We start from the raw sequence: 144,179 nt of genomic DNA on the forward strand, positions 1-144,179 counted from the left end.
TTCAGCTGCCAGTGTTGATGTGTGAGGAGAGAGAGGCTACAGTGATGGCTCCACCCCCCCATGCATGACTCAGCAGTATCGCCTTGCCTCCATGGCTGCCTGGTTTTCCTCCACAGTCATTTCCCACTGAAGTCTCCTCCTTCATGTCCCCTCAGGTTGTCTCCCTGCAGTCAACAGCAGACATCCCCCTGGTATTGCTCTCCAATCCCTATGCTCCAGCTCCCAGCTGCTGCACTTTCTAGGGGACTTGCATCCCTGTGTGGGGTATGTATGGCTGTGGCAAGGACTGTTTGTGTGATTCTCACTCCATTTAGACTGTCATGGATCTGCTGCTTCACTCTCCAACAGCCTCAAATGCTTCACCTCTGTCCCAAACAATTGCCGCGAGTGGGGATCTAACCCCTGCTTCAGTTCTCCCACCCGCCAGGCGGAGGTCCAGTCGTGCTCACTCTTATTTTTTTCCCTTCCTTGCTTTGTCCTACTGAGTTCTGTGTGGTTCTATATTCTTTTCCATTGGTCAGGTACTCTTGCCCACTCTCAGCTGGTGTTCCACAGGATATTCTGTGTCTTAAGGTGTGCTCCTGATGTATCCATAGAGAGAGATGTACTCCACATCCACCTACTCCTCTGCCATCTTGTTCTCTCATTTGTAGATTTTTTGATGATCATCATTCTGGCTGGTGTGAAGTGATGCTTCATTGTAGTCTTGATTTGCATTTCTCTAATCCAGTGGTCATGTACGGATGTGAAAGTTGCACTGTGAAGAAAGCTGAGTGCCGAAGAATAGATGCTTTTGAACTGTGGTGTTGGAGAAGACTCTTGAGAGTCCCTTGGACTGCAAGGAGATCCAACCAGTCTATTCTAAAGGAGATCAGCCCTGGGTGTTCTTTGGAAGGAATGATGCTAAAGCTGAAACTCCAATACTTTGACCACCTGATGCAAAGAGCTGACTCATTTGAGAAGACCCTGATGCTGGGAAAGATTGAAGGCAGGAGGAGAAGGGAATGGCAGAGGATGAGATGGTTGGATGGCACCACCGACTCAACGGACATGGGTTTGGGTGGACTCTGGGAGTTGGTGATGGACAGGGAAGCCTGGTATGCTGTGGTTCATGGGGTCACAAAGAGTCAGACACGATTGAGCGACTGAACTGAACTAAACTGAACTATTTATTTTTGTTTTTATTTCCATTACTTTGAGAGGTGGGTCATAGAGGATCTTGATCTGTGGTTTATGTCTATGTTTTCCTCCAAGAGTTCTATAGTTTCTGGTCTTACATTTAGGTCTTTAATCTATCTTGAGTTTATTTTTGTATAACACTTAGGAAGTGTTCTGATTTCATTCTTTTACATGTAGTTGACCAGTTTTCCCAGCACCACTTATTGAAGAAATGGTCTCTTCTCCATTGTATATTTTTGCCTTCTTTGCCAAAGACAAGGTGCCCATGCTGCTGCTGCTACTGCTAAGTCGCTTCAGTTGTGTCCAACTCTGTGTGACCCCATAGACGGCAGCCCACCAGGCTCCCCCGTCCCTGGGATTCCGCAGGCAAGAACACTGGAGTGGGTTGCCATTTCCTTCTCTGATGCATGAAAGTGAAAAGTGAAAGTGAAGTCGCTTAGTCGTGTCCGACTCTTAGCGACCCCATGGACTGCAGCCTACCAGGCTTTTCCATCCATTGGATTTTCCAGGCAAGAGTACTGGAGTGGGTTGCCATTGCCTTCTCCAAAGGTGCCCATAAGGTGCATGGATTTGTCCTGGGTTTTGTTCATTGTTCCACTGGTCTATATTTCTATTTTGTTCCAGTACTGAACTATTTTGGTGCCTAACTTTTTGATAAAGTCTGAAATCTGGAAGATTGATTGATCCAGCTCCATTCTTCTTTCTCAAAATTGCTTTGGCTATTCAGGATCTTTTGTGTTTTCTACAAATTGTGAAATTATTTGTTGTAGTTTTGTGAAAAATGCCATTGATAGCTTGATAGTAATTGCATTGAAAAATAGAGGAAATGTTTTCAATTTTTCACCATTGAGAATATGTTTGCTGTGAGTTTGTCATATACGACATTTTTATGTTGAAGTATATTCCTTCTATGGGCTTCCCTGATGGCTCGGTGGTAAAGAATCTGCCTGCAGTGCAGGAGTCCCAGGTTCAATCCCTGGGTTGGGAAGACCCCCTAGAGGAGGGCATGACAATCCAGCCCAGTATCCTTGCCTGGAGAATCCCATGGACAGAGAAGCCTGACAGGCTATAGTTCATAGTGTTGCACAGAGTCGGACATGACTAAAGTGACTCAGCACACCACATCATCTTGCTTCTATGCCTACTCTTTGGAGAGTTTTCTTCTTTATCATAAATGGTGTTGAATTTTGTAAAAATCTTTATCTGCATCTATTCAGATGATTATATGATTTTTATCTTTCAATTTGGTAATATGATGTGTCACATTGATTGATTTGCATATTATGAAGGATCCATGTATCTCTGGGATAAAGCTCACTTGATCATAGTGTCTGATCTCTTTAATGTGTTCTTGGATTCTGTTTGCTAGAGTTGTGTTGATGATTTTTGCATCTATGTTCATCTGTGATATTTTCCTTTAATTTTCTTTGTTGGTGGTATTTTTGTCTGGTTTCGGTATCAGGATAATGGTGGCCTCTTAGAGTAAGTTTGGGAGTTTTCCTTCCCCTACAATTATCTAGAAGAATTTTGAGCAGGATAGGTGTTTGCTCTTCTCTAACCTTTTGGTAGAATTCACCTGTGAAGCCATCTGGCCCTGGGTTTTTTGGGTAGGGTGGGGGGAGATTTTTTTTTATCAAAGTTTCAATTTCTGTGTATGTGATTGGTCTGTCCATATTTTCTGTTTCTTCCTGGTTCAGTTTTGAATGTTATACTTTTCAAAAAATATGTGTATTTTTTCCAGGTCCATTTTATTGGCATATGAGACTACTCATAGTAGTCTCTTATGAACCTTTGTTTCTGCATTGTCTGTTGTAACTTCTCCTTTTTCATTTCTAATTTTATTGATTTGAGTCTTCTTCCTTTTTTCTTGATGAGTCTGGCTAATGGTTTGTCAATTTTATCTTCTCAAAGAAGCAGATTTTAGTTTTATTGATCTTTGCTATTGTCTCCTTCATATCTTTTTCATTTATTTCTGCTCAAATATTTATGATTTCTTTCCTTCTACTAACTTTGGAGGTTTTTTGTTCTTCTTTTTCTGATTCCTTTATGTGTAAAGTTAGATTGTTTATTTAATGTCTCTCTGGTTCTTGAGGTAGGATTGATTGCCATAAACTTCCCTCTTAACATTGCTTTTACTGCCTCCCATAGAGTTTGAGCTTTCTTGTTTTCATTGTCATTTGTTTCTAGGTACTTTTGATTTCCTTTTTGATTTCTTCAGTGATCTGATGATTATTCAATAGTATGTTGTTTAGCCTCCATGTGTTTGAGTTTTTGATAGTTTTTTTTTTTTCTTTCTTTCTGAAGTTGATGTCTAATCTTACAGTGTTGTGGTCAGAGAAGATGCTAGAAATGATTTCATTTTTTTTTTTTTTTAAGTTTACCAAGGCTTGATTTGTGGCCCAAGATATGATCTATCCTGGAGAATGTTCCAAGTGCAATTAAGAAAAAAATGGTCTTTTGTTTTTAGATGAAATGCCCTGTAGCTATAGTACATATCAATCAGGTACAAATGGTCCAATGTATCATTTGGTCTGGATGATCTGTTCATTGGTGTGAGTGGGTTATTAAATTCCCCCACTATTATTGTGTTACAGTCAACTTCCCCTTTAATTGATGTTAGCATTGGCCTTATGCATTGAGTTGTGCCTATGTTGAGTGCATATATATTAATAATTTTTATATCTTCTTCTTGGATTGATATCTTGGTCATTGTATACTGTCTTTCCTTGTCTCTTATAACAGTCTTTAATTTAAAGTCTATTGTATCTGATATATGTATTGCTTCTCCTGCTTTCTTTTGATTTCCAGTGCATGGGATATCTTTTTCCAGCCCCTCACTTGCAATATGTGCATACCTAGGCCTGGAGTTCATCTCATATAGATAGTATATATAGGTGTCTCATTTTTGTATCCATTCCGCCAACCTTTGACTTTGGTTGGAGCATTTAGCCCATATACATTTAAGGTAATTATTGGTACGTATGACACTGCTACCATTTAATTTATTGTTTTGGGTTTGTTTTTATAGGCCTCTTCTTTTTGTGTTTCCTGTCTAGAAAAGTTCCTTTAGCATTTGTTGAAGAACTGACTTGGTGGTGCTGAATTCTCTTAGCTTTTGCTCATCTGTAAAGCTTTTGATTTCTCCTTTGAATCTGAATGATATTCTTGCTAGAATAATAATCTTCATTGTCGTTTTTTTCCCTTTCATCACTTAAATATGTCATGCTAGTCCCTTCTGGCTTGTAGAGTTTCTGTTGAAAGATCAGTTGTTAGCCTTATGGAGATCCCCTTGAATCTTATTTGTTGCTTTTCCCTTGCAGCTTTTAATGTTTGTTCTTTGTGTTTAATTTTTGTTAGTTTGATTAATATGTGTCTTGATGTGTTTCTCCTTGAGTTTATCCTATATGGGACTCTCTGGGCTTCTTGGACTTAGGTGGCTATTTTCTTTCCCATTTTAGGGAAATTTTCTATTATAATCTCCTCAAATATTTCCTCATGCTCTTTCCTTTCATCTTCTTCTTCTGGGACTCCTATGGTTTAAATGTTGTTACATTTAAAGCCATTTCATTGGTCTCTGAGACTGTCCTTATACTTTTTATTCTATTTTTTCATGGTGTTCTGTTTCAGCTATTTCCTCCATTCTAATTTCTAGCTCACTTATCCATTCTTTTGTTTCAGTTTCTCTGCTGTTGGTTCCCTCCAGTGTATTTTTTAATCTCAGTTATTTTGTTGTTCATTGTTGATTGTTTATTCTTTAATTCTTCAAGAGCCTTATAAATATTTCTTGTGTCTTCTCAATCTGTGCCTCCAGTCTGTTTATTCTTGCCTCCATTTTATTTTAAAGATTTTGGATCATCTTTACTATCATTATGCTGAATTCTTTTCAAATAGATTGCCTATTTCCTCTTCATTTGTTTAATCTTGTGGGTTTTTATTATGTTCCTTCATTTGTTGGATGTTTCTCTGTCTTTACATTTTGTTTTAAATTACTGTGTTTGGGTATCCTTTCTGCATGCTGGATGGTCATAGTTCCTCTGAACTGTGGAGTCTGCCTCCCCTTGGTGGTATTGGACCAATGTCTTATGAAATTTTCCTGGTTGGATTGATTTTTGATTGTGTTCTTTTTGATTTAGCTAGATTGTATCTCTCTGAAGGGCAATGTCATGTCTGGTGGTGTGTTTTGGGTTGTCTGTGGCTTCAATATGGCTTTGAGTAGCCTGTCTGCTAATGTGCAGGGTTGCACTCCTGTTTTGTTGAAGGATTGTCATGGGACATCCTGCACTGAAGCTTGCTGGCTTAAGTGGGGCTTGGTCTTAGTGTTGAGTTGGAGGCCTTTGGGAGGGCTCTTGTCTATTTGTGATCTATGGGATGAGGAGTTCTGTAGTGGTCCAAAGTCCTGGAGTGCAGTCTCTCACATCTGGAGTTCAGGCTCAACCCCTTACTACAGCAGGAAGATTTCACAGGCCACATAGTACAGAAGATGAAACCAATTGACTAATGGTGAAATAATTTTCAATAATCAAGATCATTAAGGGAGTGTGAAAAAAATATAAAATAGAACTAGAGTTTTGAAAAATGCCACAAAATGTGAATAGGGGTAAGCAATGTGAATTTCACTGGAAAGGACTTGAAAAAACACTCAGTAAGAGAGAGTATAGTGGGGTGGCCCTAAAATGGTGGAGGAATAGGACAGGGATACCACTTTCTCTCCCACAAATTCATCAAAAGATCATTTGAACGCTAAGCAAATCCCACAAAACAACTTCTGAACGCTGGTGGAGGACACCAGGCACCGAGAAAGGCAGCCCATTCTCTTTGAAAGGAGGTAGGGCAGAATATAAAAGATAAAAAGAGAGACAAAAGAGTTAGGGATGGAGACCCGTCCCTAAAGGAGTTGTAAAGAAGGAGAAGTTTCCAAACACCAGGAAACCCTCTCACCAGTGGGTCTGTGGGGAGTTTCAGAATCTCAGAGGGCAACATAAACAAGAGTTAAAGAAAAAAAAAAAAAAAAGAACCCACAGATTATGTGCCTAGCCACGACTCCCAGTGGAGAGGTAGCCCAGATGCTCATATCCACCAGCAGCGAATAGGGGCTGAATAAGGAGGCATGGGCTGTATGCATAGGGTGGAGACCAGGCCTGAATGCCCTGAGGACAATCTGAGAGTGCTAACGTGAGATAGCAACCCAAACTGTGGGATAGCCAGAGAGAAAAAAAGAGAGAGAGAGAACTTTCCCACAAAAAACTCTGAGGCACAGCCTGGCCCGCTCACAGAACAAAGGATTGAGCAAATACCAGAGGAGAGCTAGCTGGCTGTGGACCAGCCCCTTCCCCTGCCGGAGGCAGAGAGGCAGATGGGTGACAGCCAGAGCCGAAAGACAAGGGGCAATCTCGGCCCCAGAAACAGCATCCTCTACCAAACTGTGAGCAGGCTTCCAGTTACTAACGAAGTCTTCCTGGGATCCTGGATGGTTGACAACTGCCAGGAGGGTCACAGTCAGAGATCAGTTCTCCAGAGGAGATACATGGCACACCTGAGATGGCACTCTTGTGGTGCACCCAGGAAACCAAAGGGCTGGGACTGAGGAGGTGATAAGACTCACCACCCAACTGGGAGAGTGCACTTGCTAAGCACCTGGTCACCTGAGCTGCTCAGATCTGGGAAGGGCACAAAACGCAGGCCCAACCGAGTCTGTGCCTTTGTGGAGTACCCGAGAACCTGAACCTGAGCAGCTTAGACCTGGGAAGTGCATGCAACCCAGGGCCTACATTAGACAGTTCCCCTGCAGAGCAACCTGGAGCCTGAGCAGTGTAGACCAGGAAAGCACACACACCATGAGCAGGGGCAAACCCAGTGTGGCCCAGACACTATGAGCACTCCCCCCACACACCAGTGATATTTGTTTGCAGTGTTCCTCCCTCCCCACAGCACAACTGAACAAGTCAGCCTAAATAAATGACTACCTTTGCCCCCTTGGAGATTACACACTGAAGAGACTTGCAAACAGGGGATGCCAAAATAAACAAAGAAGAGGGAATAGCTCTGGAAGTGACAGGTGCAACAGATTAAAACCCAGTAGTTAGCACTGACTACATTGGAAGGGGCCTATAGACCTTGAGAAGAAGTATAAGCTGGAACAAGGAACTATCTGAAATTGAACTGACCCCACACTGACCTCAACAGTTCCAGAAAAATTCCTAGATATATTTTACTATTATCATTTTGTAATGAAAAAATTTTAAGTTCTTTATTACTCCTTTAATTTTCATTTTTATAACCTACTATTGCCTTGAAAAAAGACCATATTTTTAAAGCAAATTTCATATATATATTTTTTTATAATTTTTGTGATTTTTTTTTAATATTGTATTTTTGAGAGTCTAACCTCTACTCTAGATTTTTAATGTTTGCTTTTTTTTTTAAATCAATTTTGTACCTTTAAGAATCCAATCTTCAGTACCCATTTTTACTTAGGAGTGTGATTACTGGCTTGATTGCTCTCTCCCACTTTTGACTCTCCTTTTTCTCCCCCAGGTCACCTCTATCTCCTCCCTTCCCCTTCTCTTCTCTACCAAACTCTGTGAATCTTTTTGGGTGTTCTGGGCTGTGGAGAACACTTAGGGAACTAATTACTGGCTAGATCTGTCTCTCTGCTTTTGACTTCCCCTCTTCTCCCCCAGGTCACCTCTATCTCCTCCCTTCCCTTTCTCTTCTCTACCAAACTCTGTGAATCTTTTTGGGTGTTCTGGGCTGTGGAGAACACTTAGGGAACTAATTACTGGCTAGATCTGTCTCTCTGCTTTTGACTTCCCCTCTTCTCCTCCTGGTCACCTCTATCTCCTTCCTCCCTCCTCTAGATCCTCTGTGTAACTCCGTGAATCTCTCTGAGCTTTCCAGACTGTGGAGAGCACATAGGGAATTGATTACTGGCTAGATTCCTCTCTCCCCTTTTGATTCCCCCTATTCTCCTCCTGGTCACCTCTATCTCCCTCCTCCCTCTTCTCTTCTCCATGTAACTCTGTGAACCTCTCTGGGTATCCCTCACTGTGGAGAATCTTTTCACCATTAACCTAGATGTTTTATCATTGGTGCTGTATGGATGGAGAAGTCTTGAGACCACTGTAAGAATAAGACTGAAAGCCAGAGTCAGGAGGCTTAAATCCAAAACCTGAGAATTCCAGAAAACTCCTGACTCCAGGGAACATTAATCAACAAGAGCTCATCCAAAAGTCTCCATACCTACACTGAAACGAAGCTCCACCCAAGAGCCAACAAGTTTCACAGCAAGACATACCAAGCTAATTCTCCAACAACGAGGAACATAACCCTGAGCAGTAAAATACAGGTGGACAAAACTCACACCAAACCCATAGACACCTCAAAACTCACTACTGGACACTTCATTGCACTCCAGAGAGAGGAGATCCAGCTCCACCCACCAGAACACTGATGCAAGCTTCCCTAACAAGGAAACCTTGATAAGCCACTTGTCCAACCCCACCCACAGTGAGGAACCTCCACAATAAAGAGGAACCACAAACTACCAGCATACAGAAAGGCCACCCCAAACACAGCAATCTAAACAAGGTGGAAAGGCAGAGAAATATTTAGCAGGTAAAGGAACATGATAAATGCCCACCAAACCAAACAAAGAGGAGGAGATAGGGAGTCTACCTGATAAAGAATTCAGAATAATGATAGTAAAAATGATCCAAAATCTTGAAAACAAAATGGAGTTACAGACAAATAGTCTGGAGACAAGGATTGAGAAGATGCAAGAAATGTTTAACAAGGACCTAGAAAAATAAAAAAGAGTCAATCAATAATGAATAATGTAATAACTGAAATCAAAAGCACTCTGGAGGGTACCAACAGCAGAATAGCTGAGGCAGAAAATAGGATAAGTGAGGTGGAAGATAGAATGGTGGAAATAAATGAAGTAGAGAGGGAAAAATAAAAAAAAAAAAATTAAAAGAAATGAGGACAGCCTCAGAGACCTCTGGGACAATGTCAAATGCCCCAACATTCAAATCGTAGGAGTCTCAGAAAAAGAAGACAAAAAGAAAGGCCATGAGAAAATACTTGAGGAGATAATAGTTGAAAACTTCCCTAAAATGGGGAAGGAAATAGCCACCCAAGTCCAAGAAACCCAGAGAGTCCCAAACAGGATAAACCCAAGGCAAAACCCCCCAAGACACATATTAATCAAATTAATTAAGATCAAACACAAAGAACAAATAATAAATGCAGTAAGGGAAAAACAACAAATAACACACAAGAGGATTCCCATAAGGATAACAGCTGACCTTTCCATAGAAACTCTTCAGGCCAGAAGGGAATGGAAGGACATACTTGAAGTGATGAAAGAGGAAAAACCTACAACCCAGATTACTATAGCCAGAAAGGATCTCATTCAAATATGAAGGAGAAATCAAAAGCTTTACAGACAAGGAAAAGCTGAGAGAATTCAGCACCACCAAACCAGCTCTCCAACAAATGCTAAAGGATCTTCTCTAGACAAGAAATACAGAAAAGGTTTATAAACTCAAACTCAAAACAACAAAGTAAATGCAACAGGATCATACTTATCAATAATTACCTTAAATGTAAATGGGTTGAATGCCCCAACCAAAAGACAAAGACTGGCTGAATGGATACAAAAACAAGATCCCTATATATGCCGTCAACAAGAGACCCACCTCAAAACAAGGGACACATACAGACTGAAAGTGAAGGGCTGGAAAAAGATATTTCACGCAAATGGAGACCGAAAGAAAGCAGGAGTAGCAATACTCATATCAGATAAAATAGACTTTGAAATAAAGGCCGTGAAAAGAGACAAAAAAGGACACTACATAATAATCAAAGGATCAATCCAAGAAGAAGATGTAACAATTATAAATATATATGCACCCAACATAGGAGCACCACAATATGTAAGGCAAACGCTAACAAGTATGAAAGGGGAAATTAACAGTAACACAATAATAGTGGGAGACTTTAACACCCCACTGACACCTAGATCAACTAAACAGAAAATTAGCAAGGAAACACAAACTTTAAATGATACACTTGACCAGTTAGACCTAATTGATATCTATAGGACATTTCACCCCAAAACAATGAATCTCACCTTTTTCTCAAGTGCACATGGAACCTTCTCCAGGATAGATTGCATCCTGGGCCATAAATCTAGCCTTGGTAAATTCAAAAAAAAAAAAATGAAATAATTCCAAGCATCTTTTCTGATCACAATGCAGTAAGATTAGATGTCAACTACAGGGAAAAAAAAAAAACTATTAAAAAATACAAACATATGGAGGCTAAACAACATGCTTCTAAATAACCAACAAATCACAGAAGAAATCAAAAGAGAAATCAAAATATGCACAGACATGAATGAAAATGAAAATACAACAACCCAAAACCTATGGTATTCAGTAAAAGCAGCACTAAGGATCATAGCAATACAAGCTTACCTCAAGAAACAAGAGGAAAAACAAATAAATAATCTAACTCTACACCTAAAGCAACTAGAAAAAAAAGAACCTCAGGGTAAGTAGAAGGAAAAAAAAAAAAACATAAAAATTAACACAGAGATAAATGAAAAAGAAACAAAGGAGACCATAGCAAAACTCAACAAAGCTAAAAGCTGGTTTTTTGAGAAGTAGACAAACCATTAGCCTGACTCATCAGGAAAAAAAGAGAGAAGAATCAAATCAACAAAATTAGAAATGAAAATGGAGAAATCACAACAGACAACACAGAAATAAAAAGGATCATAAGAGACTACTATCAGCAACTATATGCCAATAAAATGGACATCTTGGAAGAAATGGGCAAATTCTTAGAAAAGTTTAACTTTCCAAAACTGAACCAGGAAGAAATAGAAAATCTTAACAGACCCATCACAAGCACAGAAATCGAAACTGTAATCAGAAGTCTTCCAACAAACAAAAGCCCAGGACCAGACAGCTTCACAGCTGAATTCTACCAAAAATTTAGAGAAGAGCACCTATCCTACTCAAACTCTTCCAGAAAATTGCAGAGGAAGGTAAACTTACAAACTCATTCTATGAGGCCACCATCACCCTAATACCAAAACCAGAAAAAGATGCCACAACAAAAGAAAACTATACACCAATATCACTGGTGAACACAGATGCAAAAATCCTTAACAAAATTCTAGCAATCAGAATCCAACAACATATTAAAAAGATCATACGTCATGACCAAGTGGGCTTTATCCCAGGAATGCAAGGATTCTTCAACATTCACAAATCAATCAATGTAATACACCACATTAACAAATTGAAAGATAAAAACCATATGATTATCTCAATAGATGCAGAGGAAGCCTTTGACAAAATTCAACATCCATTTATGATTAACAAAAAAAAAAAAAAAAAAAAGAACTCTTCAGAAAGCAGGCATAGAAGAAACATACCTCAACATAATAAAAGCTATATATGATAAACCCACAGCAAATACTATCCTCAATGGTGAAAAATTGAAAGCATTCCCCCTAAAGTCAGGAACAAGACAAGGATGCCCACTCTCACCACTACTGTTCATCATAGTTTTGGAAGTTTCAGTAGCAGCAATCAGAGAAGAAAAAGAAATAAAAGAAATCCAGATTGGCAAAGAAGAAGTAAAACTCTCACTGTTTGCAGATAACATGATCCTCTACATACTGCTACTGCTACTGCTAAGTTGCTTCAGTCGTGTCCAACTCTGTGTGACCCCATAAACGGCAGCCCACTAGGCTCCTCTGTCCCTGGGATTCTCCAGGCAAGAATACTAGAGTGGGTTGCCATTTCCTTCTCCAATGCATGAAAATGAAAAGTGAAAATGAAGTCACTCAGTCGTGCCCGACTCTTAGCGACCCCATGGACTAGAGCCTACCAGGCTCCTCCATCCATGGGATTTTCCAGGCAAGAGTACTGGAGTGGGGTGCCATTGCCTTCTCCAGTCCTCTACATAGAAAACCCTAAAGGCTCCACCAGAAAATTACTAGAGCTAATGAATGAATATAATAAAGTTGAAGGATATAAAATTAACACCCAGAAATCCCTTGCATTCCTGTACACTAACAATGAGAGAACAAAAAGAGAAATTAAGGAAACAATTCCATTCACCATTGCAATGAAAAGAATAAAATATTTAGGAATAAATCTACCTAAAGAAACAAAAGACCTATATATAGAAAACTATAAAACACTGATGAAAGAAATCAAAGATGACACAAATAGATGGAGAAATATACCACGTTTATGGATTGGAAGAATCAATATAGTGAAAATGAGTATATACCCAAAGCAATCTATAGATTCAATGCAATCCCTATCAAGCTACCAATGGTATTTTTCAGAGAACTAGAGCAAATAATTTCACAATTCATATGGAAATACAAAAAACTTTGAGTAGCCAAAGCAATTTTGAGAAAGAAGAATGGAATCAACCTGCCTGACTTCAGACTATACTACAAAGCTACAGTCATCAAGAAAGTATGGTAATGGCACAAAGACAGAAGAATAGATCAATGGAACAAAATAGAAAGCCCAGAGATAAAGCCACGCACCTATGGACACCTTATCTTTGACAAAGGAGGCAAGAATATACAATGGAGAAAAGACAATCTCTTTAATAAGTGGTGCTGGGAAAACTGGTTAACCACTTGTAAAAGAATGAAACTAGAACACTTTCTAACACAATACACAAAAATAAACTCAAAATGGATTAAAGATCTAAATGTAAGACCAGAAACTATAAAACTCCTAGAAGAAAACATAGGCAAAACACTCTCCAACATAAATCACAGCAGGATCCTCTATGACCCACCTCCCAGAGTAATGGAAATAAAAGCAAAAATAATCAAATGATACCTAATTAAACTTAAAAGCTTTTGAATAACTAATGAAACTATAAGCAAGGTGAAAAGACAGCCTTCAGAATGGGAGAAAATAATAGCAAATGAAGCAACTGACAAAGAATTAATCTCCAAAATACACAAGCAGCTCCTGCAGCTCAATTCCAGAAAAATAAATGACCCAATCAAAAAGTGGGTCAAAGAACTAAACAGACATTTCTCCAAAGAAGACATACAGATGGCTAACAAACACATGAAAAGATGCTCAACGTCACTCATTATCAGAGAAATGCAAATCAAAACCACAATGAGCTATCTTCTCATGCCAGTCAGAACGGCTGTTATCAAAAAGTCTACAAGCAATAAATGCTGGAGAGAGTATAGAGAAAAGGGAACCCTCTTACACTGTTGGTAGGAATGCAAACTAGTGCAGCCACTATAGAGAACAGTATGGATTTTCCTTAAAATACTGGAAATAGAACTGCCATATGACCCAGCAATCCCACTGCTGAGCATACACACCAAGGAAATCAGAATTGAAAGAGACATGTGTACCTCAATGTTCATCGCAGCACTGTTTACAATAGCTAGGACATGGAACAACCTAAATGTCCATCAGCAGATGAATGGATAAGAAAGCTGTGGTACATATACAATGGAATATTACTCAACTATTAAAAAGAATGTATTTGAATCAGTTCTAATGAGGTGGATGAAACCGGAGTCTAATATACAGAGTGAAGTAAGTCAGAAAGAAAAACACCAATATGGTATATTAATGCATATATATATGGAATTTAGATGGAGAAGGCAATGGCACCCCACTCCAGTACTTGTGCCTGGAAAATCCCATGGACGGAAGAGCCTGGTAGGCTGCAGTCCATGGGGTCACTAAGAGTCGGACACGACTGAACAACTTCACTTTCACTATTCACTTTCATGCATTGGAGAAGGAAATGGCAACCCACTCCAGTGTTCTTGCCTGGAGAATCCCAGGGACGGGGGAGCCTGGTGGGCTGCCGTCTATGGGGTCGCACAGAGTCGAACACGACTGAAGCGACTTAGCAGCAGCAGCATGGAATTTAGAAAGATGGGTACGATGACCCTATATGTGAGATAGCAAAAGAGACACAGATATAAAGAACAGACTTTTGGACTCTGTGGGAGAAGGCAAAGGTGGGATGATTTGAAAGCATAGCATTGAAACATGTATATTACCATATGTGAAATAGATCACCAGTCCAGGTTCAATGCATGAGACAGGGTGCTCAGGGCTGGTGCGCTGGGATGACCCTGAGGGATGGGATGGGGAGGGAGGTGGGAGGGGTGTTCAGGATGGCGAACACATGTACACCCATGGCTGATTCATGTCAATGTATGGCAAAAACCATTGCAATATTGTAAAGTAATTAGACTCCAATTAAAATAAATAAATAAACAAAAATAAATGTTAAGAAAAGAGAGAGTATAAAACTAATTTCCTGTGATATTTTGTAGAGACTATGTTTAAAGGAAATAATAATTAGCTTAAGAAATCACCTATTAGGGAAGGATGACAGAACACCTTACTTTTCTCTGGTGACCTCCAGAAAAGACAGAGTTCTTGCCAGTGTCTATTCTCTGATTTTCCCAGTGAGGCTAGGGGTTCTTGCCATCCTTTTATCTGTGGGAAGTGATGTACTAATCTCATGGCAGCTGAGGAGAGGTCTGAAACCTAGATTGGCAGTCATCAAAGCCATGATAGACACTTTAAAATAAATGTCTAGAGGGGTGGTAATTTTAAAAAAATATTTCATGCAACCAGAGCCCTCAAAAAGCCTTTGAAATCCTGCCTACCAACTGTTAATATCACTGGCTTTCTCCCTTAAGAGAACTTCAGAAAATTAAGGAGGTATAAGCCACACTAAAGTACTTTTGCAGCTTTACTTTCGGAAAAATCAATCTTGCTATAAACTTTCATGTTCCATGGGATGATCCAATCAATGATTTAATAACAACAGTAATAAAAACAGAGCAATAATCTCTTCTAGAATGTTCAGAATCCAAGGAGTAATGACATTCTGGCTTTGATGACTTCTCTTCTTGTTTACACAGCAAATGAGACTAGTATTAACAGCCTTTGGAAATATGCCCTTTCATATTTGACACTGATGTCATCTGGCTCAAATATTAAAAATAAAAAACTTTAAGAAAAGTGAGTCTGTCTTCCCTAGAGGCTGTCATTTATTCTTTAAACATTGAGATTCCCTTCATTGTCCTGCTGGATCTTTATGTCATAGTTACCCTGGCATATATCCAACCCAACTAGCTGCCCTTTTATCAGCCCTTTGGATGGATCCACATTTGCCTCACTTAGAAATGGGATCACCAGGCCTCTCTGTGCCCTGATGTCATTCCCCTCTGGTGCATTTGAATGTCCTTTGCTAAATGGGACTTTGGTAAATGGAGACCAGAGACATGCTTCACCTGCTCACCACTGCCTGTGTATCTGGTCTCAAAAGCATCCTTGCAGAACACCATATACTGTAAAAATCAACCTAACATCTAAAATGTGTACATTCTTCAGTGCCTTATATATGCTTTTTGTTTTTCCATCTGAAAAACAAATATGTTCTCAATATCTATTACATAAGGAGGTATTAGTAAATTGAGATTTGTTTGCTAATGACTTGAATGTCCAAGGCAGGGCCTTGCATATGGCAGTGGGAAACAGATGTGCTGATATGAATGAAATGATGATGCTGATCGATTTTCATCATTATTATTAGTCTTATGGTGGGTAAAGTTTAGGATACTTGCCAAATTATAGAACTGTTTCCTTATCAGCTTTGTCCCAGTTTTATACCTTGTCACCTGAAACAGAATTCCTTTTTTTTAAAGACATGTCAAAATTTATTTGACAAGTGTTATATCAATAGATGTTTTGGAGCAGAATTTCTAAAATGTGAAAAAGGTACATACATGAAGGTGGATGAAGAAACAATTTGTTCAACCAAATGGCTAAACGCACTGTGATCAAGGCTCGGGATCTAAAAATAGTCATTTTTAGAACAGTCGCTTCAATTTACATCAAAGTAACATCTAAAGTTACATTAAGCCCTTGGCAGCATTGCCATCTCTTTTGAGGGCCTGCACTACAACCCTCACCCTTCCCCACCCCCAAGCTATTAGATGCCAATATCTGACCGTGGACTGGCAAGAAGTTTGGTGGCTGTGGGGCTGGGTATTGCAGCTCTTGGATTTGCAAGTTGTTATGTATTTCAGATCTGGAAACCTCTAGGACAAGTAATCACAGAAACTGCAAAGAAGATATCAACTCCTAGCTTTTCATCCTACTATAAAGGAGGATTTGAACAGAAAATGAGTAGGTGAGAAGTAAGTCTTATTTTGGGTTGCAAGCCTATCTGCCAGCAAGGCCAAGATTAGAGCAGTTCACAGGAGAAGCATGATTTTGAATCACCCAGATAAAGGTGGATCTCCTTACTTAGCAACCAAAATTAATGAAGCAAAGACTTACTAGAAGCAACCACCAAACACTGATTGATGCTCAAGGACCACTCTGAAGGTGAAAAAGGGGGACTTCATAAAAAATGTATTTTAAGTTAATCTAAACCATGGCCTTCATAATTTTCATATATATATATATATCTGACCACAATCATTTCTTCTACTACTAAAATATATAATAATAAAAGATGAACAATCTTTCTTTGATGAACAATCAAAAAAATTACATTAAGCATGACACACCTGTTGCAGGAATTAAGAGAACATACAAAAAATGGCAATCAATTGTCAACATGATGTAATGAAGTTTGCATGCCCTAAGTCTTGGATCAGGTCTTGGGTGCAAATGTTCTAGCCTGGGAGATCTTTGGCAAGTCACTAAATCTCAGTGCCCTCATCTGCTAACCTCGTAGGGCTGCTATGAAGAATAAATGTGACAATGAATTTGGAGACCCTTTGAGTCTGAGTGAACTCTGGGAGTTGGTGATGGACAGGGAGGCCTGGCGTGCTGCGATTATGGGGTCGCAGAGTCAGACACGACTGAGCGACTGATCTGATCTGATCTGTCAGTGCTATTCCAATGTTCTTATTTTAAACTTTATTGCTTTTAGAGCTATATGTGCTGGGTGCTGAGACATTTAAAAATTCTTCACCACATATGGTGGGCTTCAGAGAGCCCTGATTCATGTGATGCTAGTTTGTAAATGGCAGCCACACCCAGCTTTGGGGTTGTGTGGTAGTCTGTGACAAGAACTGTCTTCCCCATGAGCTGTAGCTGCTGCTGCTGCTTTTCCTCTTCTTCCTTCCATTTCTCCCCAGAATTCCACCACCATCCCCCACCAGTAGCTGTGACAGTAACTTTGAGCACAAGGTAGATTAAATACACTTTTCTAGTTGGCTTATATAGTTAAGCGCCAAACATAATTAAGCTTCCATGTCAGAAAATCTTGCAATTTACAAAGGACTGACAAATACATTTTTGAAGACTGGTATATTTGGAAATTGAGGACTGCTCTGGCAATTTTTTTTTTTTTTATGTGTAGACCTGGCATTATTTTTCTCTAAATTAGATAAGGGACATTTGCAGGTAAAGGCAATACTCTAGCTAATGTTTTACTTTTAGGAGCAAGTAGTAAAGTCATGAGCTCTGATTTTTCTTTAAATGTCTATAGCCAAAACTTAACCAAATTAGGAATGGAGCTTCCTTAATCTGATCAAAATTATCTATAAACCACTTACAGGTAAATATGGTGAAATATTGGGCTTTCCAGGTGGCTCAGATGGTAAAGTATCTACCTGCAATGCAAGAGACCTGGGTTTGATCCCTGGAGAAGGGAATAGCTACCCATTCCAGTATTCTTGCCTGGAGAATCCCAGGGACAGAAGAGCCTGGTGGGCTACAGCCCATGGGATCACAGAGTCAGACATGACTGAGTGACTAACACTTTACTTTACCTATGGTGATATACTGAACATATTCTCCTAAGTTGAGAACAAGACAAGGATGTCCACCCACATCACATCTATTCAACTGGAGGTCCCAAATAGTAGGGAAAATCAAAAGTAAAGGCAAGCTACAAAGATGAGACATAAAGAGCTAGAGATGTCTTTGTTTGTACATGGTGATTGTGCACATAGAAAATTCAGTGTAATTCACATAATGAAACTTTCTAAGATGATGAAAATATTATATGTTATACACAACAAAAATCTATATTTTGATCTAGGTGGTGATTATCTAGGTATATACTCATGTAAAACTACTCAGCTGTACACTTAAGATTTATGAATTTTACTTTACATAAATTGTACCTCAAAATAAACTATAAAGCTTTAAAATAATTTGCATCTCTATATAACCATTGATGATTTTAAAACATGCCTGCAAATTATAACATCTATCCCTTCAAAATGTACAGCTTGATTCCCATCCCCTTGAATGCTGGCTGGACATAGTGACTTATTTCTAATGAATAGAAGTGATGTTATGTGACTGTTGAGACTGGGCCATAAATAGGATATAACCTCCACCTCTCTCATCACATTTGCTCTGTGGGAAGCCAGCCATCAATCATGTCATGGAGATATTCAATCAGCTTTGTGGAGAAGCCCATATGGTAGAGAACTAGGTACCAACTAGGTAGAGGCTAGGTACCAACAACCAGTACCTACTGCCAGCCACATGAATTGGCCAATATGCATGTTGGTTTTCCAGCTCATCAAGCTTATCAGATCCTGACAGCCCTCGCCTACTACAACCTTGTGAGAGACGGAGTGCCAAAACCACCCTAAGTTCTTTTACCTCAAATAAACTGTAAGAGATAATAGATATTTATTACCTAGTCAGTAAGTTTTGGAGTAATTACACAGCAATAGATAATATATGTGTTCAGGGCCAGTGATTATGTTTCAGTAGGATACTTCATGATTGTAAATGATTGAAATCTTTGAGATTCTTTATATCTTATATTCTAATATCTTATATTCTCTATATCTTATATTCTAAACCGTAAAACCAGTTTTAAGTGCTATATATAAGGTATTACTTAACATAAATATGACTTTTCATACTGTTGATGGGGTTCTTGAGGCAAGGATACTGGAGTGGTTTGCCATTCCATTCTCCAGCAGATCACATTTTGTCTTTTAGTAGAAAGTTGAGACCACTGAAGTAAGAGATGAAGGAACCCTGGAAATATTTCTTTTTTAAACAAAGGAGCTTTGGAATACCTAAGATGGAGATAGATAATAAAAGTTTGTGGAATGTGTGCATACATTGCTGAGTGAGTAAAGCTGAATTATTTACATTCTGCTCCAGTTAGACTTCATTTATTTATTTTTGGCTGTGCTGGCTCTTCATTGCTGTGTGTGGGCTTCCTGTAGTTGCAGCAAGCAGGGTCTACACTTAGCTTTCTCCCGTTGTGGAACACGGACTCTAGGGTGTGGGGCTACAGTAGTTGTAGCACATGTGTTCCGTAGTTGTGGCTCCTGGGCTCGAGAGCACAGGCTCGGTAGTTGTGGCACACAGGCTTGGTTGCCATAAGGCATGTGAGATCTTCCTCAATCAGGGATTGAACCTGCGTCTCCTGCATTGGCAGGTGGATTCTTTATACCACTAAGCACCAGAGAAGACCTCCAGTTAGATTTTTGACAGTTGATACTAAAAAAATGAGCTGTGGCCAAGGGGAGAGGAGGTAAGGGCCATAGGGAGCTGTGGGGAACATGTGGCAGAGGTGACAAAAGGCAGATTTATAGATATGAAAAAAGGAAAACCTAACTGGGAGATGGGAAATGCCAGACTGAGGGACATTTTTGGTCACTGGAAACTTTGGCTCAGTGGGGCCAAGTATGAACATGAGTGGTGGTGGCGAGGGGACAAGTGTCCGAAGGTTTTGGTCCATGACCTCATGACAGGCGCCTCTCTCCCTTTCAACACCTCCTCAGCCAAAAGCCAACAGGGTTATCTAAGCACCTGATCCTGCAGTGGGAGAATTATGCGTTTTGTTCTCACTTTGATCCAAGAGATTAGTGTGTTTTTCACCATGTTCTCTATGAAGAGGGTGGGAACAGGCAAGATTTAGAGGAAAACCAACGGACCCAGCCTATCCGAGGCTGTGCTTGGAGGCAGATGGCATTAAGTGAAACTTTGCCGAATGCCAGGACAGGAAACAGCTTCAAGCCTGTACACAGTGGAACCAGAGCCTGGGGATAACTCATGGACCCAGAATTTTTAGGGTTTTGTGTGTTAACAAGCAGTCTTGATCATCATGTGATACCTCTAAACTTTTGATCAGCCAGTGAATCAAACACACTTATTGAATAACCACAAAATGTGCAATTACAGTGGTAAGTTAAGTGTTTGAGCACATTGTTGTTCAGTCACTAAGTCATTACTGACTCTTTGCGACCCCATGGACTGTAGCATGTCAGGCTTCTCTGTCCGTCACTATCTCTCAGAGTTTGCCCAAACTCATGTCCACTGAGTCAGTGATGCCATCCAATCATCCCATCCTCTGTCACTCCTTTCTCCTCTTGCCCTCAATCTTTCTGAGCATCACGGTCTTTTCCAATGAACTGGCTTCTCATTAAAGGGCCTTATAAGTACAGGCTGCATTTGTTTCTACTTTCTATGAATTCACCTATGGTGCAAAGTGGCCAGAGGAATTTATTTATACCATTTCTAGGATGCTGTTGGCATTGACCTTGCCTTTGAAAAAATGTGGTAGTTATTGACATATTGAGCAAAGTAGAGTTAATAAAGCAAGGGTTTAGGCATCAAAACTACACGCTAAATCTGACGTGGATACTGGCTGAGGGATGTTGGACTAGTTGCTTGACCTCTGAATGTTTTCCCCTCATCTTTAAACTGAGGATGCTGTTGTTGATGTTGCTCCCTAAGAGCTCCTGATGTTATGAACAACCCATAAAGTATGAAAGGTCATGTGCATGTCAGCTGTTCTTTCTATAATTCAGGGCTGTCATCCTTGGTCTCATGAAATCTCAAATCTATCCCAGTCTGGCCCATTGCAGGGCTTCTTGAAGTCAGGAATGACAAGTTCTCCATGAACTTGATGGGTGCAGACGTACCTCAGGTTCTAGGGAGAGCCATCTCCAGACCCCACTATGAGCCCCACTGAGTGGTGGGGACTTCTCTGCAGATGTGGTGGGGCAGCATCATGATGGGTATCTTTCAAGCTTTGGCAAAAAAAGCTATAGTTTACATTAGTTTTTGTAAATTACAAACTCCTTCAGAAGTCTGAGTGTAGATTCAATAAGTGTGAAACCTTGATGAATAGAATCAAAGGAAAACCTACTGTTAAAAGAATATCATATAATATTGCTTATATGTGGACTCTTAAAAGAAATAGTGTAAATGAACTTATTTACAATATACACACTATTATATATAAAATAGATAACTAATAAGCACCTTTAATATAGCACAGGGAACTCTACTCAATACTCTATAATGACTTATATGGGAAAAAAATCTAAAAGAGTGGATATATGTATATGTATAACTGATTCACTGTGCTGTACAACAGAAATGAACACAGCATTGTAAGCCAACTCTACTCCAATAAAAATTTAAAAAAATAAAGATCTCATAGAAAAATGGATACAATTATAAATATTCAATTAAATACAAATATTCAATTAATATAAAAAATAAAAACTATCAGGTATTTTCCTCTTTTATGAGAGATAAAGTCTGAATTAATAAGTCTTCTCTTTGAGAAAAGGGGAAAAAACACCCTTTATCAATGATTTTAGTTTTTCAAAAGTCAAGTTCTTTCTCTGGAATGGAGTTCAAGGCAGTGTTTTCTATAATGTCAAAGATGGTCTTCACTGAAGGTAGAATTGCATTTCTTTGTTTATTCATTTAACTAGGATACACTGAGCTTCCACTGTGTACCTAGCATTCGTTTAGACAATGAGAACTGCCTTCAAGGAGTTCATAGTTTAGTGAGAGAGAGCAGATGTCAATGGAACAAGCATAAAACTCACACTGGGTGTTGGGCAGTCAAGGGGATGTATGACTTGTGATGGCCTTGGTCTTGGAATGCTTCCCTGAATAAACGCAGGATGAATCAAACTTTACAGTCAAAAGGGAGAAAGTGCTCACTTCGGAAGCACAGAGACTAAAATTGGAACAATACAATTAGCATGGCCTCTGTTCAAGGATGATATACAAATTTGTGAAGTGTTCTATATGTTTGCATAACAATGTGAAACTGTTTAATGCTAATAAAGTATATACTTAAATTGGTTAAAATGGTAAATTTTGTGTTAGGTATATTTTGCCACAGTATAAAAAGGGGTATGGTGTTGGGATGGTTCCATTGCAGACAGAGAGAACAGCAGGTACCAATGTCTTGTGGGAAGAGAGAGCATGGATGAGAGGAAAGCCAGCAGGGCTGATATTGTAGGCAGACGCTTTACCGTCTGAGCCACAAGATTCCCCTTTCCATCCTAGTCCATGGCAACTTTTTAAAACATATTTCTGTTGCTGTCCTGTTGAAGGCTCAACAACAATCTCCCACTGATCTCAGGACAAATATCAATATCCAGATTTTCTATGGCCTTTTCTCTGCCTGTGACCTCAGCCTCATCTCAGGCCATAAAATATCCTCCAAATCTTGACAAACTAGCCCTGCTGGCTTTCCTCTCATCCATGCTCTGTCTTCCCACAGACATTGGTACCTGCTGTTCTCTCTGTCTGCAATGGAACCATCCCAACACCATACTCACTTTTTATACTGTGGCAAAATATACCTAACACAAAATTTACCATTTTAACCAATTTAAGTATGTACTTTATTAGCATTAAACACTTTCACATTGTTATGCAAACATAGAGGATGGAAAGTGGGCAGAGTGGCAGTGGATGTGGTTGGTCAGCTGGGAAGTGTCCGGGTTCTTCAGAAGAGAGATGGAAGTCGCTTGAACTAGGGTGTTGAGGCTGAGGTGGAGAGAAGTGGATATTAATAAATCTGAGAAAAGTCAGAGGGCCAATGACTGAACTTGTTGAAAGGTTGCTATGTGGGATGAGGGGAGAAACCAATCAAGAAAGATCTCCATGCTTCTGGATGGATGGTGGTGCCAGTGCTTAAGTCAGGAACCTCAGATAGAAGGAGTTTGGAGGGGTGATCATACTTCTTGTTTTGGACTTGTTGAGTTTCTGAGTCTCAGGAAGTTTGCAGCCACCAGTGCAGGGGATTCTACACGTGGGGCATTGGTGCAGGGTCAGCCTAGGCTCACACTGATTTCTCGGAGGGTTTCTAGTGATACGATCTGGTTCACAGCATGACTTGTTCTCTGAGGCACATTTGTCATGGGACATGTGAGAACCCATGACCACTCCCAAGACAGAAAACAGGTATAACATCCAGTCCGCTCCACTTGGCAGCTGACAAAAATAACTTTTTCTTCTTCTGAAAGGCTGCTCTGTGAGAGAATCTTGACTAAACCATACATGGTATGGGTGGTAGATAAAATAGGATTAGGTGAATATAACTAGGAAAGCATTCATGTCTTCAACTCTAGTCTTTTAGACCCATGGATTACCAGTCTTTAGAGTGCTTCTGAAGCATCAAGCATAAAAGGCAGATGCTATGTGCTAATTCACTGAAGCTAAATGCCATGTTCAGTCACAGTCCTTGAGTCTCTGAACAGCTGCCTTTTCATTTACTGATTTTGGAAAATCAAAAACATACACATTTGAGATCCACCCAAGGCAGAAGTAGCATCATATTTTTGAGCTTCTCTCCTCACTGCTTTAAACTTCTCTGTAATGCCTGCCACCATCCCAGTCCCATCTGAGGTAACACCATTCTTTATTCATGCCCCACCAGTGAAAGACATGTAAAGGCTTCAAGTGAACAATAAAATGTCAAGAAAACATCATTTTAAAAGGTTCTGGCTTGTATAGCAGGTGATGGAATTCCAGTTGAGCTATTTCAAATCCTGAAAGATGATGCTGTGAAAGTGCTGCACTCAATATGCCAGCAAATTTGGAAAACTTAGCAGTGGCCACAGGACTGGAAAAGGTCAGTTTTCATTCCAATCCCAAAGACAGGCAATGCCAAACAATGCTCAAACTACTGCACAATTGCACTTATCTCACACGCTAGTAAAGTAATGCTCAAAATTCTCCAAGCCAGGCTTCAGCAATCCATGAACCGTGAACTTCCAGATGTTCAAGCTGGTTTTAGAAAAGGCAGAGGAACCAGAGATCAAATTGCCAACATCTGCTGGATCATCGAAAAAGCAAGAGAGTTCCAGAAAAACATCTATTTCTGCTTTATTGACTATGCCAAAGCCTTTGACTGTGTGGATCACAATAAACTGTGGGAAATTCTGAAAGAGATGGGAATATCAGACCACCTGACCTGCCTCTTGAGAAACCTATATGCAGGACAGGAAGCAACAGTTAGAACTGGACATGGAACAACAGACTGGTTCCAAATAGGAAAAGGAGTACGTCAAGGCTGTATATTGTCACCCTGTTTATTTAACTTATATGCAGAGTACATCATGAAAAATGCTGGGCTGGAAGAAGCACAAGCTGGAATCAAGATGGCTGGGAGAAATATCAATAACCTCAGATATGCAGATAACACCACCTTTATGGCAAAAGTGAAGAGGAACTCAAAAGCCTCTTGATGAAAGTGAAAGAGGAGAGTGAAAAAGTTGGCTTAAAGCTCAACATTCAGAAAACGAAGATCATGGCATCCGGTCCCATCACTTCATGGGAAATAGATGGGGAAACAGTGGAAACAGTGTCAGACTTTATTTTTTTGTGCTCCAAAATCACTGCAGGTGGTGATTGCAGCCATGAAATTAAAAGACGCTTACTCATTGGAGGGAAAGTTATGACCAACCTAGATAGCGTATTCAAAAGCAGAGACATTACTTTGCCAACAAAGGTCCATCTAGTCAAGGCTATGGTTTTTCCAGTAGTCATATATGGATGTGGGAGTTGGACAGTGAAGAAAGCTGAGCGCTAAAGAATTGATGCTTTTGAACTGTGGCGTTGGAGAAGACTCTTGAGAGTCCCTTGGACTGCAAGGTGATCCAACCACCCCATTCTAAAGGAGATCAGTCCTGGATGTTCTTTGGAAGGAATGATGCTAAAGCTGAAACTCCAATACTTTGGCCACCTCATGCGAAGAGTTGACTCATTGGAAAAGACTCTGATGCTGGGAGGGATTGGGGGCAGGAGGAGAAGGGGACGACAGAGGATGAGATGGCTGGATGGCATCACTGACTCAATGGACGTGAATTTGAGTGAACTCTGGGAGTTGGTAATGGACAGGGAGGCCTGGCATGCTACAATTCATGGGGTCGCAAAGAGTTGGACACAACTGAGTGATGAATTGAACTGAACTTAGCTTGTATAAAGGCCAAATTCTAGGGTAAGTTCAAAAATTTATGGCCCTGGAATTGGCTAGTCATAGTCAACTTAAAAGTGGTTACAAGCATGAGGTAAACCTGTAGGTTTGATGGTAAATATATATTGAGGGAAACCTGTTAATCTTCAAAGGTCAACCTAGATGACCTTTGAAGTATCCTCAAGAAAATACAGTACAAATGTGAATGAGGCTACATGTAAACAAATATTACAAGTATATCTAAGGAAAGCATTCCATCATGAAAATAGAAGGGTAATAGTATACCTTGAGTGAAAGAAAAAGAGTCAAAAAATGAGAATGTAGGGCAGTTTGTCACTGTTCTGATTCCTTAGTCACCAAGCACCATTCTCTTGTTAATTTAGCCCTGAATGTTAGCTTTGGTCTGCAAGTGGAAGAAGGCACCAAAAAGTTGGTACAATGATTCGAATCACTTAATAAAAACATTCAAATTGCATATTTAAAATATTCTAGTTGCAAAATACTGTATTGTTATTCAAATTCATATCACTTATTTGATAACTTAGGTTGGTGCTACTCTGTTTCATAGCCTCCAAACTGCTTTGGTCCCCCTCAGGAACACACAATCTGTGGGGTAGTCGGATGCTTTCGACTTGCCAGTAAACAGTGTGTGTGTGGTGGGGGGTGGGAGGGGCGGGAGTATGCACAGTCACGTTGGACTCTTTGTGACCCCATGGACTGTAACCCACCAGGCCCATCGGTCTGTGGGATTTCCCACACAATACTTGAGTGGGTTGCCATTCCCTGCTCAAAAGGACCAGGGATCAAACCCATGTCTCCTGTATCTCCTGTACTGGTGGGTGGATTCTTTACCACTGAGCCATATGGAAAGCCCCTGCCAGTAAACAGTATTTTGGTTTAAACAGAACATTTTGGATTTGATCATATGGTCTATTTAAAGTTCCATTGCATATCAGGACTGGTTTAAATAGTCTCTTATCTATGGCTTTTAAACAAAAGCTCAGTCTTTGGGATGTCACCATCCTGTTTTTCCCCTTGTTGTCCCAGAGTACGAAGCTCGTTCCTTATAATAAAGAGTTTGCCTGATCTTTGTCCCTGGGAAGGAGACTAAATCCTAGGAATTTCCTGAGTAATAAGAATATCTTTGTTATTCATGAGCCTCTGGGATCATACCAGAGTTTCTTCTAACAAGATAACTCAGAATAGATATTGGTCACCAGAAAGATGAACCATGTAATTAGAGGACTGAGGTTTTGAGCCAGTATGATCTCCTGGGAGGAGAGAGAAGCTGGAGATTAGGTTCAGTCACATGGCCAGTGACTCCACCAATCATGGCTACACAATAAAATCCCAATAAAATCTCTGGACATTGAAGCTTGGTTAAGCTTCCTGGCTGGGGAACAACACAGTAAAGTCTGAGGAAGGTGATGCACCCTGATTCCATGGGGAAGGACATGGAAACTTTGTGTTCATAACCATTTCAGATGTCACCCTACGTATCTTTTCTTTTGTTTCATCTGATTTGAATTCTTTTTAATAAGATTGTATTTATAAGGATAGTGCTTTCTTAAGTTCTGTGAGTCATTCAAGTGAATAGTTGAAACTAAGAGGAGTTATGGGGGCCTCCTGGAGTTGTAACCATTTGGTCAAAAGAATAAGTGGCCTGGGAATCCCTGAACTTGCGACTGGCATCTCAAAGGGGGATGGTCTTGTTGGGTACCTGTGAAGTCTGATGCTAACTCTAGGAGTTTGCATCAGAACTGAAGTGCATTGCCAAGCACAAAGGTTGTACTCATGGCAGCAGAAGAGATATATCTGCTCTGTCCTGGTGTCCTTGGGATTCCTGCTGGGGCACATCCCCCAGGTAACTTTGCAGACCTGTGATTAGCTTCCATATCTGCCAACACCAAAATCTATACACTTAACCTCTTGAATCTACTAACAACTTTGTATTTGAGTCTTGGTCACAGTCTTAGCAAGCAACACTTGAAAGCTAGACTTGTAGATTTCTGTTCCCTCTGTTATTCACTCTCCCAACCACTATTCCATCCAAGAGAGTTGCCCATTAATAGTTGACTGCTAATTATTAAATATTTATTTTAAAATACTGTGAATTTAATAACAGGAAGAATCTTGGAAGAAAAGTATCATCAGGTCACACTTGGTAAAAAGTTCAGTTCAGTTCAGTTGCTCAGTCATGTCCAACTCCGCGACCCCATGAACTGCAGCAACCAGGCCTCCCTGTCCATCACCAACTCCCAGAGTTTACCCAAACTCATGTCCATTGAGTCAGTGATACCATCCTACCATCTCATCGTCTGTCGTCCCCTTCTCCTCCTGCCTTCAATCTTTCCCAGCATCAGGGTCTTTTCCAGTGAGTCAGCTCTTCGCATCAGGTGGCCAAAGTATTGGAGTTTCAGCTTCAACAGCAGTCCTTCCAATGAACACCCAGGACTGACCTCCTTTAGGATGGACTAGTTGGATCTCCTTGCAGTCCAAGGGACTCTCAAGAGTCTTCTCCAACACCACAGTTCAAAAGCATCAATTCTGTGCTCAGCTTTCTTTAAAAAGTTAGCCCCAGTTAAACACTCTTATTTTTTTAACCAAGTTTTAACACCCAAATTTTATTATTTGGCGTTGTCCTCCCACTCATAAGACCTGACAGGGAAAAGATAAAACATGATAATTCAAGTGGTGTCTTCTGGGACTCCTTCATGTCCACTTATCATCACAGGGTCCCCGCCCTGTGCCGTATTTGGGGGCACTTGGTTTACTGCGTGTGCTTTAGTTGGCAGGTAGGCAAAACAAGAATGATGCCAGATTTGTGTTGTTTCACCCTATGTTCAATATGTGTCAGACTAGGACAGCAGAAAATAGAGAACTAGAAAAAGAATACCTAGTAAATACCAACCAAGGAAAACTGGGGTAGCAATATTAATATTAGAATAAGCCTAAAGTCTGTGATTTCTTTGTTGCACATTTCCAACCCACTGAGCAGCCACATTATTCTATCTTCTGTACTCATCTGGAGGATGAATTCTTGCATTCTATTTTTCGACTAGTCTTATAAGAAAGCTTAAAGTTCTTCTTGGTTGTGATCTGGACATGCTCTTAGTGCAAGGTCGACAAGAAAAGTTCAACTTTGACCTGACCTCGAGGCATCATCATTGATTCTGAGGTCTTACACCAAGACTAATTCCTCTGAGACCTGGCTCTGTTTTCAGTTATGTTTATGACCAAATCTTCAGAGTCAGACTTGTGTTTTAAACTAACTTCTGGAAGGAGGAGGGGCACTTGTTGGTTGACCAGGAAACAGAGATAGATCAACATGAAGTTTCATCCACTGATAGTGCAGGGATCCAGGCAGTGCTGTGGGGCTTCACTCAGCTGGACCCTCCTGGAGACACCAGGTGCTGGTAAGGAAATGGATACTGCAGAAAAGTGCTAAGTATTTGGTCTTAAAAAGTTCAGCCTACTCTGCCTCCCTCTCTTATTTAAGCTAAAGAAAGAGGTGAAAAAGAGTAATTACAGAGGGACAAATAGTCAAGGGAACAAGGAAGGAAGGGAAAAAATCAGTGTTTAAAATGCTGATCTTTGGAGGACTTTTGATCAGTATCCAGGATTGGGCTTTCCCTGCTCTCACAGCTCACTCACCTTCCTGTGCTGTGGGAGCTTCTGAGGAAAAGCTCTGTGAGGGAACATTCCTCAGTATACTGTGAACTTTTATCTTAACCATGGGTATAAGCTACTATTTTAATTTTTAATACAGTTGACATTTGAATAATGTTGGGGATATGGTCCAGACTCCCTGCGGTTGAAAGTCCACATATAACTTTACAGTTGGCCCTCTGTGGTTATGTGGTTATGCACGTAGGGATTCAACCAACTGCAGGTCATGTAGTGCTACAATACACATTTATTGAAAAAAATCTGAGTATAAGTGGGTCTGTACAGTTCAAACCTGTGTTGTTCAAGAATCAGCTGTACACTGAAATAAATGTACCCCTGCCAACACCTATTTAGAGCTCTGTAGTGACCGGGACTTTTCACAGACACGGATCAGATCAGAACAATAGAGATCTCCTGTCCTGGTTTTAAACTGGGGAAGGGTCCCAAACCTCCACTGTCCCAACATCATAGACACTGTTCTAACATATCTGTGTACCATCTGTCTTGTTATTTGTTTAATATTAAAAAAAAATGTGTTCACTTTCTTTTACTTAAATAAATATATATAAACGTTTATAAATCTCACCCAGTTTTTTTTTTTTTTTTTACCAATATATACAAATACTTATGGGCTTCCCATGTGGCTCAGTGGTTAAAAAAAAAATCTAAAGATGCAGGAGATGTACCAGCACCATTTATTTTTTAAAAAAGAAAAAAACTATCCTTCCTCTCAGGTGGCTCAGTGGTAAAGAACCCTCCTGCCAATGCAGGAAGTGTGGGTTCGAACCCTGGGTTGGGAAGATCTCCTTGAGTAGGAAATGACAACTGACTTCAGCATTCTTGACTAGAAAATTCCATGGACAGAGGAACCTGGCAGGTTACAGTCCATGGGATCACAAAGAGCCAGACGTGACTGAATGACTGAACTAAGTGACTGAGCAGGTACACATGCACATAAATACTTATACACACCTATTAAGCATTTTTAAAAGCCTTTTACCATCATTTGTCTATCACATAGCGGGAGATACTGGTTGTGAGAAAAGACTCATTACCAGTTGAGTGGTACCACCTCCCTGAGGACGGATGGACTTTTAAGGAGCCAGCCTGTATTTATTGCACTGGAGTGACACCCTGGGCATCGAGGAAGTATCTGAAGACAAGAGAATGTTCCATGTGGGAGGAACTATAACATATTTTAGTATCAATCCCAAATAAACAATGTTTAAAATATTGGCCTCATTCGTAATGTACCCTCTCCTGTCACGCCAATGTACCCTGTTCTGTCATGGTCTTCCTTTGGGGAAGGCTTTGCTTCTCACCTGCACTTCAACTGTGCCTCAGTGCTCATGGTGTTTTGTGGGGAGGTGGCCCAGTGTTACAAACAATCCTTTGATTTATCCAAAGGTCACTGGGCTCATCTTATCTGAATGTGTAGGACAGTAAATCTTTTTAAGCAGTGTCCACTCCCCACTCCATTCCCATCCACCGTGTCTCCAGTAGCAAAGCCTATAAGTTCCATGTTGTCTACTGGCTGGACATGTATTTCAGCTAGTCTGCCCCAAAAAAGTCAGTCTGAGGGCTTCAGCACTGATCTGGATGTTGACAGCTCTTCACAATTTTACCACTTAATTGCTTTGTGAAAAGAGAGAACTTCTGCTTTCATTTCTTCTGTCACTGATACTGGATTGTTTGTCCAAAGACAAAAAGACATTTTATAGCTACTTATCAATCATAAATTGAGCTGTGGTTTAAATTCAGTAAAGCCTTTTTGAGTGGTGTTCATCTCTAATCTGGTGCAATTCAAGATTTTACCATTTTCAGTTTATGTTTCCACATAACACATCACATGACACAGGGTAATAAAAGGAAATGTGCTAATTAATTTTGAAATAAAAAGCTGTATGTTTAAAGGTGTTTAAGTCAAAGCCTAAGGGAAATTAGTCATGTTTTGGTCTCTATAGTTCATCACTTAAGACCACATTCTTATTTGTACTTTCACTCACCTTGAATGAAATGAAGATCTCATAAAGGGTACATTTTCCAAATTAAATTATTTGGATAAACATAGTTTTAATAAAGACAATCCCTAGCATCTGTAGAGTGCATTTTCCACACCATTGCCAGGATTGTTTTATCAGTCACTAAGACAAGTTCTTAGCAAGTTACTGCCCTGCTCAAAAACCTTTGATGAGTCTCCATTGCCATTGGAGACTCATCAACTTTGGAGACTCATCAGCTCCTTAGCCAGCGTTTTAAGGGCCTCCTCATTTAACCCCAATGCATCTCTCCAGCTAAAATATCAGCTCATTCCTCAGGAATGCTGTTCCCCATCCTTGAAGGCCTGATCTTGACCTCTCTATGAGACCTCCATGCCTCTTTCAAGCTGGATCCTTATGCCTTTCCTATGGCCTTACCATGCTGACTCAGTTTCCATCCCTCTTTCCTGAAATAAAATTGACAAATTATATATATTTAAGATATACAACATAATGATTTGATACATATATATTTTGTGAAATGATTACCACAGCCAAGCTAATTAACATTTCCATCATCTCACTTAGTTACCTTATTTTGTATGTGTATGTATGCTGCTAACACTTAAAATCTACTCTTTTAGCAAATTTCAGATACACAATACACTGTTATTAACCACAGTGGTTGCCAGGGGCTGGAGCCTGGAGGAAATGGAAAGATGGTACAACGTTTCAGTTGTTCAGGATGTCTAAGTTTTAGAGTGTACACCTTGGTGACTGATTCAGTTTTGTTTGTCTTTCTCCATTCAATCCTGTCCCCTCAGGAGAAGCCATTCCCAAGTCTGGCTAAGCATCAGAATCTCCTGGGTAGCTCAAATGAAAATGCAATAATTCCTGAGCGCCATACTAGACCAACAGAATTAGAATCTCTGGGGTGGAGTCCAGGGATCCATAAACTTTAATAAAAGTTTTCTAGATGATTCTGACTGAGGCAGAAGGTAGATGCATCCCCCAGTGTGAGCAATTGGAGTTCATTCCCTGTGGACAGGAACTCCAAAATATCAGTAGCAGGACAAATCTAGAGAGGAGGCTGGGCCTGCCAAGATAAGAGATAAGAGTCCACATATTTCTCATTCTCAAAGTCAGGGAGATCTTCTGACTAGAAAACTCCTTGGAAGTAAAAAGGGGAGTGATGCCAAGCTACCCATAGTCCTCTTCCTTGGAATCCATCCTGGCTGAGGATGTGAGTGCACACATAGGAGGATCCTGAGATATATCAAATGCAGACTCAGAACCAATCTGCAGAATGACTAGCCAAAGGAAACCTGGAAGAAATGACTCATATAAATGATAGACTATCACAACGGCATGACTCTCTCTTTGAGTTTACCTATGTGCCTATCTACATGTACTGAACTCTTCTTTTCTCTTCCTGATGAGGAACAGAGTACATCATGAGAAATGCTGGGCTGGAAGAAGCACAAGCTGGAATCAAGATTGCTGGGAGAAATATTAATAATCTCAGATATGCAGATGACACCACCCTTATGGCAGAAAGTGAAGAAGAACTAAAGAGCCTCTTGATGAAAGTGAAAGAAGAGAGTGAAAAGTTGGCTTAAAGCTCAACATTCAGAAAACGAAGATCATGGCATCTGGTCCCATCACTTCATGGCAAATAGATGGGGGAAACAGTGTCAGACTTTATTTTTGGGGGCTCCAAAATCACTGCAGATGGTGATTGCAGCCATGAAATTAAAAGGTGCTTACTCCTTGGAAGCAAAGTTATGACCAACCTAGATAGCATATTCAAAAGCAGAGACATTACTTTGCCAACAAAGGTCCGTCTAGTCAAGGCTATGGTTTTCCAGTGGTCATGTATAGATGTGAGAGTTGGACTGTGAAGAAAGCTGAGCACCAAAGAATTGATGCTTTTGAACTGTGGTGTTGGAGAAGACTCTTGAGAGTCCCTTGGACTGCAAGGAGATCCAACCAGTCCATCCTAAAGGAGATCAGTCCTGGGTGTTCATTGGTAGGACTGATGTTGAAGCTGAAACTGATGTTGAAGCTGAAACTTTGGCCACCTGATGTGAAGAACTGACTCGTTTGAAAAGACCCTGATACTGGGAAAGATTAAGGGCAGAAGGAGAAAGGGATGAGAGAAGGATGAGATGCTTGGATGGCATCATGGACTCAGTGGACATGGGTTTGGGTGAACTCTGGGAGTTGGTGATGGACAGGGAGGCCTGGCGTGCTGCAGTTCATAGGGTCGCAAAGAGTCAGACACGACTGAGCGACTGAACTGAACTGAACTGATGAGGAAATTAAACCAATAAACAAATGGAAAGAAATCCTCAACCACTAATGGTCAAAGAAGCAACATGATGTCACTCAACACTTCTCAGATTAGAAAAAAATTAAAAACAGCTATGATACATATTACTGGCAGCAATTTAGAAGGAGGGTACTCTTATAGACTGCTGGTTCACAGGGGAGTTTCACCAGCCTTTTTGGGATGTGTTCTAGTAACATTTTTAAAGTAGAAACTGCAATAATGTTTGCTTTAATTTCCTATTCCTCAAAATCAACTTACTTTCCAGTTCAAAACCACTAGAATAAAGGAACTGTATTTACTGCTGCATTGTTCAAATGGCGAAAACCTGGATGTAGCATGACTGTTCCATCTCTAAAGCAACTGTTGACTTTGTTATGGTGCATCTGCACCATAATATGATCCCATTAAAAAATGTATTTAATATTAAATATGTATTAAAATATACTTTGATATATCAGGAACAGTTGAGTAAGGAAATCAAGATGCAGAAAAATCTGATATCATCTTATTTTGTACATTGTTACCACACAAATATATTCACACAAAGTCCTGTAGATGTAGAGTGTGTGTGAGTGTGTGTTTGTTGTGTATGTGAGTGTGTGTGTTTGTACATGGCTATGTGAATACAGGAAAAACTACAGGAAGCCTCATATTGGGTAATTAATATGGGTAAAACAGTACAAGTGTTGCTGATGGTAGAGAGTGCAGAAAAAAGGGAGGGAGCAAGCCAAGACAGTAAAAACAAGATTAATAAAAATTAATAAAAACAGTAATAAAATCATATCAGCATGTATATTTATGCACTTCTATAAAATTATATACACATATATATGTATACACAAAATTTGAAAAAATTAAAAATACAAATCTAATCTGTTCATTTCACTACCTGTCAAGGGCTTCCTAATTCCCTGTGGATCAATACGGAATCTTTAGCTTGGGCTCCAGGGATCCCTGCTCACATCTCCACCCTCCTGTGAAATAGTTGCCCTCTTCATTCTGTGTCACAGACACTTATTTCCGGGTCCATCACTTCCCAGGACCCTCTCCTCTACCCTGCAGTCCTGCTGCTCCTCTTTAGTTCTTCTTTCATGCTGTTTCTTTTCTTCTGCATGACTCTTACTCATTTTTATAGGCCTCAGCTTAAACATCAGTGTCTCAAGGGGCTTTCTCTGACCCTCCGATGTGGTTAGGTATTCTGATGTTTATTCCCATGGTTCTCTGTCCTTACTAAATTTCCATTTTATTATTAGCCTCTTTCCCCAAACTTTGCTCAGTTTTTCCCAGCTATAATTTACTACTTATTAGTTGTATCTGGGCTTCCCTGATAGCTCGGTTGGTAAAGAATCTGCCTGCAATGTGGGAGATTCTGGGTTGGGAAGATCCACTGGAGAAGGGATAGGCTACCCATTCCAGTATTCTTGGGCTTCCCTTGTGGCTCAGCTGGTAAAGAATCCGCCTGCAATGCGGGAGACCTGGGTTTGATCCCTGGGTTGGAAAGATCCCCTTGAGAAGAAAAAGGCAACCCACTCTAGTATTCTGGCCTAGAGAATTCCATGGACTGTATAGTCCATGGGGCTGCAAAGAGTCAGACACAACTGAGCAACTTTCACTTCACTTAGTTGTATCTGAATTGGATAAGAGCCTATAGCAAAGATTTGAGCATTGTACTCTGTATCTCATAACTGAGGGATTGTGGAGTCACCTCTCTAGCCGTCTTGCCACCCCGTGACCCCCTCAGCCATAAGGATCTCTTTTAGTTTTACAGTGGAAGAAGTTTATGCCACCACATAGCATCTATGAGCATCTATGAGTGCTGTGATACTCTCCCCAATACTGTGTGTGTCATTTTCTGGGTCCCTCTGGCCATTTGGGCTCTTTGGCTGGCTGGGGCTTCTCACTCTGCTCTTGTCCACAGTGAGGCATCCCTGGGTAGAGGAGTGGAGGAGCCCTAGTTCCTGTGACTGACAGAATCCCTCCTGATCTGTGACCATGATCATGTCTGGGCCCAAGAGGAGGCTTCAGTGAAAGTGACTTTAAATTCCAAAGTGTGTCTAAAGGCAGCTGGAGCTGACACTTGCTAGAGCGTCAGAGAACTAACCATGACAGGCATGAGGGAGTTAACACACGGCACACACCATTAGGACACAACAACCAAGTTTATTAACATTCTCTTGCTTTCACTGCATGCTTCTAATTAAAAGTTTATAAAAATTTGTATGAGGAGAAAATAATTTAGTTCAGTTCATTTTCAAACCATAATGTTAAAAATTATTCTTTTTATAAGAATGATTTCTTTCTTTCTTTAGCTTTCTTTCTGTTAGCAGTAGCATTTCTGTCTTCATTTTAAAAAAGGCGATGGGGACAGGAAATAAGATCGAATGACTCTATTTTTCCAGAATACTTAGGGAAGCCAGGTTTCCAAACAGTAATTGCCCCTGGTAAGCCTGAATAAAATATTCAGATTTCAAAATGAGAAGAAAATGTGGAAATAAATTACATTACGTGGATCTTTGAAACTTGGAAGTGCTAATTCCAAGAGATTTTTATATTAGATACCCCAAGCTTCGTATCCCATTGGCGGTCATCCTGTCCTCTGTGACAGGGAGGATTGAGATGGATAAAGAGTCCCATTAGCACTAGGGGAGGTTTCACATGTAAATCCCTTCACAAATGGGAGAGCAAATAAAGAGCGTCCTGCTTAGTAGTCAACATAACTTGGGTGTTAGTTTTTTCTCCTAGAAAAGTGCCCTTGGTGGTTTGTCATCTTTGAAGGGGATGAGGCAGGAAGCACTCAGCCCACAGTGCTTGTCTGCTTCTCCTTCCCATCAGGATTGTCCAACATCCTCAGCCTTTTCTCCAGTCTCTGCTTCCATTCTTCTCTGAGCCTGAGGAGAAGAAACAATATTCGTGGTCATTGCATTTGTTTCCGCATCTGCTGGTCCGGTGAAGTTTATTTTCTTCTGAAGAATATTCTTAAGAGAAACAAATGGCTTTTACAAATTAATGAAGAAAATAATTAAAAGAGTAATGAACAGTCTATGAATGTGTAATTTTCTCCAAAATTCACTCCTTCTGAAATCCATATGCGGATTCAGTGTAATATCAATCAAAATCCCAGCAGGACTTTTCTGTAGCTATCAACAAGCTGATTCTAAATTTTATATGGAAAGGCAAAAGAAGTTGATTAGCAAAACAATTTTAAAGTAGAAGAAAGTTGGAGGATATAGACTATGTGACTTTGGGACTTAATATAAAGCTACCATCATCAAGACAGTGTAGCATCGGTGAAGGAACAAACAGATCACAGAACAGAATAGAGTATAGATATAAATATACACAAACACAGACAACTGATTTTTGATCAGGGACAAAGACAACTCAATGGAGGAAGGATGTGTGAGTGCTCAGTCGCTCAGTCGTGTCCACCTCTTTGTGACTCCATGGACTGTGGCCCACCAGGCTCCTCTGTCCCTGGGATTTTCCCAGCAAGAATACTGGAGTGGGTTGTCATTTCCTCCTCCAAGGGATCTTCCCAACCCAGGGATCCAACTCACACCTCCTGCATTGGCAGGCAAGTTCTTTACCACTGAGCCACCTGGCACGAAGGATAGCTTTAAAAAAAATGGCACTGGAACATTATACATCCATATTAAAAAAAAAAAAAACATGGCCCTTGACCCACACTCCACATCTTATGCAAAATTAACTAAAAATGGATCATAGACTTGAAGGTAAGTAAGACTAAGGCTTCAACAAAAAAGCCAAAAAATAATATCTTCATGATCTTGGGATCAGGAAAAAATTCTTATATACAACACAAAAAAGCATAATTCATAAAAGAAGAGAAAATTTGGGACTTTATCAAAATTAAAACATTTACTCTGTGAAAGATACTGTGAAGAGAATAAAAGACAAGCCATTAACAATATTTGCATGTAACATGTCTGATAAGAGACTTGTTTCTAGAAAGTATAATATTTCAAACTCAATAATAAGAAAATAATATAATGGATAAAATATTTGAACAGCCATTTTTCTAAAGAAGTTTTATGAGTGGCAAATAAACTCACAAGACATGCTCAACATAATTAGGATGAGTGGCAAATAAACAGATAGAAGATGCTCAATTAAATTCAGTTTGAAACAGTGAGATGCCATTTTCACCTGTTAGATTAAAAGTGATTAAGAGTTTGACAACACACAGTATGAGTAACAGTAAAATTTGGCATTCCCACACTTGAGTGGAAGTTTAAACTAAAACAACCTCTTTGCAAGACAAGAGGGCGATAGTTATCAATATTTTAAACATTCATCCTTGACATAACATCTTCATTTCTATGAACTTATCCCATAATATTATCCGTGTATGAAAAATGTATGTATAAGTATTCTTATTGCAACACTGATTGCAAAGTCCCCATATGAAAAACAACCTAAACGTCCTTCAAGGTGATTGGTTAAATTGTCACATCATTACAGTAGAAAACATTAAAGAACTGAAAATGTTAATATAGAAAAACTTCCAAGAGTAAGTTAAAAAAGGAAGTTGCAGAAGAGTGAAGATTGTATAGGTCCCATTTTGTATAGAAATATAGCACACATATTTATTTGCTTATTAAAACTAAAGTTTTGGGGAGACATATATAAGAAATTGTTGATGGCTATTTTCTCTGGAGAGCATGTCAAGGAGCCTAACTGAGGACACTGGTTTTCCAAGGTATATACTTGGTTAGTTTCTTAAGTTGGATAAATGCTTTTATTCATTTATGAGGGCAGCCATAAAAAAAATAACACAGACTGGTTGGCTTAAACAACAGACGTTTATTGTCTCATAGTTTTAGAGGATGGGAGCTTGAGATGGAGGTGCCAGCAGGTTTGATTTCTCCCAAGGCCTCTTTCCTTTGCGTGCAGGTGGCCTCCTTAATCCATCCTTTTCTCTGTGTTTGTACCTTCTTGGTGTCCCTTTGTGTATCAAACCTCCTCTTCTTATCAGGACAACAGTTAGATTGGACTGAGACCTATCATAAAAGGTCTCATTTTAACTCTCATCTTTTCTAAAGGCACTATCTCCAAATACAGTCATGTTCTGAGGTAGGACTGGGGGTTAGGACTTCCACATACAAATTTTCAGGGTGGGAGGCACAACTCATAACAATGCTAAAGCAGTGCATGATTATTATGGATAAATTAGAATATATAATAAAGAATACAGAAAACTTGGATTCAGCTTTACTTTTCAGTCTTATAAGTAACCCTAAAATGAATACGATAATATGTAATACTCTTTCTATATACTAGTCTACTTTCATTGAAGAGATTCCCAGCGGTGAATAACGAGAGGGTGTAATTTTTTTTAATTTATTTTTATTTTTGACTGCACTGGGTCTTCATTGCTGCGCTCAGGCTTTCTCTAGCTGTGTCTAGGAGGGGCTACTCTCTAGTCCCAGTGCATGGGCTTCTCACTGCAGTGGTCTCTCTTGTTGCAGAGCATGGACTTTAAGGTGTGCAGGCTTCCATAGTTGTAGGCTGTGGGCTCAGTAGTTGTGGCATATGGGCTTTAGTTGCCCTTAGGCATGTGAAATCTTCCCAGGCCAGGGATCGAACCCATGGTCCCCTGCATCGGCAGGGAGATTCTTAACCATTGGACCACCAGGGAAGTCTGAGGGTATAAATATTGTGAAAGCTCTAGGCATCTATTACCAAACTGTCTCCAGGAAACTTCTTACTTAAAAGTCTGCTCAATTATGGGCTCAAGAGAGAATGCAAAGAATTTGAAATGTTGGCCTGTTGTTTGGTGGTAGTTGTTGCTTAAGCACATTAGCAACCAAGGATGGAAAGTTGAAATATTGAGAGAATTGAATACTGTAAAGACATTGGTTATCATTCTCATTCTGCTTCAGCTTTAAATAGAATGAATGACACAAAGATATAATTTTCCAGTTTGAAAGGGGAGATAAAACTTGTAACTGATGCTTTTCCATTAGTGGGCTCGTACTTTACACATGGACTTCCTTGGTAACTCAGTTGGTAAAGAATCCACCTGCAATGCAGGAGACCCCAGTTCGATTTCTGGATCAGGAAGATCCCCTGGAGAGGGTTTCCATTTGCTTATCAAAGGGATCTCCCCAACCCAGGGATTGAAACTGTGTCTCCGGCATCTTCTGCATTGGCAAGCAGATTCTTTACCACTGTGCCACCTGCGAAGCCCCAGTATCATGCAGGTTCATCATTAATTAAAGGGGCTTTAACTTTTCCTTTGTGTGACGAGCGTGAAAATGTGTTGCTCAGAGATCCAGCTGGCCTACTGCCTGTTTTTGGCAAACTTTTATCAGAATATAGCCCTGCCCATTTGTTGACATACTGTCTGTGACTACTTTCACACAGTGGTAGAATAGGATAGTTGCAACACAAGAGCATATGACCCACAAAGCTGAAAATATTAAGCATTTATTGTTTGTCTGATTTCATCAAATCATAGCTGAATTGAAATCACAGGTGGACTATCGACACAAAGGTTAGCAAAAGCCAATAGAAAGATGCTATGAGAATCCATTGGCTATATGAAATGTATAATAAAAAGCATTGTACATTTTCTTATGATTTGTAAAGATTTGTGTTACACATCTTTATATCAGTAAAATTTATAATAAACTTATGTACATATATGTGTATATATATCAGTTCAGTTCAGTTCAGTTCATTTCAGTCGCTCAGTCATGTCCAACTCTTTGTGACCCCATAACTGCAGCACGCCAGGCTTCCCTGTCCATCACCAACTCCTGAAGCTTACTCAAACTCATGTCCATTGAGTCAGTGATGCCATCGAACCATGTCATCCTCTGTTGTCCCCTTCTCCTCCTGCCTTCAATCATTCCCAGCATCAGGGTCTTTTCAAATGAGTCAGTTCTTCCCATCGGGTGGCCAAAGTATTGGAGTTTCAGCTTCAGCATCAGTTCTTCCAATGAATATTCAGGACTGATTTCCTTTAGGATGGACTGATTGGATCTCCTTGTTGTCCAAGGGACTCTCAAGAATCTTCTCCAACACCACGATTCAAAAGCATCAATTCTTCAGTGCTCACCTTTCTTCATAGTCTAACTCTCATATCCATACATGACTACTGGAAAAACCAAAGCTTTGACTAGATGGACCTTTGTTGGCAAAGTGATGTCTCTGCTTTTTAATATGCTGTCTAGGTTGGTCATAACTTTTCTTCCAAGGAGCAAGTATCTTTTAATTTCATGTCTGCAGTCACCATCTGCAGTGATTTTGGAGCCCCAAAAAATAAAGTCTGTCACTGTTTCCATTGTTTCCCCATCTATTTGCCATGAAGTGATGGGACCAGATGCCATGATCTTCGTTTTCTGAATGTTGAGTGTATATATATATATATATATATATATATACACTCCACAGAGAAGTAGTTGTTAAATATTTACCAGCACACCATAACTTGCTTCCCATTTTTCTTTCACAGGAGCTTCCCCCAATAAATCTCATACTCATCTAACTTCATCTTGCCCTCTGCTTCTTGGAGGACCCAAATGAACACATTTGGAATGATTAATTTATTATAGGAACAGAATTTAGGAATCTGGGGTTTATGACACATTTATTCACTTTTTTATAATAGCTATATCACTGTATATTACCAGATGGATGATAGATGCCACTATCCACCTAAATCCCCATTAAATCCTGTTTTATGAGTATTTGTACTGTTAACTGCCCCTTTCTGGTCACTATCTTTCATTACTGTGCTGCTTCTCTATCTTTGTGCTCTCAGTAATTTGGTGAATGGAAGTGTGTATATGGACCTTTTAGTCTGTAGTAAGAAAGGTCAATATGAAAAAGATAATACTTAAAAATTGGTATACAGAGTCAGATACAGTAAAACAGACATTAAAGCTTGAAGAGAACTTTTTTTCCCTTAAGCCTAGAAATAGTGACCTCCCTTTTCAAATGGAGACCAAATAATACTTACTATTTATTGTTCTAGATTCATCTGATTTGTGGAGGAGTTGTAATTAATATCTGGGAATACAAATTCTGCTTGATTAGTATGGGTTTTGACTAGAAAGCAGGATTTGGTGAGGGGGGTGGTGAATCTTAAACCAGAATCCTAAGAATCAGAGATCAGTTGGGCACATAATTAGTGTTTTTCTATCACGTGCTTGCTAGGCCCAAATAAATGTGTCAGTTTGGGTCCTCCAAGAAGCATAATTGAAGGAATTACCTATGGAAAATAAAGCAGGGGCTGGGGGGTGGGGTGGGGAAGGAAGAAATGATTAGATAGGAAGAACCCCAAATCACAGCAGAGTTGACATAACTGATAAGCAGGAATCAAAACAGAGGAAGGTGAATGCTCTTGGGGTGAGGACTAATAAACCCCTCTTGTCACACAAGTCAACCAGATTCAATGTATATTGACATTGTGAGTTCAGCTAAATTCTGAAGAAGAATTTTGAAGGTCATACTTATTGCATTAAAACCATTATTTTTTTCATATAAGTATTATACAGTTACTCAAATATAGTTTCAGCCTGGTTATTTAGACTTAGATGTTCATGTAAGTTATCATCTAAATTGAGATTCTTTGGAAAATAAAAGGGAACATAATACATGATGCTAACAAAATGATATACATACACCTGGACTGTCCCAGCACACTAGATTTGTTCATTATTCCCACAGTACGCTTGACTTCTCTCAGATTGTTCTCTCAACAGTTATTTCAAACCCGTTTTCTACTTCTCCAGGGGACTGACACCCGCTGTGTTGCTTCTTTCTAGCCAGACTCAGAGAGAGTAAGAGAATTTCTAGTTCTGAGACCACCCACTTTTTGCCTTGTGATCTCATCGCCAGGACCTCTTCAACTCACATGTGTTGCCAGGGTAATTGGATTTCTGCAGCTCTGGCTGCATTCCTCCCCATCAGTGAACCATAGGCGTGTGCTAATAAGCATGTCCATGGTAAAATGCCTGTTTCCACTCTACCCAGATTTGGTACAAGGTCTTGCTGGTTAGCTCAGCTGGGGAACAGAAGGCATTATTGGCTCTAGCATGGGTGAAAATTTGTGAGATTTTTTTTTTTTTTAGATGTTTGTCTTCTACCGTTCATTTAGAACATTTCTTGATTGCACAGTGGCTTGAATTTGCCACTTTTTTAAATGGAGGGTAAAAATTTTTTTATAGTGTTAGTGTTATATGTTTGTTTGTCACCTACATATGTGCATTTTGGAAAGTCATAACCCAGGGGGCTGAAATAGGAACCCAAGTGTTTATGCTATTCATTGGTCTGGTCAAGTGTACGCTGGAAAATAATTATACTAGGACAAAGTTTCAAAATGTATGGTTACATTAGCAATATATAAACAAATATTCTGACATTTTGTTTTGATTTCTCTGGGTACTGGGAGCTGAAGAAGGGTTTTAAGAAGTTAATGTTGGTACAACACAATACATGTGAATTATATGTGTTTTTAGTTCAGTATACTCAGAAACATGGAGGCACATGCCTCGTTCTCCCTCAGAACACAGATGCCATCACACTTGTGAATAAGCATCTTAGCAAACAGACAGCTTAGCTGGGCTATTCCCATTTCAGTAATGGAGAACCCAGACAGTCCCTGAAAAGTTGAGCCGATTCGTCTGCTCCAAGGTACTACACACATGAGGGCAAGTGCTGGCCATTTTAGTCAGAGCAATGTTGACACATGTGACACGTCTTCTCACATAAATAAATGTTCCCCTCTCAGCAGACTCTTTTAGCTAGAACAAGTTCAACTGCCAGTGAAGGGAAGATCACATTATCCTCCCCATCCTTAATATGTAGATCTTAATACGTAGGATCTCAGAGGTGGGATCTTTCATACTTTTACACATCTGTTGATCTAACTCTGAAATTCAGTGTAACCTTGTGTCCTGGGGATTGCAACAGAGGCAGGGTGAGGAACAGATTTTTTTCAGTTCATTAAGATATAAATAACAGAAACTCAATTTTGTTTATACCAAAAAAAGCTTGTTCATATCTATATCATTTATTCTCAATCAGGGGCAGCTCTGTCCTCCAGGGGACATTTGGCAGTGTTGGGAGATAATTTTGGTTGTCACATGGGGGACGGGAATCCTACCAGCATCTAATGTTTTGAGGGATACTGCTACACTTCTTACAAAGCACAGGACAGCCACTCCACTAACAAAGAATTATAAGGCCCTAAATGTCAGTAGTGCTAAAAAGTTGAGAAATCCTGATATAGATGGTGGCATGAGTAGAAGAATAAATCATGTCTGTAATTTTTTATATTTTATGATATTTTGACATCTTAGAAAGCTTAATGGCCACAGAAAGGCTGCCTTTCCCAAGGCTAGCCCTTTCTTTTGCATGCCAACCAATCCTGAGTCTGTGGCCCCTACCACCTCCTTATCTCTCTATCATACATAAAGTCATATTTCTTCTGCCCTATACCATCCCAGGGCCAGGACAAGCTCCAGACAACTAGAGACCACCCATAAATCCCAAAACCCCTGGGCATTATTCAAACTAGCCAATCCTAAGCTGTTTACTCTGCCTTGACTTGTCTTTTCCTTGGAAATGCCAATAAACACTCTGGCTTAGACTTTCCCCTTGCTTTCATCTTCTGTCTCCTGGCCAAAACCTGGTGCTTCCCCTGTGGCACTGCATGGCATGCAGCGATACTCTCACTGAAAGCTGTGAATATAATAAAAACCTTCCTTCTAAGCCTTGTTCTCCTTTTGATTTCTGGCTGCACTGACCTAACAATATCGCTTCCAACATTTGCATAATTAGCACAGTGGGTAATGAAAATAATTCAGCTTCTCCATCTTCACATCTGGTATATTTCTGGGGAAATCTCCCTTGAAAAACAGTGAAGAAACAATTCACATACTTTCTCAGGGCACTCCTTCCCTGACGATCTTCCTCCAGTTCCCGGTAACAGGTCTGTTTGCTAATTTCCTTCTCCCAGAAGCTTTTGAGCTCATGACAGGTTTCACAGCAGAAGACTTCTCGACGAATGTATTGATTGTTCATCCTCTAAAAATAAAAAGAAAAACAAATCCAAGTACTTCAAATAAAGCCACTCTAATTTTGGAATGATGAAAGATGTTTGAATCCATACACTGCTATTTACAGATTTTGTGACCCCATGGACTATAGCCCTCCAGTCTCCTCTGCCCATGGAATTATCCAGGCAAGAATACTGGACTGGGTAGCCATTCCCTTCTCCAGGGGATCTTCCCAATCCAGGGATAGAACTCAGGTCTCCTGCACGGCAGGCAGATTCTTTACCATCTGGTCCACCAGCAAAGCCCTGGTTGCCTAAATATGTGGGGTTTTTTTAATTCCCCTTAAATCAGTTTTAGTATCTTACTAATTTTGTCATTAAATAAAGTAAAAAATTTGATACTAGTTCATCTTATATTTGTGAGAGTCATGATTTTAACTTAAAAAATTATCCTTTAACAGTTATTTCCCAACTCTGTGTGTGTGTGTATGTGTGTGTAGATTGAGATGGTATGTGCAAAGCTCTAGATGCAATGCATGGCAAATAGCAGGCACCCAACAAATGTTATGCTCTTTCCATCCTTCCTCACAGAAGAAAAATAACATCTACCATTTACGGATATCAAAGGAACACTTCATGCAAAGATGGTCACAATAAAGCACAGAATGGTAAGGACCTAACAGAAGCAGGAGAGATTAAGAAGAGTTGGCACGAAAACACAGAACTATACCAAAAAGGTTCTTAATGACCCAGATAATCACCATAGTGTAATCACTCACCTAGAGCCAGACATTGTGGGATGTGAAATCAAGTGGGCTTTAGGAAGCATTACCATGAACAAAGCTAGTAAAAGTGATGGAATTCCAGCTGAGCTATTTCAAATCCTAAAAGATGATGCTGTTAAAGTGCTGCACTCAACATGCCACAAATTTGGAAAACTCAGCAGTGGCCACCAGACTGGAAAAAGTCAGTTTTCATTCCAATCCCAAAGAAGGACAATACTAAATAATGTTCAAATTACCACAAAATTGTACTCATTTCACATACAATAGCAAGGTAGTGTTCAAAATTCTCCAAGCTAGATTTCAATAGTATGCAAACTGAGAACTTTCAGTTCAAGCTGTATTTAGAAAAGACAAGGGAACCCAGAGATCAAATTGCCAACATCTGTTGGATCATAGAAAAAGCAAGAGAATTTCAGGAAAACACCTACTTCCGCTTCATTAACTATGCTAAAGCCTTTGACTGTGTGGATCACAACAAACTGTGAAAAATTCTTAAAGAGATCAGAATACCAGACCACCTTATCTGCCTCCTGTGAAACCTGTATGCAAGTCAAGAAGCAAAAGTTAGAATCAGACATGGAACAACAGATTGGTTCAAAATTGGGAAAGGAGTACGTCAAGGCATATATTGTCACCCTGCGTATTTAACATATATGCAGAGCACATCATGTGAAATGCTGGGCTGGATGAAGCACAAGCTGAAATCAAGATTGCTGGGAGAAATATTAATAACCACAGATATGCAGATGATACCACCCTTATGGCAGAAATTGAAGAGGAACTAAAGAGCCTCTTGATGAAGGTGAAAGAGGAGAGTGAAAAAGCTGGTTTAAAGCTCAACATTAAAAAAACTAAGATCATGGCATCCGGTCCCATCACTTCACGGCAAAGAGATGGGAAAACAATGGAAACAGTGACCGACTTTATTTTCCTGGGTTCTAAAATCACTGCTCATGGTGACTGCAACCATGAAATTAAAAGACGTATGCTCCTTGGAAGAAAACCTATGACCAACCTAAACAGCACAGACATTAATTAAAAATATTAAAAAGCAGATATTAAAGATATTAAAAAGCAGAGACATTACTTTGCCAACAAAGGTCCGTATAGTCAAAGCTATGGGTTTTTCAGTAATCATGTATGAGAATAGAACCATGAAGAAGGCTGAGTGCCAAAGAATTGATGCTTTTGAACTGTGGTGTTGGAGAAGACTCTTGAGAGCCCCTTGGACTGCAAGATCAAACCAGTCAGTCCTAAAGGAAATCAACCCTGAATATTCATTGGAAGGACTAATGCTGAAGCTGAAGCTTCAATACTTTGGCCAACTGATGCGAAGAGCCAACTCATTTAGAAAAGACCCTGATACTGGGAAAGATTGAAGGTGGGAGGAGAAGGGGACAACAGAGGATGAGATGGTGGATGGCATCACTGACTCAATGGACATGAGTTTGAGCAAGATCTGGGAGATGGTGAAAGACAGGGAATCCTGGCATGCTGCAGTCCATGGGGTCGCAAAAAGTTGGACAGGACTGAGCGACTGAACAACTACCATTTATTGAGCATATCGTATATAATAGGCATTTCTTACACATTGTCTTATTTGATCCTCACAACAGTTCAGACAGAGGGATGTATAAATGTCTTAAACTCTCTAAGTTTTTCCATCTGAACCATGAGTTCAGAATCAATTCTGAACTCATGGTTCAGATGGAGAAGCTGAGAGACAGAATTTGCCTATAGCCTCATAACTGAACATAACTGAAAGAGCAGAAATTTAGATCTTGGTCTTTCCATCTTAAAAGTGTATACCCTCTATTTCTATTAATCCTCATCACAAGAAATGTTGACTATTTTGGATCTGAGCATATCCAGAGCAAGTTCATGTAGCATATGTGTGTATGTCCCATGAAAGTATACATGTTTAATACTAAAAAACATTTACTTTTTACCTAAACATTGCTCATTTTTCATCTTAGTGGGTTTTGGGGGCAAGTAGATGCAAAGACTGTAAAACAAATCCTTTTCTACTTACTGGTGAGTGCCTACTCAGAAAAGCTGTGTCTCCAGCTGGAGATTAGAAAGGACCTTGACCTTCACTCCCTCACTACAGAGTGCCAGTGATCCCATGCAAGCTGAATTGCCTAGGTGGGCAGCCCAGAGGATTGAGAGTGAGAGAGAAGTTTAGAAAAAGTTTCAGGGAATAAGTAATCCATTTATTATATAGCATTTATCAGTTCAGTTCCGTTCAGTTGAGTTCAGTTGCTCAGTCGTGTCCGATTGTTTGCGACCCCATGAATCGCAGCACACCAGGCTCCCTGTCCATCACCAACTCCTGGGGTTCACTCAGACTCATGTCCATCGAGTCAGTGATGCCATCCAGCCATCTCATCCTGTCGTCCCCTTCTCCTCCTGCCCCCAAATCCTCCCAGCATCAGAGTATTTTCCAATGAGTCAACTCTTCGCGTGAGGTGGCCAAAGTACTGGAGTTTCAGCCTTAGCATCATTCCTTCCAAAGAAATCCCAGGGCTGATCTCCTTCAGAATGGACTGGTTGGATCTCCTTGCAGTCCAAGGGACTCTCAAGAGTCTTCTCCAACACCACAGTTCAAAAGCATCAATTCTTCGGCGCTCAGCCTTCTTCACAGTCCAACTCTCACATCCGTACATGACCACAGGAAAAACCATAGCCTTGACTAGATGGACCTTTGTTGACAAAGTAATGTCTCTGCTTTTGAATATGCTATCTAGGTTGGACATAACTTTCCTTCCAAGGAGTAAGTGTCTTTTAATTTCATGGCTGCAGTCACCATCTGCCGTGATTTTGGAGCCCCCAGAAAAATAAAGTCTGACACTGTTTCCAACTGTTTCCCCATCTATTTTCCATGAAGTGATGGGACTGGATGCCATGATCTTCGTTTTCTGAATGTTGAGCTTTAAGCCAACTTTTTCACTCTCCACTTTCACTTTCATCAAGAGGCTTTTTAGTTCCTCTTCACTTTCTGCCATAAGGGTGGTGTCAACAGCATATCTGAGGTTATTGATATTTCTCCCGGCAATCTTGATTCCAGCTTGTGCTTCTTCCAGTCCAGCATTTCTCATGATGTACTCTGCATAGAAGTTAAATAAGCAGGGTGACAATATACAGCCTTGACGTACTCCTTTTCCTATTTGGAACCAGTCTGTTGTTCCATGTCCAGTTCTAACTGTTGCTTCCTGACCTGCATACAGATTTCTCAAGAGGCAGGTCAGGTGGTCTTGTATTCCCATCTCTTTCAGAATTTCCCACAGTTTATTGTGATCCACACAGTCCAAGGCTTTGGCATAGTAAATAAAGCAGAAATAGATGTTTTCCTGGAACTCTCTTGCTTTTTCCATGATCCAGTGGATGTTGACAATTTGATCTCTGGTTCTTCTGCCTTTTCTAAAACCAGCTTGAACATCAGGAAGTTCATGGTTCACATATTGCTGAAGCCTGGCTTGGAGAATTTTGAGCATTACTTTACTAGCATGTCAGATGAGTGCAATAATATAGAATAATTATAATTTTATAATATAGACTTATATAATTATAATATTTAATATTATAGAATATGCAATTTATTAATAAAACATAATATTTAAATACAGAATAATTAAGAATATTTTATTTATATTTATAATAATAGACTGACACCTGTCCCAGTCAGAGGCTCCCCTGGTGACTCAGAGGGTAAAGAATCTGCCTGCAATGCAGCAGACCTGGGTTTGATCCCTGGGTCAGGAAGATCCCCTGGAGAAGAGAATGGCAACCCACTCCAGTATTCTTGCCTGGAGAATCCCATGGACAGAAGAGCCTGGCAGGCTTCAGTCCATGGGGTCACACAGAGTCAGACACGACTGAGTGACTAACACTCTCACTGTACCAGAGAGGTGGCAAGACCTTCCCACTTAGAGGGATGTATAAATGTCTTAAAGTAGAAAGAAGCTTGATTTTCCTGGAACTGAAGGCAGCTTTAAGTATTCCATAAAGTTTTTTTCCAAATCCACTCCTATTTTTTCTCCTAGACCCATCTTCTAGTCATCTGGTCATGTCTGTAGTCACAAATGACTCAGACAAAACTGTGCCAGGAGCATGAGGGAAGGTACTATACCCTAGAGTCTCTCCAGATTCTCTCTGACCCTGAGTCTTAAGAGTAGAGCAAGGCCCATCCTGCAGCCTGATGGGAGCATGTTCTGTTTTATAAGGGTATATTTCCCATTTGTTTTCTGTCCTTGGCTATAGGATTTAATGCACATATTTCTGATAAATTCCTGGTCATTTGACATTAAAAGAGTTGTTAATAAAAGTATATATCAGATTTTAACAAGTATATATCATATCAAATTTTCATTCATAGAATTAGAGTATAGAATGTGTGCAATTAGGTTTCCTATGAATTTAGTTCATACTATCTAAGGCCTCTCACTTTCTTGATGTGATTTCTGCCTCTATAAACACAGATAAAAAAATACCACTTGCTTTTACCTGGGAGGAAAGTGTTAATGCAGACTTGCAACTAAAGTAGACAAAAAGTAATGCAAGATTTATTCACACATTCTTTTATTACAAAATGTCCCCCCAAATTTCAAGTTTATATTAGGTATCTGGTATTCACAAAAAGGATAGTTTGTTCACTAACTTCTTTTCTTGATATTTAGAATATTTTTTCCTAAAGAGATTTTTATTTTTTAAAAAGAGGCCTATGCAGGAACATAGACTGCTCACATCATCATGTCATTTCACATTCATTCCATTCAGAAAAAAAGGTGCAGTTTGGTGCAAAAAAGGTGCAATTTGAAGATTTATTTCAAAAAACATTTCAGTTGTGTAATTAAGAGTTAGGTTAAGAAAAACAGCTGAAAGCAGGGTGATAGCTACACATCCAAGGAATAAATTAAGTCAGGGTGAGCCTTTGGGAATTCAAGCAGCAGGCTCTGAAGAATCTGATGCATGCTAGCACTGCTTCCTGTTCCCTTTGTTTCAGAAAGCACTTCTGAGGCTGTGACATTTGGGAGGACTTGAAAAAGGGTCAAACTCAGATATTCTCAGGGGTCAAGCCAGGCTCCCTTTACTCCTAGGGGAGTGAAGCCACTAGACTTGAGCAACAGGAAGCAGGGAAGACACGGCCATTTGCAGAGCACATGCTCTGCTTCAAGACATCACATTCAAGATGGAGGTGAACACTGTGCTTGCTGAAGAAATGAGGGTTTTCAACTGCGTGCTGTCTGACGGCTCCCTAGTTGTTTCTCTTAAGGGATGTATTCTCTATCTAAGACTTTAGCTTTACATCTCCCTTCCTTTTCTCAAAACCCCCTCCACAGCCTCTCTCTGCAGGGCATCCTGTACTATTTCACTTTGTCTCCCTTCTTCCTGCCAGTCTCTCTGAGCAGCCACTTTCCTGCCTCCAAATCTGAATGTGCAAACACCATCCTCATTGGCCAGAGTGGCTCTTGCTGTCATCCCAGCAGCAACGGGGTTGAAACTTCCCACCAACCCTCACCTCACTTACTAGATAACATACAGGTACAGTGGCCTACCAAACACAAATTTGGTTCTGGCCCCATTCACCACACCTAGAGGATGGCCAAGGAGCTAAGAAGGAGGACAGAGAGCTGTTGTTACTGCTGTAGCTTTGGGCAATAACTCCTTCGGCTGCTCTGAGCCAGTTTCATTATCCATAAACTAGAGATTAGTTGTGGTAATGTAGAGGAAATCACCTAATACACTGCCATTCATTCCCCAAACGTTCATCTACCAACACAACACATGCCTGCCCTCAGGGAGCTCACAGTCTATTGTCTTATCCCTGGTAAAAGATCAAAAAATGTTAATGAATTTGAACCATCACCTAAATAAGCTCTTATCATCTTCACTTTAGGGATTCCCAGGCGGCTCTGTGGTAAAGAATCCTCCTGCCAATGCAGGAGACACAAGTTCAATCCCTGGGTCAGGAAGAACCCCTGGAGTCGGAAATGGCAACCCACTCCAGTATTCTTGCCTGGGGGAAACGCCATGGACAGAGGAGTTCTGGCAGCCTCAGTCCATGGGGTTGCAAAGAGTTGTACACGGCTGAGTGACTGAGCACCTTTTACTTTATAAATGGTATTAAATGTTTTACTCTTTCTTGACTCGGATTATTTAAGGTTTATTTATCTCTGTTGATGAGCTGTCAGAACTGGAAAGCCTTATACTTAAGGGATAAGATGCTTCCGTGTTTGTTCAAGGCCCAGAGCTGGACAATGTACAGAGAACACTTTAGCAAAAGTTCTTGGTTATGTTTCACCTTCACATCATGTAGGATACTATATTTGGGGATCCCTGTGGTCAGATTTTCTAATCCCATTCACTAAATAATGTCCAATATGTTTAAGAAGTGATTGTCTTACTAAAGCTGACAGTTGCTACGCTGCCAAAGTTTGGACTCAATCCTCCCGTATTACTTCATAATCTGTTTTGCTAGAAACTGCTGGAAAATGTGAACTTCAGCATTTAGGATCATGATAGCATGTAAGAATATACATTCAAGGAAATATATTTTATTTTAGATGAACTATGCCACCTGTACTCCTTTATTTTTACTTGTTATACATCTATTGCATCATATACTGTGCTATAAGCAGCATGGTAGTAGCTCTTTTCATTTTTAGCCTCAAGAAACAGAATTAACGGTAACTCTAGGAAAACATTTTTTAGGAAAATATCAAAATGAGTCAGGGGACATAAAATTAAAGGTGTCCAGCTTTCCCTAGGAGTGCTAATGGGAAACCTAAGCACTGATAGTTACTTTCTCTACATCCTCACATGTCTCATCAACTACATCTGTAGTGCTGCCCCTGTAGGGGCTCCAATGAGACTGAAAAAGCATTACTTTCCTAAGTTGTTCTTTGAGTGGAGTCAGGAAGAAGGGAAAACCACTGTAGTCTACTATGGGACAGATCAGTGTTGCTTATATAGTTACAGGGATAAAAAATGCTAAGGAATGTCCAGACACATAAACTCATCAGGTAGCTGAAAACTCCTGAGTCATTTTGAAAGATCTTTGAGATTAAGATCTTATCTTTTACTGAGAAAATTTTCAAACTCAGTTGTTTCCATTATGTTCTTGTGAAATTGATTTTTTTCAATAAACCCAAGTTTAGGTCTTTACCCTCATCCCTTTTATATTTCAACTTGCTACTTTCATCCTGTGGTGTATGCAGATTAGAGAGGAATAGACCCTTTAGATGAATCTATGTGTGTGCTCTTAAAGTCTTTTAAAATTCCCAGTATTAGGGTTTCCCTGGTGGCTCAGTGGTAAAGAATCTGCCTGCTAATGCAGGAGACGTGGGTTTGATCCCTGGGTTGGGAAGACTCACCGGATAAGAAAATGGCAACTCATTTCAATATTCTTGCCTGGGAAATTCCAAGGACAGAGCCTGGCAGGGTACAGTTTATGGAGTCACAAAACACTCAGATAGAACCTAGTAATAAAACAACAACAATCCTGAGATTCTCTAAGGATATAAGACAATTACTTTTTCTTGACACCTAGAGGACTTCCCTGGTGGCTCAGATGGTTAAGCGTCTGTCTACAATGTGGGAGACCTGGGTTTGATCCCTGGGTCGGAAAGATCCCCTGGAGAAGGAAATGGCAATCCACTCCAGTACTATTGCCTGGAAAATCCCATGGACAGAGGAGAATATAAGACAATTACTTTTTCTTGACACCTAGATAGCTATGTTTCCCCCCACCCCCAATGGCTCGAAAATCAGGAGCAGCAAATATAAATAGCTATCATGGCCATGTTGTGCTGTGCTCAGCCATATCTGACGCTGTGACCCCATGGACTGCAGCCCCCCTGGGCTCCTCTGTCTATAAGAGGGGTTGCTATTTCCTCCTCCAGGGAATCTTCCTGATCCAGGGATTGAACTCTCATCTCCTGTATTGCAGGCAGATTCTTTACCCACTGAGCTAACTGGAAATGTTCACGTAAGAGTTATTTTTTTAATAAGAAACTCTTAGGAATAAGTGATTCCCAACCTTTAAAAATATATATCAGGTTTACTGTATTGATCTTTTCATTTTCCAAGTGTTGATAAAAACATGGATAAAGAGAAATAATTCTCCTCTTTAACATAAACAATAGAATAAAATGCATTGGTATTGGAAATTAAAAAGCAAGAGAGTTCCAGAAAAACATCTACTTTTGTTTTATTGACTATGCCAAAGCCTCTGACTGTGTGAATCATAATAAACTGTGGAAAATTCTGAAAGAGATGGGAATACCAGACCACCTGACCTGCCTCTTGAGAAATCTGTGTGCAGGTAAGGAAGCAACAGTTGGAACTGGACGTGGAACAACAGACTGGTTCCAAATAGAGAAAGGAGTACACCAAGGCTTTATATTGTCACCCTGCTCATTTGACTTATATGCAGAGTACATCATGGGTGAAGCACAAGCTGGAATCAAGATTGCCAGGAGAAATATAAATAACCTCAGATATGCAGATGATACCACCCTTATGGTAGAAAGTGAAGAAGAACTAAAGAGCCTCTTGAAAGTGAAAGAAGAGAGTGAAAAAGTTGGCTTAAAACTCAACATTCCGAAAGCTAAGATCATGGCATCTGGTCCCATCACTTCATGGCAAATAGATGGGGAAACAGTGTAAACAGTGGCTGACTTTATTTTTCTGGGCTCCAAAATCACTGCAGGTGGTGACTTCAGCCATGAAATTAAAAGACACTTGCTCCTTGGGAAAAAAGTTATGACCAACCTAGATAGCGTATTAAAAAGTAGAGACATTACTTTGCCAACAAAGGTCCGTCTAGTCAAGGCTATGGTTTTTCCAGTAGTCATGTATGGATGTGAGAGTTGGACTACAAAGAAAGCTGAGCACTGAAGAATTGATGCTTTTGAACTGTGGTGTTGGAGAAGACCCTTGAGAGTCCCTTGGACTGCAAGGAGATCCAACCAGTCCATCCTAAAGGAGATCAGTCCTGAATATTCATTGAAAGGACTGATGCTGAAACTGAATTCCAATACTTTGGCCACCTGATGCAAAGAGCTGACTCATTTGAAAAGACCCTGATGTTGGGAAAGATTGAAGGTGGGAGGAGAAGGGGACGACAGAGGATGAGATGGTTGGATGGCATCACTGACTCGATGGAGTTGGTGATGGACAGAGAGGCCTAGTGTGCTGCAGTCCATGGGGTCGCAAAGAGTCAAACACAACTGAGCAGCTGAGCTGAACTGATGATATTTGGGTCTTAAGAATAGGCATAGGTGAAATAAAAGGCTGCCTGGGACGGTACAAGTGAATTCTGAGATAGCTAACGATTTTAAGTAAGAGAAGACTGATAAGAAAATAACACTTGTATTGAATGTGCTCATAAAAAGTCGGTCCTCTTGTTTCCTCCTGGACTTATCTGAATTAATTGGAATGACAGTAAGTCATGCAGGAGGAATACCAATAATTATTAGGCAAGTAGTTAATTAAATACAGAAGTGGCCTTGAGTCCATATAACCCTGGGAAATTTCTACAACCGTTCTAAAACTTAAAGTTCTCATACCAAAAAAGATTGTTCTGAGAATTAAATGAGATTAGATCTAAAATACTTAACATAATAACTGGCTCATGGGAAAACATCCTCATCATTTTCACCTATATTCAGATTATCCATCTGCATCAAGTACAGTACCAAATGTTGTCTCATTTAACCCCCAAAATATTGTGGTAGGTTTTATTATTTCTGTATTTGTGGATAAGAAAGTAAGTCTAAGAAGTTTAGTGACTTACCCCCAGCCACAGAGTTAACAGTGGGGAAAGTCATGAATCTACCCCTGACCTGTGGATTTCATGGTCCCTGGTCTGTTCATTCATCAGATTTTGACATCACACAGAAGTAGCAGCAGGTGATGAATCATGCGTTGCAGTTGCTAATGAGATCTGGAAAATTATCTCATTTAATTATATAAATAGCCCTAGGAAGTAGATCTTATTTCCTGTTATCAGGCAAAAAAACAGGTTCAGAAGGTTTAAGTTTTTGTTCAAATCACAGAACCAGTAAACACTGGTGCTGAGCATTGAACCTATGCTGTCTGATCCAAAAGTCCTCTCATCACCTCCCACAATTTGAACCACTTTCCTCACTCATTTAGGGAAAAGTTCACCTACCATAGAAAAAATAAAGACTACTTAGTTTCTGTCATCAGAGAATATAATTATTCTCTGCAAGGGCATTGGTTGGACTCACCTAGGTCCAACCTATGCTCTCAATCCTGAGAATCCCTGTGTCTCTGTGGGCTTAGACTGGGAGGCTTGGTAACTAGATCAAAACTATTCTTGTAACATTTCACAATCTTGACTTTTTTTTTTCCAAATAAGATGTTAAAAAACTAAAAATTACTGTTCTCTTTCTTTCAAGAGAAAAATTGCCACTGGAGTCTCAAAGAGTTGGACACGACTGAGCGACTTTCACTTACTCACCTTGCTTCTCTCACATTTACCACACTGCCTTGCCAACTTCGTATGCAGAGCACTGACCTCTGGCAAATAAACCTTGGACACATGTTACCTATTAAAATCCCTGCTATTGAGCATTTTGTAATGCCAAAAAGTAAGAAAAGTCTTTTAAAAAGTGAAGGGAATTGCAGAAAGATGGGAGACCAACTTGAAAGAGCTCCCAATATCCAAAACTGGGAACAATTTGAGCAACAAAATAAATAACATGATATTAGTTATAACCCAAAGGATGAACCTCATATAAATTAGTGAAATAAACAAATGGGATATAAGGGAAAATCATCCCTTTTAGAAGAATTCCAATGAATAAATGTAGAAGGAATGAGGGGAATTGAAATATTACCGTAAGAATACCACATAGCTGCCTCAGGTGGAATCCTTTGATGAATGATAAAATTAGTGGAGGAAACTCTAAGAAGAAACAGGGTATTTGTATAGCCTCAAAAAACCTCTCCAAAAATTTAGTAATTATTGTGGTAATTTTAACTTATGACCATAAATTGTTGATTACTCACCCCCAACCCGAGATTGAAGCTGAATTCCACTACCCTTGAGTTTCGGATGACTTGGTGACTGAGGAGAAAATAGTAAATTTACAGTAGAGAAATAAATAGCACCCTTAACCATATGAACAAGGTTCACATCCCTAGTAATAAGCAGTGTTGATATCACAGGTCCTCTTATATAAGACAGAGGGGCACATCACCTCTGTGGTATACTTTCCTTAACTCCAGAAAGTTCTGCCTGTCTAGTTACAAGAAAACTGCAGACAAATCAAATTCAGGAACACTCTACGAAATACCTGACCACTTCCCATTAAAAATGTTAAGGTCACAAAAGACAAGGAAAGACTGAAAAACTGTCACAGACTGGAGGAAACTAAGGATATGTATTTACACACACACACATATATACATATATCTCATCTAAATTACATGAATACAATGTAGTGTTTTGGATTGGATCCTGAAACAGGAAAAAAAACATTAGTGGAAAAATTGGAGGAATCAAAACAAAATCTGCAGTTAATTTTATTGTACCAATTTTTATTATATAGTTTTGGTAACTGTACCTGATTATGTAAGATGTTAATATTAGAGAAAACTGGGTGACAGATTCACAACTTTGTCTAAATCTAAAATGGTTTCAAAATAAAAATCTAAAAAGGGCTTTATATTAAGCAGATGAACTTTCCTGACACTATTGACAGTTGTGAATTATGGGTCATTCTCTCTCAGAGGAGCATTTTCAATGAGTTTAGAATTAACCCCTTCAAGAGCACAGCCTAACCTGAGTCATGGAAAGAACGCTGAACTACGAATTAGGACATCTCTACATTCCACTTGGGCAAGTTACTTGAACCAAGTCTGTTTTTTCATCTGTAAAATGGAACAATATATACTTTTGCAAGATTAGTAAGTTTACCATTGAAAAAACTGCTGTGATAAGCATTCAGCACCCGAATACAGAGGTGCTTAATAAAATCCTGGGTTGTCTATTTATATTTGTAATACTGATTGTGAATGAGGGAAAAGACCCTGATGCTGGGGAAACTGAAGGCAAAAGGAGAAGAGGGCAGCAGAGGAAGATATGGTTAGATAGCATCACTGACTCAACAGACATGAATTTGAGCAAATTCTGGGAGATAGTGGAGGACAGAGGAGCCTGGCGTGCTGCAGTCCATGGGGGCTGCAAAGAGTTGGATGTAACTTAGTGACTAAACAACAACAACAGCAAATGCTGATTGCCTACAAATCAAGGGCTACAGACTCAGAAGCCTGCAGGTCCAGGTTTGTTTAGACAGCTCTGTAACAAATTCTAGAATACATGGCCCATTTAAAGGAGATACTGTCACTTAGCTCTAACTGACTTTTGCCAGCAGTGCCTGGTCCCAGTGCTGCCAAAAGTTTTTCAAGTGAAGCTGAAAACTCTAAGTTTTAAAAATATGTAATCTCCTTATTTTAAAATGTTGATAGTCAATTTAAGACATTTTAAGCATTGTGTAAATATCTGAACATGTCTGTTGGCCAGATTTGGCTCTTCAGTCACCAGTTTTTGAGTCCTACATGGTCTAATGGGAAAAACCATGGAGTTCTCCATGGGCTATGTAGCTATGCCTTAGTGTTTGAGTCACTTAGCTGTATCTGACTCTTTGCAACCCCATGGACTGTAGACCCCAGGCATCTCTGTCCACAGAATTCTCAAGGCAAGAATACTAGAGTGGGTTGCCGTTCCCTTCTCTAGGGAGAAATGTACACTCAGCACATGTAGAGTTAAAATTAAAAACTGCAAAGCAAAAGCAAACAATTTGGCCTCCTGCACCTTTGTGATCATTGCTAACCACAGTAGGTTTACATTGGCCACATCTAGACTGCTGTTCCATCGATGTCTAGTCATCTAATTGGGGTTGAAAGGGAACTGGGGAGCTATAAAGCCCATCGTGCCCATCACAGAGAAACCCTGGGTCTGCATTTGCCCAATTCCACTGAAGCACAGAGAACCTCTTATGCCTGGCTGAGTTGGGACCAAGAGCCAGGTCCCACCTCCATTCCCTTGTCCCATTAACTGTACTCTAAACGCTGTAGGCCAAGTACCTTGCTTAATACAGCACGCTTCACTCAGTGCATCATAAACTTACCTGTCCAATGGGCAGAATGCCTGTGATTTCCTCATGATGATATCACTCATCTGGTAAGCCAAAATTCTCCAATGAATTTTGAGTTAAAAGTGATAGCTCCTCTAGCAAATTTTATATTCTTTGAAAAAGCTTTAAAGGTAAGTTGTAAGATAGCTAAAATATAAAATCTGACTAAAATATTGTTCTCCCCCATCGTCGCCAACCCCACCCCAGCAAATTCTAGCCCATTGGCTATTTGACTGTCAGTAATCAATGTTACTTTGTTCTGAACAGAATATGAACTGTGCATCTTCTTTAAAAGAGTGGGCATTAGAGTCTGATCTCAACCAGAGTCTGATTTCTCAATGTAGTTGTGTCCAGAAACATTTTTTTCCTTTTAGAAAATGGAATATCTGGAACAAACCTCCTTAATCATCTTTATGGCTCTGTTGAGGGAGAATAAAAATCATGATGGTTGTTAACTCACATTTTTGCACCATAGATGATGGTTTCTAAATAAACTGGATCATTGTGATTAATAAAACATAATTCATTCGAAAATCAAGAGATGTAAGAGAGGCAGCTGTGTCTAAACAGAAAAAGTCAGGAAGATTGGAGTGTGAGGAGAAAACAATGAGCAGGGATGACGAGGAGAATAAACACATTTGGCACACTTAGTGGTGATATTGATGGAGATAACACACTTGAAACCAAAATATGGAGACTTAAGGAAACATTTGCTCTCCTTTTTCTCTCTGAGTATTGTAGGTCCGTTTAAATTTTTTTCCCTTTCTTGTGACCATCCATATATTTGGGGATACATATGAAAAGTATGGCAGGCCATAATTTATTCAGTATTTCTTGTCAGAAAATCCCCCAAATAATTAGATCAACAAGTTTCAAAATTCTACACTATTAGCAAAGATGCTCCTTGAAGAATATGAAAATATGGTAGTACACAGCAAACCATTTCAAAAAGCACTAAAAGGATATAATACTGAAAGTCTTCTCTTTCCTTGCTGCTGCCAGATATACTTTTCAAAGATATCCACTGTGAATGATGTCTAATGTATATTTCCATTTTTATGAAACCACATGTGTGCATGTTTTTTCACAGGTAGAACTATACTAAATACACTGTCCTCCATTTTTCATTTTTCACTCTAAAAATTATTTCCTTTCCAGCCTGTACTGTTTTTATAGTCAGCATTTTTAATGGATTTGCTATAATTTATTTAAGCATGCTTATATGGATGGACTGGAGAAGGCAATGGCAACCCACTCCAGTACTCTTAGTGACTTAGCAGCAGCAGCAGCAGCAGCATATGGATGGACATTAAGTTAATTCCTATTTGGATCTATTACAAAAAAATTGTAGAATGAATTATTCATTTTGTTCACAAGTTTACATATGGAGCATAAACTCCTAGAAGTATAACTACAGGTCAAAGGCTATGAATTATTAAATGCAGAAAGTATAATTCCATATTGTTCTGCAGTTATGTGAGTGTTGGAATGTTTATATACTTAGAAAAAGCCAGTATGTATTTCAAATCAATTGTGTTCAAACATAAAAAGAGCTCATCATTTAAACAAACATAAATTTCAACAAGTTTAATTGCATTCTTGTGCTAATCAGAAAGATACATATTTTGAGATAATTTTAAAAAATGTTCAGAGTTCTCACAGTAGGTAGATAATCTAAATGGCCAATTATTGCTTTCTATTTTTCCTATTTTCTTTTGATGATATGTGGTCTCTAGTTATCCCAACTGTATTACGATTAACATATTCATTTCTTAAATACATATTTAAATGCTTTTTATTTGTGAGTTTCATTCACTTTGCTTACAGAATCTCCTTTTAGATTTTGGCAAGGACATTTTACTTCAGTCACCTCATCTGTGAATTGAGCTATTTGGTTTAGACATTCACCAAGCTTCCCCTCTAGCTCTAATAGTCAGGGAAATCCATTAGTATTAAGTTCAAGGGAATAATCTGTACTTTCAGCATCATAGGAGCTTTGTATTTCAGTTTATATCTTCCAAATGAGGATATCTGTTTGCTTTGCACATATGTGAAGGGAAAATATCAATGATTAGACAAAAAGGCACTATAGCAAAAGGGGACTATTCTTTGCCAAATGAGCAGTTCTGTTCCTCTTCCTCTCCACAGCAAAGTACTTTTTACTAAAGTTTATATCTATTAAAATAATTAGTTTTATTTGCAGCAACTCAATACCAATTTGGGAAAGTCACAGTTCCTTTGGAAACTGGTAAATTTGCTAAATAACTTATACTGAAAGAGTACTAGAACTTCCTTTAAATAAACATCAGTTTAATAAAATAACATTTATTGAACTTTGATTTTGTTTGAGGCTCAAGCACTTATGTCATCTAATGAGAGGCAAGGCAGTGGTGAATTATATAAACTAAAACAAAAAAACTTCTACAGTTTAATTACCCAAGTTCCAGGTAATTTAGTCAAGTGAAAAACCCAACTAAAGATTAATTCTCCTGACCTTCAGCTTTCTGAGAAGCCTCTGTGCTTCTGGCACTCACAATCAATGTTTCATTGGGACTAAGTTATCCATTAATCAACATGAGATGTATTCTGTATTTTATTTAATCTTAAGAAAGCCTTGCTCAGTCAGATAAAAAGCTAATTTTTGCTTTCTCACACTCTTTAACTTGAAATTCATGCATAACTGACACGTAGAAATCAGAGACAGAAAAACTCTGTTGGCCTAATTCTATTTCCAAACTGGTACAGAAGAGGGTGAAAAAAATGAGTCCAAGAGGCCAAAAAAGAACACATGTATAAGAATTGGGACTCAACTCCCAGCTCCAGAGGGAAGCTGTTCCCACACCTGACAACACAGAGCTGAACACACTGTACCTTAAAGATGAATTTGCAGGTGAACTGATATCCTGCTGAGTTACAACAGAGGGCAAGTCTCCCAGTCCCACTCCTGGATCCTTAGCTCTGATTTGTGAAGGCCTCAGGTGCTGCCCTGAAATCTCATTGTTACAGCCCTTTATATATGAGGAGTTATACAGAAATCCCTCAGTTTTTCAAGGTCATCAGAACCAAATTAGTAGCAGAATCAGACAGTATCTTTCCAGGGACATTGTAGCCTTCCCTAGTGGTGAGAGATGGCTCTAAACAAATTCCATCTCTTGCTACCCCACCCACCCCAGGGCAGGGGAGCTTCTGTTTTGGCAGATCCCACAAGTGCCATGACTTGGCCTGAACCAAACGAGATGATTTAGAACATGAACCGGATTATTCATGTGCCCTGTTTCTCTGAGACTTGTAAAAAGCCATCCTCTGCCACTCAACGTGCAAAGGGGACTGGAATGGTGGGACAAGTCACTACTGGGTGTAACATTACAGGAAGACTTAGAGAGGCATCTTGCTCTTTGGAGCCATTAATCCTTGAATGGAATCTGGTGATGACATATCACGGTCTGCTCAGTTCTCTACCAGTTGAAACAGGAACTGACCCTTGCTGAGTGTCTTCCAAAAAAACGCATCCAAGTGAGATGACTTCTCATTTTAGAGTGGCTCTTATCCCATTTTGGAAGCGCACACTTTGTCCTTAGGGAAAAACATTCAGAATACTCACTCATCTGATAACAAAAATAGCTCTGGTTTTCAGCAAATCCTTCTACTATGCTATTAATTGCATGCCCATTCATTCAGTGGGTTATAATTGTTCAAACTTACATTACACGTGACAACCTTATCTAACATTGATGTTAAAATTTTATCTTATTAAAGTGTAATATTTAATATTGAGTCTATGAAAGTACTTTCAGTTCAGATGCTTATTCGTGTCTGACTCTTTCGGACCCCGTGAACTGCAGCACGCCAGGCTTCCCTGTCCATCACCAACTTCCAGAGCTTGTTCAAACTCATATCCATCAAGTCAGTAATGCCCTCCAATGGTCTCATCCTCTGTCGTTCCCTTCTCCTCCTGCCTTCAATCTTTCCCAGCATCAGGATCTTTTCCAGTGAGTCAGTTCTTCACATTAGGTGGCCAAAGTACTGGAGCTTCAGCTTCAGCATCAGTTCTCCCAATGAATATTCAGAACTGATTTCCAGGATTGACTGGCTTGATCTCCTTGCTGTCCAAGGACTCTCAAGAGTCTTCTCTAACACCACAGTTCAAAAATATCAATGAAAATACTTTAATAAGTCCATTTACTTTCAACTAAATGCCTACTTTAATAGTGGAACCAAATTTTACAGGAGAAAAATTTTTTCATAGGGAAAGAGAGGAATTAATTCTGAAACCATATTGTAGGTTACCACCGATACAAAAACAACAATTTAAAGTAAGAAAAACTCAGCAAAAATGTTTCCAATGAGCACATTGAAACCTCAGGAAAAAATACAGTGAAGCTGAATAACTAGCAGATGACAGATTACTTGATGACAGTTTCTTTCTCTCCCTCTTGATGAAATAAAATTCATATTTTATGGCAAGATATGAAAGTTTTATACATAAGATTTTTCTTTGACCGTTTGGGCTTCCTCCCTCCCCTTTAGTGCCTGTTGTGCATTTGTATTAACCAGACCTCCTTAGGAGATAACGTTCCTTCTTAAGCTCATCCAGGGTCACAACTACTTAGGAGGTAATCTTTTGTCTTCATCTTGTAAGGGGCTATGATGACTCATGACCTACCACTTGCTTTTTACATGTAGATCTGGAACAGTTTACATGTGTAAACTGTTAACAGTGCATCATTTGACATATAAGTCTTTATCTCAAACTTATTTAACTGTGCTTTGACCTCTAATGGGTAGGATCAGTCCTCAGAGCTTTCTGAAAGATTGTCCCCTGGGTTGTAATCTTCAGGGCGGTTTGAATAAAATTTTCCTCTTTTTTCTTAGGCCTTTTGATTTTTTTTTCCCCAAAATTCATAATGTAGCCAGTAGGATATCAGAGATACCCACCAGAGGGCACCTAGGGTTTCCCCAAACTAGTGCTTAGAGCAAAGCAGGGGCCCATTGAGCCCCACTGACTTCTCAGTACTCCTCAGGAGTTCTTGTGAGTTATCCTGGTATCCAACTTTCATTGTTTCAGCAGTGATCCTGAAAGTTTTATTCAAGCTGTTTTTACTTAAGAAAGACTTGGAATCTTTTTTTTTTTTTTTTAAACTTTACAATATTGTATTGATTTTGCCAAATATCGAAATGAATCCACCACAAGTATACATGTGTTCCCCATCCTGAACCCTCCTCCCTCCCCATACCATCCCCCTGGGTCGTCCCAGTGCACCAGCCCCCAGCATTCAGCACCGTGCATGGAACCTGGACTGGTGACTCATTTCATATATGATATTATACGTATTTCAATGCCATTCTCCCAAATCATCCCACCCTCTCCCTCTCCCACAGAGTCCAAAAGACTGTTCTATACATCAGTGACTCTTTTGCTGTCTCATATACAGGGTTATCTTTACCATCTTTCTAAATTCCATATATATGTGTTAGTATACTGTATTGGTGTTTTTCTTTCTGGCTTACTTCACTCTGTATAATAGGCTCCAGTTTCATCCACCTCATTAGCACTGATTCAAATGTATTCTTTTTAATGGCTGAGTAATACTCCATTGTATATATGTACCACTGCTTTCTTTATCCATTCATCTGCTGATGGACATCTAGGTTGCTTCCATATCCTGGCTATTATAAACAGTGCTGCGATGAACATTGGGGTACACGTGTCTCTTTCAATTCTGGTTTCCTCAGTGTGTATGCCCAGCAGTGGGATTGCTGGGTCATAAGGCAGTTCTATTTCCGGTTTTTTAAGTATTCTCCACACTGTTCTCCATAGTGGCTGTACTAGTTTGCATTACCACCAAGAGTGTAAGAGGGTTCCCTTTTCTCCACACCTTCTCCAGCATTTATTGCTTGTAGACTTTTGGATTGCAGCCATTCTGACTGGCATGAAATGGTACCTCATAGTGGTTTTGATTTGCATTTCTCTGATAATGAGTGATGTTGAGCATCTTTTCATGTGTTTGTTAGCCATCTGTATGTCTTCTTTGGAGAAATGTCTATTTAGTTCTTTGGCCCATTTTTTGATTGGGTCATTTATTTTTCTGGAATTGAGCTGTAGGAGTTGCCTGTATATTTTTGAGATTAGTTGTTTGTCAGTTGCTTCATTTGCTATTATTTTCTCCCATTCTGAAGTCTGTCTTTTCACCTTGCTTATAGTTTCCTTTGTTGTGCAGAAGCGTTTAAGTTTAATTAGGTCCCATTTGTTTATTTTTGCTTTTATTTCCAGTATTCTGGGAGGTGGGTCACAGAGGATCCTGCTGTGATGTATGTCGGAGAGTGTTTTGCCTATGTTTCCCTCTAGGAGTTTTATAGTTTCTGGTCTTATGTTTAGATCTTTAATCCATTTTGAGTTTGTTTTTGTGTATGGTGTTAGAAAGTGTTCTAGTTTCATTCTTTTACAAGTGGTTGACCAGATTTCCCAGCACCACTTGTTAAAGAGATTGTCTTTAATCCATTGTATATTCTTGCCTCCTTTGTCAAAGATAAGGTGTCCATATGTGCGTGGATTTATCTCTGGGCTTTCTATTTTGTTCCATTGATCTATATTTCTGTCTCTGTGCCAGTACCATACTGTCTTGACTGTGGCTTTGTAGTAGAGCCTGAAGTTAGGTAGGTTGATTCCTCCAGTTCCATTCTTCTTTCTCAAGATCGCTTTGGCTATTCGAGGTTTTTTGTATTTCCATACAAATTGTGAAATTATTTGTTCTAGCTCTGTGAAGAATACCGTTGGTAGCTTGATAGGGATTGCATTGAATCTATAAATTGCTTTGGGTAGTATACTCATTTTCACTATATTGATTCTTCCAATCCATGAACATGGTATATTTCTCCATCTATTAGTGTCCTCTTTGATTTCTTTCACCAGTGTTTTATAGTTTTCTATATATAGGTCTTTAGTTTCCTTAGGTAGATATATTCCTAAGCATTTTATTCTTTCCGTTGCAATGGTGAATGGAATTGTTTACTTAATTTCTCTTTCAGTTTTCTCATTATTAGTGTATAGGAATGCAAGGGATTTCTGTGTGTTGATTTTATATCCTTCAACTTTACTATAGTCATTGATTAGTTCTAGTAATTTTCTGGTGGAGTCTTTAGGGTTTTCTATGTAGAGGATCATGTCATCTTCAAACAGTGAGAGTTTTACTTCTTCTTTTCCAATTTGGATTCCTTTTATTTCTTTTTCTGCTCTGATTTCTGTGGCCAAAACTTCCAAAACTATGTTGAATAGTAATGGTGAAAGTGGGCACCCTTGTCTTGTTCCTGACTTTAGAGGAAATGCTTTCAATTTTTCACCATTGAGGATACTGTTTACTGTGGGTTTGTCATATATAGCTTTTATTATGTTGAGGTATGTTCCTTCTATTCCTGCTTTCTGGAGAGTTTTTATCATAAATGGATGTTGAATTTTGTCAAAGGCTTTCTCTGCATCTACTGAGATAATCATATGGTTTTTATTTTTCAATTTGTTAATGTGGTGTATTACATTGATTGATTTGTGGATATTGAAGAATCCTTGCATCCCTAGGATAAAGCCCACTTAGTCATGGTGTATGATCTTTTTAATGTGTTGTTGGATTCTGATTGCTAGACTTTTATTAAGGATTTTTGCATCTATGTTCATCAGTGATATTGGTCTGTAGTTTTCTTTTTTTGTGGCATCTTTGTCAGGTTTTGGTATTAGGGTGATGGTGGCCTCATAGAATGAGTTTGTAAGTTTACCTTCCTCTGCAATTTTCTGGAAGAATTTGAGCAGGATAGGTGTTAGCTCTTCTCTAAATTTTTGGTAGAATTCAGCTGTGAAGCCATCTGGACCTGGGCTTTTGTTTGCTGGAAGATTTTTTATTACAGTTTCAATTTCCGTGCTTGTGATGGGTCTGTTAAGATTTTCTATTTCTTCCTGGTCGAGTTTTGGAAAGTTGTACTTTTCTAAGAATTTGTCCATTTCTTCCACATTGTCCATTTTATTGGCATATAATTGTTGATAGTAGTCTCTTATGATCCTTTGTATTTCTGTGTTGTCTGTTTTGATCTCCCCATTTTCATTTCTAATTTTATTGATTTGATTTTTCTTCCTTTGCTTCTTGATGAGTCAGGCTAATGGTTTGTCAATTTTATTTATCCTTTCAAAGAACCAGCTTTTGGCTTTGTTGATTTTTGGTATGGTCTCTTTTATTTCTTTTGCATTTATTTCTTCCCTAATTTTTAAGATTTTTCCTTCTACTAACCCTGGGGTTCTTCATTTCTTCCTTTTCTAGTTGCTTTAGATGTAGAGTTAGGTTATTTATTTGACTTTTTTCTTGTTTCTTGAGGTATGCCTGTATTGCTATGAACTTTCCCCTTAGGACTGCTTTTAAAGTGTCCCAGAGGTTTTGGGTTGTTGTGTTTTCATTTTCATTAGTTTCTATGCAAATTTTGATTTCTTTTTTGATTTCTTCTGTGATTTATTGATTATTCTGCAGCGTGTTGTTCAGCCTCCATATGTTGGAATTTTTAATCATTTTTCTCCTGTAATTGAGATCTAATCTTACTGCATTGTGGTCAGAAAAGATGCTTGGAATGATTTCAATTTTTTTGAATTTACCAAGGCTAGATTTATGGTCCAGGATGTGATCTATCCTGGAGAAGGTTCCATGTGCACTTGAGAAAAAGGTGAAATTCATTGTTTTGGGATGAAATGTCCTATAGATATCAATTAGGTCTAACTGGTCTATTGTATCGTTCAAAGTTTGTGTTTCCTTCTTAATTTTCTGTTTAGTTGATCTATCCATAGGTAGGACTTGGAATCTTAAGGGACATTTCCTAGACAGGGTCTTAGGAGGATGTGAGCAGAAGGCTGAGGAAAACAGGTGCCTGGGTTTTTGTTAAATTTGGCTTTGAAAAAAACCCAACAGCTTGAAACCTAAATGTTCATTGATCGGTGAATGGATAAAGAAGAAGTGTTTTATATATATATATATATATATATATATATATATATATATAACTAAAGAGCCTCTTGATGAAAGTGAAGAGGACAGGGAAAAGTTGGCTTAAAGCTCAACATTCAGAAGACAAAGATCATGGCATCTGGTCCCATCACTTCATGGGAAATAGATGGGGAAACAGTGGAAACAGTGGCTGACTTTATTTTGGGGGCTCCAAAATCACTGCAGATGGTGACTGTAGCCATGAAATTAAAAGATGCATCACTACAAACAAAGCTAGTGGAGGTGATGAAATCCCAGTTGAACTATTTCAAATCCTGAAAGATGATGCTGTGAAAGTGTGGGACTCAATATGTCAGCAAATTTAGAAAACTCAGCAGTGGCCACAGGACTGGAAAAGGTCAGTTTTCATTCCAATCCCAAAGAAAGGCAATGCCAAAGAATGCTCAAAGTACCGCACAATTGCACTCATCTCACATGCTAGTAAGTGATGCTTAAAATTCTCCAAGCCAGGCTTCAGCAATACGTGAACCGTGAACTTCCTGATGTTTAAGCTGGTTTTAGAAAAGGCAGAGGAACCAGATCAAATTGCCATCTGGTGGATCATCGAAAGCAAGAGAGTTCCAGAAAAACATCTATTTCTGCTTTATTGACTATGCCTTTGACTGTGTGGATCACAATAAACTGTGGAAAATTCTGAAAGAGATGGGAATACCAGATCACCTCACCTGCCTCTTGAGAAGTTTGTATGCAGGTCAGGAAGCAACAGTTAGAACTGGACATGGAACAACAGCCTGGTTTCATGTAGCAAAAGGAGTACGTCAAGGCTGTATATTGTCACCCTGATTATTTAACTTATATGCATCATGAGAAACGCTGGGCTGGAAGAAGCACAAGCTGGAAACAAGACTGCCAGAAGAAATATCAATAACCTCAGATGTGCAGACGACACCACCTTTATGGCAGAAAGTGAAAAAGAACTAAAAAGCCTCTTGATGAAAGTGAAAGAGGAGAGTGAAAAGGTTAGCTTAAAGCTCAACATTCAGAAAACTAAGATCAAGGCATCTGGTCCCATCACTTCATGGGAAATAGATGGGGAAACAGTGGAAACAGTGGCTGATTTTATTTGGGGGGGGGGGGCTCCAAAATCACTGCAGATGGTGATTGCAGTCATGAAATTAAAAGATGCTTACTCCTTGGAAGGAAAGTTATGACCAACCTAGACAGCATATTGAAAAACAAAGACATTACTTTGCCAACAAAGGTCCATCTAATCAAGGCTATGGTTTTTCCAGTAGTCATGTATGGATGTGAGAGTTGGACTATAAAGAAAGCTGAGCACAGAATAATTGATGTTTTTGAACTGTGGTGTTGGAGAAGACTCTTGAGAGTCCCTTGAACTGCAAGGAGATCCAACCAGTTCATCCTAAAAGAGACCAGTCCTGAATATTCACTGGAAGGACTGATGTTGAAGCTGAAACTCCAATACTTTGGCCACCTGATTCGAAGAGCTGACTCATTTGAAAGGACCTTGATGCTGGGAGGGATTGGGGACAGGAGGAGAAGTGGACGACAGAGGATGAGATGGTTGGATGGCATCACTGACTCAATGGATGTGGGTTTGAGTGGACTCTTGAAGTTGTTGAAGGACAGGGAGGCCTGCAATGCTGTGGTTCTTGGGGTCACAAAACGTCAAACATGACTGAGCAACTGAACTGAGTGCAACACTTTTACAGCATCGTCTTTTAGGATTTGAAACAGCTCAACTGGAATTCCATCACCTCCACTAGCTTTGTTCATAGTGATGCTTCCTAAGGCCCACCTGACTTTACATTCCAGGATGTCTGGCTCTAGGTGAGTGATCACACCATCATGATTATCTGGATCATGAAGATCTTTTTTTGTATAGGTTTTCTGTGTATTCTTGCCACCTCTTCTTAATTTCTTCTGCTTCTGTTGGTCCACACCATTTCTGTCGTTTATTGTGCCCATCTTTGCATGAAATGTTCCCTTGGTATCTCTAATTTTCTTGAAGAGATCTCTAGTCTTTCCCATTCTGTTGTTTTCCTCTATTTCTTTGCACTGATCACTGAGAAAGGCTTGCTTATCTCTCCTTGCTATTCTTTGGAACTCTGCATTCAGACACTTGTATCTTTCCTTTCTCCTTTTGTTTTCACTTCCGTTTTTTCCACAGCTATTTGTAAGGCCTCTTCAGACAGCCATTTTGCTTTTTTGCATTTCTTTTCCATGGGGATGGTCTTGATTCCTGTCTCCTGTACAATGTCATGAACCTCCATCCATCGTTCATCAAACACTCTGTCTATCAGATCTAATCCCTTGAATCTATTTCTCACTTCCACTGTATAATCATAAGGGATACGATTTAGGTCATACCTGAGTGTTCTAGTAGTTTTCCCTACTTTCTTCAATTTCAGTCTGAATTTGGCAATAAGGTGTTCATGATCTGAGCCACACTCAGCTCCCAGTCTTGTTTTTGCTGACTGTATAGAGCTTCTCCATCTTTGGCTGCAAAGAATATAATCAATCTGATTTTGGTGTTGGCTATCTGGTGATGTCCATGTGTAGTCTTCTCTTGTGTTGTTGGAAGAGGGTGTTTGCTATAACCAGTGTGTTCTCTGGGCAAAACTCTATTAACCTTTGCCCTCTTCATTCTGTACTCCAAGACCAAATTTGCCTGTTACTCCAGGTGTTTCTTGACTTCCTACTTTTGCATTCCAGTCCCCTATAATGAAAAGGACAGCTTTTTTGAATGTTAGTTCTAGAAGGTCTTATAGGTCTTCATAGAACCATTCAACTTCAGCTTCTTTAGCATTACTAGTCGGGGCATAGACTTAGATTACCGTGATATTGAATGGTTTGCCTCGGAAATGAATAGAGATCATTTTGTCTTTTTTGAGATTGTATCCAATTACTGCATTTCGGAATCTTTTGTTGACTATGATGGCTACTCCATTTCTTCTAAGGGATTCTTCCCACAGTACTAGATACAATGGTGTCTTCAGAAGCAATCAAAAGCCCATCAATCATTTTACCACTCCCAAAACCTTCTCTATTTATCTTAAGAGGCTGTTAAGTGTTAAAAAATTTTTTCTGGCCCTAAGAGAACTAAGACTTCCCCGGAGGGACTTGCCTTTTTCCTCCTATGCATTTGATATGCAAACATTCTAACTCGTCTCCTCCAGAAGACGAGTTTCTTCTCCAGAAACTCTTATGTTTAAAATACAAATTTCAAAAAGGTAAAACAAAGAAGGAGAGATAATTAGGAACTTGACTTGTCAAGGACAGAAAGAGATCTTAAGTGTCTTCTCCACAAGTATTAGTAAAAAGGATGTAGCCATCTGGACAGGTAACCTTGATTTGTTTCATCTGCCAGAAACCCAATTTGAATTCATCCTCTTTTGTAATTGATGAACCCATCAGTTTATATTATTGTAACCAATTCATGGATGTAATTTTGTGATGGTAACTATGGGGTGTCTGTTTGTGTTTTTATATACGTGTATTGTAGATGTATGGTATTCTCAAAGTTAATTTGTAAAAGAGCTCTATTTAATTGGTTTATAGGAAATTAAGCATTTATATAAATACTCAGAAATATAAAAGAAACTGGTCAGCATGAGTTTTTGAGTTCACATAATCTGGGAAATATGTAGTACTGTGTTAAAATCTGCTATTAAAGATATTGTTTTGTTGGCTTAATTATTAAGACATGTCTTTAGAGTTATCAACATTGTCAACTACAAATTGGCACTTGCCATCTACCTTTACAGGGATTAAACTGTGTGATGTTGCAACTGGTGATTTTCAACACTCCCTGAAAGGAGTTCAAGGTAGAGAGCAGAAGTGAGGCACTCTGTCCTTGGGAAAAATCTGTCAGGACAGGACTTCAGATATTTAGGTATATTCAGGATCTGATTTTATGAGCCCAATTCTTGTATTTCCTCATGTCTAGAAATGCACTGAAATCCTTCATGGTGATAATTGTTTCTCATGACTAGCAGAAATCTGGAAAAATATGTGCTTGATTGCATGTATTTCCCCATCACCAGAATCACATATACACTGACCTTCCCCTTGGCCTCTTTAGAGCAGTTTCTCAGAGCTATTTGAGGCATTGTCTCCCAGGCTGCAGTCCTTATTTTGCCCCAAATAAAACTGACCTGACAGCTCTCACGTTGTGCATTTTTTCTAAGTCAACATTAAATATAATACTTTTATTATACCTAGGTTTATTAGAAATCAAATAAAATATTCCTGTTAAAAATTTTGTCAGCAAGAAAAATAACTTGGTATGATGAAATTTTTAAGTAAAAGAAGAAAGGTAAATGAGATAAAATGTGTTAGATAACTCTTCAGGAATTATTACATTTTGGGAGTAACCTTTTAAAAATAGTCTCTCCAGATTTTGGTAAGTTGAGTTTTGTTGAAGTAAAATGATGGGACTCCATTAAAAATCCAGGTCATTTCCAAATAAGATATTGGAACATTAATTGCTAAACACTGACTTCCTTTTACAGAGAAACTAAAGATCTTTATGAATATTAATAAATATGTTTGGTGCCAAATTAAGAAAATTTCTATTTAAAGAGCATATATTTTCTAGAAACTGTAAGTAGTATTTATGTTTGCTAAATCTATTTAATGCTAGACAGTTGATAATTGAAAAGTAAAAGACATTGAAGCAGTAAAAGACAATTCATACTTGCTTACTTAGTTTTTTAAAGAAACCAGGTTTTAAGATGAAGAATTAAAATATATGTTTAAAAAAACTACTAAAATACTATGGGAAACATTTCAGTATGTAAGGAAAATAGGAGGTGTGTTTTTAGTAATAGAAGATGTGAGAAATGGAAATGAGCTCTATTTAATTGGCTTATATGAAATTAAGGGAAAAGAAACCCTGAAGGAAAAATTTTGTGCATAATAAATATTGGTTAATATTATATTGACTGATTAAGTAAATTTTTATATTAAAGGTAAAGTGATACAAAATCTGACTCTGGTTTTCTGTTAAAAGGATAAATATTTCTTAAAATACTGATCTGCTTTTGATAGCAGATTGCAAAGTTTCTCTGCCTTTAACTGGCAATCTATTATGACTTTCTGTATTTTCTTTCAAGATCTTTTATTGTCACTTTCGTTAAGTGAATAAGCATTGTTCCATAGTAACCTATTTGACCAAGTGTTTTGAAACCTTTTGACATTTTTTTTCCAAGAAGTTTTTCTGTTTGTTTTAAAATATTTATTTATTTATCTGTCTTCTCTGAGTCTTACTTGCAGCTCTCAGGATCTTTGATTTTCATTGCAGCACACAGGGCATTTAGTTGCTATGTGTGAACTCTTAGTTGTGGCATGTGGGATCTAGTTCCCTGACCAGGGATCAAACCCAGGTCCCCTACATTGGGAGCATGGAGTCTTAGCCACTGGACCACCAGGGAATTTCCAAACCTTTTGATATTTTTGACAAACTTCCCAATACCAAATTCTAGTAATGTTTTGACCTCTAACCTTGGGATGTTTAACTCTTTTTCTCAGAGAGAGAAATATTAAGCTAATTAGGCTTATTTGGTATGTTAAATTACATGGGAAACATTGTCAAATGAGTAGTGATAAACAGGTTACATTTTATGGGTAAATGTTACTAATATAGATTTCTAGAAATAATGTGGAAATCAAAAAAATCTGGTATGTCCTGGTAGAATCTTGCTGTTGTTGATATTCAGTTGCTAAGCCATGTCCAGCTCTTTGCAACCCCATGGACTAGAGCACACCAGGCTTCCCTGTTCTTCACTATCTCCTGGAGTTTTCTTAAGCTCATGTCCATTGAGTCAGTGATGTTATCTAACAATCTTATCCTCTGGCCCCCCCCCTTCTCCTCTTGCCCTCAATCTTTCTGGACCTCAGGGTTTTCCCAGGAGTCAGCTTTTCCCATCAGGTGGCCAAAGTATTGGAGCTTCAGCTTCAGCATCAGTCCTTCCAATGAATATTCAGAACTGATTTCCTTTAGGACTGACTGGTTTGATCTTCTTGCTGTACAAGGGACTCTTCTCCAGCATCACATCAAAAGCATCAATTCTTGGGCACTCAGCCTTCTTTATGGTCCAACTCTCACATCCACTTGACTAACATAGCTTTGACTATACAGAACTTTGTCAGCAAAATGATGTCTCTGTTTTTTTAATATGCTGTCTAGGTTGGTCATAACTTTTCTTCCAAGGAGCAAGTGTCTTTTAATTTCATGGCTGCTGTCACCATCTGCAGTGATTTTGGAGCCCCAAAAAATAAAGTCTGTCACTGTTTCCATTGTTTCCCCATCTATTTGCCATAAAGTGATGGGACCAGATGCCATGATCTTAAGTTTTTTGAATGTTGAGTTTTAAGTCTGCTTTTCCACTCTCCTCTTTCACCCTCCTCAAGAGGCTCTTCAGTTCCTCTTTGCTTTCTGCCATTAGAGTCGTTTCTCTGCATATCTGAGGTTGTTAATATTTCTCCCAGAAATCTTGATTCCAGCAATCTTGATTCCACCTATACTTCAGCCAGTCTGGCATTTCACATGATGCACACTTCATGTAAGTTAAATAAGCAGGCTGACAATATAAAGCCTTTACATACTCCTTTTCCAATTTTGAATCAATCCATTGTTCCATGTCTAGTTCTAACTGTTACTTTTCGACCTGCATACAGGTTTCTCAGGAGGTAGGTAAGGTGGTCAGGTATTCCCATTTCTTTAAGAATTTTCCACAGTTTGTTGTGATCCACACAATCAAATGCTTTAACATAGTCAATGAAGCAGAAGTAGATGTTTTCTTGGAATTCCCTTTCTTTTTCTATGCTCCAAAAATGTTGGCAATTTGGTCTCTTGTTTCCTCTGCCTTTTCTAAATACAGCTTGTACAACTGGAACTTCTTGGTTTACGCACTGCTGAAGCCTAGCTTGAAGGATTTTGAGCATTATCTTGCTAGCATGTGAAATGAGCACAACTGAACAGTAGTTTGACCATTCCTTGGCATTTCCCTTGTTTGGGATTGAAATGAAAACTGGCCTTTTCCAGTGCTGGGGCCACTGCTGAGTTTTCCAAATTTGCTGGCATATTGAGTACAATACTTTCACAGCATCATCTTTTAGGATTTAAATAGCTCAGCTGGAATTCCATCATCTCCACTAGCTTTGTTGTTAGCAATGCTTCGTAAGGCCCATTTGACTTCACACTCCAGGATGTCTAGCTCCAGGTGAGTGACCACACCATCAAGGTTATCTGGATCATTAAGACCTTTTTTGTATAGTTCTTCTGTGTATTCCTGCCACCTCTTCTTAATCTCTCTGCTTCTGTTGGGTCCATACCATTCCTGTCCTTTATTGTGCCCATTTTTGCATGAACTATTCCCTTGATAGCTCCAATTTTCTCGAAGAGATCTTTAGTCTTTCCCATTCTATTGTTTTCCTCTATCCCTTTGCATTGTTCACTTAAGACCTTTTTATCTCTCCTTGCTATTCTTTGGAACTCTGCATTCAGATGGGTATATCTTTCCCTTACTCCTCTGCCTTTTGCGTCTCTTCTTTTCGCAGCTATTTGTAAGGCTTCCTCAGACAACCATTTTGCTGTGCTGCATTTCTTTTTCTTGGGGATGGTTTTTGGTCACCACCTCCTGTACAATGTTACAAACCTCTGTCCACAGTTCTTCAGGGACTCTATCAAATTTAATCATTTGAATCTGTGTCAGTTCCACTGTATAATTATAAGGGATTTTATTTTGGTCATACTCGAATGACCTAGTGGTTTTCTCTACTTTCTTCAATTTAAGTCTGAATTTTGCAATAAGGAGCTGATGATCTGAGCCACAGTCAGCTCCTGGTCTTGGTTTTGCTGACTGTGTATAACTTCTTCATCTTCAGCTGTAAAGAATACAATCAATCAGTATTGACCATCTGGTTCAGTATTGACCATCTGATGATGTCCATGTTTAGAGTTGCTCTTGTGTTTGCTGTAACCAGTGTGTTCTCTTGGCAAAACTCTGTTAGCCTTTGTGCTGCTTCATTTTGCACTTCAATGTACAAAATGAAGCTTATTTTGTACATTGTACAATGTAGCTCAGCTCAGGTCATTCAGAGACCCGATCACTTCTGATGCGCTATCTGTGTAAGCACAAGTAATGGCTGTGCCAGCATTGTACGGATGATGCTCCAGGTCTGAGGCACCCTTTCCTCTCACAGTTGAGCTTTTTCCTCAGCTTCAGCAGCTCTTCGTCTGGTGTGGAGCTGTGTTGTTAAGGGAATGGGACTAGCATAGTTGTTTTCCTCAGGCTGGGGTGTGTGCCAGAGTGGTCAGGGGAAACTGGCCAGTAACCAGTACAGTTCTAGTCACCTCTCTCTGTCCTGTTTCGGGAGTAAACAAGCAGGCACCTGTTTCCCTCAGCTGAGTCCAGGCTTCCCACATCCCTTCTATTAGTTGCTCCAACCAACCAAGCAGACTGGTTTTCCTGATGTTGGATCCCAGAACGGGGGCACCCAAAATGTGACTTGAACCACTCACTCCCCAGTGAGGATCTCTGCCCACGTTATCTTCTTCCTCTCCCTCCTACCAAGGGCACAGGTCCCAACCTTATCACTTCTAGTCCCTTCCTGCCCAATTGCATGTGATCTTTCTCACTGAATTGGTTATAAAGAAATCTTTCTGCTAGTCTTCAGTTAGTATTAAGTGAGAACAGTTCCATAAGTATATATATTGTGATGTGTTCATGAGGGAAGCAGAGTTCCATGTCCTCCTACTCCATCATCTTTATCTCCTCCTCTTTCTTCATTTTTTTCTTTCTATCCCTAACACTTAATATCCAATTGTCCTATCTTCAGGTTGGCTAATTCTTTAAACTTCTGCCTGCTTAAATCTGCTCGGAGAAGGCAATGGCACCCCACTCCTGTACTCTTGCCTGGAAAATCCCATGGACAGAGGAGCCTGGTGGGCTGCAGTCCATGGGGTCACGAAGAGTCGGACACGACTGAGCGACTTCACTTTCACTTTTCACTTGCATGCATTGGAGAAGGAAATGGCAACCCACTCCAGTGTTCTTGCCTGGAGAGTCCCAGGGATGGGGGAGCCTGGTGGGCTGCCGTCTATGGGGTCGCACAGAGTCGGACACGACTGAAGTGACTTAGCAGCAGTAGCAGCTTAAATCTGCTAGTATATTCCTCCTGGGAATTTTTCAATTCATTTCTTGTACTTTTCAGCCCCAGAATTTGTTTTGTTCTTTTTAAAAAATAATTTGTATTTTTTGTTGGTATTCTCATTTCCATATAATTTTCTTGATTTCTGTTAATTCTTTTTCCTTATTGTCCTTTAGTCTTTCAAATACATGTAGAGCAATGGTTTTAAAATATTTCTTCTGCAAATCTGATGTTTGAGCTTCCTCAGAGATGATTTCTGTCAATTATTCTGTTCCTTTGAAGGGTCATGTTTTTCTGTTAATTTGGATGCCTGTGATTCTTTTGTTGAAAGCTGGGCTTTGCAGCAACTATGGAAATCGAATTCACCCATTCCCCAAAGTTTTTTTTTTATTGTTGAAGGCTGTAATAGTTGGTTTTGTTTTGAGAATTTTCAAAAGTATTTTTTAAAGGCTGTTACTTTTTGTTTCTTATTACCGAAGTCTCTCTTACATTAGCTCATGTTCAGCTGAAGTCTGGACAGATGTACTTGAATGGCAGGGCCCCTCTGAATTTCATGTATTAGCTCTGTTCTGGAGCAATCCTTCAACACTTAGCTCTGAGCCTAGGCTAGCTTTCAGCCCAAAGTGAAAGCCTGAAGTCTTCTCAGGTTTTTTCTGAGCATGTATCTTGCCTGGGCTTGTGCATAGTTTCAAAATTCTCCAGTATAAACCACTGATTTTGAATGTCCTAATTTCCCAAACTGTCTCACCCTAATTCCTCCTTTGTCCTGTGGTCTTTGGTATGTTTTCATCTGGAACCTCTTGCTCAAGTCACTATGGGTCTGTATAAGCAGTGCCTATCATTTTTGTACCTGAGTTCTCAGTTAAGCAAAAAAGAGATGAGCATCTTGTATCAGCCACTGAGATATCCCCTAGATAGGTTAGAATAGATGTACACAATAATATGCAACAAATTCAGCTTCCTGTGGTTGACAGGGAATAACTGGGAACTGTGATGCTACCGTGTAGACACAGGAACTGCCACTGTGTCAGAGGGCATTGGCACAAGGGCGAGTAAAAATGCCACATAGTTTTCCTTACATTTTGAAGATGATTTTTCTTAATTGGGCATTTTCTTTGTTATTATAAATCTTTCACTGTTTTCCAGAGCTCTGACAAAGTTGTTTCAGTTTCTGCTTTAAAAAACAAAAAGTTTCTATGAGACAATGAGAGCTTAGAGCTTTTGAGTCTGCCATTTTGCTGCCATCCCCTTTGAAAACAAAGTTTTAAACAAAACAGTATATTGCATGAGGAATCAGGGCAAGAAGGTAGGAAGTGTGGAATCTGAATTTTATTCATGAAAGAGTGGCTTGATAAATTATTTTAGGTGTTGAGAAAAAAACAGAGTAAAATGAAATTCTTAGTTTAAAATGGGAGAAATGAAGTTTTATTTAAAAGGGATTGAAATAAAAAGATTTGCTTTCAATTTTGACATTATAGTTTTCTTTCAGCCTTCTCACAAGTGTTATTAGGTCATTAAATTATTGAAATTGGTCAAATGCCCTTCTCCAAGAAGAGAGATGAATGAGACCCTCATCATCACTAGAGAAGCTGCTGACAACACTCTCTTGTTAGCATTAATCTCATAGTAATCAAAATTAAATAAGTTGCCCTGGTAGAGACAGGCCAGTTACATATGCTGTAAATGGTAGGTAGACATAAACTTGAGGTTGACATACACTTTGGAAGAATAAAACCCAATTTATGTAAAGAGGAGTTCATGAAGAAATTCTTTAATTAACATTCAGTTTGATAAGTGCTCCCAACCCATGGATCAAACCTGGGTCTCCTGCATTATTTACCATCTGGGCCATCAGGGAAACCAAGATTTGTTGTGATGCTTAGAAAGATAATGTATTTGTTACTTTTGAAAATTTAAACAGATGGGCTAACCCAGGTCTAAAGCAGTGATTTTTAATGCTGACTGAACTTTGGAATCATCTGAGGAAACTCAAAATTATGGCTGACCAGAGTGATCAGAGGCTTTCCTGATGGCTGAATTGGTAAAGAATCTGCCTGCAATACAGGAGACCTGGGTTCAATCCCTGAGTTGGGAAGATCCCTTGGAAGAGGGCATGGCAACCTATTCCAGTATTTTTGCCAAAGAATTCCATGGACAGAGGAGCGTAGTGGACTGCAATTCATGGGGTCTCAAAGAGTCAGAGATGACTGAGCAACTAACATTTTCAGAGTGAACCACAGACTAAGTCAGAATCTCTGGAGATTTTTTCAAACATATTTATTGAGGTATAGTTTACATAATATAAAGTTAACCTATTTAAAGTCTACAGCATAATGATTTTTAGAAGTAAATTTATAAAGATGTATAATTATGGTGGCTCAGATGGTAAAGTGTCTACCTACAATGTGGGAGATCCGGGTTCGATCCCTGGGTTGGGAAGATCCCCTGGAGAAGGAAATGGCAACCCACTCCAGTACTCTTGCCTAGAAAATTCCACGGATGGAGGAGCCTGGTGGGCTACAGTCGATGGTGTTGCAAAGAGTCAGACATGACTGAGCGACTTCACTTTCACTTTCATAATTATTAGCATGATCCAATTTCAGAACATTTCCATCATTTCAAATAGATTTATCTTGCTGGTTTGCTGATAATCACCACCTTTTTTTGGACCTTTCATAAAAATGGAATCCTACAATATGTGGCATTTTACATCTTAGTTCTCTCTTCTTACGTTATACATACATTCATGTATGTTGTTCACCTTTTCACATTAGATTGCTTAGCATATATATTGCAGTTGCTTTAAATTCCTGGTCTGATAATTCCAACATCTCTGCTACATATGAGCCTGATTCTGATTCTTCTTCTGTCTCTTGACATTGTGTGTTTTCTTTTAGTATGTGTATAATTTTTTTTTTTTTTTTCCGAAAATGAAACAGGCTGTTAGAGTGAGGTTTCAGTTATCTGGCTAGCAGTTAGGCTGAGTTTAGTGTTTGCTGTAGCTGTAGGTGTCAGGAGCTAAAATTTTCCTCTGGTGTCCTTGTTTTTGTCCTTCTTACTACCTTTAGGTTTTCCTAGAGACTTCTGATGGAGAAGGCGATGGCACCCCACTCAAGTACTCTTGCCTGGAAAATCCCATGGATGGAAGAGCCTGGTGGGCTGCACTCCATGGGGTCGCGAAGAGTCAGACACGACTGAGCGACTTCACTTTTACTTTTCACTTTCCTGCATTGGAGAAGGAAATGGCAACCCACTCCAGTGTTCTTGCCTGGAGAATCCCAGGGAGGGGGGAGCCTGGTGGGCTGACGTCTGTGGGCTCGCACAGAGTCAGACACGACTGAAACAACTTAGCAGCAGCAGCAGCAGAGACTTCTGAAATGAGGTTTGAGACATGCAGTTTTTTCGGTTTGGACCTCTTGTTACTTAACAGGAGCCTTATTGATGTGGAAGTAAATTATGAGGGTGAAGGGGGAAGTAGTCTATAGGCTTATGCTCAAGTCTTAGTCTTTTAGTGATCCTGTGACCATGGGCTGTGACCTTCACAAGTGCTTCTCAGTTTTTTCTTTAGGTGGCAAAGGTATACTAGAGAGCCTGAAGTTGGATATTTTCCTTCTCCCACGTTGAAGGCTAGTTGGAGCTGGAGTTGGGTACTTTTCTTACCCTGTTCAATTAAGCCCAGTCAGTTAAGGTTTTGCAGAGTAGTTTCTCTTGATAAAGCATCTTATTGAAAATACAATGTTTTGCATGCATTACAAAATTACTCCTTTCCCCCCTCTTCTTCCCAGAAGCATAAGGAGACTTTTCTCAGATATTCACTATGAGAGCCCGGTTGGCCTCTTAGAAGTAAAACACAGAAGTTGTGGGGCCTCCATTAAGACTGGTTTGCCCTGGCTTTTTTTTTTTTTACCCCTGGCATTTTTAACCTATCAAATTTGTCCACAGTGAGCCTCCAACAATTTGTCAATTACATTTTAATTTTTTGGTACAGTATAGTCAAAGCTATAGTTTTTCCAGAAGTCATGTACAGGTGTGAGAGTTGGACCATAAAGAAGGCTAAGCAACCAAAGAATTGATGCTTTAAACTGTAGTGCTGGAGAAGACTCTTGGGAGTCCCTTGGACATCAAGGAGATCAAATCAGTGAATCCTAATGGAAATCAATCCTGGATATTCATTGGGAGGACTGATACTGAAGCTAAAAGTCCAATACTTTGGCCACCTGATGCAATGAGCTGACTCATTGGAAAAGACCCTGATGAGGGCAGGAGGAGAAGAGGGTAACAGAGGATGAGATGGTTGGATGGCGTCATCGACTCAATGGACATGAGTTTGAGCAAACTCCGGGAGATAGTGAAGAACAGGGAAGCCTGGCATGCTGCAGTCCATGGGCTCCCAAAGTCAGACACGACTGAGCAACTAAACATGATATGAAACCATTTCAATATTAAAAGTTCCAAAATTTCAAACAAAGTAAGTACCCTTGACCTGTAAAATGAAAATTTCCAAAGAAGGGAGACAATAAGCAATAAGGAAAATATAAAATATAAAGCATAAAATAAGATGACAGAAATAGATCACATTAGAACAATAATTAAATAAATCAAAATAAAAATTGTCATATGATTTTTAAATCTCAAAAGAAATAAAATAATATTGAAAGTAAAGTAATAGAGAAAACTTAGTAAATGTGAATGCAAATTTAGACCTAAGTCTAAATTCTGATAGAAGGTTGAATTCATGATAAGAATATTATAAAGAAGGAAAAGACTGTTGACTATAGGAGCAACAATTGAAGTATACATTCATTGCAATATAGCTAAATAAACCCACAGGCCCATGTTCCCACTAAAGCTATATGAAAACATTATAACCCACAAATAGAGAAATACACATTATTTAAAACCTCCATGGAGCATTAAGACAAATCTACCATGTGAATCCCTCATTGGATCCTGTGTTACTAAGGGTTAGAGAATTGCAACATAAGGGAATTTTGTGTAAGACTCAAAGCTCCTTCTCTATATAGTTCAGGCTAGACTTAAAGCTTCAGGAGGATGCGGTGAGGGGAATGGTAAAGCACATTCAGAAAACAGAGTATGTACGTAACATTCTAGGCCTGTCTGAAGAGGCTGCTTAAAAACAGACTCAGCCCCAAGGGTTTGACCCCTAGTCCTACACTTCAGCCTACTACCGTTCAAGGTCAGTACCTTAGCTCACCCTAACTCATTCCTGGCTTCTGGGTATGGCACAAGTGCACATGTCTGAATGTTCATGATCCCTAAAAATTTAAATGTTGAAATCCTAACTCCTAAAGCTGGGAGGTGAGGACATAGGAATGTGTTTATGAGCTTTCATGAATGGGATTAGTGCCTTATAAAAGAGCTTCCTCCCATCATGTAATAATACAGAGAGAAGACTCTGGCTTTGAACCAGGAAGAGAGGTCTCACTAAGGTGACCATGCTGGGTGGGAATTTGATCCTGGATTTCCTAGCCTCCAGAACTGTGATAAATAAATTTCTATTGTTTTTAATCACCCCAGTCTAAGATATATTGTTATAGCAGCCCTAACAGATTAAAACAACGTGTCCCAAAACTTATGTAGAGAGTAGGGACTGTCTTATTGTTACCGACTAAGAAGTTGTGGACAAGGAAATGGCAACCCACCCTAGTAGTCTTGCTGGGAAACCCCATTGACAGAGGAGCCTGTTTTGCTACACAGTCCATGGGGTTGCAAAGAATTGGACATGATTACTAAACAGCACTAAACAGCAGCAGCAAGAAGTTGAGTAGAGACAACATGTGAAAGGTTTTAAAACGAAAATTATGGGTTATTAGATTTGAAAGTACTGGATTGATTAAGGAAAGATGAGTGTATGTGTATATAAGTGTGTTTGTAGTATATCCCAAAGCTCTCTGTGCAGTGTAAAGCTTTACTAACTCCGGAATTATAAACGCTTCAAACTTACAAAAATATCATCTTAAGGTTTAAGTGTTACCAGATGCAAGCATGTGTGTGCCCATTTTAAGCAATATTGAAACGTCAGAGTTTGGAGCAGAGAAAGGTTTATAGCAGGGCCATGCAAAGACACAGGTGGCTCATGCCCAAGAAAAACCCTTGAAGCCTTTTAGAAAACCTTTTAAAGGCAAGGTGAGGGAGGGGGACGGTTAGATGTTGCAAACTACTGTGTTGGATCCTTTGTTCTAGCAGCTGTCCAGGTAGGTCAAGTCACAGTCATGTCATATTCCTGTAAACCTCCAACAAAGCAAATGTTATTTTCTGTTCTGCAACTTTTTATCTCCATATGAATGAGCTTTTAAAAGTCAATGCCATGAGAATAGGCTATCCTGTATGTTTCAGGCTATAGACAACATTCTTCTACACAAAGCACAAAGCCAGCATGACTAAACACAGTTTACATCCGTTTACAAAAGATGCAGAGCCATTCTTCAGTTCAGGGAATGGGTGAGGTCAGCCTGGAGTCACAGGAATGGGCAGAGTCAGCATGAATAAACAAAAGCAATGAAGCACAAAGATTAAAGTAAAAAGGAACAGATCTAATGTGGAGTCAGATATGTTCTTCCTTATTACATAACTACTTATACTCTTTCATGTTTATGAATTTTAAAAAATAAATTAATTTTACATTTGCATGTGGGTCTGATAGAAAATGGGATAAAACATATACTAGTCAAAATTCACAAAACTAAACAAGTCTCTAGGTTTACATAAGACACAAACATGTGGGGAAGTTGGAGTTGAGGATAAAAGAATTTCTGAGTGCAAAACTTGCGGGCAAATAGCCAAACTTTCAGGGTCAACTTCAGATTTTTAAGAGTTCTAAAACTGGTAGGCCTTGGCTCCGGATCTCTAACAGATGAAGGAACCCAGTAATATCTGTATTCCACGTGGAATGAATAGAAAATTGGCTAAGGTCTCTCTGAGTGGATGAGACTAGTGGGAAGGAGGGATCTAGAAGCCTCAGGAGGGGGCAGGGATCTGTGCGGCTCGTTGAGAGGGAGCCATGATTGAGCCTACTCCTCTTCCTGCCCCTCCCCCACCCTTAGGACCTCCCCCTTTGTGACAAGGCCGTAGCTCTGTGATGCAGGTCTGAGGTTCCGACCTCAAGTGAACTCCCAGTACTGTTGCCTAAAGGCAACAGTGCAATTCAGAAAATGGAGAGTTTCTTTTCTTTGAAAAGCATTATTGCTACCTTGCTGAGATCCAGCTCAACTTCCTGGTTGACTGATATCATTCTTGCGTTCTTCTGTGGACTGGGGCTCTTCCTTCTGTTACTCCCATGCTTGCAGAGTAATCCATACTTACCACCATCTAGAAAACATAGAAACATCAGGAAGGTAAGAAACCTTTGCCTCAATCCCAAAAGAGATTATCTCTTTTTTTCTTACTCTTATATCCACTTTTTATTTATTTATTTTTCAAGTCAAAGAAACTTCTTTTTCTCGTTTCATATATGATATTATACATGTTTCAATGCCATTCTCCCAAATCAACCCACCCTCTCCCTCTCCCACAGAGTCCAAAACACTGTTCTATACATAAGTGTCCCTTTTGCTGTCTCGTTTACAGAGTTATTGTTACCATCTTTCTAAATTCCATATATATGCGTTGAGTTCAGTTCAGTTGCTCAGTCGTGTCTGACTCTTTGCAACCCCATGAATAGCAGCATGCCAGGCCTCCCTGTCCATCACCAACTCCCGGGGTTCACCCAGACTCACATCCATCGAGTCAGTGATGCCATCCAGCCATCTCATCCTCTGTTGTCCCCTTCTCCTCCTGCCCCCAATCCCTCCCAGCATCAGAGTCTTTTCCAGTGAGTCAACTCTTCGCACGAGGTGGCCAAAGTCCTGGAGTTTCAGCTTTAGCATCATTCCTTCCAAAGAAATCCCAGGGCTGATCTCCTTCAGAATGGACTGCTTGGATCTCCTTGCAGTCCAAGGGACTCTCAAGAGTCTTCTCCAACACCACAGTTCAAAAGCATCAATTCTTCAGCGCTCAGCGTTCTTCACAGTCCAACTCTCACATCCATACATGACCACAGGAAAAACCATAGCCTTGACTAGATGAACCTTTGTTGGCAAGGTAATGTCTCTGCTTTTGAATAATGCTATCTAGGTTGGTCATAACTTTCCTTCCAAGGAGTAAGCGTCTTTTAATTTCATGGCTGCAGTCACCATCTGCAGTGATTTTGGAGCCCAAAATAATAAAGTCTGACACTGTTTCCACTGTTTCCCCATCTATTTCCCATGAAGTGATGGGACTGGATGCCATGATCTTCGTTTTCTGAATGTTGAGCTTTAAGCCAACTTTTTCACTCTTCTCTTTCACTTTCATCAAGAGGCTTTTGAGTTCCTCTTCACTTTCTGCCATAAGGGTGGTGTCATCTGCATATCTGAGGTTATTGATATTTCTCCCGGCAATCTTGATTCCAGCTTGTGCTTCTTCCAGTCCAGCGTTTCTCATGATGTACTCTGCATATAAGTTAAATAAGCAGGGTGACAATATACAGCCTTGACGTACTCCTTTTCCTATTTGGAACCAGTCTGTTGTTCCATGTCCAGTTCTAACTGTTGCTTCCTGACCTGCATACAGATTTTTTAGGAGGCAGGTCAGGTGGTCTGGTATTCCCATCTCTTCAGAATTTCCCACAGTTTATTGTGATCCACACAGTCAAAGGCTTTGGTATAGTCAATAAAGCAGAAATAGATGTTTTTCTGGAACTCTCTTGCTTTTTCCATGACCCAGTGGATGTTGACAATTTGATCTCTGGTTCCTCTGCCTTTTCTAAAACCAGCTTGAACATCAGGAAGTTCATGGTTCACATATTGCTGAGGCCTGGCTTGGAGAATTTTAAGCATCAATTTACTAGCATGTGAGATGAGTGCAGTTGTGTGGTAGTTTGAGCATTCTTTGGCATTGCCTTTCTTTGGGATTGGAATGAAAACTGACCTTTTCCAGTCCTGTGGCCACTGCTGAGTTTTCCAAATTTTCTGACATATTGAGTGCAGCACTTTCACAGCATCATCTTTCAGGATTTGAAAGAGCTCAACTGGAATTCCATTACCTCCACTAGCTTTGTTCATAATGATGCTTTCTAAGGCCCCCTTGACTTCACATTCCAGGATGTCTGGCTCTAGGTCAGTGATCACACCATCATGATTATCTGGGTCGTGAAGATCTTTTTTGTACAGTTCTTTTGTGTATTCTTGCCACCTCTTCTTAATATCTTCTGCTTCTGTTAGGTCCGTACCATTTCTGTCCTTTATCGAGCCCATCTTTGCATAAAATATTCCCTTGGTATCTCTAATTATCTTGAAGAGATCTCTAGTCTTTCCCATTCTGTTGTTTTCCTCTATTTCTTTGCATTGATCGCTGAAGAAGGCTTTCTTATCTCTTCTTGCTATTCGTTGGAACTCTGCATTCAGATGCTTATATCTTTACTTTCCTCCTTTGCTTTTCGCTTCTCTTCTTTTCACAGCTATTTGTAAGGCCTCCCCAGACAGCCATTTTGCTTTTTTGCATTTCTTTTCCATGGGGATGGTCTTGATCCCTGTCTCCTGTACAGTGTCACGAACCTCATTCCATAGTTCATCAGGCACTCTATCAGATCTAGGCCTTTAAATCTATTTCTCACTTCCACTGTATAATCATAAGGGATTTGATTTAGGTCGTACCTGAATGGTCTAGTGGTTTTCCCTACTTTCTTCAATTTCAATCTGAATTTGGCAATAAGGAGTTCATGATCTGAGCCACAGTCAGCTCCTGGTCTTGTATATGCGTTAGTATACTGTATTGGTGTTTTTCTTTCTGGCTTACTTCACTGTGTATAATAGGCTCCAGTTTCATCCACCTCATTAGCACTGATTCAAATGTATTCTTTTTAATGGCTGAGTAATACTCCATTGTGTATATGTACCACTGCTTTCTTATCCATTTATCTGCTGATGGACATCTAGGTTGCTTCCATGTCCTGGCTATTATAAACAGTGCTGCGATGAACACTGGGGTACACGTGTCTCTTTCAATTCTGGTTTCCTCCGTGTGTATGCCCAGCAGTGGGATTGCTGGGTCATAAGGCAGTTCTATTTCCAGTTTTTTAAGGAATCTCCACACTATTCTCCATAGTGGCTGTACTAGTTTGCATTACCACCAAGAGTGTAAGAGGGTTCCCTTTTCTCCACACCCTCTCCAGCATTTATTGCTTGTAGACTTTTGGATCTCAGCCATTCTGACTGGCATGAAATGATACCTCATAGTGGTTTTGATTTGCATTTCTCTGATAATGAGTGATGTTGAGCATCTTTTCATGTGTTTGTTAGCCATCTGTATGTCTTCTTTGGAGAAATGTCTATTTAGTTCTTTGGCCCATTTTTTGATTGGGTCATTTATTTTTCTGGAATTGAGCTGTAGGAGTTGCCTGTATATTTTTGAGATTAGTTGTTTGTCAGTTGCTTCATTTGCTATTATTTTCTCCCATTCTGAAGACTGTCTTTTCACCTTGCTTATAGTTTCCTTTGTTGTGCAGAAGCTTTTAAGTTTAATTAGGTCCCATTTGTTTATTTTTGCTTTTATTTCCAATATTCTGGGAGGTGGATCACAGAGGATCCTGCTGTGATGTATGTCGGAGAGTGTTGTGCCTATGTTCTCCTCTAGGAGTATTATAGTTTCTGGTCTTATGTTTAGATCTTTAATCCATTTTGAGTTTATTTTTGTGTATGGTGTTAGAAAGTGTTCTAGTTTCATTCTTTTACAAGTGGTTGACCAGTTTTCCCAGCACCACTTGTTAAAGAGATTGTCTTTAATCCATTGTATATTCTTGCCTCCTTTGTCAAAGATAAGGTGTCCATAGGTGCGTGGATTTATCTCTGGGCTTTCTATTTTGTTCCATTGATCATGGAACATGATAATGTTCCATGAAAACATAGAAACATCAGGAAGGTAAGAAACCTTTGCCTCAATCCCAACAGAGATTGTCTCTTTTTTTCTTATTCTTATATCCACTTTTTAAAATCACTCAGAGAGATTACTGAGATGGGAACTCTCAGGAAAGCTAGAACATCATCCTTCTATGGACAAGCCAGGTCAGATAATGGTTAGAGTGGGCATAAGGATTTATAGCCCAAGATCTCAGGCCAGGAGTCCAGGTATGGTGGAGAGCTCTAGGCAAGTCCCAATGCAGCGACTAATGGCCAAGGACTGAATTACTAAGAGTTTAGTCTCTGTAGGAAGACTGACCCCTGAGCACTGGTTCACTAGCCACCTTCCCATAGCAGGTGTTGAGTGAGACTTTCCCTTGTGTTGGGACTGATCCTTATAACTGCAATGTTGAGTCCCTGAGAGCCTCAGAGCAGAGGGTAGAGTGGAGATCTGGCCTTGGGAAGCAGAATCCTATCTGACCAAGCTCACATGGGAAATTAGTTTCACACAACTGAGAATGTGTGTGTTTCTTGATCCGAAGAACAATGACAGAAGAAATCTATGGTGAATATCACTTACAAAATCCTTCTTTGCACTCTTCAAAGAAAAAACTGAAAATATTGTTATCCATTTTAAAAATAAGTAAACAAGGAAAAAAACCACAGAGGCCCATTAGTTAAATATAGAAAATCATACTGTTCATGAACACTAAGCATCTGTAGCTCACCTGGAGAGAGGAGACGGTTGGGTGATAGTCTCTCTATTTTTTCTTATGTCTCAGCATCAAGTGGAGGTGAAAGGGAGGAGCCAGAGTAGGAAGAAACGTGGATCTTTGAAAGGTAAGCCTTTGCCATTCAGTCCTGCATGCCCTGAGAGTTAGCTTCCATCTCTTCTGTCCCTGAGGGCCCAGCTCCATGGTCTCTGAGGATGCCAGTGGCAACGCCTATTCTTCAGGAAACAGAGCATTAGGGAGGCTCCTGGGAAGGAAATCAGAGTCCAGATACTTTCCAGAAATGTATGCTTAGAATGAAGCCATGAAGAACCTGGAAATGGGGTATGTGGATTGTGGTGGAACAATTGTGCCTGTGTTGGGAGGTGGGACCTCCAAGTCTAACTGTGGACAAGTTGTTAAACTTTGCTCAGATTCTTCTGTGAGATGATGCTGACCTTTCTCCTACAGGGCAGTTGTAAGGGCCATAGGGAGTAATGAATGTGGAAGTACTTTGCAAAAGACAAACCCTTGTCAAGTGAGCCTTGCCATCACTGTCAGGGACATATGCCTTGGACACTGATGCTTGGGCTCTAGAGCTTAATCCCCCAAAGATTTTCTTTAAAGAGCCTTGCACTTAGCCTCCTGAAGCACTCTTAGGCCTCTGCCTTCACCACCATGACACAATCTCCTGATTTCCAGCTTGCAGAGATTGCCTGGAAGAACTGGAGGAGACTCGCCACTTGGTTTCACTTCTTCAAAGGTAATGAATCTTCCCCCTTCCCTCCTGGGTCCTCCTTCCTCCTGGAGCCAATAATGTGACCCCAGCCCTGGGAAGGGTGGCAAAAGCCCTAGGGTGAGGGACAGCAGGAGCATTATGAAGTCAGTGTAGGGGCAGAGGAGGGATCCTGGGCTGCAAGTGTCCACCCTTGCCTGGCCTGCCCAGCCCTCCTGGGCCCATCTGCTCCTGGTTGCAGCTTCTGTCTCCTGCCTCCTGCAGCCACCTGGGGAGGCTCCCTGACAAGAGCAGCTTTCATCAGTTCTCTGGTCAAGACCTCCTTGATGAGGTATGCAAAGCAGTGCCTGCTGGAGCCCACCAGCCATGCGGGGAACCTGTGGAAGACACCGCTCCTGCCATGCCCCTATTGGCTCCTCTGACCAAGCATCATCTGCCTCTGGCCTCCATCATTTCACCAGGCCCGATGACTTCCTCAGTTTCTGTTCATTCACACACATCCCTGAGTACCTCTCAGCCACTAGAGCCTTTTATTTCCCCAGACACCCTTTCATCCCCGCCAGTTGCTCTTTCCTCACCCCCACCATATCCGCCTGATTCAGAGGCCTGTCCTCTGACAGCCTCCTCTGCCCCACCACTGCTAGACTCCATTTTGACTCTTACTCAGTGTGACTCCTCGATGGCACTACCACTGGGACCTGCCCCACAGAGCTTGTTTCCACATCCTCCTTGGTCAGCTTCTCTTATCCCAGCTATCTCAGGCCTTGGTCACTCACATTGTCCCGTTTCAGCCCTGTCCTGGTGGCAGGCAGCTGCAAAAGCCTTATATTTCTCAACCTCATCAGAGTACAAGTCCCAGAAAAAGCACCTTTCCCACAACCCAGAAGGGGCCTCATTCTGGATAGGCCCCACAGACAGACAAGTAGAGGCTAGTAGCCCTTCTTTGCTCAGCTCTCATGAACAGAAGCTCCTAGATATACAAGTGACAAAGAGAGTTGAGATCAAGATTTGGAAGGAAAAAGAAAAAGATGAATCACATCTAAAACAAATGAGCCAAGACTGTCACCTGAATTCTTTGAGGAATATGTTGGAATCTCTGCATGCTGAACAGGACACCACAACCCCCCAGCCTTTCTGGAGCACAAAAGACAAACCAGGGCAGCTGCCTGGTCCTCAGCAGTTCTTGTATCCCAAGGTCCTGGGGAACAAGCTACAGCAGAAATATAACCAGCTTTTCTGGGGTCTCCCTTCTCTGCACAGTGAATCTTTGGTGGCTACTGTTTCGATCCCTGAGACCTCTTCTGTACCACAGTCTCCTTTCTTATTCAACAAAATTTCTCATGCCTGCCCAGTTCAAATGCAAGCTAAAATACCTCCACTGCTTTCCCAGTTCCAGCCCTTGTCCCACCTAGAATTCCAGTCTCGACCCTTTATCCCAACAATACCTCAATTCCAGCCCCCACCTCTGGCTCAGATCCAAACCCAAGCACATCTAAAACCCTCTCTCCCAATCCTACCATCTTCTTCTTCAGCCCAGATTAGGACCTCTGGACTGTCTTGCCCTCCATCCCAGAATAAGCCACAGTCTCTTACCCCAACTGAGATTCAACATTCAGAATGGTCCTTGTTGCAGAAGCAACTAGAAAATGGGAGGACTTTATCTTCTGTAGTCAAACAATCTGAGGAAGTCTTTAATGTCTTCCCTTCCAACCTTCCTGAAGACAGCTGGGTGGTCTCCATTCTTCCTGAGAATTTTCCAATCAGTCCAGAGCTCAGGAAGCAGCTGGAAATACATCTCCAAAACTGGCTCATCCAACATCGGTGGGAGCTGCCCCAAAGGATCCAAGAGTCTTTAGAGATAAGGCAGCTTCAGGAAGAATTACCAGGCACGTGCCAGACAAAGGGCAAGGGCAGACCCTCACAACCATCTTCGTTTACAGGTGAAAGCAGCAAGGTGGCACAGAAGGTGAGGTTCCAGCTAAGCCAGGGTGTGGGCAAGGGCCTAGGGCGTATTCTGGGGAAGGTTCCAAAAGATCTGTCTAGGAACTCAGAAAGCTCTGTAGTGAAGTTTCAGGAGGTGAACTCTGAGGAGTCAGAAAATGACCTAAGGCTCTTGAGGAGTGACTCAGAAATTGATTTACTAAGAGTCTTAGATAAGAATCTAGACAACATTCTGAAAGGCCATTTGGGCAGGAAGTTGGGGCAGAACAGCAAGGGTTTTGTTCCTGTGAATGTACATCAGTCTAGCCTTGATGTCAAGCATCCTTCTTCTAAGTCTGATACTCACGCGGAAACCAGCAGTCTAGGCATCTTGAAGGGTTGGGAACCCTGTGTGAACACCTGTTATAGGGTTTCCTTCCTTGATCCAGACACTCAAGAGGAACTGGAAGCACATATTACAAGGTTTTGGGTAAAGCATAGGTGGGGCCTACCTCTCAAGGTCCTCAAGCCCATAAATCTCTTTAAATTGAAAAAGCCTCAACCCTCCCCCATGCAGTTTGTCTCCTCCCCCTCAGCCACCTATGTATCTGAGTCCCACTCAACAGTAAAATTTGCTGAGTTCCTCGGAAAACCTCCTCAGGCCCGTTCAGGAGAGAAGGTGATAAAAGAAGAGTCAGTTCCCACCCTGATAAGGCCTCTCCTTACCCCCTCACCTGTGTATAAGGAAAATCAGAGGGTGCTGGCCAGTAGCCCATGTGATGACTACCATGAACCCTCAGAGGCTTCTCTGACTGCACTGGAGGACAGGTCACCTTCTCAGCCCTTCAAACTCAGCATTGTGGGAAGAACCTGGAAGACCGAGACTGTGAAATGGACCAAGAGGGACAGCCTGAAGTCACATCCAGGCTCTACAATGGCCAGGAACGAGCCAAGAGAAGAGAGTGGTGGTCAGGCCGCGCAAGACCCCTGCCAAAGGGTAAAAATGATGGAGGCGAACTTAGGACCCCAATCTTTGAGAAGTAAAGAGGCCAGGGAAGCAGCAGAGGCCAAGGAGTCTCCTGCTTTTCATCAACAGTCTAGAGTTACATTGGAAACCAAAGTGTTAACAAAACCCCAAACCACAAGTGTACACAGGAGGAATTTAGAGGCCCCAGGGGCCAGTAAACATTCCCCACTCACTAGAATGTCTGTTTTCCAACATCCAGGTGAGCCATGCCTTAACACGGACGTTGCTAGTAAGTTTAAGTCCAAAGTAAAGGCACGGTCAAACATCCAGTTTCAACACTGTCCCAAACACACATGCCTTGCTGTAGACAACTTGACTTCTCCAGTGCCTCCTTGCCATCCTCAGAGATTACCCACCAGAGACAGATTAGCTTCCCAGACACTGTGTGTCTTTAAGGCAGCCCAAAGGAGAAGCCTAGGGCAGCAGGAGCCCAAAACTTCAAAACTTCAGGATTCATGGAAGAGCCAGAGCAAGATGAGAGCTCCTACTTATAAAAGAGAGGACTGTAGGAGGCATAAACCAGGAGAGCATAAGGAAAGCTTCAAAGAATTAGGGACCTCTCAAGCTGGAAGTACGAGACGCCCTGCCCAGGTCTGGGAAATAGTAGAGTCTGTTCGAAACAAATGTCTCCAAGTCATGCCAGAGAAGAAACAGGGTTCTCAAGAAAGCCTCTTCAGAAAAAAGATAAGGCTACTTTTAAAGTGGATTTTCCCCAGTAGAAAAGTTAAAAGTGGCGATGCCCTGCAAAAATGCAAGCCCATATCAGCCACTGCCCAGAGCGAAGGACCAGTCGAAAGTAGATCAATCATGAACAGTGAGAACGCTGAGGCTCAGGCACTTATGACAGCTGTTGGACAGATCCTAGAAGAAAAAATGGCAATTCACCATGGACTTCATGCCACAAAGTTAAAAGAACCCAAACAGGAACTCCAAGCCCTGGTGTGTAGGGGTTTCTGCTACCATAGGCTTCCCTCCTACCCACAGCAAGGGAAAAATATGGGTCATACAGCCTGTAGTCATCAAGCCACCTCCAAGGGCCAGAGTTGTTCTATCAGAGAAAGGGAAGTCAGACATCAACAGAGCTCAAAAAGTGTAAGATTCGATGATGCGCAGCTGAGCCCAAGGTGCCTCCCAACCTCATCCCCCAAGAAGACTCTGACTCTGGTCTGTCCCTGCCAGTATGGACCAAGGATTCCAGGTGCCCCCGTCCACCATCAACACTGTCCAAGGCACTGTCATCTTTGGGGAGGTGTCTTGCCTGCTCAACCATAAAGTACTTCTCTAGTCTTTCCTTTAAAAGAAAAACATGTCTCCAAGAAAAAATTCAGTCCATGTAAAGAAAGTTTTTCTCAGCATATCCAAGATATTTAATGTTCCCCAATACATATGTTTGTTTGTTTTTTCTAATAAGAGTATATAGTGTAATGGATGCTGTCTGTGCTGTGCATTTTGTTTTCTAGATGGCAGGGGCATGGAGAGAGGAATATAGAGAAAGTTTTTCTCAACATATCCAAGATATTTAATGTTCCCCGATACATACGTTTTTTTCTCATAAGAGTATAGTGTAACGACTGCTGTCTATGCTGTACACTTTGTTTTCTAGAAGGGAGAGGCATGGAGGGGCATAGAGGGAGGAAGGAGAGTAGCATTGTAAGCTTGCTCCTTGTCTCAAGTCTCTTCATTGCCCCTTATAATACTGTTATTACACAAACAAAAACTATGAGGTGGGAAAAAGCTATGAAGCCCACACAAAGGATTTGGTTCAACCAGTCTTTCTCCTGCTTCTACTCTACTTTGAACTTTATTCAGCTATAGCGGATAGGTTTACAGAGGCAAGATAGAACTAGACATTCCAACTGAGGCTCCAGGAAATGTCAGAAGCAAGTGAATGGAAGTTTGGAGGGAATTAGGGTACTGGGCTCTGAGTTTAGAAGCAGGAGAAATCTGCCCCTGGATCTCTTGTTAGGCAATATACAATACCTACCCTTGAGAGCTCCTTCTCTCTATGATGAAGGCTGGGATTGACATATGCCCTATTAACCCCTTTGAGTTTAGCATTAATAGAGTGTACAGCATTACTCTCCACCTCCTCTGCTTTTCCTACACTTTAGAACAGACCAAGGATCTGCTCTGTGTGTGTTAGTGGGGGAGGATTAGGGAGGCTGCTGAAGGCTGTGTTGACCCCTGTCCCATATAAATGAATAGCTATGTTCATGGTCACCTATCTTCCCCTCTATGTTAACCCCAGAGAAGAAGTTTTAGATGAATAGAACAGGGCTGTGACCATGTGTACTGACTATCTGATAGTCATACACTGTGAATCTAGTGTAAGATGTAGACGAAGATAAAAAGTTTTATCCAGGGAAGAAGGCAAAGTGGTATCAGGTGCCCATAACTGTGCAGTGAATCTCCTGACATACAGCCATCTAAAGGCCTAGAAGGGAGGAAAAGTTGAGTCCAGCAGCTCATCATGGCCCCACCCCAGGGTTTCTACCCTATTCCAACTCTAAGATCACAGACCTACAGAAAACACCTTAAGGTAAAAACAGAAGGTCAAACTTGTAGAAGTAAAGCAAATCAAGGAAGGTTAACACTATTCAAAAGCAGAGACATTACTTTGCCAACAAAGGTTCGTCTAGTCAAGGCTATGGTTTTTCCTGTGGTCATGTATGGATGTGAGAGTTGGACTGTGAAGAAAGCTGAGCTCCGAAGAATTGATGCTTTTGAACTGTGGTGTTGGAGAAGACTCTTGGGAGTCCCTTGGACTGCAAGGAGATCCAACCAGTCCATTCTGAAGGAGATCAGCCCTGGGATTTCTTTGGAAGGAATGATGCTAAAGCTGAAACTCCAGTACTTTGGCCACCTCATGTGAAGAGTTGACTCATTGGAAAAGACTCTGATGCTGGGAGGGATTGGGGGCAGGAGGAGAAGGGGACGACAGAGGATGAGATGGCTGGATGGCATCGCTGACTCGATGGACATGAGTCTCAGTGAACTCCGGGAGTTGGTGATGGACAGGGAGGCCTGGCGTGCTGCGATTCATGGGGTCACGAAGAGTCGGACACGACTGAGCGACTGATCTGATCTGATCTGATAACAAGCTTATACATCACTTCTTGAGTTCTCAAAAGGAAGATTTGACAAGGAGTGCTGTACTTAGTCACTCAGTCACGTCCAACTCTTTGTGACCCCATGGATTGTAGCACGCCAGGCTCCTCTGTCCATGTGGATTCTCCAGGCAAGACTTCTGGTGTGGGTTGCCATGCCCGCCTCCTGGGGATCTTCCCAACCCAGGATTGAACCCAGGTCTCCCACATTGCAGGCTAAATTTTTACTGTCTGAGCCACCAGGGGGGTGACCTGTCCAAAATGGGGGGCGGGGTGCAGTCCAGGAGTGTTCCACTGCTCTGCTTCTAGCACAGCATTTCTTGTCGCCTGGCCCCCATTCATATGGGAAAGCAGGGAAATGAGGAAGAATTTCTCTAGAGTGATTAGGAACATTCTGCCATGTGCAGGGTACACAGTGGACCCAGCTCCCGGGGGTGTATTTCCCATTGTGGAGAGTTTTGCTTCAGCATATGCCCCTAATCCAGATGGCAACAGAAATGGACCCCATCCCCCATACCTGTCAGACTTCTCAACATGTGGAACTGAGACCTGAGGTGGTAAGGTAGAGTAGACACAGGACTGCTCACAACCCTGCCTTCTCCCTGGAGCCAATTCCTGCCTCTGGGGTCTAATTTCCAAAGCAGTCTGGAGGATGGGCAGAGCAATGAGAATGGAGCCAGGACTTGTGGGAGGAGTCAGGACTCGGCTGGAACCTGAGCCTGGCTGTTAGTGGATCCTCTCCAGGGCATCCTGAAGTGAGCTCTGGGAATGTGGGGAACCTGAACACAGACCCCTATGGCTCCTGCTGGGAGGAGACAGGTGATGCTGATAGAACAGCAAGAAAACAGAAAGAAGCAAGTCCCTTTGCCCTTCTTTCACGGCTCAGTCTTCTATAAGGTACAGTAAGATCAGAAATGGAGAGAAACAGAGACAATACACAGACTTTACAGAGACACCTCTCAAGAGAGACTTCTTGCACAGATATCTTCCACAGAGAGTCCATATAGAAGCCTCACTCAGGGACCTCACGTTGCCTCATAGGCCCTCAGACAGAAACCTAGCACAGGTTTAACAGACTTCCCAGAGATACTTTCCAAAGGGACTGCCGGGAGCCGGCATATTGCATATTGAGTGCATATTGCATATTGAGTGCAGCACTTTTCAGGATCTGGAATAGCTCAACTGGAATTCTATCACTGCTGGTAGCCAGCGTGAGGAACTCCACCCATGACAAAGGTCATGAGGAAGGAGGCTTGGCATACGCAAAGGCGGGATCAAGCCTCAGGAGTCTCCCTGGAAATTCTCGAGCAATCTACCCCCAAAACCAGAGTCTGCCTACTTTCTGCTTTGTGCTTTCACCTACACCTCTGACTTTACGGGGGGCTGTCCCCCACGACCTCTCTGAAAAAAGAGTTAGCTTACAGCTCCAGTTAATAATTCCTGGGTGTGACAGTGTTTAACCTACAAACTCCTTTGGAAATCCTCTAGCCTGCCTGAATAGGTTTTTCCGGCCACATGTGATTGTTCAGAGCCTCCCAACTGTGAGAGGCAGGAGATGTTCTAAACTGTCTAAACACAGATTCTTTTGAGTAGTTAAAAGATTGATTAGAAATTGTATTGGTGAAGGGATTTTCACTTGTTGGGCCAATGTTTGCTGCTAAGTTTCCATATCCCTTACCTGCTGTGTCCCTGGCAGTGTATTGATTAATATAATTGGTGTAAATAGTAGCTTTAATGTTTGTAACCTGGGACCCTTGAGTTAATTCTTTTTCTTGTTATAGCCCACCACACCTTTGCGCTGTAGGAATGCAACTTTATCTAATGCTTTTGGAGGGTGGCTCCTGACCAATCACCTTTAGAGAAAAATAAGTTTTCTGAAGAAAAGGTCTTAAAATGTTAACAGGCCTCTGGGCCAGAAGATGATGCAAATCACCTAAGCTTTTGCATATGATAAGTTTGCAGGAAGAAAGCCTGGCTTGCTGCCTGACTCTACCCCTTCCCCCATTATCCTCTATGCATAACTTAAGGTATAAAAACTACTTTGGAAAATAAAGTACGGGCCTTGTTCACCGAAACTTGGTCTCACCATGTTGTTCTTTCTCTTACCTTCTGGCTGAATTATTCAGCCTCTTTTCTACACTGAATTTCCTCACTGAGCTATCCTTATCTCAGCCTCTTTTCTCCACTGAATTTTCCTACTGAGCTATCCTCATTCTATTACTCTTTATATCCTTAATTAACGTTTAATTAAGCAATTGTTTCCTGATCTTCGCCTACGCCGTCTCTCCTTCGAATACCCTGGTTCAGCCGGGGCTGGTCCCCGGCAAGGACCTCATACAGAGACTTCACCCAGAGACCTCATGTGGCCTCACCAGAGACTTCACATGGAAACCTCACAGAGAGTTCATTTAGAGACAATGCAGGAGATCTCTTGTGCCCTAAAGAGACTTCTTACTGAAACCTTATACAGATAACCCACAGAGACTTGACACAAAGGCCTCACAGAGACCTCACATCTTTTCTTTAGGATCCATTAACAAATCTTCCTCAGTGAATATGAAACCACTAGCAAATTGGAAGCATAAAAAGAATATTATCTGTTGTGCTCCCTTGAGATCCACCATTACTCTAAGTGGGGAAATGCTTGGGAAGTTTTGTTCTTTTGTAATGTCATTGTCTCTGAACCAAAGAATTATACATTCCACATGTAGATTTGCAAAGTTAATTCTTAGGTATTCATTAGCTTGAGAACCACAAATTCTACTGGGACGACCCAGAGGAATGGTATGGGGAGGGAGGAGGGAGGAGGGAGGAGGGAGGAGGGTTCAGGATGGGGAACACATGAGAAATAAAGGAATAAAAAAAGGAATAAAAAAAATAAAAAATATTTTTTAATTTTTATTAGAAAAAAGAAGAAAATGTTTATTTCTTAAAAACACACAAGTACTTGATTTACTTATTTTTTAAAAATATTGGAGTTCAGTTAATTTACAATGCTGTGTTAATTTCAGATGTACAGCAAAGTGAATCAGTTATACATATGTCCACTTTTTTTTAAAGAATCTTTTTGCATATAGGCCATTACAGAGTATTGAGTAGAGTTCCTTATGCTCTACAGTAAGTTCTTATTATCTATTTTATATATAGTAGTATGTATACTTCAACCTCAATATCCCAGTTTATCCCTCCCCCGCCCCTTATCCCCTAGTAACCATAAGTTTGTTTTCTACATCTGTGATTTGACTTCTGTTTTGTAAATAAGTTCATTTTTACCCTTTTTTGAAGGAGAATCACAAATTTTAAGCACAACACTTTCAGTCTCCAATGAGAGAAAATATTTGTCCAGTTTTAATTATCATCCAGTCATACAGTATCTTTCACATTTTTTACTTTATTGGAGGTAAGACCTGAATTTGAGATGGCTTACTTATTTCCTTCGGAAACATAAGAAAAACCTGCAACAAATGGACTCTAGGAATGAAATACATCAATAAAGAAGCATCAGGACTCACATTCACTTCCCAGAGGACTTTGTAACTAGCACATTATTTTGCACGTAACAGCTTGCAATATGTTTGTGGAGTCTTGTATCCTTCATTTTTTAACAGGCCAGTAATCATGTGAGGATTTTTCACAAGTCAAATTCTTGGCTATTAATATTCTATTATATTTTATCTGGCAAAATTATGTTCCTTAACATTAGTTTATTTATTAAAATGTAGTAATGCCCTAAAATGGTATTAGACAATCCTAACACTCTGCTAACAAACCTACAAGGATGGTCTATTAAGGATTCATTCTTAATTCTATAAAATGCACATTTTAGAAAACATCAGTTGGGATCTATTTTATATTTATTATAGGGTTAAAAACATATTGCTTTAAAATTTTTTGAAGTATTATAAAATATATCACAATCTACGCTTGAGATTATACATGTGGCCTAATAAAATTACTGAGGGAGGAATATCTTAATATCTGAATTGAAGGTAGTGTACATTTAATCGGCATTTGGTTTATAACAATAAATAGTGAAAAGCTTTCCTTTGTTATCCCACACTTTCCAAAAAGATACACTTATAATAGACTATTTATTTCTTATTGCTAATAAGCAACCTATTGTTCATGCCTTGGTAAAATCTATTGGGTTGGCCAAAAGGTTCATTCCGTTTTTTCTGTAAGATGGCTCTAGTAGTGCTTACTTGTCTTTGACTTCATTTGAAACAATTTTGTTAGATTGTTTTATGACAGCTGTCATATCAAAGTGCATTTAACAAAAATACCATCAAAATGGGTGAATTTTTATGTAGCCATTTTAATACTGAAGATGGAAAGAAAAAAGCAACATTTTTGGTACCCTAAAATGAACACACACTCTAAAATCTCCATAAAAAAAAAGAAAAAGAAGCCGCCTTACCTGATGGCAGAAAGGGTGACTGCAGGATCAGCAGCAGAAAGAGCAGCAGCAGTATGCAACAAGTCAGTCTTTGCAACAAAGGTCTGAGATTTCCAGTGTGTGATTTCCAGACCTGTAATGAAGGTATCACCTGGGAACTTATTGAAAGGGGACTCTTTGATTTCTCCATCTTTGGGAGGTGCTTTTTGCCCAGATCCCAAAGTGGGAGCTACTTCTCGGAGGCAGCCCTGAGATAGCACTGTGGTGTTGAGACCATCTGGACAGTACACAGGACTGAACACAGTCTAATAAAAAAAAAAAGCAACATTTTTGGAATATTATGCTTTATTATTTCAAGAAAGGTAAAAATGCAACTGAAATGTAAAAAGACTTGTGCAATGTATAGAGAGTGAAAAAGCTGACAAAACTCAACATTCAAAAAATGAAGACCATAGCATCTGGTCCCATCACTTCATGGCAAATAGATAGGGGTAAATGTGGAAACAGTGATAGATTTCATTTTCTTGGGCTCCCAAAGCACTGTGGACAATGACAATAGCCACAAAAAAGACACTTGCTCCTTGGAAGAAAAGCTATGACAAACTTAGACAGTGTACTAAAAATCAGAGACATGGTTTTGCTGACAAAGATCCACTTAGTCAAAGCTATGATTTTTCCAGTAGTCATGTACAGATGTGAGAGTTGGACCATAAACAAGGCTGAGGTTGAAAATTGATGCTTTTGAACTCTGTCTCTGGAGAAGATTTTTGAGAGTCCCTTGGACAGCAAGATCAAACCAGTCAATCCTAAAGGAAATCAACTCTGAATATTCATTGGAAGGACTGATGCTGAAGTTGATGCTCCAATACTTGGCCACCTGATTCAAAGAGCTGATGTTGGAAAATACCCTAATGCAGGAAAAAATTGAAGGCAGAAGGAGAAGGGAGTTGAGGTAGTTGGATGGCATCACCAACTCAGTGGACATGAGTTTGAGCAAACTCCAAGAGATAGTGAAGGATAGGAAAATCTGGCATGCTGCAGACCATGGGGTTGCAGAGTCGGATACAACTTAGCAAATGAACAACAAGTGTATGGAGAAAGTGCTGTGACTGATTTAATGTGGTCTGCAAAGTTTTGTGCTGGAATATTCTCACCAGTGGATGCTTCATTGTCAGGTAGACCAGTTGAAGTTGATAGCAGTCAAATCAAGACATTAATAGAGAGCAATGTTAATACCATGTGAGAGATAACCAACATATTCAAAATACCCCCATTGGTGTTGGAAATTATTTGCACCAGCTTGGTTATGTTAGTTGCTTTGATATTAAGAGTTCCACATATGCGGAAAAAGCAAAAAAAAAAAAAAAAACCTTCTTGACCATATTTCTGCTTGTTCTAATTAAAATGTTTCAATTAGACCAACTGAAGGCAGCACTTGACAAAAAGTGCCTGGAATTAGGTCAACAGAAAATGCATAATCCTCCATCAGGATAATGCAAGACCAAATGTTTCTTTGATGACCAGGCAAAAACTATTACAACTTGGGAAGTTCTGATTCATCAGTCATATTTATCAGATTTTGCATCTTCAGTTGTCTATTTATTTCAGTCTTTACAAAATTCTGTTAATGGAAAAAATTTCAATTCCCTGGAAGACTATAAACACATGTAAGAGTTCTTCGCTCAAAAAGATAAACAGTTTTGGGAAGATGGAATTACTAAGTTGCCTGAAAAATGACAGAAGATAGTGGAACAAAACAGTGAATATGTTGTTCAATAAAGTTCTTGGTGAAAATGAAAAATGTGTCTTTTACTTTTACTTAAAAAATTGAAGGAAATCTTTGTTCAACCCAATAGTCTCTCAGAATATCCATTGATATTACAGCATCACAATTCTTTCTCTCAGAGAAGCAGGGTTGACACAGGACTCTTTTTTATTTCAATAAGAAATTTACTTTGTCTATTTTCCTAATTAAAAATATATAATTATTAATTTTCCTACTTTACTCCCTTATGATCTCATTGAATCAGAAAACAATGGACTATGATTATATGTCATCTAATTACCCTATCATAAGTTTTTTTAAATAGTGCAGCTTATGCAGGTAAGTTTATTGAGAATAAAATGGAATCAATTAGGAAAAAGTTCACACAGGAAAATATCCTTCAAGTTGACTATTTTAACACAGTTATAATTAATGATTATTCTTTAATCCTTTGAGTTAAAGCTGCTCAGCATGGCCAAGAAAGCCTGGAAACATGAAAAATATCCATAAAAGCAGTTTATGGCTATAATATGCTGAATTTGTTGTTCTTCATTATTCATAATTCATTAAGCTGTGCAAAATTACAATGAACAATGTACATTAAAGTAAAATTCTCATCAATCATGTCCATCAGTCTTACATTGTGTCAGATGATTTGTGTGTCTAATTTTCATGGGAAAACTTTTACATTTACCCCAGAAATCAAGGAGGGGGGTCAATCTATTAAAAAGATATTAATATTCCCAGCCTCTGTGGCCATCTGTATTTTATTTTTAATAAGATTCACCTAGTGCAAATATTATAAATATTTTTACCATTTTATATGCCCAGACAAAATGGATACAAAAATTAGGTAAAAGAGAAAATAACAAAAATAGATCCTCTTTGTTTTAAAAAATTTCACATCAAAACATTTTGCTGAAAATGGAGTGATTTTTTAGTCTACAGTTAAAAGACATTCTATAATGGTATTAAAAGAATATATTACAAATTTGGATTTTTACAAATAGATTTTTCTTTAAAACCAGTCTCTCACTGATTTTAATAAACCAGGAACTCTAGAACAAAATGTGGAGATATGGCAATTATGAGGTGACTTCTTAATACACCAAGGGATAAAGACTTTTTCCAAAGTAGTCTGTCTGCAGTATTAACCCTTAAGAGCTGCTGCCCTGATAGGTTTCAATATTATTTACTGTTTCATATACTTTTATTTTATAACCAACTCCCACAGGAGGACATGTTCCCAGATACATACAGCCACACTTTGTCATGTGATGGAAATGATTGATGGGAATTTTGCTTTAATGTATATTGTTCATTGTAATTTTGCACAGTTTAATGAATTGTGAATTAATAATGAAGAACACATTCAGCATATTATAGCAGTAACACATCATGGGCACAGTAGGGAACATCCAGATCCTGATGATCCAGGAGCTTCATATTTACCTCTTTGAGGTCAGAATCATAATCATTCCCAAAACAAGGTCAGTCCTTAAAATTGTGCCTCTAGACATGCAGATGGTTACATTTCCCAAACAGAGGTAAGTTGTCTTCCCTACTCAGGTTTGCAGGGACACCACTCACTGTGGAAACCAGAGGAACCCATTCCACCACCCCTCTCCCCCAACCAGGGACCCACAGTCTGTACTCCCCAGGCACGTTGTACTACAGATATCTAAGTGGTGCTGATGAAACTTCCAGAAAGTTACAAAGTAGTGCATGCCAGGCAGAGTAGATGAGAATTCAGAAAATGCTAACATCTTTTGTAGAAATAGAGATGACATACCATTATGGCTCTAAGCATTTTTGCATATTTGCTGGCTGCCTGGGTCTGGGAAAATGCACCCAATTTTAAAGTTTCTCAGCCTCATTCTCTGCAGTGAAATCTACAGCTCTTCCTTCTTTTTCTGAGTCTGGAAGCTGGCATTCAGACAATCTTTTCTCTATGATTTCACAGTCTCTACCATCTGTTTCCAATGACCACTTCAACTCAGATATCTCTCAGTTCAGGGATCACTCTTAAACTTCAAGACCTTAAAAAGGGTCTCTGCCTTTTCTATTCCCACCACAATTTTATGCTACTAACGTTTTACAATGTCAGTTAACCTATTTTGTAGAATGTGGCCCCTGGACTCCACCTACTAAATGTTATTTAGGCAAGTCATTTGTTACCTAGCTACACAAATTTTATAAAATCATTTTATAAAATTGTATTTCATAAAATGTTATTTTATACAAATGGTAAATCTAGGTATTTAGGCTAAAATTATTGCTTTTAAAAATATTGCTTCTTATCCAAAATATTTGCCAATTTTCTTTTCTTTTTGCATATAGTGGAAAATATATTAAGAATTCAACTGTGAAGATATCGCTATTTTATTGATTTTTTTGACTTTGTGTACTTGTATAACAAACCTTTATTATTGTACAGGAGATAAGAAAGTTTGTTTCTTGGAAAATATCAGCCTTAAAAACTTACTAGGTTAAAGCTTAGCATGTTAGATATGAGGGCAAACATCATTTTTTACATTTTTTTTTTGAGATGGCAAAAAAAAAGGCCTTAAGAACTTAGCAACAGAAGCAAATTGAAAATTGAAATCCAAATCATTGAAATGAAATTTGTTGGAACAGTTTCTGTGTGGAGAGGCTGACTTCTGGGCACTGTAGAGAAATGAGGAGGACACAATTGAGACTAGCCAGCATCTTGCAGGGCTTCACTCAGAGATGTATTAATGCAAAGAATTGACTAGATTTCACAGAGAGACCAGGCGGAGGGTGCAGAGATCACTAAATCACATTCAAGTACCTGTTTATTTGGGTGGTAAATTCCTTGATATGGTGGATCAGATGCTGTTGAGGGGGACAGTGGTGCAGGGGAGGTGTTGGGGAGATTTTCTGAGCGATTTTGCTACTGCAAATTCATCGAATCGAGATGTTAAAAAAGTTTTGCTCCTAGTAGGGAGTGTCCAATATGATATTTGGGGACAAAAATGTGTATTTGGAAGAACTTTCCAGAAAAAAAGCAATAATGGGAGGAAAAAATTCATCTGGGCCTGGCTAGTAATATTCTTCCTTCACAATTTTGTTGTGGGTTCCTGAGGCCTGGTGTCACTGCTTGGAGACCTGGTCCCTAGAACTGCACCCCACTTTGTTATGCTCAGGACAACCTGGGAACCAGTAAGTTGCTTGTCTAAAAGCAGACAAGGTTCTCCCTTATACACCTATCCTCTTGCTCTCTAGATGGACACATATCATTTACAGCTGAGAGATATGTGTTAACCAGCTTTGTTTCATAGGACACAATTCATATACTCTGAGTAATGTTTATCTCTTTTATAAACTCAGGGTAAGAATCAGTGCTAAAATTATTCTACTGGAGTAATAAAATACATGATTTTCTTTCCCAAATAGTGATTATATTAGTTTGCTAGGGCTGCTTTAACAAGATGGCTTAAACAACAGTGGGTGGTAAATTCCTTGATATTGTGGACCCAGCAATGCCAAAGAATGTTCAAACTACCACACAATTGCACTCATTTCACATGCTAGCAAAGTAACGCTCAAAATTCTCCAAGACAGTCTTCAACAATATGTGAACTGAGAACTTCCAGATGTTCAAGCTGGATTTAGAAGAGGCAGAAGAACCAGAGATCAAATTGCCAACATCTGTGAGATCACAGAAATAGCAAGAGAATTCCAGAAAAACATCTACTTCTGCTTCATTTGGGATTCCCTGGTGACTCAGACGGTAAAGCATTTGCCCCCAGTGTGGGAGACCCGGGTTTGATCCCTGGGTTGGGAAGATCCCCTGGAAAAGGAAACGGCAACCCACTCCAGTACTGTTGCCTAGAAAATTCCATGGATGGAGGAGCCTGGTGGGCTACAGTCCATAGGGTCTCAAAGAGTCAGACACAACTGAGCGACTTCACTTTCACTTTCTGCTTCATTGATTACACTAAAGCCTTTGACTGTGTGGATCACAACAAACTATGGAAAATTCTTCAAGAGATGGCAATACCAGACCACCTTACCTGCCTCCTGTGAAACCTGTATGCAGGTCAAGAAGCAACAGTTAGAACAGAACATGGAACCATGGATTGGTTGCAAATTGGGAAAGGAGTACATCAAGATTATATATTGTCACCCTGCTTATTTAACTTCTCTGCAGAATACATCATGTGAAATGCCAGATTGGATGAAGCACAAGCTGAAATCAAGTTTGCTGGGAGAAATATCAATGACTTCAATGCAGATGACACCACCCTCATGGCAGAAAGCAAAGAGGAACTTAAGAGCCTCTTGATGAAGGTGAAAGAAGAGTGTGAAAAAGCTGGCTTAGAACTCAACATTCAAAAAGCTAATATCATAGCATCTGGTCCCATCACTTTGCAGCAAAGAGATGGGAAAACAATGGAAACAGTGACAGATTTTCTTTTGGGGGGCTCCAAAATCACTGCAGATGGTGACTGCAGCCATGAAATTAAAAGATGATTCCTCCTTGGAAGAAAAGCTATGACAAACCTAGACAGCATATTAAAAAGCAGAGACATTACAACAAAGATCCATCTAGTTAAAGCTACGGTTTTTCCAGTAGTCATGTATGGATGTGACAGTTGGACCGTAAATAAGGCTGAGTGCCAAAGAATTGATGCTTTTGAATTATGGTGTTGGAGAAGACTCTTGAGAGTCCCTTGGACTGCAAGGAGATCAAACCAGTCAATCCTAAAGGAAAACAATCATGAATATTCATTAAAAGGACTGATGTTGAAACTGAAGCTCCAATACTTTAGCCACTTGATAGGAAGAGCTGACTCACTGGAAAAGACCCTGATGCTGGGAAAGATTGAAGGCAGGAGTAGAAGGGGATGACAGAGGACAAGATGACTGGATGGCATCACTGACTCAATGGACATGAGTTTGAGGAGGCTCTGGAAGATGGTGAAGGATAGGGAAGTCTGGCGTGCTCTAGTCCATGGGGTCCCAAAGAATTTGACATGACTGAGTGACTAAGCAACAACAATCTTCCCAGAAGGAAAAAGGGCCTGACTTCCTTGTCTCTACCCAACTCTGGGGATCCCAGAGCCTTTTATATAAAAGTAGGTAAAAGAGGGAACAAAAAGAGAAAGCCTTCTAAACTTCCCCTTAAAAACCAAAGCTTGTACATTTAAAGAAACTGACAAAAATGACTTTCAGTTTCATGTGAACTGGGAAATGTTCAATATTAAGTTGATACTAATATTGTTTAAGTTTATTGATCTAATTAATATAGGCATGCCATTAAGAGTCAAAGTTCATTTACATGACACTGAATTTACTAATAAATATGATTTCTAACTTCATGACCTTAGAAAATATACTAGCTTGAATCTTTGTTTTTCAGAAAAACCGTTCCTCTTATGCTGTGACCTACAACAAGGTGTTAAAATGTTCCCCTGTAAACAGAGATAAAACATCTTTGTTTTCTCTGTACCTGATTCTGCTAGAGTTTAGCTTTTTCAACTGGCTCCCATAGACTTCATGATTTACTGCAACTGGATTACAACTATTTATACTAATCATTGCTTAATTTCTCCTTTGTTTCCCAATTTTTTGTGCATTTGTCTCCCTGTTATGCTGTGACTTTGTCAGTGTTATCAGCTTCATTACTTATATCTTGTCTATAAGATTGTCTCTTACTGTACCCAGGGTGTAACCAGTCCTCCCAGCAACAATAATGATGGAAATAGATGGGGAAACAGTGGAAACAGTGTCAGACTTTATTTTTGGGGGCTCCAAAATCACTGCAGATGGTGACTGCAGCCATGAAATTAAAAGACGCTTACTCCTTGGAAGGAAAGTTATGACCAACCTAGATAGCATATTCAAAAGCAGAGACATTACTTTGCCAACAAAGGTTCATCTAGTCAAGGCTATGGTTTTTCCAGTGGTCATGTATGGATGTGAGAGATGGATGTGAAGAAGGCTGAGGGCCAAAGAATTTATGCTTTTGAACTGTGGTATTGGAGAAGACTCTTGAGAGTCCCTTGGACTGCAAGGAGATCCAACCAGTCCATTCTGAAGGAGATCAGCCCTGGGATCTCTTTGGAAGGAATGATGCTAAAGCTGAAACTCCAGTACTTTGGCCACCTCATGCGAAGAGTTGACTCATTGGAAAAGACTCTGATGCTGGGAGGGATTGGGGGCAGGAGGAGAAGGGGACCACAGAGGATAAGATGGCTGGATGGCATCACTGACTCGATGGATGTGAGTCTGAGTGAGCTCCGTCACTCAGTTGGTGTTGGACAGGGTTGATGATGGTGATGGACAGGGAGGCCTGGCGTGCTGCGATTCATGGGGTCGCAAAGAGTCGGACACGACTGAGCGACTGAACTGAACTGAAGGTGACTTAAAGCAGTTGATCAGAAATGCAGTTCCATATAAGATCAATGATTATAATGGTATAATTCTAGATAGGGGAAGAAACAACAAAAGGCAATATTTTTCTGGACCACAAGAGACAGTAACTACAGGTAGTCCAGAAAATTCTGAATACTGTTTTATGGCCTAGGCCAGTAAACAGCACATTGAGTGACCTGTTAAAGAAATCTCCACAAGACCTGGGAATGACCATTTCTAGCGCTGAGTGTTGGGGGCCGGAGTGAGGTATTCCGCCCGTGACAAAGGTCATGAGGAAGGAGGCTCGACATACGCAAAGGCGGGATCGAGCCTCAGGAGTCCCCCTGGAACTCCTCGAGCATCTACCCCCATAACCAGAGCCTGCCTACTTTACTACTTTGTGCTCTCACCTACATCTCTGACTTTACGGGGGGCTGTCCCCCACCACCTCTTTTGGAGAAGGAGTTAACCTAGAGCTCCAGTTAATAATAATTCCTGGGCGTGATAAGAGTGTTTTAACCTACAAACTCCTCTGAAGGTTCTCTAGCCTGCCTGACAGGCTCGTCGGGCCACATGTGATTGCTCACAGCCTCCCAACCGTGAGAGGCACGAGATGCTTTAAACCCTCTAAAAACAGGTTCTTTTTTTTTTTTTTTTAAACCTGTGACTCTGCAGTGGAATAAAAACAGGTTCTTTAGAGAAGTTAGAAAACTATAAGTATAAGTATAGTGGGCTGATTAGAAATTGTATTGGTGAAGGGTTTTTCATTTGTTGAGCCAATGTTTGTTGCTACGTCTCCACATCCCCTGCCCTTACACACATTAATGAATATATAGAAGAAATAAGTATTAACCTTTGATATTAATCACGTTAGACCTTAGGCTAAGTAAATTCTTTCCTTAACTAAAACCCACTACACCCTCACCCTGTAGGAATGTAACTTTATTTGGGTGGCGTCTGTTTTGAGAATAATCAGCCCTGGAGAAATAAGTGTCCTGATTGACTGACCGCTGTCACAAGGAGAGGGTCATAAATTGTCAGCAGGCCCCCCTGGCCAGAAGATGATGTAACACCCCTAAGACCTCTGTATACATTTGTATGAAGCACCTGACTTTGATAAAAGTCAGGACTGCTGACCCTGCGTGACTTTTGCATAACATCTCAGTGTATAAAAGTAGACCATGGAAAATAAAGAATTGGGATCAGTTTCTCGAAATACTGGTCTCCCCATGTCTCTCTCTCTCTCACTCTGGCTGAGTCTCCATCTGGAGCGCGGAACCCACCATGCTTACTAATTATGCCTGGGCTTCTAAGATCCAACCGGGGAGGCCTCAGTGTCTCCTCTCCTTCGGGAGAACGGAAGGACGCCTGTGGCCTACGTAAGTGGTGCAAACTTCTTGTCTTGAAGTTTTATTGGTCTCCCGTGTAAACCAAGCTACTCAGCCTCTTTTCTCCACTGAATTTTCCTACTGAGCTATCCTCATTCTATTACTCCTTACATCTCTAATTAATCTAATTGAAGCTATCGTATCCTGATCTTCGCCGACGCCGTCTCTCCTTCGAGTACCCTGGATCAGCCGGGGCTGGTCCCCGGCAGGTGGCGCCCGAACAGGGACTTTCGAAGGTAAGCTCCCCAAAGCAATCAGGGCCATCAGCCCTTTTGCTCCCCGTTCTCGGAACAACTGGGTCACCAGCCCTCTTGTTCCCCCACGGAGCAGTTTGGGTCACCAGCCCTACTGCTCCTCCCTCGGAACAGTTCAGGTCACCAGCCTACTGTTCCTCCCCCAGAACAATCTGGGTCATCAGCCCTATTGTTCTTCCAGTGTTCGGGACGGCTAGGACCCCACTCAAGGGTGCCGCGGACCCCCCTGTAGGATAGACAGGGCGAGAGGAGTGGGAAGTGTTGAAAGTGTTAAAGAGTTAGAGTTAGAGAGAAAAAATGGTTTCTGAAGTTAAAAGGCCAAAGAAAAGCCTGATCTTTTTAAAAGCTAAAAGCTTTATCTTCTATTATACTTAATTTTCTGACATGGGTAACACTGAAACTAAGAATGGCAACTCTTTATACAGTAATCTTGAAACTGTTAAAGAGGCTACTGTTAATTTAGATACTTGGGTGAAGGTAAAAAACAACTAAAAATTTATCCTATAAATATGATTAAAAATGTTCTGGACCCTCATCATGAGGCTGTGGGATAGCCTATGGGAGAGGCTATAGCGGTGGATGGTAGTGGGTCTCCACCTTCTGCGCAGATCATATTTTCTGCCATTGACTAGGAAAAGGAGGGACACTGTGCTCTACCTCCCGAGGAGTGAGAGGGCTTACAGGACGCTGCGGCCAGGCGCCCTGGCGAGCCCCTTCCCCCTCTACACAAACCTTTAAAAATTTATCCAACAATTTCTGATTTAAGGCACTACTCCACCTCCGCTTGCACCTCCCAGGGCCTAGGAATTCCCCAGTTTACATCCAAAGCCTCCCAGAGCATTGCCTAAGGTTGAAAAAGATAAAAAAGATTTCTCTTAAACAAAGGAGCTTTTAAAAAATACACAATATACAGAGCCTGCTCCTTGCAGAAAACCCCCTCAGGGGGGCCTCACCCAAGCAAAAAATAAAAAGAAAAAATAAAAAAGTGAAAAAGAAAAAAAGAAAATAGAGAAAGATCTAAAGATAGAGAAAAAGCTAAAGAGTGAAAAGGAGAGAGGAACGGAGGAGGAAGGAATCAGGGAATGCAGCAAGATAGAAAAAGGAAAAAAGGAAGTTAGAAAAAGAGATACAGAGAGAAAGAGAGGGAGGAGGAAAGAAAAAGTTAGAGAGAAAGAGGGTAAAGGAAAAGAAACGAAAGAAAGAGAAGGTAGTAAGGCGAAAGTAAGGAAGAAGGGAGAATGAAAGAGGGAAACAAGAAGGAAATGATAGAAAGTAAAAGAGAAGAGAAGAGGAAGGAAAAAAGAGAGTGAGGGAAAGAAAACTTGAGAAAGATTTAAAGAGAAGAAGGAAGAAAAAATCAGCAGAGGAGAGAGGAGAGGACTTACAGGACACTGTGGCCAGACGCCCTGGCGAGCTACCTACCCCTCTGCGCAAACTTTAAAAAAAAAAAAAACTTATCCACCACTTTCTGATTTGGGGCGATAGCCGCCGCCTCCGTTTGCGCCTTCCAGGGCCCAAGAGTTCCCCACTTTGCCCCCAAAGCCTCTCAAAGTGTTGCCTAAGCCTGAAAAAGATAAAAAGTTTTTAAACAGTGGAGCTTTTAAAACAGACTGCGTACACAATATGCAGAGCGTGCTCCTTGGAGAAAACCCCCTCAGGGGGGTCTCACCCAGGCTAAGGAAAAGCCAAACGGTAATGGGATTTAGCAACAATATTAACCCTTGACGAGGTTACTCCAATTCCAACGGGAGTGGCTGGCCCCCTACCTGAGGGCATTGTAGGACTTGTGCTAGGGCGTAGCTCGCTTTCTTAAAAAAAAAAAAAAAGAAAGAAAGAAAAAATAAATAAATAAATAAAAAGAAAAAGAAAATTTCGGTGGTGCATGGTGTAGTAGATTCTGATTATATTGAGAAATTAAAGTTTTGTTCTCACCACCTACTAAAACTGTGCAAATTAATAAAGGTCAAATAGTAACACAGTTTTTGCTTTTTACCTTATTATCAGACAAGAAAAAACCTTGACTTCTCAGGCTAGGAGCCACAGAACATTTGGATTTAGTGATCTAGCCTTTTGGGTGCAGGAAATTACAGCTCCAAGGCCTTTAAAAGATCTTTTAATTCAAGAAAATAAACTGTCAGGGCTATTAGACACAGGAACAGAAGTCTCTTAACATTTCTGGGAAAGACTGGCCCAGTTCCTGGCCCACACATACTACTAAAAATGAGTTGGTGGGATTAGAGAAAGTGATATGCGGGGTGAGAATGCTGTAGAAAAAAAAAAAAAGGGTGAGGGAGAGTTTAAAACCTTGAAGAGTAGTGAGTTCCCTGTTGCTGGAAGTATTCAAGCAAAGATTAGATGGTTGCTTGTCATCTAAAAAGCTATAGATCAGATTTAGGTTACAAAACGATAACTGGAGAAACTTATAAACTTGTTGTGCAACACCTCTTTACTTGCTTCTCATATTTAGGTGTGCCAAAAGTTTTAAAAAACTGATAATGCCCCTTTGAAGCTGCGGAGAGATTGTTTACTAACTTTAAATGATTTCCAAAAATTATTAGGGGACATTAATTGGATATGCCCTCATTTAAAACTGACTATTGCAGATTTAAAGCCTTTATTTGATTGCTTAAAAATTGATCCTAATTCCAGTTCTAAGAGAAAGTTGACTAATGAGACAGAGTTAGCTCTTGTTGAAGTGTATGAGACTTTAAATGATCAGTTAATTAGGATTAATACTACCAAAAGGTGAGATTAAATTATTCTTGCCATAAAACATACACCTACAGGGTGATTGTGACAAAAAGGCCCATTGGTTCCATCTACCAGTCACCCCAAGAAAAATAGTTTTATCTTATCCCAACTTGGTGGCACAATTAATTATAAAAAGAGGAAAAAAGAAGTGTGGAACTTTTTAGAAAAGAAGTAGCAAATATAGTAATTCCATTCAATAAGGATCAACTGCAAGTCTTTTACAAAATAGTGATGATTGGCAAGTTGCCCTGATAGATTTCAGGGGTCAAATTTTGTTTCATTTGCCCTCAAGCCCCCACAGTAGTTAAAAGTTCAAAAATGTTAGATTGGCAGTTTGAAGATACCTGTGGAACTTTCCAACCCTAGGTAGTTCCTACGCTCCCCTTTACCCTATGGGGGAGGGACATGCTGTCTCAAATAGGAGGTACTCAGAGAAGGGTTTTCTCAATTTCTTAGTTACCAACAGGCGGTACAATTAATAATACTATATATATTATTATAAATACATAATATAAATATATTTGCCTAATTGCAGTTTGCCTAATTAGGTATGGATATAAATAAAATATAATAAAGGTATACCTAATTCTATTTATAGATCTATACTTAATTAATTTGTATATAATTAATATGTATACTATATATGCATATTATACATATACTGTATAATTAAATGTATATTGCAGTAATGTGTGTGTGGCTGATATTAATTGGTATGGTTTGATGTGCTGTGATGATATATGCTCTATATACTGTATAATTATATTATATATGTGTGACATGTATTATTACAGTACATTGGTTTGTGTTGGCTGGTATTAGCTGTGTACGTGTTGTATTGCTGTAATATATATTAATTAACATATTAATTATGAAGATTAATTCAAGTATATTATGTCAATAAGTTTATACTTGTTGCCATGTATAAATACATATATAAATACATTTTGCATTTAGATATATTTGTTTACCAAAATGAGATAAGGAGGTTATACATTTATTGTTTAAATTTATACAGAGACCTAAACTAAACATTAGACCTAAATTAACATATCCCAAAATTTATGCTGTTAAAATGTAAATTTTAAAAATTTAAAAAATTAAATTGACAACTGCTTGACAATTCTTTTACCATAAAACCCCCATAGGTGTAATTGGGGTAGCCAGACAAAAAATTGGTTTTATGGCAAAACGGCCCCCTAGAATGGGTCCATCTCCCCGCCCAAGCTAAAAAAATAGTGGCTTCTTATCCAGGATTGATAGCTACGTTGATATTAAAAGGAAAAAAGTGGAGCATTGAATTATTTGGTAAAGAGCCATCAGAAATTGTAATTCCATATAATAAGGAACAACTTGATGCTCTTCTAATGTTTGAAAATTGGCAGATTGCTATAGGAAACTATTTTGGTCAAAATTTTTGCATCATTTACCTTCACATGTTTTGCTAAATTTTATATCCAGACATCCAGTTATTTTTCCTGTCAGATGTAAACAATCTCCTATTCCAAATGCTCAGATAGTTTTTACTGACGGGTCAGCAAATGATAAAGCCTCCATAGTCACTAAAAATCACCAAAAGGTTTTAGAAACACGGGAAACTTCAGCTCAAAGAGCTGAAATAACAGCAGTCATAGAGGCTTTTGCTATGTTTGGAGATGAGGAATTTAACCTTTATTCTGATTCTCAGTATATTGTCAGGTTGTTTCCACACATTGAAACTGCGGTTTTGCCTGAAAATAAAACTACCATATTTCATTTGTTAAGTAATTTACAGCAACAAATTTGGAAAAGAAATAAAATATTTTTCATTGGACACATTCGGGCTCATTCCGGATTGCCCGACCCTTTAAATGCCTTTAATGATTTGGCTGACTTGTTAACCACAAATACAGTGGCTACTGCGATTGAGGAGGCCAGAGCCTCTCACTTACTTCATCATCAAAATGCTACTGCTTTAAGATATCAATTCCAAATTCCCAGAGAGACTACTCGAGAGATTGTGCGCTCTTGCTTACACTGCCCCACTGTTTATAATATAGTCTACCTACGGGAGTTAATTCTCATGGTCTCAAACCTAACATACTCTGGCAAATGGATGTAACTCATATCTCTTCATTTGGAAAACTTTTCTTTGTTCATGTAACTGTAGATATCTTTTCTCATGTCATTATTGCAACTTCTCGTACCGGAGAGGCAGTTAAAGGTGTTATACAACATCTCTTTACTTGTTTTTCATATTTGGGCCTACCAAAAGCTCTGAAAACTGACAATGCTCCTGCTTACACTTCTAAGTCTTTTCAGGAATTTTGTTTACAGTTTCAAATTAAACACAATACAGGCACCCCTTATAATCCCCGGGGACAAGCCATTGTGGAAAGAGCACATCAAACATTAAAGCTTCAAATTAAAAAACTAAAAGAAGGGGAGTTTAAGTATAGTTCTCCCCATCAAATCTTGCAACATGCTCTTTTCGTAATAAATATTTGCTCTTTTCGAAATAAATATTCTAAATACTGATCTGGCTGGAACTACTGCAATGCTTCGTCATTGGTGCCTGGAGCAATTGAATGCAAAACCATTAGTTAAAGGGAAGGACCTCCTCTCCGGACAATGGAAGGGTCCTGACCCATTATTAACTAGCGGTCGAGGATATGCTTGCATTTTTCCACAGGATGCAGATTCTCCAATTTAGATCCAAGACAGGTTGATTCGCCATGTTGCAGACCCCCAGACATCCAGTTCCCCCATTGCTTCGATCACAAAAGAGGAGCCCGCCGGCAGGGGAGACAAGATAAACATCGAGATCCTGGCGAGACTGACAGGGCTGCTGCAGCGTGAACTCCAACCAGAAAATAATTCTACTTATTCTGTTTTAGCTTGTCCACCCTCGCCTTATGTTTTCCTTTTTACTAATGACTCCAACAAACTTAATGTAGGCATGAATTATTCAGGTGGACCTAACGTAGTGACTTGTGAACAATGTATGCTTTCATCTTATTTAAACCCTCAATGTAATGTTTGCTCCTTTGTAGTGTTACAACGCCCACCCTATCTTATGGTGCCTATATGATAGCTATGGTCTTACTGTGTTACAACAACTGCAGGATTTAATGTGATCGTGATGGTTTGTGGTCTTGCTTATCCTAGGAATATCAGCTTTGATAGCAACAATTATTTCTGTTACTGCGGCAGCAATATCATTGACTCAACAAGTGCATACTGCCCAATATGTTGATACCATGTTTAAAATTGTCTCTTTAACTCTAGCAACTCAGGAAGCTATAGATAGGAAATTAGAGATGAGAAGAGGCAATTATGCATATTGGGATTGAGTTACAGGCTTTAAAGGTGAAGATGGCTTTGACGTGCCACGCTGATTACAGGTGGATATGCGTGACATCTTTGAAGGTAAACGAGACAGATTATGAATGGGAAAAGATTAAAAATCATATCTCAGGTGTTTGGAACAGTTCTGATATTGGCCTGGACTTAGGGAAACTTCATAATCAAATACAGACCTTGGAACACTCTCGACTGGATTTTACCGCCACTGGAGCAGCTAATGATTTTTTTTTAACACCTTCTCTAACTTTATTTCTGGAAAAAATATTCTGTCTAATATCCCTAGTCTCTAATCCTACTTCTCATAATCATTCTTCCTTGTATTGTCAGGATTCTCCGGCAGAGCATTCGGAAGCTCGTGACTGAGCTGCATCTGGTTGTTTTAAGAAATAAAAAAGGGGGAGATGTTGGGGGCCGGAGTGAGGTATTCCGCCTGTGACAAAGGTCATGAGGAAGGAGGCTCGACATATGCAAAGGCGGGATCGAGCCTCAGGAGTCCCCCTGGAACTCCTCGAGCATCTACCCCCATAACCAGAGCCTGCCTACTTTACTACTTTGTGCTCTCACCTACATCTCTGACTTTACGGGGGGCTGTCCCCCACCACCTCTTTTGGAGAAGGAGTTAACCTAGAGCTCCAGTTAATGATAATTCCTGGGCGTGATAAGAGTGTTTTAACCTACAAACTCCTCTGAAGGTTCTCTAGCCTGCCTGACAGGCTCGTCCGGCCACATGTGATTGCTCACAGCCTCCCAACATGGTCATGTAATGCCCCTAAACCATGGTTATATTCATGAAAAGTGCCGGGGACCAGCCCCGGCTGATCCAGGGTATTCGAAGGAGAGACGGCGTAGGCAAAGATCAGGAAACAACTGCTTAATTAAACGTTAATTAAGGATATAAAGAGTAGTAGAATGAGGATAGCTCAGTGAGGAAATTCAGTGGAGAAAAGAGGCTGAATAATTCAGCCAGAAGGTAAGAGAAAGAATGACATGGTGAGACCAAGTTTCGGTGACAAGGCCCGCACTTTATTTTCCAAAGTAGTTTTTATACCTTAAGTTATGCATAGAGGATAATGGGGGAAGGGGTAGAGTCTGGCAGCAAGCCAGGCTTTCTTCCTGCAAACTTATCATATGCAAAAGCTTAGGTGATTTGCATCATCTTCTGGCCCGGAGGCCTGTTAACATTTTAAGACCTTTTCTTCAGAAAACTTATTTTTCTCTAAAGGTGATTGGTCAGGAGCCACCCTCCAAAAGCATTAGATAAAGTTGCATTCCTACAGCGCAAAGGTGTGGTGGGCTATAACAAGAAAAAGAATTAACTCAAGGGTCCCAGGTTACAAACATTAAAGCTACTACTTACACCAATTATATTAATCAATACACTGCCAGGGACACAGCAGGTAAGGGATATGGAAATTTAGCAGCAAACATTGGCCCAACAAATGAAAATCCCTTCACCAATACAATTTCTAATCAATCTTTTAACTACTCAAAAGAATCTGTGTTTAGACAGTTTAGAACATCTCCTGCCTCTCACAGTTGGGAGGCTCTGAACAATCACATGTGGCCGGAAAAACCTATTCAGGCAGGCTAGAGGATTTCCAAAGGAGTTTGTAGGTTAAACACTGTCACACCCAGGAATTATTAACTGGAACTGTAAGCTAACTCTTTTTTCAGAGAGGCAGTGGGGGACAGCCCCCCGTAAAGTCAGAGGTGTAGGTGAAAGCAGAAAGTAGGCAGACTCTGGTTTTGGGGGTAGATGCTCGAGAATTTCCAGGGGGACTCCTGAAGCTCGATCCCGCCTTTGCGTATGCCGAGCCTCCTTCCTCATGACCTTTGTCATGGGCGGAGTTCCTCACGCTGGCTCCCGGCAGTGATAGAATTCCAGTTGAGCTATTCCAGATCCTGAAAGATGATGCTGTGAAAAGTGCTGCACTCAATATGCAATATGCATTCAATATGCAATATGCCGGCTCCCAGCAGAAAAGAAAAGCTATGACCAACCTAGAAAGCATATTAAAAAGCAGACATTACTTTGCCAAAAAAGGTCCATCTAGTAAGCTATGGTTTTTCCAGTAGTCATGTATGGATGTGAGAGTTGGACTATAAAGAAAGCTGAGCGCCAAAGAATTGATGCTTTTGAACTGTGGTGGTGAAGATTCTTGAGTGTCTCTCGGACTGCAGGGAGATCCAACCAGTCCATCCTAAAGGAAATCAGTCCTGAATATTCATTGGAAGGACTGATGCTGAAGCTGAAAATTCAATACTTTGGCCATCTGATGCAAAGAACTGACTCATTTGAAAAGACCCTGATGCTGGGAAAGATTGAAGGCAGGAGGAGAAGGGGATGACAGAGGATGAGATGGTTGGATGGCATCACCAACTCAATGGACATGAGTCTGAGTAAACTCCAGGAGTTGGTGATGAACACCAACTGAGCAACTGAACTGAACTGATAAAGCAAAAGTCAAATTAAATTTTTTTGACAGAAAAATTAGTTTAGGAAGCTTCATTGTGGCCTTCCCCTCAATGGGCCTTACAGATAATAATAAGAACAACTAAGAATATCAACAAAAAACTTGGGGGGAAAAGTCTGGCTATTATTTCAATGAGGTCAAATAAAATTTTTTAAGGAGTTACTTAAAATGAATAAAAAATTGTTTGGATGGTTATTTAGAATGGGATAAATAAAATCCCCTACAGTATGGGATGGGCTTCCCTGGTGGCTCAGCTGGTAAAGAATCAGCTTGCATTTCGGGAGACCTGGGTTGGGAATATCCCTGGAGAAGGGAATGGCTACCCACTCCAGTATTCTGGCCTGGAAAATCCCATAGACTGTATAGTCCATGGGGTTGCAAGAGTTGGACACAACCGAGTGACTTTCACTTCACTTCACACACTACTGGCAAAGGTCAGTTCTCATTCCAATCCCAAAGAAAGTGATAGTCACTCAGTCGTGTACAGCTCTTTTTAAGCTATGGACTGTAGCCTGCCAGACTACTCTGTCCATAGAATTATCCAGGCAAGATACTAGAGTACATTGCCATTTCCTTCTCCAGGGGATCTTCCCCACCCGGGGATTGAACCCAGGTCTCCTGCATTTCAGGCAGAGTCTTTACCATCTTAGCTACCAGGGAAGCCCAATTCCAAAAAGCCCAATCCCAATGCCAAAGAATGTTCAAACTACCACACAATTGCACTCATTTCACATATAAGAGCAAGGTACTACTCAAAATCCTTAGAGCTAGGCTTCAACAGTACATGAACCCAGAACTTCCAGATGGACAAGCTGGATTTAGAAAAGACAGAGGAACCAGAGATCAAACTGCCAACATCTGCTGGATCATAGAAAAAGCAAGGGTAGTCTAGAAAAACATCTACTTCTGCTTCATTGACTACACTAAAGCCTTTGACTGTGGATCACAACAAACTGTGGAAAATTCTTCAAGAGATGGGAATACCAGACCACCTTACCTGCTCCTGCAAAACATTTATTCAGGTCAAGAAGTAACAGTTAGAACTGGACATGAAAAAACATACTGGTTCCAAATTGGGAAAGGAGTACATCAAGGCATATATTGTCATCCTGCATATTCAACTTATTTGCAGAGTACAGCATGCAAAATGCTGGGCTAGATAAAGCTCAAGCTGGAATCGAGATTGCTGGGAGAAATATCAATAACCTCAGATATGCAGATAATACCACCCTAATGGCACAAATCAAAGAGGAATTAAAGAGCCTCTTGAAGAAAGTGAGAGAGTGAAAAAGCTGGTTTAAAACTCAACATTCAAAAAATTAAGATCATGGCATTGGGTCCCATCGCTTCATTGCAAATAGATGGAGAAACAGTGACAGACTTTATTTTCTTGGGCTCCAAAATCACAGCAGACGGTGACTTGAGCCATGAAATTAAAAGACACTTGCTCCTTGGAAGAAAAGCTATGACAAATCTAGACAGCATATTAAAAAGTAGACACAGCACTTTGCTGACAAAGATCTGTTTAGTCAAAACTATGGTTTTTCCAGTAGTCATATATGTATGTGAGAGTTGAACCATAAAGAAGGCTGAGCACTGAAAAACTGATGCTTTTGAACTGTGGTATTGGAGAAGACTCAAGAGTCCCTTAGACTGTAAGGAGATCAAGCCAGTCAATCCTAAAGGAAATCAACCCTGAACACTCATTGGAAGGACTGATGCTAAAGCTGAAGCTCCAGTACTTTGGCCACCTGATGCCAGGACCCAACTTTAGGTAGGAGATAGAGTGGCTCTGAGTGAGTGAGTGAGTGAAGTAGCTCAGTCGTGTCCGACTTTGCAACCCCATGGACTGTAGCCTACCAAGTTCCTCCGTCCATGGGATTCTCCAGGCAAGAATACTGGAGTGGGTTGCCATTTCCTTCTCCAGGTTGGACATTTGCAATCATCCAGCCTCCTCTTTGCATTTCCTGAAGCAAGAGATAGGTGGGGTCCAGTTGAAGAATTTATAAGCAGCCTCCTGTGTGTTCTCCAAGATGGAAGTAACAGCAGAATCAGGGTAAATAACCTGTCTTTGTCTCTTGTAAACATCTCAAGGAAATAATCATGGCAAGGACAAAGAGAGGCAAAACCCTGTCTGAGTAAAAGATTACAGGATCTCTGCTTCCCCCTTTTTAGGATAAGGGAGACACTACACAAGTACAGAAAGGCTCCTTGGAGTCAAGGATAATGCCAGGTCATAATGAGTCTTGCTACTCCCAGAAGCCTTCACTTCAAGATCCACCTTGGCTAAGGTGTGTGTGCACCCCCCAGGGGAAGGTCCTGAGACAAATTAACTAGGGGCTGGAGGGATACAAAGCAAGATGATTGGCCTGAGGGAAGACAAAGACCCGGAAACTGCCCCCTAATAAAGGATTTAAACTTCCCAAAGGTGAGACTCTCTCTGAGCTCATCCTTGCAGCTTTCTGCATGTAATTTTCTTTACTCTCTACTTTCTGCCTCCTTGCCTGAATTCCTTCTTGACTGGACAGACAAGACTAGGGACCTTAACCCTAACTGCTGCCTTCTATGGTCCAGTGGTTAGGACTCCCAGTCTGGGAAACAAGGACCTTGCTTCCAGCTACTTACTGCTCACTGCTGCTTACTTGCATCACACATCCTGAACCAGATTCACTGGAAAAGACCTGGATGCTGGGAAAGATTGAGGGTAGGAGGAGAAGGGGGTGACAAAGGATGAGATGGTTGGATGGCATCACCCACACAATAGATATGAGTTTGAGCAAACTCTGGGAGATAGTGAAGGACAGGGAAGCCTGGCATGCTGTAATCCATGAGGTCACAAGGAGTCACTCAGGACTGAGCCACTGAACAACAAAGTAAATGAACCATGAGGGGCCCCTACTGGCCTCTAACATTAAAAGCTAAACAAGTCTATTCTATTTACCCCAGTTTTAAGTTATCTATTTAAGGGGCTACTAAACTTTACACTGAGGTATCTGACCAATAATTTGGGGACAGTTAGGCCCAAGGAGACTGACTTCTGGGCTTTACCTGACTCTGGAGATAGGAGAGCCTTTTATATAAAAGTAAAATAGGAAACCAAAAAAAAAAAAAAAAGGCCTTCTAAACTCTTAAGATCAAAGCTTGTTGATCGGATGCTTATGAAAACTAAAGTTGAAGGTATAGAGTTGGTGGAATTTAGATAAATGTATACAAATTGCTATATTTAAATGAACTTTATATAAGGTGGTTACAGCTCTTATTTAATTATATTGTGGGAAAGACAAGGCATATAGATTGCCACTAAGGAAATATCAACTAAACATGCTGAGGATACCAACAGTTACCTGAGTTACACAGAATAAGTAAACTGGGAATTAACGTGCAAAGGTTAATTTTTTTTTTTTTAAAAAAAAAGTAGTGCTTTTGCTTGGGTTTAATTTATAAACTTAGAAATGTCTTTGCTAAATGCCTTATACAAACCTTTGAAGACATGATAAAATTATAAAACATAGAACTTTGTAAATTAAAATTCAGTTTTATTAAAAATCTTGCCACTGATTTTGGTAACTTTAGGTGACAGAACTGTTCTTTGAAAAACTAAACAATTGCCTTTGTCTTGCAAGTATGTAAACCAGAATATGAATACAAGCCTCTAGGAGCTGAGGCTAAGCCTAATTAAGCAGGCAAGTCTCTGAGCTTCCCTCTTACCCTCTAGAAAATGTGATAAATTGTGTCTGTGTCATAGATAAGAAATTTGAAAGGGAGAACTACACGGAGAACACACTGTTATGTCTGAAGAGAGTAGATGTTCACTAGTGATACTCCAGCTCAATGCTTCAGGTCACAGGCAGGCTCCTACGGGCCAGCAGGTGACACCTGGAACGAGCTCTGATTCTCAGCAGGGCGGGTACAGGGGTCATTGGTGCCTAGAAGATACACAGTCAGGCAGATGCCATGGCTCAAGGAGCCCCAAGAAATGGCCGGCACTCAACTCCTGTGTGTAGCTACATCCCTCTTTCTGTTCCCGTGGCCTGAAGGTCTCTGCTGGCAAGAAGCAGGGCATCTGCAGCAACCCCCCTCCTATAAGAGGCACACCTCAGAATTGGGGAATCAACAACTTCACCTTGTCATCTAGGACCCACTAGGAAGATCGGGGTAGGGGGAAGGAGATGAGGGGTTAGCGAGGACCCGGTCTGGGCTCTGGGAATTCTGGGGGAGGGGAGGGGAAAGAGAGGGAAGGGAGGACCCGGTCTGGGCTCTGGGAATTCTGGGGGAGGGGGAGGGGAAGGAGGGGTAAGGGAGGACCCAGTCTGGGCTCTGGGAATTCTGTGCCGAGTGGTCTCAGCAGTGGAGAAGAGGGAGGAGCATGCAGTGGACCGAGAAGCTTCCAGTTCCCCTCCCATTCCTGGAGCTGCGCCCCCACGCCCCCACCCACCCACCAGGATGCTTCCTTTGCTCAAGTTCATTCCCACCCCCTCAGGGAAGATCCTAACCCTGATGGATCCATTGAGCTGTTACCCCCACCCCTGAACGCTGCCGCTCCCTCTCAGCAGGACGCTGACTCACACTGTGTTTAGAACTGCAGAAACGAGGTGACCTCCCAGTGTCCACTCCCATCCACACTAGAAGGATGTGAACACCTTTCTGGGGACGAGGAGTGCCCGCTCCTGCCCAAGGCCACCTGGGCTACTTTGTAATCTCTGCTGCCACAACCCGAAGATCCGCCTCCCCGACTTCCAAACCCTCCCCGGGGTGCCTGCAGGCAGGCCCACCCCTGCTCCTGGGACCCTTCCCTCAAATTCTGCCCAGGGTCTGTGTTTACAGAACTCCACCTGAGATGCCCACAGTTCCACTTTCCAGCCCCCTGCCTGCAGCCCCACCTCCCACCTGGCTGTGGTCACACAGCTGTGACCCAGGGAACAGAAGTGTGTCTGCTTCAGGGCCCAGCCCAGAATCCCTCAATCCCATGGGGTTTCCTGGGTGCTGAGAGCATGTCTGTTCCCGGATGGCTTCAGGACAGGGGCTCTGTCACCAAAATTACTGAGCCAGGATTACAGGCTTAGAACTTCCAGCTCTACCCGCCTCCCAGGGGGAGGACAGAGGCTGGAGACTGAGTTCATGATGGATACTGACTGTGCCTACATGATGAAGCCTCCATCAAAACTCACAAACTATTGGGTTCAGAGAGCTTCCAGGAGCATGGGCACAGTCGCAGTTCCACACAGCAGCAACTCCTGTCCCCCAGACACTCCCAGACCTCGCCCTCTGTGCCTCATCATCTGACTGTTAGTGTGTATCCTTTAACTTCATCCTTTCCTGTATTAGGTAACAAATCAGTAAACATAAGTAGTGTTCCCTGAGTTCTGTGAGCAAATTACTGAACCCAGGGAAGGGAGCCCAGGTAGGTCAAAAGTGGGAGAGGCTTGGAGTGGTGTGTGGAACTGGGTGCCTGTTGGACCCAGTCCTTAATTGCAGTGACCCTCTCTTCATCCTGCATGTAATCCTCCAAAAATGACCCTGGTCTTTATTTCAAAGGAGATGGTTGCTCATGAGAATAAGATGGAGAATTCTGACAACACCAAGTGCTGGCAAGGCTGGGAGGGGGCAGTGACTGGAATTCTTGTGTTGATTTTTAGGGTGCAGATAGAACATTTTATCAGGAACACCATCTGCAGTCTCATAAATTAAGCGTGTAAATACCATCTGATCCAGCAATACCACTAGATATTTATCCCAACTACATAATCCATGAGACTTGTACAAGGGGTGTTCCTGGCTGCTGCTGCTAAGTCGCTTCAGTCGTGTCCAACTCTGTGCGACCCCACAGACGGCAGCCCACTAGGCTCCCCCATCCTTGGGATTCTCCAGGCAAGAACACTGGAGTGGGTTGCCATTTATGAGACTTGTACAAGGAGTGTTCTTGGCAGCTTTATTCAAAACAGCGCCTGTGAAAAAACAACCCAACAGTAGGTGACTAGATAAATCCTGTTACATCTCATGAGATGGAATGCTACTCAGATTAAAAAAAAAAATGTTGATAAATCTGAAAGAAATCGGACACCTAGACTGTCTATTCCCATCTGTGTGAAGTTCTTGAACAGGCAAAAATAACCTAAACAAAGCCTAGGACAAGATGCAAGGCCTGGGAGGCGCCCTGAGATCATTTGGCTGACGGAGGTATTGGCCGGTATTGACGGCAACATAAGCATATGTGTTTTTCTAAACTCATCACACTGTACATTTAAAATGGGCCCATTCGTTTGATAGTATGTAAATTGTCCCTCAAAGGAGTTCTTTTTTTTTTTTTTTCAAACCAGTTGGATATCAAGGTAAAGAAGAGGCAGAATTCGAAGTGAGTTTTAACGTGCTCAAGAAACACTATGAATGTTAAGTCCATCATCCCTGTGGGTTCATTCAGTCCCAAGGCCCTCCTTCTATCTACTTTAATTAAACCTACTTCCTATTTCATCTCCGCTGAAACTAGCCTCCAGTCCACTTCCCCAGTCTGCTCCCTTCTCCTTCCATGAAGCCTCGGTTTCTAGAACGTGGTCCAGTCCTTCTCCCTAAACCCACACTAATGGATTCTCTCCCCTATACAAGGTTCATCACTATCCTCCTCCTTGCCTAGTCGCACCTGTGCACAAGAACCGCTGCTGCTGCTGCTAAGTCGCTTCAGTCGTGTCCGACTCTGTGCGACCCCAGAGACGGCAGCCCACCAGGCTCCCCCGTCCCTGGGATTCTCCAGGCAAGAACACTGGGGTGGGTCGCCATTTCCTTCTCCAAGGCATGAAAGTGAAAAGTGAAAGTGAAGTCGCTCAGTCGTGTCCGACTCTTCGCGACCCCAAGGACTGCATGCAGCCTACCAGGCTCCTCCGTCCATGGGATTTTCCAGGAAAGAGTACTGGAGTGGGTTGCCATTGCCTTCTCCGACAAGAACCGCTAGGTACCTATTTATAGTCAAGATTCCGGCCCTCCCCCAGCTGCCTATGCTCCCCTGGTTCACCCGCATGTTTCCTTCACTCCGCGTCCTCGCATCCATACCCTCCACGCCCTGCGTCCCCACGTCCACGCAGCCCGGGTCAGTCGTCCACCGCCTCTTTCCCGTCAGTCCTTGGACTTTGCTGAGGCGTTTTTAAAGATTGTCGTACTCTCTTGTCCTCTCTCTGTGAGTAACCGCTCTCTGTGCTTCACCTCTGTTTTGCGTGGAACAGAACCAACTGGGTGACGAATTTGGTGATGAATTTGGAAGCGGTCCGGTAAGGAGAGAGTACAGGGGACATTGGCCTGAGGACTTGGCCCCTCATGGGGACCGAGAGGCCCAGCCTGAGCCTCGGGTCCATCTGCTCCAGAGCCGCCCCCCAGGTCCCCACCGGACACCCTGACCTCCTGTGCTCAGTTTGGTTTTGTGGCAGAAAAGAGGTATGAGGGTTCAGGTAGAAAGACGTCTTCTGGGTGTGTAGCCTCGTTAAGAGACCCTCCTGTGCTGGGCCGTCGGATGGTCCTGACTGGACAGAGCTGGAGGCTGGCTGGAGAGGTCTGGAGACAATTAGGGAAAGTCCGGCAGCTGAGGGGCTTCCTGGGTGGCTCAGTGGTAAAGAACCCGTCTGCCAATGCAGGAGAGTCAAGAGAGGCAAGTTAGATCCCTGGGTCCGGAAGCTCCCCTGGAGAAGGAAATGGCAACCCACTGCAGTATACGCTGGAGAATCCCGTGGACAGAGGAACCTGGCGGGCTACAGTCAATGGGGTTGTGAAGAGCAGAACGGGGCTGGAGACCCGGGCTCTGGCGTTCACGTCGGTCTATATGACTATCTTAACTGTTGAGAACTGGCTGCTGGGTTATTGGTGATAAAAGAATGGCCCCAGATCTTGGTTCTGTTCAAGAAACAGTTATCCAAAATGCTAATAAACTGCAAATGCCACTCAATTCTGAAAGAGTTAAAGCTTAGGCAGGCAGTCCAAGGCGCTTTAAGGAGGAGGTGAACATTCTCGCTCATGCTTTCCTTAAGCCTTGTGCAACAATGTCTCTTGCGGGAGAACCGGCCTTTCTTTATGAGCTAATGATCACACAGCACAATCTCTTACTCATGGAAATGCTTTTCTTAGGCTCTGTATTAATAATTATAATAGTAACAAATCTTGCCTGGGAACCCGTTTCTCAAGACTTGTACCCATGATTATGTATCATCAGTATATCTCGCCCAGAGACATTGCTCAGAACCAGTTCTTCCTGGCTAATGTTGTGCCAAAGTTATCTCAGGATGTATACCTTGGGAAAGGGTCTGGTGGAACTCTTACAACCCTGAGGTATTCTTTTTATCTGTTTGCAGCAGCCAGTTGTGAAGTATATAATGCCCTGCTTAACTAGTGAGGGTGGGTGCTCTCCTGCTCCCTTTTGATGTCTATGTCAGAAACTTTTTCTATTACTTTCACTTTAAATAAAAATCTGAACAAAGCTCTGAGTGACTGAAATGCATCTTTGGTCCCAGAGTTAAATCTTCTCCTTCGGAGACCACAAATCCAGCAGCACTGAACACCTTAAGCTATCGACTCTGAGAAAATTATACAAATTAAGAAAATACACTTCAATCTGCATGAGGTTGTGTAGAGTACAGAAGTGTGTGGATGAAGCAGCTGATGTGAAGACCTTCTTTCATTAATCTTTGTATTTGTGGATAATTGTTGAAATTGGACAGTTGAAATAATACAGAGATTCTGTATGCCCTTTACCCAATTTTCCTCATAATAAAACTGTAGTTAAATATAGTAAAATATATATTTAAATATATGTAAAACTGTAGTTAAACATAGTAACTAGCATATTGACCCTGATACAGTCACATACTAAGTCGCTTCAGTCATGTCTGACCCTGCGACCCTATGGACTGCAGCCCTCCAGGCTTCTCTGTCCATGGGATACTCCAGGTAAGGATATTGAAATGGGTTGCCTTGCACTTCTCCAGCCCATCTTCCCAACACAGGGATCGAACCTGTGTCTCCTATGTCTCCTGCATTGGCACCATACAGTCACATACAGAACATTTCAGTGCCCACAAAGACCTTGTTCCTTGCCTGCCTTTTAACAGCTATACCTGCTTTCCTCCTGTCCCTCCTGCTACCTCATTCATCCTTATCTCCATTTCTGTAATTTCCTCACTTCACAGATGCTGTTTAAATGCAAACCATAGGGTATGTAACCTTTGGCTTCTTTCACTTGGAATAATTCTTTGGCAATTTATACAGATTGAGGACTTCAATGATCTTTTCATTTTCATTGCCAAGTACTGTATCATTGTATGGATGCATTACAGTTTATTATCTGATGAATGACATCTGCATTGTTTCCTGTTTTGTGTTATAGTAAGTAAAACTTCTGTAAGAAAAACAAGATCTGGCTTTTGGGGACTAAGCTTCTTGGTGACTACAGAAAGGACCCTTACATTTCATTGCTGTGACCCCTGGAAGCAAAGCCGCTTCAGAACAGGAGATGCTAATTGCAAGGTTCCACCTTGTGATTCCCTTTACGCTGTGGTCTCCAAAGTTGGGTGACCTTGACTTATGAATCCATGCACAAGGAAGAGGTGGTTTTCTTTCTGCCTGTTCTCCTATACCTCCACCCTGACACACACCCACCGACACCCACCCACCCACCTACCCACCCACCTACTCCATAGCCACAACATCCTTTAGACTCCAGAGGAAAACAGCCTGGAAATGGATTCTTAAGTTACAATACAACTTTTCAAGATTTACGCTGTAACTGGGAAGGTGAAATGCTTTTTTACAGTCTCCTATGTTACATCAGAATAAACCTATGCCAAGAAGATATAAAGTGCCACAGGGAAGGAAAGAAACCTGTTTTGCTTGTTCCTAATGAAAAGGAGGATGACTTGCTGTCAATCAAACCTACCTGGGCACCTGATTGGGCCAGAAAGCTAGCCAAACTCCAGTGGGGCAACTTGTTAAAGCAAGTTCCCCTTGGGGATGCGAATGTGAGGTGGGTGGAATGGATCTGGGTCCACTCTTCTTCTGCAACTTTGAATTTATTTGAAAGAATAATATGCCAACTTACACAAATGACCCCAAGGGGATAGAAAATATTTTTTCTATCTTTTGTTTTCCCTCTTGCAATCTGCAGCCTGACCTGTGCAGATGTTCAAAGTGTATTAAACACGCTTCTCACTTCAGAAGAATGTAGAATAGTGCAGGATAAAGCTCAGAAGGAGGCAGATGGGCTTCATACAGAAACCCTAGCGACCCAGCTCGGGCTGCAGCAAGTGTAGCTGTATGAACAGCAGATCCTAGTTGGGACGTGAGTGCTGGGGACAGGAAGAAAAAGGAACATTGAGATTGCATTCTTGTAGAACTGTGAAGAGGGGGCCAAAGCAAAGAAGCCTTAATAAAGTACAGAAGGTAAAACAGAAACTGAATGAGGAGCCTTCAGAATTTCTAGGCAGGATCTGTAAAGCCTACTGGCAGCACAGATACAGACCATGAGGACCCAGAAACTTTAAAATGGTCCCTACGATTCTCATTAGTCAGAACAACTCTGACAAACAGAAGAAGCTGCGAAACATGGGAGGGGCTTTAAGGATGCCAGTGTCTCAACTTGTTGGAATGGCCTTAAGTTTGTAATGACCCTTGCAGGAACCAGTTTCAGGAGAAAAGGAAACAATGGAGAATGAAACAGGCCTGAATGAAACAGGCTGGCAGCTGCCTGAACCCAGGGAGCCAAATTGATGCCCACATGAGGAACTCGGCAAAAGGTAGGAGGCCTCAAACCTCCACTCGAACGGGGCACCTGATAGTGTGACCACACTAATGTGCATCCTGCAGCAGGAGGAAGCCTGGAACAGTGTCCCAGGCTGAGACTCCTAAGGAAGGTAAGCAGGTGGCACATCCAGTGCCCCAGGTAACTGACAATGAGAGTGACCAAGGGTGATGCTGCCAAGTCATCACTGCCTCCCATATGGAGCCCTGGAGGGACTTGACTTTATAGAGGGAAATCACTACAATGTTGGGAGTCCAGGAACTTGATTTTAAGTATCTGGCTTTCTAAACTTTCTTTGGAGACTGTTAGTAGCAAGGGGTGCTAGAGAAACCTAGAGAGAAGCTTTTCTCTGGCAGGGGAAGAGCCCTTGATGGCTTTCTGTCTATGCCTGACAGTCTCACTCCCACTCTGGGGTGAGATTGACTGAACTGAGTGCCAGGGTAGCCTCCGCACATGGACGCTGGGTGGACCTTAAAGCACCACCAGAGCAGATCTGCAAGTTGCAGGCTCTACTGTGGCGGTTCTGAGAGAGAAACCCCGGAGAGCAAGACTGGGGGACGGGTGGATGGGGGTGCTATGAAGAGGGGAAACGGCCACTGCAATATGAGTCAGGCTCTGCAGGGAGCAGGCATCCAGACTTTATGCAGTGTCCATAAAAAGGAGGAAGCAAAGCTTGGGGTGGACTCCTAACAGCCTTCCTCCAGTATGACCAGTATGATCCTGCTGGTCACTTTGTGATTGGCTGCTCCACAGCTGAGTTTTAAAGAGCACTTAATAGGTTGTAGGAATCCATTGCTCTCCCTGACCCATACACTGCTCATGACTTTGTCCAGGGACTGTTTGGACCATTTTGCACTTGAAGGAGGCCTTTTCTGCACACCCTTGAGTTTTGAGTCCCAAGTCCGCTTTTGAGTGGGAAGATGGAGATAAAGGAATGAGACTACAGTACCGTTGGACAGCGCTTCCTTGGGGACTTACAAGTTCACAATACTTGGAGAAGTCCTGGCCAGACTTGGAGGACCTTGAACTAAACAGAGGAGGCCCTGCTCCAGAATGCAGACGATGTTCTGATCACCAGTGAAACAGAGGACACCTGAGACCAGCATATGTATTTGACTTCAAACTTCTTGGCTGAATGAGGCTGTAAGGTGTCCAGGAAGAAGGCAGATTCTCAGTCCTCTGTTAAATATTTGGGGTTTTCAACTCAAGGACGAGAGCTGCCCACTGATGGGAGTGAGGAAGCTCTAACCAGGATTGCAGTTGCCACCAGGAGACACCGTGGGGGTCCTGGGAGTGACCAGGTTCTGCCGTATCTGGACCCCCAATTTTAGACTCACAGCAAAACCTTTCCAGTGACACTTTTGAAGGAGGAGACAGGGTTCCACTAGGCTGGAATCTTGGAAGATGAACATCCAGAAGACTAGCTCCATCCCTGCTGGTCAGGCCCTCGGGAGAACTGCAATGGGAAATGGAAACCATGCTGAAGAAGGAGAACCTCGACCAAGGTTGTCCAAACCTGGCTGGCTCCAGCTGCAACCCCGACACTGGCTGCTCCCAGGGACAGAGCAACCCTGACACATCTCAAGTTGCTTTTCAGAGGCTGCAAGGAAAAAAAAGCCTGCAAGAAAGAAACCAAGGTTAGTGGGTTTCCTGTAGTGGTAGCTTTATTCAAGTCAGGCCCTTTGGAAGGCAACGTAATGACTTGCTAGGTTATGGGGAGAATGTGTTCTTTTGGGGGTCCTTTGTTTCTAACCTCCCAGGCTTGGAAGGACTTTCATGCTTTGGTAGAAATAGGTAATGATGAGGATTTCTGCTACTTTGGTAGAAGAGGGTAATCTTTCTGATGATGGTTCTGTCTTCTAAAACCTGTTTCTGTACCACATCATGCTGAGCCCTCGGTTGCGCTGGTCAACTTTCTGACCACAGCTAACTTCACTGACTTCAGATGTAAGCTATCAATTGGACTGATCACCTGTCCCCTCCTTTCCCTAGATAAAGCCTCTAAATATCCTGAATGTTAGCTATGGATGGCATTCTGTGTGCCCAATGAGGGTACATCTTTGCAGTTTCAGTTACCAGCCTTGAGCCTGTGGCTGTCTTGACAGCTGGTGCACAGGAAGTATTTGTTTGCTGGGGTCAGTGTTAATGTGAAACCAGAAATACACTCAGACAAGTGCTGAGCACTATGACTCTTCAAGCCCTTGTTGGGTCTACTCCCCTTATCAGCAGAAAGTAGCCAAAGCTGTCCACCCCTCTCCCCTAGATTGAGGCATGATCACAAGATATGGGGGGACTGAACCCAAAACTTGTGGGCTAAACCCATTCTACCTGCCTTCCCTAATCAAGGTTGTGAAGGCTTGCATGTCCTTCAATCAGTTCAGAGCCTAATCAATTAGCTGTTTATCTGAGTTGTCCTCTATGAACTTGGAGGCAACTCTATTGAGTTTGGGCTGAGCTGGTTGAGATGGGATAGGATCACCAACCCCTCACCTGGATCTGCATGTGCGCTGGTGACCTTGTGAACATGCAGAGGCCTGGAACCTAGTCACGCCTGTACACAAGGATGGGTAGGCACCTTTTTAATCACAGTGCCCACAGGGCCCTGTTCACTGTCCCATCAGTTCCCCAGCCCCATGACTCTTGGGAGGCAGACCTGAGATTTGTTCTCCAATCTTCTCACTTGGCTGCTTCACGAATAAGCCCTCTTTGCTGATGGCCTTGGCATCTCAGATGACACCACCCTTTTCTTATGGCAGAAAGTGAAGAGGAACTAAAAAGCCTCTTGATGAAAGTGAAAGAGGAGAGTGAAAAAGTTGGCTTAAAGCTCAACATTCAGAAAACGAAGATCATAGCCTTGACTAGACGGACCTTTGTTGACAAAGTAATGTCTCTGCTTTTTAATATGCTCTCTACGTTGGTCATAACTTTCCTTCCAAGGAGTAAGCGTCTTTTAATTTCATGGCTGCAATCACCATCTGGAGCCCCCAAAAATAAAGTCAGCCACTGTTTCCACTGTTTCCCCATCAATTTCCCATGAAGTGATGGTACTGATTGCCATGATCTTAGTTTTCTGAATGTTGACTTTTAAGCCAGCTTTTTCACTCTCCTCTTTCACTTTCATCAAGAGGCTCTTTAGTTCTTCACTTTATGCCATAAGGGTGGTGTCATCTGCATATCTGAGGTTATTGATATTTCTCCCAGCAATCTTGATTCCAGCTTGTGCTTCTTCTAGCCCAGCGTTTCTCATGATGTACTCTGTATAGAAGTTAAATAAGCAGGGTGACAATATACAGCCTTGACGTACTCCTTTTCCTATTTGGAACCAGTCTGTTGTTCCATGTCCAGTTCTAACTGTTGCTTCCTGACCTGCATACAGGTTTCTCAAGAGGCAGGTCAGGTGGTCTGGTATGTCCATCTCTTTCAGAATTTTCCACAGTTTATTGTAATGCACACAGTCAAAGGCTTTGGCATAGTCAATAAAGCAAAATAGACGTTTTTCTGGAGCTCTCTTGCTTTTTTGATGATCCAGCAGGTGTTGGCAATTTGATCTCTGGTTCCTCTGCCTTTTCTAAAACCAGCTTTAACATCTGAAAGTTCACGGTTCACTCTCGACTATCTAAAAGCCACTTGCCACTGGTAGATTTTCCTCACACTCTTTAAAAATAAATTAAAATAAAATACCACACTGCCTCATGGGACAAGATGCTCAGCATTCTTAATTATTGCAGAAATGATGACTAGAAATCAAACCCCACCATTTCAATGGGCATCCTCACAAGTTCACAAACAATAAAGCCAGGAGAGATCCTGGATGAAAGGGAACACCCCTGTCTGTGGGTGGGAATGTACACTGACAACATCCTCTATAACAGATAGTCTCCGCATGCCAGGAAAAAAACTATTGAGAGAGCATAACCTTGAATCTGAACTCATATTTTCATAAAGGAAATATAGAAAACTTTTTCACATGTGGAAATATGCACCCATATTTCAAACAGAAAATATAAAACTTTTATTTTCTTATATGGAAATATACACCCAAATTTTCATACACAGAAACATAGAAAATTTGATTTTCATATATGGAAATATTCACCCATAGTTCATATAGGAAATACAGAAAATTCAATTTTATTGTATGGAAATATGAACCAATGTTTTCACATATGACATATAGAAAATTTGATTTTCGTATATGGATATATGCACCCATGTGTTCTTTTATATAGAAAATCCTATTTTCATATATTGAAATATCCACCCATATTTCATACATGAAATATAGAAAAGACTTTCAGACACATAATCCCAAACGTTATCAAAGTGAAGTAAGTCAGAAACACAAATACCATATGATATCACTTATATGTGGAAGTTAAAATATGATATTATCTGTGAAGGAGAAACAGATTCACAGATATAGAGAACTAATAGAGAAAGTAGAAGTGGGAGAGGCAAGATAGGGGTAGGGGATTAAGAGATACAAACCACTATGAATAACAATAAATAAGCTACAAGGATATAGTATACAGCAGAGGGAAATATACCCATTGTTTGGTAACAACTTTCAATGGAGTAGGGTTCCTAAAAACATTGAATCAGTAGGTTGTACACTCAAGGCAAATACAGTAATGTAAATTAACTGTACTTCATTTTTTGAAAAAAATAGTTAATGGCTAGCTACAAACAGCAAGAACAATCAACAGGAAAAAATAAGCAAAATAAAAATGGGAAAAATTTTAAAATAGAAGATTTAATAAAAAACTAATTATTACATGATTTTTTTAAAATCACATAAAGTAAGTTTACTCTTTTTATTTTTGTTTCACAAAGAACGAATTAGTCAAATCAAGCAATTACTCTAACTACAGGATACATATAGGTTTTTAACTTGCTTTTGTCTACGTTCTCTGAGAAAACGTTTTACTTAATGTTATTTTTGATGCTTACATTTTGATTTCAGTTCAGAATGCCCTAATGAAGAAATCATTTACAAATCTTCTTGTTTCAAATGAAGACTCTTATGCCTGTTAAGATGTAAGACAGTATTCTTGGGTTAGAAGAGTTATCTTAAGTAAAAAGCCATAATGATTTTCATTATGGTTCCTGGACTGGTTTGTGCAACTCTACTAGATCAGAACCTCTGGTCCTGCAGTCTGACAATGTGAGTTATTAAGCTGTCGACTAAAAAATGTAGTCACAACCTAAAAGCAGAGTTATTTCATTTGGTGGGAAGGTTTAGGACTCCGAGCCCAGGAGACAGCATCTCGGTATCTCTGAGAAAACTGCTCCAAGGAGGCAGGGGGGGAGTCAGGCTATATACAAGTTTGTAACACAGGGAACAGGCAGTCTGAACGTCAAAAATCAGGTATCAAGTTAAGGAATTTACCTTTCTGTGTATGAGAAGACGCAAGCCTCTGGGCTCACTGAATTCATCCCTTCCGTATGCACCTCAGCTGTATGGGGACCTCAGCTGTATGGGGGCCTCAGCTGTATGGGGACCTCAGCTGTATGGGGACCTCAGCTGTATGGGGGCCTCAGCTGTATGGGGGCCTCAGCTATATGGGGACGGTCCATCTCCTTGTTTATCTTGCTTCTTGCACTCCCCCAGCTCCTCAGCAATCACCGTGGGGGGAGGTGGCAGCACCTCCTGGATTGTAGTTTGGGGAGCTCTTATTCACATTTGGAGGCCAGAAATCACTGATGGCTGTGACATTTTTTGTTTATTAATATGGCAGGAGATATTCTCATTTCACACCCCAAAGCTGTCCAGGTGATTCTGAAGCACACTGAAGTTTGAGAGCCATTGCACTTACAAGTCCATGTGAAACTCACAATTTCCCAATACTGAGTTGTAAGAATTAGTGTCATTATAAGTTATAGCAAAATATTGGTTCTTCTCTTTAAAGAACAATAGCAAAGAAGTTCACTCTACAAATGTATATGTCCCTATTTTCATATAAGAAATAAAGGAAATTTGACATTCATGTATGGAAATATGCCCCCATATTTCCATACATGAAATATAAAAAATTCTTTCATGTATGAAATGTGTCCCCATATTTTAATACATAAAATGTAGGGATTCTGCTTTCATAAATGAAATATGTCCCCATATTTTCATACATGAAAGAAAAGTCCACGTATGAAATACACACCTATATTATCATACATGAAATATAGAAAATTCTATTTTCATATATGAAATATGTACCTGACTTGGGCCTCTGTTCTATCCCTGGAGCCTGGGCAGTTGTGGTTTTCATGGCTGGACTGTGGTGGGGTTGAAATGACCAGACAGGGTGCCCTTAATTAAGTGACCTATTAAACCTCTACTGTCCGCTTTGATCTGGCTGGGACCAGTTCCTAGTGCACCCACAGGATGGTGTCCTGATCCTCTGGCTTTGAGGACCTTGGAAAAGTCACCTAGCCTCCAGGTCTCCTGGTGCTGGGGTTCCCAGCTCAAGCCTTCTTACAAAGAGTGCAGCCTCCTAGGCGCTTTAGCACCCTCAGCTGGATGCTGTGGTCCCGGTTGGAGTTATTCTGGGGCTTGGGGTGTGAAGCTTTACGGGGAAGAAGTAGTGAGACACAAGCTGGTAAGTGTTTGCTCAGGCACATTCCTCTTTAATTCACAATCCCAGAAGCCCACTTTCCCTAAAGCTCTGGTTGCCCCAGGAAGCAGAGCTGGGCATGAAAATGTGTTGCCACCTTATGGACATTTTCTGTAACTACAACTTGACCACCAGGGCTTACTGGCACTTCTAATTCATAAGACCTGCTGCTGCTGCTGCTGCTGCTGCTAAGTCGCTTCAGTTGTGTCTGACTCTGTGCGACCCCAGAGACGGCAGCCCACCAGGCTCCCCAGTCCCTGGGATTCTCCAGGCAAGAACACTGGAGTGGGTTGCCATTTCCTTCTCCAATGCATGAAAGTGAAAAGTGAAAGTGAAGTTGCTCAGTCGTGTCCGACTCTTCACGACCCCATGGACTATAGCCTTCCAGGCTCCTCTGTCCATGGGATTTTCCAGGCAAGAGTAGCTGAGTGGGGTGCCATTGCCTTCTCCGTCATAAGACCTGAGGTTCTGTTAATGACAGCTCCCCTCAGGAAAGGGCATTGCAGAAACAAATTCCAAACACAACCAACATTCAAGTCGGTTTCAATTATATTTCAACATATATTTTTAAATCTGTAGCTGTAATAGATAATCCAAAAGGATGACCTCCTTCCTTTCTTCCTTCCTTCTATATATACACAGAAATCTGTATCTCTAATAGATGCTCAAGAACTTGATGTCCAGGATGTGGAACTTTGCTCAACCTTCTGCAATAACCTCTATGGCAAAAGAATCTAAAAAAGAGCAGATATGCTGTATGTATATGTCATAACTGAATCAGTCGATTGTACCCTGACAGCATGCACAAAACTGCAGATCAACTAAACTCCAACATAGCATGAGATTAAAGAAAAGGAAAAAAAGCAGTGCCTAGTTTATTCCCTTCAAGCTCCCTGATTAGGCTGCTATCCCATCCCTGGAGCTTGAGCAGGTGTGTGCCTCATGTCTGGACTGGGGTGAGGTTGAGTCAACCAACATTTTAAAAGAGGCAGATAACCCTGTGATTTCAGCCCCAGTACATACGATAGCCAAGACAGGGAACCTGGTTAATTGTACAAGCACAGATGAATGTATGCAGACAATAGGGTGCATATACACAATGCAATATTTCTCGACCATAAAGAAGTAGGAAATAATGCCAAGCAGAGCCACGGGAAAGAAACTAGAGACGATCATTCTGAGAAAAGTAAGGGAGACAGAGAGAGACAAGTGTCATATCACTTCTAGGTGTCAGCTAAAAATGGATAAAAATGAACTTCTTGCCTGGAGATACAGCCTCACAGACTTAGAAAATAAGCTTTCAGTCACTAGATATAAAGATGAGGGGCGTAGAGAAATGAGCTGCTTCAGACTATTACAGGCACACTGCTGTTTATAAAATAAATGACCAGGACCCTCTGTGTGACACAAGGAAACTTATTCCACACTCTGTAATAATCTCTATGGAAAAAACCAAATATATATATGTATATATATATACATCTATGTATTAAGAAAAGTGAAACAAGCAGTGGCAGAAGGAAAAGAAATTTTAAAAAACCCACAAGATTGTAATTCACCTATATGCATGCTAAGTTGCTCAGTCGTGTCTGACTCTTAGGGACCCTATGGTCTGTAGCCCTCCAGCCTCCTCTGTCCATGGGATTCTCCAGGCAAGAATACTGGGGTGGGACTTCCTTTTCCAGGGGATCTTCCCAACCCGGGGATTGAACCCATATCACTTACATCTCCTGCATTGGCAGGCGGATTCTTTACCACAAGGGCCACCTGACTTCAATTCAAACGATGGGATAAAAACAGAAAAAAAAAAAGAGAAAGAAAGAAATGCTGACTCTACATCTCTCAGGACATAATGACCTAGGCTGGTGTCACATACCTGGAACCTGATTGGCTTGGGTCCCAAGTCTGGAATGTCCTGGGGCTGAGGGAGATAGGAGCATGGGGCAAGCAGTGTGCCTCCAAAATGGACCTGGAGTGCCTGTTGTCCTCAGCAGAATGCCAAACCTCCAAATACAGGTGGAATAAATTAAGAGATTGGAATTAACATATATATGTTAATATATAACAGAACGATCAAGTGTATATAACAGAATGATCAAAAAGTATCTACTGAATAGCATAGGGAAGATTATGAACATGCTGTAATCACCTATATGCAGAAAAGAAATCAAAAGAGAATAAACATCTATGCATTATTATAACTGAATTGGGTTCCTGTAAACCTGAAACAAACACATCAGAATTCAACTATATTCCATTAGAAAATAGCAAGGAAATTGCAGGGAGAAAAAAGCAGTGCAGCAAGAAGTGCTGCCACCTTGTGGCCATTTTCTGTAACACCATGAAGAGCTGAGGTGCTGGGCATTTAATATTCAGGAGGATTCAGGTTTTTGCAGTCATTCATTGGCTAAGTCGTGTCCAACTCTTTGAGACTCCATGGAATGCAGGATGCCAGGCTTCCCTCTCCTTCATTCTCTCTGGGAATTTGCTCAAACTCATGTTCGTTGAATGGGTGATGCCATCCGATCATTGCATCGTCTTCTGCCCCCTTCTCCTCCTGCCCTCAATCTTTCCCAGCATCAGGGTCTTTTGCAATGAGTTGGCTCTTCGCATCAGGTGGCCAAAGTATTGGAGCTTCAGCTTCAGTCCTTCCAATGAATATTCAGGGTTCATTCCACAAGGAATTTGGCTCCAACACATACAAACCACTAGTAGAGTTCAATTAAAAAAAAACCAACTCAATAAAAAATCAGCCAACGATCTAAATGCATATTTCTCTTAAGAGGTCATGTTGCTTCAGTCGTGTCAGACTCTGTGCGACCCCATAGACGGCAGCCCACCAGGCTTACCCATCCCTGGGATTCTCCAGGCAAGAACACTGGAGTGGGTTGCCATTTCCTTCTCCAATGCATGAAAGTGAAAAGTGAAAGTGAAGTCGCTCAGTCGTGTCCGACCCTCAGCGACCCCATGGACTGCAGCCTACCAGGCTCCTCCTTCCATTGGATTTTCCAGGAAAGAGTACTGGAGAGGGTTGCCATTGCCTTAGAGATAGTCATAAAGCACATGAAAATATACTCTGCAGCACTAGCTCTTTGAGAAAGGCAAATCAAATGTACAATGAGGTATCAGTTCAGTTCAGGCGCTCAGTCATGTCTGACCCTTTGCAACCCTATGGACTGCAGCACGCCAGGCCTCCCTGTCCATCATCACCTCACATTGATTAGAATGTCCACATCAAAAACCTACAACAATAAGTTCTGCAGGGGATGGGGAGAGAAAGGAGCCCTCCTACCCTGTTGGTGGGAATGTAAATCGGTACACCCACTAGAGAGGACATTATGGAGGTTCTTTTAAAAACTAAACATAGAAGTACTCAGTGACCCAGCAATCCCATACCTACGCATAAATCCAGAAAAAAACAAAATTTTAAAAGACAACTGCACCCCAAAGATCATGGCAGCACAAGGTACAATAGCCAAGATAGGAAAGCAACTTATTTGCTTTTATTTGTACAATAACAGATGAATAGACACAGAAAATAGGGTAGATATATACAATTCAATATCGTTCAGACATAAAGAAGGATGAAATGATGCCATTTCCAGTTACAGGGAAAATGGTAGAGGTGATCATACTAAGTGAAGTAAGTGAAAGAGGGAAAGACAGATAATGTAATATCACTTCTGGTAGAATCTAAAAATGGATACAAATGAACTTCACTACAAAAGACAAACAGGTTCACAGACTTAGAATTACCAAAATGAAAAGGTTGGGGCGGGCAGGGAGTAATTAACTGGTACAGATCAGTATTTATATGTTAAAACAGGTGCTGCTGCTGTTCTTTAGTCGCTCAGTCATGTCTGACTCTTTGGGATCCCATGGACTGTAGCCTGCCAGGCTCCTCTTGTCTATGGGACTCTCCAGGCAAGAATACTGGAGTAAGTTGCCATTTCCTCCTCCAATGGATCTTCCCAACCCAGGGATCAAACCCAAGTCTTCTGAAAATCTCCTGAACTGCAGGTGGATTCTTTCCCACTGAGCCAGCAGGGAAACCATAAAACAGGTGCTGATGGGCTCTTAATAGTCACAAAATTGACAGGGCTTTAAATGACACCTGCCCTCAAGAAATGTCTTGGGATAAATCATCAGAAAAGAATACCAAACAGGGCCAAGTTTCAAGAAGACAGTGTCAAGAGGTAAATTGTACTCACAAGGTATAAAATAATAAAAGTACATGGAAAGACACTCCACACCAATAATTATTAAATCAATGTGAATCAAAACAATAATAAGGTATCACCTCACACGGGTCACAATGGCCATCACTGAAAAGATATACAAAGAATAAAGATAAAATAAATAAATAAAAACCTGCACAGAATGTATGGAAAATAAAATCCTACAATCTGGGTGGGAATGTAAATAGTGAAGCCACTATGGAAAACAGCACGGAGGCTCCAAGAAACACAAGACATGGAGGTATCATATGATCCTGCAATCCCATCCATGGGCTTAGGTCTAGAGAAAATCACCATTCAAAATGACACATGTGTAACAGAAATAAAAACAGAAGTAAACAAGTGGGACCTGATTAGACTTAAAAGCTTTTGCACAGCAAAGGAAGTTATAAGCAAGGTGAAAAGACAACCCCTAGAATGGGAGAAAATAACAGCAAATGAAACAACTGACAAAGGATTAATTTCCAAAATATACAAGCAGCTCGTACAACTCAATGTCAGAAAAACAAACAATCCAATCAAATAGTGGGAAAAAGACCTAAACAGACATTTCTCCAAAGAAGACATATAGATGGCTAACAAACACATGAAAAGATGCTCAACATTGCTCATTATTAGAAAAATGCAAATCAAAACTACAGTGAGATATCACCTCACACCAGTCAGAATGGCCCTCATCAAAAGTCTACAAACAATAAATGCTGGAGAGGGTGTGGAGAAAAGGGAATGCTTTTGCACTGTTTGTGGAAATGTAAATTGATACCACCACTTATAGAAGATGGTATGGAGATTCATTAAAAAACTAGGAATAAAAGTACCATGTGACGCAGCAATCCCACTCCGGGGCATATACCCTGAGGAAACCAAAATTGAAAACGACACATGTAACCCATTGTTCATTGCAGCACTATTTACAACAGCTAGAACATGGAAGCAACCTAAATGTCCATTGACAGATGAATGGATAAAGAAGTTGTGGTACATACACACAATGGAATATTACTTGGCCATAAAAAGGAATGCATTTGAGTCAGGTCTAATGAGGTGGATGAACCTAGAACCTATTATACACAGTGAAGTAAGTCAAAAAGAGAAAGATAAATATTGTATTCTAACGCATATATACAGAATCTAGGAAAATTTTGCTGAAGAATTTATTTACAGGGCAGTAATGGAGAAACAGACATAGAGAATAGACTTATGGACATGGGGGTGGGGGGAAGAGGGTGAGACAAATGGAGAGAGTAACATGGAAACTTACACTACCATACGTAAAATAGATAGCCAATGGGAATTTGCTGGCTCCAGAAACTCAAACAGCGGCTCTGTATCAACCTAGAGGGGTCGGGTGGGGAGGGAGATGGGAGGGAGGTTCAAAAGGGAGGAGATATATGTATACCTATGACTGATTCATGTTGAGGTTTGACAGAAAACAACAAAATTATGTAAAGCAATTATCCTTCAATTAAAAAAAAAATGACACACGCACCTTGATTGTCAGGGCAGCACTGTCTATAATAAGCAAGACATAGAATCCACCAAAATGTCCAGACAGAAAAATGAGGACGAGGTAGTGCATCTATACACTGGAATACCACTCAGCTGTAAAGCAGAGCAAAATAAGAACACTGTCAGCAGCACGGATGGACTAAGAAATTATACTAAATGAGGTAAGTCAGAGAGAAAAAGACAAATATCAGGACTTACCACGTGCAGGTGGAATCTATAAATACATACCAATGACCTAACGTACAAAACAGATTTGCAGTCTGAGAAAATCAAATTATGATGATCAAAAGAAAGTTAGAAAGGAAGGATAAATTAAGAGTTTAGGATTTAAATATGCAATATCTATCAAATTGATAATCAAATAGGACCTCATGAACAGACCAGGGAACTCTACTGAAACAAACTGTAATAATCTATATGAGGAAAAAAACAAAAATAATAGATATACCTCTGTGTAAAATCAAATCAAGCTCCTGTACAACTAAAACTAGCAAAACAATGGAAATCAACTTGACTCCAATATAAAATAAAAATTAAATGACAAATGACCTGAGGTCCATCTGGGGACATCAGACAGTGGTGACCCTACAGATTAGATATGTGATATGCTATGACATTAATATGACACTACCAAAGGTTTTCACTCAGCAGAACACAGAGCAACAACACACTCAAAGTGCCTGACCTCATGTGAGTGCACTAGGTGAACAGAAGAAAAAGGACCGCAGGTTCATCAGAGCAATACCCTCAGTTCTGATGTTGGAAATCTCCAGGGGGACAAGACACGCTGAGCAGATACAGGGTCCCCAGGTACTGGATCCTGACCTGTGTGCATGGGGTGAGACCCACACAGTCTCCAGACCCTGCACCTCGGGTCACATGACCCTTGGTTAGGACCCCCATTTCTGCTGGTTGGGCCCCTCAGGAGTGGGTCCCTGCAACCACCTGGGATGGTCAGAAGAAGTGTAAGGTTGGTCTCCTCTCCCCACTTGCCCCAGAGAAGTCCTCATCTCTTCCCTTTGGTTCTATGTGATTGTAATTGTTTTTACAGGTGTCATGATAATGCTGGACACGCTATCTTGGTTCTGGCAGGCTTGGTCCTTTCTTACCCCACTGAGGTGTTGAGAAAACACAGCAGACGCAGGGCTGGAAGAAGAGGGCCAGGTCTGTTCTCTGCTGAGCAGGGACAGCTGATCATAGCAGCAACCTCACCTGCTGCCCTTTGGCCTTTTGTCTGACCCGTGTGCCCTGCAATCAGTTTTCCAGGTAAACCTGCTCCCTTCCCGCCATGCTTGTCCTGGTGAATTAAAGTGAGTACGAGGTAGCCCACCTGAAATGGAGAAGGCAATGGCACCCCACTCCAGTACTCTTGCCTGGAAACTTCCATGGATGGAGGAGCCTGGTGGGCTGCAGTCCATGGGGTCGCTAAGAGTAGGACACGACTGAGCGACTTCACTTTTACTTTTCACTTTCGTGCATTGGAGAAGGAAATGGCAACCCACTCCAGTGTTCTTGCCTGGAGAATCCCTGGGACGGGGGAGCCTGGTGGGCTGCCGTCTATGGGGTCTCACAGAGTCGGACACAACTGACATGACTTAGCAGCAGCAGCCCACCTGAGAAGTCTCCAGGAGCCCCAGGGAGGGTGAACCTTGAAGGAGTAAAGATGCAAACAGGTACATGTCTGTATAAAGTGAATACCATAAGGTATTAATTCCTAAACACAAATGCAGTTCACATGTATTCATCCCTTTTTCTTAGCTTTGTGTGTGAGGCCTCCCTGTACACATGATCCTCACCCACACAGATGGGGTGAGATTCACACAGTCCCCAGACCCCCAAACCTGGGGTCAACACATCCCCTCGGTTAGGACACCAAGGCTATGGTCAGCGGGCTCCCAATGTGAAAGCAAGCCAGGCCCCTGCGACCTCCTGAGACCCTAGAAAGAAGTGTAGGGTCTGTCTCCTCTGCTCACAATGGTCACTGAGAAGTCAGGCCTCTCCTGTTTTCACTTTAGGTCTGTGACATTTTGCTGGTTTGAGAGTTCATGCTAGAGTTGAACATACTACCTTGGTTGTGGCAGGCTGTGTCTTTCTTGTCCCGCTGAGATGTTGAGAAAACAGAAAAGCTGGGCTAAAAGATGAGGGGCAGCTCAGTTGTCTTCAGAGGACAGCAAACTCACCCGCTGCCCATTGGCCATTGGCCTAATCCCTGTACCCTGGAACCAATGCCTCAGGTGCACATGCCTCCCTACTCAAACTGAATGTACTGGTAAGTTGGAATAATGACCTAGAAGCCCACCTGAGACGTCTCCATGAGGCCCAGGGAAGGTGAACCTGACAAGAAGAAAGACTACGAGCCCTACTGCAGCACTGACCCCTGGGAGGGCCATGGAACCCCACTCAGAGGACAGCACACTTACCCAGAGAAGCCCACCTCAGCTCCAGACCCCAGACATCTGAGCACTGACGTTCAGAGGCAGGCACGGAGTTTTCCAGGACAGAGGCCCGGCCAGGTCTCTACCCAGGTCTCCATGTCCCAGTGTACAGAGAACACCGTCAGGTGTAAATGTTCTCATCTTAGAAAGCATGCGGTCTCATCTAAACATAATCAGTGTAGACAGGACTTTGAAAAGTGAAAGTGTTAGTTGTTCAATCAAGTCCAATTGTTTGTGACCCCATGGACTGTAACCCTTCAGGCTCCTCTGTCCATGAGATTTCCCAGGCAAGAATACTGAAGTGGGTTGCAATTTCTTTCTCCAGGGGATCTTCCTGACCCAGGGATTGAATCCAGGTCTCCTCACTGCAATGGCACCCCACTCCAGTACTCTTGTCTGGAAAATCCCATGGACAGAGGAGCCTGGTAGACTGCAGTCCATGGGGTTGCTAGCAGTTGGACACAACTGAGCGACTTCACTTTTACTTTTCACTTTCACACAATGGAGAAGGCAATGGCAACCCACGCCAGTGTTCTTGCCTGGAGAATCCCAGGGACAGCAGAGCCTGGTGGGTTGCCGTCTATGGGGTCGCACAGAGTCGGACACGACTGAAGCGACTTAGCAGCAGCAGCAGCAGGTCCTCACTGCAGTCAGATTCTTTACCGTCTGAGCCACCAGGAAAGCTGGTAGACAGGACTTAAAGTGGTCTGAACCTACCTTGTATGATAGAAGTTGGTCAGGTTTAAACTGGCTTAAAGCTGCTCTCCCAGGAGGCACAGGTCACACGCATGCAGGGTCTCTCATCGTTGGACAGGCAGCTCACCCTCATGTGGGAACTACGATGTACATTTCTTAAAGAAGAAATCATCACT

At 40.9% G+C, this 144,179-nt stretch overlaps 2 protein-coding genes and 1 pseudogene across 2 annotated transcripts; 2 read left to right on the forward strand and 1 right to left on the reverse strand.

The window, feature by feature from the left end:
- Positions 1–22,173: 22,173 nt before the first annotated feature.
- LOC133253520 (U6 spliceosomal RNA) lies at positions 22,174–22,274 on the forward strand (annotated as a pseudogene).
- A 13,295-nt stretch (positions 22,275–35,569) lies between these two features.
- LOC133253021 (protein FAM240B-like) lies at positions 35,570–83,906 on the reverse strand. The gene is made up of 3 exons (XM_061426154.1): positions 83,769–83,906; positions 44,342–44,487; positions 35,570–36,317 (listed from the first exon to the last, which is right to left on the reverse strand). The coding sequence occupies exons 1-3, from the start codon at positions 83,904–83,906 to the stop codon at positions 36,224–36,226; spliced, it is 378 nt and encodes a 125-aa protein (XP_061282138.1). The 3' UTR covers positions 35,570–36,223.
- On the forward strand, positions 83,825–93,314 carry LOC133253020 (spermatogenesis-associated protein 31A3-like). Its single transcript, XM_061426153.1, has 3 exons — positions 83,825–83,913; positions 88,275–88,965; positions 89,203–93,314. Exon 3 carries the CDS (start codon positions 89,339–89,341, stop codon positions 93,155–93,157), a length of 3,819 nt encoding a protein of 1,272 aa, XP_061282137.1. The 5' UTR covers positions 83,825–83,913; positions 88,275–88,965; positions 89,203–89,338; the 3' UTR covers positions 93,158–93,314.
- Positions 93,315–144,179: the final 50,865 nt, after the last annotated feature.

The sequence above is a fragment of the Bos javanicus genome, chromosome 8, assembly GCF_032452875.1.
Source record: "Bos javanicus breed banteng chromosome 8, ARS-OSU_banteng_1.0, whole genome shotgun sequence".
NCBI lineage: Eukaryota > Metazoa > Chordata > Mammalia > Artiodactyla > Bovidae > Bos > Bos javanicus.

Bases quoted from the DNA above. Each gene is read 5' to 3' on its own strand.
- LOC133253021 (XM_061426154.1), bottom strand. From the start codon at position 83,906: ATGTTTCTATGTTTTCTAGATGGTGGTAAGTATGGATTACTCTGCAAG. The intron at 44,488-83,768 runs GTAGCAATAATG...TTTTATTTTTAG, and splicing joins TTGAGCTGGATCTCAGCAAG to AGGATGAACAATCAATACAT. The intron at 36,318-44,341 runs GTATGTGAATTG...TCTTCTCCTCAG, and splicing joins GGAAGGAGTGCCCTGAGAAA to GCTCAGAGAAGAATGGAAGC.
- LOC133253020 (XM_061426153.1), top strand. From the start codon at position 89,339: ATGCCCCTATTGGCTCCTCTGACCAAGCATCATCTGCCTCTGGCCTCC.